Source organism: Vanessa cardui, chromosome Z (assembly GCF_905220365.1).
Source record: "Vanessa cardui chromosome Z, ilVanCard2.1, whole genome shotgun sequence".
Lineage (NCBI taxonomy): Eukaryota > Metazoa > Arthropoda > Insecta > Lepidoptera > Nymphalidae > Vanessa > Vanessa cardui.
Genome location: NC_061154.1, coordinates 9,190,032 through 9,334,210, shown reverse-complemented (window position 1 = coordinate 9,334,210; position 144,179 = coordinate 9,190,032). Strand labels below are relative to the sequence as shown.

The window sequence follows — 144,179 nt, the reverse complement described above, 5'->3', positions numbered from 1 at the left end:
AAAAAAAAAAAAAAAAAAAAAAAAAAAAAAAAAAAAAAAAAAAAAAAAAAAAAAAGATAAGATTTGAGTAGCTAGTACTTATTTGCTTAGTGGGATTAGATGAGCAAAGCGTTGTCACGTAGAAATGATAGAATGTTGAACATATGACGAACAAAACATATTGGGTTTTAGTTTTAATATAAAACCTTATAACGTCATTAAAATTATTGTATTATAAGAATCAGAAGTGGTTATTTATTAAAAACAAAACAAAAACAATCTCATTTTATGTTTTATCAAAATGAAGAATTTAATAATAACTTTTATTATAGTACCTGACAATAATATCAATTAGCGAAATACTAATACCGAAAGTACCGACAGCTTGACGACCGTCTAGCGCGAGATGATGAGATTATATAGCCTGTAGCAGGTAGAATGGTAAGGTAGGGATGATACTCCTTACAATATTGTATATTTTTGGAAAATAAATAGATTACATTTTAATAACAGGACTTTGTACAAGACTGTCTGCTTATGTACTACGCATTCATCAGACATTCGAAAAGCAAACCTTAGTATACTTATACCCTATTCATACCATAACGGGTAAAATGCGAAATAAGCAAAATTTGACAGCAAATTGACGTGATACCATTGGTCACTTGATTAATCTATGATTATAAGACGTATTTGCGACAAAATGGCGTTTCAATCATAGACAAAACTGCTATCGGAAGTTTGTAAGTAAAATTTAAGTAGAAATAAGTGGTTCAGTGCAATAGTGTTGTATTATAAATAAGTATATATTCATAATAAACTCTTTTCGGTGAACAATACAGCTTATTAGCAAATCGCATTAAATACGTAAATATGAAAGGTTTGTTAATGTTTTTTTCCTACTTGTATTAGAGTAGTCTATAATAACTTCCATGTTGTTAAAGTTGGTTTTAGTTAATCTGTGATGACATTTATTTTGGTGCAATTAATTGTTTTCTTCTTTATTTAAACGAGTCTTTAACTTAAAATATTAATGAAAGCCAAAATATGTTATGTTCACTTGGATCAAATTATAGGTAAATGAAAGAAAATGTTAATTTTGAATTAAAAATAGGGACTGAATAGCAAATGGGTGACTTGATGCTAAGGTTTACTTGGTTGTAGGGCTTTGTACAAACTCGTTTAGGTCTATAGACGGACGGGTAAATAGTACAATGATATATTATATGATATATAGTATAATGATATATCATTAAAAAAGATATAACTTGCGAGTGCGCCATTAAAATTGTGTTATTACACTGACTCATTCATATCTTTAATTGAAATACAGCACGGATATTGGTAGAATGAGTGATGAATGGTACCCGAATCAGACTTCACAGACTTACCACCAAGGATCTCATCGTCTGACACAACAATAATGAGCTATATTAACTATATGTACTGGTATTTTAGAAACTAATCTACTATTGTCAAACACAAAAGATATCACATTCATCATGTCGAGAATGTCAGCCAGTCTATTCGCTGGATTTAATTAAACTCCACAGTTTATTATTTGATATTGCAATTGATCTTAACGACAGCGTCAGTCCGCATTGATTACAGTTTTGTTCTAGAAATTGTAATATTGAATTAATTAAATTATAAATTTACTGAATTTTATGTACTTATATTTGATATTTATAATTAATCGCCTGTGAAAACTTTCAAATGAAACTTGTATTGATGTGTTTTTCATCCAATAAGTTGGTATGATAAGTTATCTATATATTTTTTTATTTTGTGCCTTTTTTTGTTTTACTTATGTTTAAATACCAGCTTTCCTCTTAAAGATAAGCTTTAAAACTGATTTCAACAAGGTGCTCCAATGCGTTTAGTTATTTATTTTTATGCACGTGATTAATACGGTACAATAATGCGTTACAAATAGGAATAAAATTGGCCAAGGAATTGTCTTGTATCATAGGGTACTGTTTTTGCAAAACTCATGACAGCCAATACTTTAAAACCGCAACGCAAACGAAACCGCGGGTGACTACTAGTATGTATAAATATTTTTAACTGTTTTTATGCTTTTGATTTTATGTAATAATACTGAGTTCCAGATTCCATATAACTAAAGAAAAACAATTACCAACATTCGATCAGCAAGCAAAGCTCAAGTCAATTTGCTAATTTTAAATTAGCAAATTGACTTTAATTTTTTCTAAATTAAAAACAATATCAATAATTCAATGTAAATTCGATATACAAATGAAATTCAATAAACTATGCCAAAAATATTGATGTTACATTCAAAAATATGTCCGTGTCGTTTTTACCCAACACAAAACTCTGGACTGGACGGCCATCAGACAACTTTTTAGCGTGCCGATTCGATTTTAGATATGTAGTCTATTCAAACAGGCAATTGATAGTACAAAATATTTGTAAAACTTTGTTTTTTATTACCATTTACTAAAATAGTACGATAAACTTGGGTATAACAACAACAGCCTGTAAATTTCCCACAGCTGGGCTAAGGAGGAACATATTCCACCAAGCTGTCCCAATGCGGGTTGTAATACACGTGTGCCAGAATATGAAATTAGACACATGTAGGTTTCCTCACGATGTTTTCCTTCACCGTCGAGCCCGAGATGAATTATAACGTATATTAAGCACATGAATATTCAATGGTGTTGGCTTATGTTTGAACCCACAATCATCTAACCTAACCTAACCACAGGGACATGTCGGCGTGAATATAATAAGCAAACTATAAAATTCCTTATCTGAATATGTAATAAAAGAAGGAGCTGTGTTGTAACAATAGTTCAAGCCATAACGAATCGGCCTTATTACACCAATCACAAACTTGGTAAATGCCGCAAACTAAGGTAATTCAAGTTACTATGGCTGATAAAACGACCCAACTATTCTCCATACAAAGTGTGAATAGCGGGCTGTGGTATATTGTATCTATGTCAACGTATTCCCAGCAATAAGGCCATTGTTTGCATCCAATGTTTTTTTTCTCGTTTTATATATCATGTAATAAACCATACGCATACATTAAAACATTTGACAATAATAATAATTAATGTAATGTAATTGTCTTATAAATTAATAGCGTGAGATGATTTTTAGCTGCACATGATAAAATTAGCTATGGTCACATTTTGAAGAGCTTCCAGCCTCATGTACAGAAAAACAAAGATGTTTCTTGACTGCTATTAATTTAATTGTTACGATTTAATAACTTACTTACTTACTGTCCTTAGTTTACCATAACTGATAAGCATAAAAAATGTAAATCCGAAATTGGCTTCTGTTTGGACAATGTATTTTTCTTTTATTAATTACTTTTGTATAAGCTGTGGATTTTGTTACAAATAAATAAAATAAAATAAAAAAACATAAGTAATTAATTTTAGAGTTCGGAAAAAGGTTTCTGACCGATTAGAGAGCGGTGCTAAGTCTGTATAATAAAAATTAAATTAAAAGAGTTTTCATAATTTTGGGGCCAAATGTGGATGAGTAACTTGCAATATACAATGAAATCAAATAAATAAAACCCTATAGTAGGCAGACCTACTAGTGAATTCTGAGACCTACTTTTGAAAAAAAAAAATTCTTAATATTTTCTTGCCATTTCAAGTTGTATATTAATACTTATAAAATTTGTCCCTGTATTTTATTTCACTAAGTACTAGTCACTAATCGACCATGGTTCATTGTGTTGTTGTATTTTCTTAAGCATTGATCCAAGGTCACGGCAATCCTCGGTCTTCTTATCGACCTTCATTAGAGCCGACTAGTTTATCGCTATTATACGTTTCGTTCGAAGAAGAACAATCCGGAAACCTTTTTGATTTGATTAAAGCATCTTGGAAAATTGCAAAGGAAATGAAAGAAGAAAATTACTTAACAGTTTCTCTTGTGAGCTGAAGTTAATGTAATTTTTCTTCGACGTGATTTATAATATACAATTTCTTAAGATAACACTGTGTGCATTGTTCGAAAATATAATATAATAATATTTTAACTTAGAGAGCGGTATTGATTAAGATCTTAAAATTTTTGTGTCAAGAATTTCGCCGCGAAGTCAGCAACTTCGCTCGTCCATTGAAATGACAATTTTGGACTGAAGCCAATACTCATAGCTATAGCTTTCTTTATGTTTTTTAATTTTCTTTTTCTTTTGATATTGTTTTTAAAATTTGGCATTTGTCTTCATTTTATACATGCCAGACGACTAAAAATCGTTAAAAATGTACTTTATTTAATAAAGTGTTTTCAACATTCAACGCACCGAAAAAAATATTGACAATGTCTTAAATTGATAAGTATATTGGTATGTAACTCCAATTAATAACCAAGTGGAATGGTGGTAGGAATACCAGCAGAATTTATATTTATATTTATTGCAAAATTCATTTCAAGTTTCTATCTTTTTGAATGTGTGTTGACATTTTTATTATAAAACCAAGGCCACTATAGTGCGGAGAGTATGTGTACGCGTGCTTTACAAATTAAAGTACATTTTCATTTTGTCGAATAAATATTACATAGTACAAATATGTTATCCGTCAAAAAATTAAAGAACACAGATTAATGTTGTAAAAGGCGTATTGATGGCGCTTTTGTATTTGGTAGGTGGGCAGATAAAGATCATCATCGCCCAACGCCATCGCATCGACATTGGCGCTGAAATATTAAGTGGGTACTTCTTCATGACACGCAATCGCCACCAATGCTGGTAACGAAAACATTCTATTCCTTGTATTTTAGTTACACGAGCTGCTTTCTAAACCGAAATGCAACAATACTAAATATGCTATATCTGATGATTGGGTAACCTATCCAGATGGGTTGCACAAAGACTTACCACCAAGTAAAAGATCTATCTCCTATCTATGCACTATACAAGGGCTTATCAGGATTATATATAAGTTAGTATTAATACTTTAATCAGTTATAAGATCACTTCAACGGAGCTACAATTAAACGGTATCTATGTAGCGAATGTTTTTTGCGAAACACATCTTTCATTCGATTTTACTTTCGAAAGAACGTACAGTCACAAAAAAACTAATTTATTAGCCGTAGGAAGATAAAAGTATGTGGTTTTTCTCTCTACATGATAAATTGATAAATTTATTTGATAAATATCCGTAACAGTATCGAACTAGTGACAAAAATGCAGATTAATTGAAGTGATTGTGAACTTGACCTCTGACCAAAAAACATTTTTAACATTGATAATCTAAAGGTAATAACTGTCTTATTAGTTATTTCGATAAATTCGAATTTAATAAAGTTATTTTTGTTTAATGTATTTGTTGTTTGCGAGGGTTTAATCCCTTACAAGTAAACAACAATAACGTGTAAATATTCCTCCGATGCAGTTGTTTATTAAGGATGTTTATGGTTAAAGAATAATGTCGCTTGACTGTCAAATGCATAGCTAATATCCGGTGAAGACTGCAGCTGGCAGCTAATGTCCGGCGCAGGAATAAATGTCTGACACTGAACTGTTTTCGAAAACCTTCGATTGACCGGCTTACTTTTTACCTGTGCAGATTAACAAGTGCTTCTCGTATAATAGTATATTATGTTTGAGATTTATTTATGACGTAAATACAAATACTACTTTCTATATTTAATTTCCTCCACGGATTTAAATTTGTAAGCCGAGATGGTTCAGGTATTATGGAATCTTAACCGAAGAGAATGACTTCACAACTAGGTAGGCACCATTAAATTTCCGTATGCTTAATTTGTTTTAAACATATTTTTATAATGTACCTGTAGGTACACTGAGATGTATCTCAGTGTAAATTTTGCAGGTAACTGTTGCGTCGGTTCCTCTCGGTGGAATCTATTTTACGAACTGGTGGTCACTTCATTAAATTCTGTAAAATTCAATTCACAAATATGTCCAACATTTTGATCACATAGTTATCTGAAAACCTGCTCTCGTTTATGACACATTTCGTTTTCCACTGATATCTACTAAAAATAAATATTTATTTATATACTTGTAATAGTATATTTAATATATTATTTCATATAATAGTAATAAGTTATAATAGTAAGTTCATAAAACTCGAATGTAATAATCCAAACTTACTAATTAGTTGAACAAGAACTGTAGTTTCCAGTTTCGAGATAGATAATAGCTTGAAACAGCATTTAATATTTATGTACGTATTAAACTACATTGTCCCAAGAGATCCTTGGGTCGGTAAGCTCATTGTTCCCGTATCAACGGATAATAGACGACCATAGATTTATATATATTCAGATATATTTTTATATTTATTTAATTTAAAATTACAATGGAGTTATGAAATTAATTCCATTAATATCTATACATATAATAAAATTAGAGTGTCTGTTTATAATATTAATATAGCTATTTTTACTCAATGCGTATGTATGTATACACGGTACATACACCAAACTAACATTTTTTACATTTTTTGTCTGTCTCTCTGTTTGTTCTTTTTTTTTTAAATCCAAACGCGTACGAGATCGTTGGTACAGCTAGTATAAAAATAAGAATTATTCATAGTTACTGTATAAATCTTGACCGCGTGAAATATGGGCAAAAAGCGACCAAGTCACCTCTTAGTGGAGGCAAAGGGGCGAAGTGTTATACTTTTAATGAAGATTTTTGCATTGCTTCTATTATTAACAATTGTATAATACCAGGTAGTTATTGTTTCACTGCTGGGGTAAGGGCGGTTTTGACGTATACGTGGTTGATACATGCAGGAATCCTGCCGCTATTTTTCTTTATCTCAAAGCACCAGTTGAATTAATAACAAATAACAAGAAGTACAGAATAACTCGGCGGTGTTATCAATGAGTGGGTCTGGGTAAGCTTTTTACATTTTTCTAGATTTATTTATTTTAACAGATATTCACCACATATTATGTACCTATATACGTGTTTTACACTTCGGTGAATTTTTTCAACCGACTTCAAAGAGGATGGGGTTATTGTAGGGTATTAGGGGATAAACGGGAATCTGATTTGTTGATTTTTCAAAGAATTGAATGTTTACAAAATATAAATTAAATAAATTTCTTACCTTGGTCGTAGGAAGTTATGTATCTTGTGTCTGGAATTTTACAGGCTCACAGAATCTTTAAAAAGCAGAGCAACAATAGTAAAATCTTCGCACGTGACATTGGCGATATAAATAATCTGTGCATTCTTGGAACAAATAAAAGCCAAATTAATAAAAATATATACATAGTAAACTCTTTTGTTTTAGTAGTAGAATACTTAATAAGTGGATGTCATCATTCTAACGATTTTAAAAAGACCTACTGCCAAAATGTCTGCTATCAGTGTATTGTTTGTAAAAACTTTCCTCTCGAATCAATTTATCTGTTAAACAAAAAAATCGCATCGAAATCCGTTGTGGAATTTTAAAGATCTAAGCATACATAGGGGCCGACGGCGGTCAGCGATTTCGTTTTATGCTATGTAATGATGATAATGAATGATGAGTATTATTATTTAAATATTTTTCAGATAATATTTACTTAATATTGTATTCGAACATGGTATTTGAATCAGCGAAATGCACATCGCTATACGAATCACAACAAATTAATGAAGTTCTCGCTGTCCAGCTCACTTCATATTCACGTTGTTATTACGTGAAATGGAATCGTATATGTGTATATTCGAACAGGAAAAGGATTAAGATATTTAAATAAAAATATACAACGGTTATAAATACATTTTAAATTTAGAATTACTCTATTGAAACAATTAGCTGTACAGATTTTTAAAAACATTAAAAATATCGTATATTTTAGAATCATCGTACAACGTGGGAATTTACAGGCTGTTGTTGTTGAATCTCACTTGTGAACTATTGACAACTGACTTACGTCATTTGATATCTTTATATCCACAAATGTGTAAAGCTGTTATTTTTACCGTGAATGTCACATATTATATTCTAACGTTTCACTCACGTGTCTTGCGGTGAGTTTTGAGTATATTCTTAAAGACTGGTTCCATTGGTCAGACACGAGCAAAATAAAGACAAATTATAGCATAGTAATACATTGCAAGATATTACATTATATTCTAAGATAATACATCTTATCATAATGTGATATATATATCTTACATTCCGTCAACATTAGCTTCAACATTAACTATAGCTAAATACTCCGATAGCTATAGTTAATGTTGACGTAAATGGAGTTATAATTGTCAGTCCAAGCGCTTCCGTAGCGAACGCTGTTTAAGCAATTATCGATACACGATAATTTTGAATCAGAGATTTGCGAATTAAAAAATAAACAGCTATAGAAAACTCAAAGTAAAGAATTATATATGTTGGAGATATATTAATAAGAAACATAAAAAAGCTGTCGAATTGATAACCTCCTCCTGATTTGAAGACAAAACGTTTGTCGTTAACAAACGTTGTATTTTAAAGAATAATAATTGTAACAAGTTATTAATCTTGGGCATTCTAAATAACATTACTTTCAAACGTTTCAATGACAAATAATAAAATCACTTGGTGGTAGGGCTTTGTGCAAGCTCATCTGGGTAGGTACCACCCACTCATCAGTTATTCTACCGCCAAATTGTAAGTAAAGTAAGTACTCAGTATTGTTGTGTTCCGTTCTGAAGGGTGAGTGCGCCAGTGTAACTACAGGCACAAGGGACATAACATCTTAGTTCCCAAGGTTGGTGGCACATTGACGATGTAAGGAATAGTTAATATTTCTTACAGCGTCATTGTCTATGGCCGATGGTGACCACTTACAATCAGATGGCCCATATGCTCGTCCGCCAACCTATACCATAAAAATAATAATAATGTGTTTTATATTTTGTATCATTCGAGTCAGTTAAGTGATATTACAAGTTATTAAAACAACCGTATCTAAAACAGCACTGGGTGCAATTTAAATTTAACCGTTCAAAGTTAACAGGTTACAAGGTTATTATAAAAGGCAAGCAGAACGTGAATCATTCGAGAGGCGTAGGATAAACTAATGATACGATTTCGTTGTAGGGATTTGTGTAAGCGAGTGGATGTACGTAAAACCACTGATCACGTGTTCCACTGCCAGCATTATTTAGTAAACCAGAAAACAAGAAAACTAGAAAGGTTAGGTATATTCATTTGTAAAAGAAAAAATCGTTAAAGAGTTTGTTTGCTAAAAGATATTATAATGCTAATGACTTTTTAACTAATTGCAAACTTTGAGCATGATCGTCTCTTAGCTGTTTGAATAACGATTTTATTTTTATTGTACATGACAAAATTAAATCAAGACTTGTTAAAAGAAAATTTAAAAATGATTTTTTTATGATATGTTAATTTTCGAGCTGTTAGTAGATTTTGACTATCAATAAATAAATAAATAAATATGAGACAACATCACATACATTACTCTGATCTCAATGTAAGTAGATAAAGCACTTGTGTTATGAAAAATCAGAAGTAACGATGGTACCACGAACACCCAGACCCAAGACAACATAGACAACTAATGATAATCTACATTGACCCGGCCGGAAATCGAACCTGGGACCTCGGAGTAGCGTAGCCATGAAAACCGCTCCGGTTTTAATAACACACCACTCGACCACAGAGGTCGTCAAATAAACAAGTGTAACACTAATTTGTTTGACTAATGCGTCAGCCGGTGTTACTACCACTATGGATATAACATTTGAGTTCCAAAGGCAGGCCAAGAGCCAAGAAAATTAATAATAATAATTATTTATTTATTCCATACAAAAATAATCTTTATAAACAGTTACATGGTTGAACTACGACAAAAGTTTCAATGCATTATAACACGGTCATCGAAATAAACACAGATCAAGTACTGACTATCCTAGCTAGGCTACTTAAATAACCTGTGTTAAGGATAAACAGTCCACTCCCCGAAAGTTGAAATATTTAAAATGTATTAGAAATATCACCTAGGTAGTTACAATTTAATTCTTATATAAAGTGTTTGTAGGTAAATAGTAAAGAACAAATAATGAAAAAACAAATAGTTTCTGTGTGTGAAAAGACCAGTTACTGTTTCTGACGACGCGAATGTTTGGTGGTAATGGTAAGTGGTTTATTGGAATATCAACCTACAGACACAATCATAAAAAACTACCACCAGTAAATATGTACCCAAGTTTGCACTTAACATTTGTGAGAAGTTTCGCTTTGTAACTAATGAATGCAAAACTGGTTATATTTGAACAATAGGATTAAGACAAATCTTAGTTCACCAGATGTCTCTTCGACGCTAATAACATTGATGCAGATGAATATAATTCTGCTAGTCTGCTTACCAGGAAATATTGAAAATGAAGAAGTTATCTTAAATAATATTATTATTATTACTAAAGGTTTGTTAGTGCTAAAGTATTTTTCTAAGAAAATTGTTCTGTTGTTATCGAAAAATAAAATTTGTCTAGAATCCCTTTATTTTTCTAATAAACTGATTTTCCTCGACGACGGTTTCTTACAAACATTTTTTTTTTATTTTTATCTTAAAGATGTCAACTATGTAAATAAAATTACAGATTATATGGCTAAGTAGTATCATACCTACTTATGTAGTTGTTCATTCATAATCGTATTGTGTGTTAATGAACCATGTTTTACGGTTTGGACCAAACAAGCTTCACTGCGATCGGGTATGCAGAGTGGTTTACATTTGGGTTCTATATTATTCCGTTTGCCGATCCAAGCTTTTACTCTTCGTCATTTTGGTTCTATCATGCCAGTCTTTATGCAATAGTAACATATGTAGATCAGGCACCAGTACTGTTATTAAACAGTTGAAAATATATGTTCAAATCTTGTAAAAATTTATGGTATAAATATCTTTTAATATTTTTCACGATATTCCACAAAGGTTCATCGACGCTTTTTAAAATTTAAGAACCTAATTGTATCTGAGATTTGTATTTCGAATAATCTAAGAGATAATTTCACTATCTAAAAACACATTAATTTGTTGGTATAAGGCCGAAGCTTTATGACATTTATTTAACATAATAATTATTATGTGATTGAAGTATATTTCACGCGACTCTGTCTTTGTTGAATATGATTGGTTCAATACTTTTTCTCCATAAGATATCAGATAGATATATGTAGGTACTTTCTTAATTACATTATCCAAAATCCTCTAAATAAATATTTATAGTAGTAAGAAAATTACTTTGAGAAGTTCACTAGTATAAAGAATGTACAGATGTGTATCACTCGCCGACCAATCAGAACGCTCACTCGCTTAATGTCAACAAAATGGCGCTGTTTTGTTTCTAAACATGAAATTTATCTTCACCGTTCATTTTGCTTTGATAATAAATAGCAGTCCAGATGTCTAATTTGTTCTCTTCTTCTACAGTACTCTATAACTTCGATGATATCTTTTGAATTTAATCATAAAACAAGTTTGATTGATCCTATAATTAATATAAAGCTTAAAATATATTATGTTATCGATTTAGTGGAACTATAACCAGTAAAATTTCTGTGGAACTTTTGAAACATATTACACAAAATGTATTTCAGAATATGGCTGATGAAGAAATATATTCAATTACAAAGGGACATTTCAATATAAAAGATTATGTAACAATTATAGTGATTGCTTGTAGGATAAGGGACTAAACAACTGTACCTATTTTTTGATTGATTGAATTGAGACAGAATGCATGGATTTTTGTTTTATTTTTTTATCTGACCAAATAACAAAACAACATACTTGATATGACTTGATAATAATTCAAAAGTTTGTAGCTTTTGACTTATTTTTTGAAAAGCTTCCATAGATCATGCGAATTTTGAGTGGAGAAATATTGTGAGGAAATTGTCAATGAAGAAATCCTCTGAATTTAGGTGAACTGACGCCACACTTAAAACCTTTATTTCAAAATTAATTTTAATAAAAATCCTGTAGCTAACTTTTAGTTGGGTGATGTAAAAAATGATTCAATATTAAAAAAAATCATAAAGTACAAAATATTTCTAAACAAAATATTCAAATATACGTTAGATAAATAAAACTGAATTGAAAACCATAAAAGTCAATTTATTTATTTTTAGGACGAATAAAATAAATCGTCTGAATAAACGCCTCCACTAAATCGCGCTAGTTGTCTAGGTGGAGTAATATGTTCATGTTCCGAGATATATAAAAGACCATCAAATAGCTTTCTAAAAATTTATTGCAAAACTTAGGTATTGTTATTTCCGAATTGGCAAAGGCTGAGAACGTTCTACAACGCGGCTCAGTGAGATTTACACGCCAGGTAAAATAAATGCGTTACAGCGTATCGGGTACTCTAAAATCTCCTCATTTATTCAAGGAAGATTAGAAAAGAAATCACTAATATAGAATAGATTTTTTACATGATATATTTCCATTTTTCCGTCCTAGACGGAACTACTGTACTGCGTTACCGGATTTCTTATCTAAGATGTTATGTTTACGCTCGTATCTAATTACACCGACTCTTTCGCCTTTTAAACTGAAACACAACAATAACGAGTATTGCTGCTGAGCGGTAGAATACAATATGACGAGTGGATGGTATCTATAAACAGAAACCTATCACCAAGAACAAAACCCTTCCTACAAGATCCGATTACTTTTATGCTACCTGGATGAAATACAGTGAAAAAAAAAAATATTTTGTAGTATTTTTCTACAAATAAAAACATTATCATGAGATATTCTCGATATTCTCGATATTTGGTCCAGCGAGTATTCAATCCGATAAATATACCCATTTGGACATTAACCGAAATAAATATTTACATGACAAATAATTATAGTATGCTGAGGTGAAGTTTACAAATTGATCCAAAAAAATTCCTTGTTTACAAATGTTGACTTCGGATTTATTTAATCCATACATATATTAAAATTGGAGTGTCTGTTTGTAATATTAAAAAAGCCTTTTTTACTCAACGCATATGTATCTAGATATACACGGTACGTATACCAAAATAACATTTTTTACAATTTTTGTCTGTCTGACTGTTTGTTATGGCTAATCTCTGGAACCGATTGGCCGACTGGACCGATTTTGACGGGAGCTTCACTGGCAGATAACTGATATAATAGTATATAATATATAATAGGGAGTAACTTAGGCTACAATAATAATATTTTTTTGTTAAATTCAAACGCGTACAAGGTCGCGGGCATAGCAAGTATTAAATATACATTAATTTGTATATTAAACTTTACAAAATTGCATTGTATTTTCCCATAACACGCAGGTTGGTATATCTCCGCATTTAAATAGCATTATGAATTTTAAATTAGACTGGCAGTTCCACAAGAAATTCTATCCGATGCACGACTTTGTTCGTGAAACTTTGAACAATATTGTTTGCTTTCATACAAAGGGACCTAATTACATTCGAATGTAGCTTATACAGTAAGTTGGGCGATTTTCTATTCTATTTATTGTGACATGAAAGAAATTCGTTTGTACGCGAATCAAAAAAGATGATTTCACGTTGAATAACACAATCCCATAATGTTACTCCCATTCCACTAATATATACATTCTCGTCGAGAGATTCAACTCAAATATTACCCTATTTCGCCTTCACTACTGTTGTCTGATAACGATTTTATTTATTATTACAAAGAGATGTACGCTATATTAAGCGTGTTTGCGCTCAGATACAAGGTGAAAAGGATGACTTATTATTTTTGATACAGAACTTGTAGGCTATGGATATGAATGTATTTTATAATAGTCTAGAAAATTTGTATGCTAAAATCTTTATTATCGTTAATGATTATATAAATACCGCAATTTCTCACTCGGTGATTAGCGTTCGCGCACGAATGTTAAACTTAGCTCGTTAAGGCGATGTGTAAAATTAATTTTTGAACCATCGTTAATGTTCGCATTTGTGCGATAAATTTGTATTTGAAAGTTTAAATCGCCTTGTTAGTAGTATTGGCTGGTTAGCAAGCAAATAGATAATCTTATGGTACTGTCTTTTATTAGAATCGTTAGAAATTTTGACGATTCCAAACGTTGCCAATACGCCACCAACCTTGTGAACTGCCATAAGATGACCATTGTGCCTATAATTATACTGGCACACTCATTCTACAAACTGGAACATAATAAAATGACCTATTTGCTTGGTGGTAGAAATTATAATAAGTAGGTTGTACTTATCCAGACAGGCTTATATAAATGGTAGGCTAAAGGAGATTGGTCAGTTCGTATCCCTGAGGATCTAATAACGATTTAACGAGAAAATGCTGCTAGTATTTTCGGCGTCGGTATTTTTAGTTTTCTATTTAGAAACCATTGTATTGTCTGAATTTTGGAAGAACGAAATTGTGACAAGTCTTTTATGTAGCTAAAGTTCCATTTTGTGTTGTTTAGAGGAATGGACAGTCAGAGTAAGAAAACCTTCGTAAATTTTCAAATTAATTCCTTTATTAAGTCTTAATCTCTTAGTACCTTTTGAATCTAAGCATCAAATCATTACGACGCAACATGTCATTTTCAATCGGTAAAATAGATTATCGCTCATACTGAGCACACGAAATTAGAGCTTAAGGTGACGAACCTTATCTTACTCCCGACTGTACTAGTGCGTATTTTACAACTAATTAATAAGAAAATATTATTTTTTTATAACTGAACCGGCGGTTTTAAGGCATATCATCACTTGTAAATATTTATAAATATAATTCAAATTCTATCATTAACGAATATGTTATTTTTAAATGCAAAAAAGGTCAGTTTTTAATTATTAAATATTGTTAAAAAGATAATTTTTATTTGTCATGACGCATACCAAATACCCTTTTTTCAAAATTGACTGGATTGTAGTGAAAAACTGGTATGTATTAATATATAGCTTTTATATCTAGCTTTTTTTTTTAAAAAGAACGATTTATAGCTTCCTCTAAAATAAATTTCAGCTTTTTGTTCATCGTACTAATATTAAAATTGTGAAAGTTTGGATGGATGCGTATTTGTAACGCTTTTAGTACAGAACGGCAGAACGGATCTGAATGAAATTTGGCCAAGAGAGTCTTTAATATATAGTTTTATTTGCCTGCATCAACCCCTTCCATGTGTGCGCAGCTACGCACGGAAACTAGTACGTTATAAGTTCAACGCAAGAGTCAAATATAAGGAAGTCTTAGTGAATTTTGAAACAGTGTCTCGTAAATTAAATATGAACATGTATTTGACTGTCTCGTCAGTAGTTTCTTCGTTTGTTTGCAATTCGACATCTTGTAACTCAGGATTGCTAAAATAAAATTTTATTGTATTAAGTTTAAATGTATTTACAATTTCCGTGCCTCGGAAAGCGAAACAAGCTTTTGGAAAACGCCTGAACTCTCTTTCATGATTGTTTGGTTAGGCTCGCCTGGAATAGGCACCACCTACACTATCCACAGGATAAGTTACCGCTGAACAGCAATACTTAGTGCTGTTGTGTTCCTGTTTGAAGGAAGTAAGCAGGCAGAGGCGTAAGGGACATAACATCTTGTTCTCAATGTTGGCACGGGTATGATGTGAGTAATGGTTATTATTTCTTACAACGCCAATGTCTATAAGTGTTGGTGACCAATTTTTGGTGTTCTGCTTATCTATTACGTAAAAAAAGCACCTTTACAGCTGCGATTTAGCTGGCTTGCATTTTTTGTGTATCGCTGTGTCCGAAATCGGTTGGAATTAAATAATTGGACCATGTTGTGCAGAGACGCTCCATCAAAAATAAAAGTTGTTAACGTTAAGAAAATCGTGTTATTATTTCAAAGACATGTCAATATATTTTTTGTTTGAAATTGAAATCTTTTAAATCTTTGTTGGTTTTATTATTGTTTCTGCGTTGCAAACACTTCAGAACAACTCTGTCCAATTAAAAGTTATGAATAACCTAGATTATTAATAAAAGTATAATAAAATAATGTTTTTGTAACTGGAATAAAATTACGACTAATTTAATTATCGACGCTAAAATAATGTCTGACTAATTTCATATCTCAGAATTTACAAAAATATATTAATTCAATAAATCAAACGAATCATTTCCGAGTTTCCAGTCAAAGGAATCATTTCCGAACACGTGAATTTCTTAAATACGTAGATAAAATAATATAACCGTAATTTTTTTAAGCGCCGTTAGATTATAATCTATCTCGCGCAATTGCAAACTGTCGAAAGATTGAACGTTTATTCCATATACAATAAAACATATACAATTTCGATGGTTCATAATATTTCTATTAGATTAGAATATTTTATAATTTAATTGAAATTTTCTTCGATAGATTATAATCTAAAGGTTATAATATATACTGATAAATACGAGAACGCGGTGAAAAAAATATTTGGCATAGTAATTTGACGTTTGGCGTGTGTCAATCGTAGCTGTCACACACACGTACGTAATAAAGTTGATTCGTTTGTGTTAGGTGTGTTAGTTTTGTAGTGTGACACTCAATCTAGATACTTAAATTTAACAGGCTAAAAGTATAGTTAACCAATCGCGGCGTCTCAATTTCTAACTCTTTTCTGACATGATATTCGACGAACTTATTCTACGAAATATGTTTTTAATATTTTTAAAGTTAGCTGAATTCTTTATTGACATAAAATATGGAAACGGAATAAAAATGTCCCAACAGTAAGTAATTTGATTTGCACTTTGGCGTTCGATACGGAAACATCTAGTCGTTATTTTGTATCAGGAAGTATCAGGATACGAGAGCCGTTTGTGTATGAAACATTTTGCTGTAAAGGTGCTTTGTTCGTTTTGTTTAATTTAAGTCGTGTTTGCATGTGATACACTCATGTTACTTATAATATCTTTGTTGTATTTTTGTCAGTTATATTTTAATTGGGTATTGTTCGTGTTTTGATTTTGCTTGTGTATAAAGTTATTGAAAATTTTCTTTACTAGTTCTATTAAAAAGCGGCGCTTCAGTGAGTAGACACGATTCTTAACTAATCAGGTTTCTCCTAGGTGTTTGTCAGCCGCGCTTGCTACCGCATTGACATTGTCCTTTTAGTAAATTCAGAATATATACTTTTCAATTATTTATTTTTTTCCGAAATAATGAAAATTATTTTAGACGTTATACAGAATCTTTCTACATCCAATCAATACCATATTTGATATATTTTCGGTTGAATAAAACATGCAAATACAATTAGATCTTTATTTTTTCTAAGCGTTGCTTATTTTAACACAAAACCATGAAATTATAGTAAACTATAACAAATATTTTACTTACGAATCGCTACAAAGCGGCATTATGGTAATGAGTTTTGTCAATTACAGCACGCTACTGTGGCCGTTGGAATAATAAAAATTAATGTTTCCGCGCAGATTTTATCACTTTATTTGCTGAAAATATAATAATAACGATACAATATCATTCGTGGTAATTAAGACCGATGTATTAATTAATATAGAAGAATAAACCTTACTATGAAATCGAAATGGATATACGACGTACGTGGATTTAAACAAATGTTGTGAACAAATGCGATCAAACAATTTTCAGTGTACTATGATTTGTATATATAATAATAGACGTGAGACATGCATTGATTATATAATTAGTTTTTCATCAAAATTTTGTAATTCCACTAATAAAAGTTATGGTTTTAACCTTCTAGTCTTTATATGTTTTTTTTTAAATATACATAAATAAAATATTGTAAAAAATGTCCGGCACATGTTTGCAGTGGCCTTTAATTTTTGTTAGTAAACATTTAGTCCATACTCTCGCAACATGTTTACATTTTTGACGCTTACTAAAAACTATATTATATTTATTCTTTCACGAAGACTCGCACTTTTGCATCAAATACCTTTCAGTCTGCATGAAACTGTGCAGAATATTAGTGTGTGTGACGCCGACTTTACAATTGATGTCTTAGCGTGCGTAAGACATCTAAAAGTGAAGATAACGAAAAAAAAATACAATATAAATAACAAACATTATTAATTTATCGTAGAGAGTGCTCTTGTGAGTGAATAGTAGATCTATACTAAATTTACTGACCAGGTAGAATTACTAGAAGTTGGGCCTACTAATGATCTTGCCATTTGGTCACCAGCGCTTACAAACGTACGATATATTAACTATTCTATAAATCGTTAACACGCCAGCTACCTTGAGTACTAAGTTATTAGCTGAACTTTATACCTATTACACCTAGTTATACTTATTACATTCGCTCACTTATCCAGTAGAATACAACAGTACTAGGTATTCTTTTTGGTATAATAAGTGTTGAATGATTTTGCCCAGCACTACTAGGAACAGAATTAAAAAAAGTTCTACTAAGTTGTACCTCAGAAATATGTAAAAGACTAATATTATTATTGACAGGAAACGAAAGTTATGATTTACTTTGCACTAAAGGTATCTGTATAAAAAAGTGTTTTAACTAATTAATGGTTAACGTATTAAGCATGACTCAGTCAGTTCCATTCCATCGAGCTCAATTATAACAATACACTTTATTTGTGAATGATAAACCGATTGTTACAAAATATACATTATCATAAAGGAAATCATTGGAATTTAATTATTTCGAATAGTTCTTGAATAAGAAATGAAAACCTCATGTTACGTTATATACTAGTTACGATTGCAGACACTAGATAACATTACATGTGTTGCTTTTTTGAGATATTTGTAAAGTTAACGTTGATGTCTTGATATGGGTTGTAGTTGATACACACGAAAGTGAATTTTACTCAGATATTTAATTGACGTTATCGTTACTGACTTCGAGTTGAATCTTAGACAAGAGAAAGCAAATATAAACTCAGTGTTTCGTCCAAAATTTAGCTTTTAGTCAAATCTATTGAAGCCATAAAAATATCTTTTCATAATATAAGCAAATGCTACAAAAACATCAAAAGGAACCCAGTGTATTAGCACCCATTTTGGTATTATGAGAAATTAAAGTAAAATAGTGGAAGTCTTAGTATAATGAAATGATATTATCTGTCTTATAATTTATTTTATAATTTAACATTTGAATTTAATTAGTTAATCTAATTTTACAAGTCAACATCATAATCATGCGGGTTTAGTAGGGACCTTTACCATCAAATCTACCATGCAATTGAGCACGTAAGCGCCCAAACATTAACGGTGAGGGTTGACAAACTCACCAGCCAAAGCTTTCATAAGGTGTTCTGGTCACACGCACGCGTCGTCTAATACAAACGGCAAAGTAATTAATGAAAAATACGATCATTGATACTACTTCTTATGGTGTATATTTTTATACAATATAGATTTATCGATTACGTGATAAAAATGATGATGTATATGCCCATTCGATTTTTATTGAAGCCTCATAAACTCATCCTCGATGAAAAATAATGTATTTTAGTACCGGAAGCGAGACAGACAGCAACGAACCCCTTAAAATTTCACGAGCCACTTTCCCTTGAGCATCTGATACATGTTGATATCCATATTATATATATTATTTGTAGGACAAAAAACCTGATTTAATATTGAACTTTAGGACCGTTAGTTATTAATCTTTAGGTAAATTATTAGCGCAAAAGTTACTTTCTGACTGTCTTAAATTTGATACGAAACAGGCTTGAACTCAACACACAAATACACACACACATACACACGCACACACAGAAAGAGAGAGAGAGAGAGAGAGAGAGCGAGATAGAAACACACTTATGATTATACGCACACACACAGGCTCATATACTAATATATCATCAGTATTAGCCAATTCAATGTTGATACAATTCTCTTTCTATTATCGTTAATGTAATTAGATTGTTGCACTTCTTCTAATCAACTATCAATCACTTTCACGTGATTTATTTCACCCGAGGAAACGATTTTAGAGAACGTATCCTTATTAAGTTTTTTATACATGTTTTTTATACATAGTATTTTTACTAAGATTCATCTTATCACATTTAGAGTTGTTTTTAAGTGAACATCAAATTTATAAAATATCAAGACGGTGTGTCATTTTGTAGAACTATTATTATGCCAGACCGGCCTCAAATGGCCGCTTTTAGTGCACTATAATTTCCTGACTACCAGCTGTATAGCGTGACGTGATATAATTTCAAAGGTATTCCTTGAGCCTGACGTTGAACGTGTCATAAACGTCGACGTCGGAGCTTGTAACTGAAAACACTCTTCGCGAGTTAATATGCCTATATAGCAGAATTTTATATTCATTTTATTCTTCAACTTTACTTCCTTTATGCTAAGAATTTCGGGTTATTATCTGGTTAGAAATTCATGTGAAATATAAAACCCGTAATTTTGTGAAAGTGATGTGAGGGCTATAAATAAGGTTATCGATTTATTAACTGCTTGATTTATGATGATCACTGTTATATAAAATATTTTCTTAGGATGCGTTTTTCATCGATGATTTGAGTGATTCAAGAGGATGGTTGGCATATAATATACCTACATATAATAGGTATATTATATGCATATTATAATAGAGAAAAGACGAGAATTTCAATTTTCTAGCTGGAACCAAACAAGGTTTTTTTATTTATTGTTTCGATCGATCGATTGTTTCGATTGATCGATCTAATTGTTGTATGCATGTGATGTGAAATCTCAATTGTGAAATTTTTTGAAGTGATAACTCAAAAAAATGTTAAATACGTTACGTAATGCGTTACGCCGCCTGTGTGTGTGGCTTTCTTTTCTTTACTTTCCTTTAGGCATACGACAGCGGCAGGCAGGCTACTCCTCTCACCGAGTCTTATCCTCAGCACTAAAGGTATTTCGTTTTATTAACTAGTTTTTAATATTTTGCATAAAAACACATAGTATATTGATACTATTTTTGGCATGCTTTTTTTAATATGATTTGCTTCCAGTGCAATGTAAATTTGTTTAAATGTATAACAAAGGCTTCCTGTAACTTTACATTTTGTATACGCTTACATTAAACGTCCGTCTATATCCGTTTGCGAGGTATTTTCGTTTTGAGAATATTCGTAAAGGATGAGTCACGTAGTGGGCGAAGGTCTTTTTTACGTTTTATCAAATAGTGTCATTTTTTTATTAGCATCCGGTTCGGTTTTCGAGTGACTTGTTCTATTTATGTTGCTAGCTTTTACGTGCTCTCTTGTTCTTTTTCATCACAGATGATAGATACCCTGTCGAAAAACCGAATAATCTTCTAACAAAATGGAGGGAATATGAAATACGTAATACAAAAGAGAGATGTCCACTGCTCTTTTTAATATTATCGATATTTATAGAGTTGGGGTTGTTTTATCGATACTTATTGAGAAAGGATATGAAGTACGTGTACAATAATTACTTTAAATTAAATACACTTATTTGTAGGCGATATTATTATTTTATGTACTTAATAAATACATAATTGTCATTTAAAAATCTATGGATTGTATAAACACTTTGTGTAAAAAATATTCAATTCTTTATTTGTTTTTCATAATATATATATGAAGTATATTTATAAAATATTATGTAAATAATATAAATTTTATTTCCATAATATTAATAGAGACCTGGAAGATAAAGTGCCCTGCTGATGATACCCCTAAGGAAGTTACAACACAAAAATTTTGGGATTCGTCATTGGTCCATGTTTCACTACACATTTGACACAAATTTAAACGCCTAAGACCGTGCCAGGCTTCTAGCGTATGTATAGAAAGAATCAAGTCACTGGTAAAAGAGAAAAAAGTATGACATAAACGAAATCATCCTAATGAGCAAAGCAGAGGATGAACGTTTGAAATCGATGCTTATTAAAATAATTTATAATTAAACTGAAACCAAATGAATAACTAAAGACGGAGTAAAATGATAAAAAAACGTAGGTACAGATTCTTTGATTAAATAAATATATTTTTCAAATATTATAATATTATAAAGCAAGTACATTAAATACCACGCAAAAATAAGAGAGTGGGAAGAGAGCGGAGGTAATGAGGATATTTCAGATCAATAAAACTGCAAAATGTTATGAGACAAATTTCATAGAAATTCTGCCACATGTGTATTCCACCAACCCGCATTGATAAAGCGTGGTGGAATATGTTCCAAACCTTCTCCTCTAAGAGAGAGGAGGCCTTTAGCCCAGCAGTGGGAATTTATAGGCTGTTGTTTTTGTTGTTGTCTGCATATCATGTGAATTTAGTTGCAAGATTGCTAGTTTTACGGATGGTAAATGAGGTCTAAGTACAAAAAGTTTTTTTAAACGGATTACTGTCTTCGTAAAATGATATTCCATTTGAAAAATGCTTTTTAGTTATGTAGCAAGTGATGAACGCTATGCAAGGTATTTCTTATTAACTGGTTTTGTATTGTGTTTGATGCGCTTATATGTCAACTTTCATAAGACACTAAGAATTATTATTATTATCTTTGACAACTTAGTGACTTTATCTTGTGACGTCATTGTGAATCTTGTACGTTGTGATGCAATCATTTTTAATGAAAAATCGTTACATACGTACTATTTGTTCAAATTAGAATTACTTTTCGAACCGATGACAGCTTAACAATATTTGATTACTGTTAACATTCAAAAAGGCTTATAAAATAAATTTGATTTATTATAGTTTTCATTTAAAAAGGTATTTCAAATTATTCCATATAAATATACTGAAATTTCAAACAATAATAATTTTATAATATGAATATGTTTATACAGTTTTGATATTTGTTATTCTGATAGAATCGTAGTGTTACAAAAATGCGCTATCTTTTTTTCTGATAAATTGAAAGAGGAATTGCCTTGTGTGCAGATCATAATCTCTCATGACAACAAAGACCCCGATACATTTCTTGCCGGATCGACACGAAATACGAACTACTTTCGTCGTAACCTTTAAAAGAAGAAATACAAAAGGCCTGTTTTAAAAAAGACTTTTATCTAGCTCTTTTTTGTGTAAAATTTTGTACGATTTTAATACCGTTATAAATCAAGTATACAAATTGATTTATTTTTATAGTTCTACTGAAAATTTCGTTTAAAATAGGAACGTATGATACTAATCGTAGTATTTATCTATACATGTAATAAAATTGGAATGTCTGTTTGTAATATTAAAAAAACCCCTTTTCACCAATGCATATGTATCTAAAATAAGATTTTTGTACAATGTTTTGTCGGTTTGTCTGTCTGTTTGTTTTGGCTAATCTCTGGAACGGTTAGATCGATTTTGACGGGACTTTCATTTGCAGATAATTGATATAATAAGGAGTAACTTAGGCTACAATAATATATTTTTTTGTTAAATTCAAACTGGTACAGGGTTGCGGGCACAGCTAGTATTATATAAAATAAATAAAATATAAAGCAATATAAATAGAACGTAAATAAAAATATAATAATTTTGTTCGTTTAGCCGTTAATTGTGAGCAATTAGGCTCTCGCTTTTATGTTCGTTTCAATCGGTTGATGAGCCATAAATAGCTCAGCAGTAAAGTGATTTTACCTATATTCATCAATTAAGTTATTGTATTTAAAAACAGTTTATATATCTAGTCATTTTTCGATGTGTTTTTCATTCGCAGAAACGTATCTCGCTAATTGTAGGTAAGTATCTAAATTATTATTTATGTAGTTTATTTACGTCGAAATTATATAAAGGACATCAATTTTTCAATAGATACATAATTAATTATATATAAAGGTTTCCTTAAAAGGTTTACTTAGATACGTCGTTGTCTTTGTTCTATCGAGCGTTACCGATACATGCATATGTATTGGTAGTCGGGTGGTGTGCATAATCTTATGCAGAAACCACACGCCACATGTGCCTTATTCAGATGGAGTAGCGTCTTAGGTCCTTTCAGCACTACGTTTTGTCAATCTCACAAGTCTGCATCGCATTTAAAATTGTTGAAGAAATATTTATAAAGATGATGATAAAAATAGGCCGACAGTTATTTTAGTATTGTCTTATAAGAAACCGATGCAAATAAAAAATACTGCTATAGATAGCTTAGATAAAAAGATAAAAAAATACAGACGAATTGATTACCTCCTCCTTTTGGAAGTCGTAGTCCTCCTTAAGTACTCCTCCTTTTAGTAGTACCTTGCATATTAGTTCTGTTAGTACTTATTGTTTTTAAGCAGGCATCATATTTTTTAAAGATTTGATTTAGTTTTATCATATATAGTTGGTATAAAAATACCGTAACTGGTTTCACGAGACCGAAGACGGGTCCCATTGTCGAATATTACATGCGATGACACATTGGCTCCTCATATCAGAAACTATATTTAAGGTCGGAAGGAGCCGTCGCGGAAAACGATGAAGTGAACAAATGGCGCAAATTGTCTATTTTAAATTATATTTTTGTACCGACGCAGTTGTAACACATAAAGAAATATTTATTGATAAATAATAATAAAAACTCGACTCATTGCCTTCACCGGACCAATTTTCTTCTAGAGTATCGGTTCGATTCAGTGAAAAAATGCTGCTAGCATTCCTGCCACCATTCCATGCGGTCAGGATTTGTACGATAGCTATTTTAATATTGATTTTAATATATTGATTTGAGTTAACATTATAAATCATTTTTTTTTAAATATATAAATGTTTAGTAATTAATGGTCTTTAGTTTACGTGAGCGTTTTATAATATTTCTAGAAATTTACTTCTCTAAAATGGGTAACCAAAGTTCACTGACCTTTATATTAACTTGAATGCTTTTTATTACAGGTTACCCAAAGGGGACAATTCTACTAACGTATAACTGTTACAATATCATCTCGATTCTAATCTGATCGATCTTCGACTACTCATCACAAAAATTAAACTCAGTTTAATCGTAACCGATGGTCTATTCTACTTATTTATATCGACTATGATGCAATTCCGATTACATCCCGATCCAAGTTCGGCTTAATCGAAACTAGGTAGTTGTGTTAGTGGAATAGGAAAACGGCTGAACGGCAACGGTAACTCTCGTCTCGATTGCGATACTCAATTTGTTAGTAGAATTGTCACCAATAAATTATATTACCGTAACATTCCTTCAGAATAAGTATTCCTTTAGAATAAGGAAGAGCTTATTTTATCATTCAATCAATCATTCAAATTAAAATTATTCATCCAACATTTCACTTTCTTATGAGAATATTTGTAGAATATTCTTAGAAGAAAACAGCGTGATAAAAGTAACAATGGAATATTTATTTTATCAAATTTTCATTATATATTTGTTGATTTAAAAGTCTCGGATATTGCCTAATTTGTCGTCGGCCCTTTAATAAAATACATTAACATTGATAATATTATATTTTGAATGCTAGTTTTGGTATGATCTTGTAAAAACGTTCAGTATTTATATAAGTACTAGCGACCCGGCCCGGGTTCAATACTGTTACTAAATATACTACAGAATTTGTTTATTTACAACATCACATTAGGAACTTTTGAAATTATATCAGTATTTCTGTACTATATTGTCTATGTATCATATATATAAAAAAATGCCTCTCGAATCAATCTATCTATTAAAAAAAATCGTATCAAAATCCGTTGCGTAATTTTAAAGAATTAAGCATACATAGGGACAGACAGCAGGAAGCGACTTTGTTTTATACTATGTAATGATTTATACATAATACATAATCTATTATATATATACATATTGATTGTAAACTCTTAACGAAAAAATCTAATTTAACTTTACGTAAATAGCGTAGCGAAATTATCATTTCCAGTGTTTACTTTTTTTAATCCATACACGATTTGGGCATTTTAAACTCTGAATTGTTCTCAAGCACATTTGCATTTTTGCACTTCCAACATTATACACAGGAATGGTCGATATTGGTAGCGTATTGCTCGCATTAGTCGTTTTCAAAGATTTTACGTACCGAGAGTTTCATGTCTCGCGTTCTACTAAACTTTTTCTTTTCTGTAGGACAATGCTATAATCGGTCTTCTTAATGATGCTTAAAAAAGATTCTATATATTTATAACACTGTAGCCAAATCTATCGAGGAGAGAATAAAAAAAAACCGCAGTGTGTATAAAAATATAAAATTGCTATATTTTCCGGGGACCGCAAAAACACAATATCAACCTGTCCGACTGTCACAGTTTGATAAATCTACTGGAAAGTTGAAATTTTATGAGTAAATTGCAATACTCAACCACATTTTCAGACAGCGGTTTTACATCTCTTTTTAACGCAAAATGTTCACGGTTCGAGTGTAGTGTCATGAAATATAATTGTTTCTGTCAGATATTCCAACGGGCGTGGTAAAAAGTAAAATATTGTAATATTTTGTCGAAAAAAAATACTTTAATGTCACAGCAAAAGTAACTGTTATTTGTTATCGTCATATGTCATTTTGATGTTTACTATACACATGTACACTCACTCATAGATACAAATATTAGTATTAAATAGTTATTCGTAAAGTGCCTCACTTTAACAGCTGAATTTGGAATTCTTAGTCTGTTCTATTGATTAAACATTTTTAATACAATTAAGTACGATAGATTTCAATTCAAGAAACTTAAAACAAATCGACATAGTATAAACTATAATGTTTTTTATTTATTAAGTGTATTGAGAATTTAAATAATTACATACAATTCGAAATAAAAATATCTCAACCATTCATGGCCGCGTGGAATGTGTGCAAGAATGCATTTCCTCGTCGAATTCAATTTTGTTTGGATTTCGATTGCAATTCCGATTCCCCGGCTGAAAAATTAACCAGACTTCCTTGTCACTAGGAAACGTTAAGACGTGCGTTATATGTTTACGAAAAGTTTTTGCATTATTATTCGAAGGCCCATTTATTTCAATTGGAATTATAAAAAGAAATTTCCGCGATTTGTTCGTTTAAACATTTTCCATTGCTGCTCGGACGGTTTCCTTTATTTGAAATGAAGCCACAAATACTGTAATGTAGCTGTAACATATTAATCACTTAAAATGGCGCGTTTAGGTAGGTTTTGCTACCCTAACTACAATTTCATTACACGTCGTTTCTTAGAACATAGTGACATTGAGTGATCACCGAAAGCAATTTATTCCTTGCTTATTTCTTGGTTTTTACGGAAACAATTAATGTTGTATTGATTTTTACGAACGATGTAGAATAAATTCTTAATGTTATAGAATAATTTTCTTATTCGAATGCTTTAACGTTCAATTCGATTTGTATAATATTTATTCCAAAGAGATCATTGTTTGAGTTTTCGTATTGCAATATACTGTAGTTTCTTAAAAAATGTAGTATAGATTTATTTTAATATTTTTACTTCATCTTTTATTTAAATGTACATTAGTATTTATAAATTAAAAAAAATACTATTACCTACTCAAAATATACTTAAGGCCTGCCCGTTCAATATATTTGCATACATTGTGGACACTATAATATTTTTGTCTATATATTTTATTAATTTATTTGGAGTTTATATGTATATAGCTTTTGTGTATTTATTTGTTAGTTTAGTTGCCTGCATGTTTTCGATTTCATTCGTCTACTGTGATATCAACACTCAATTAATCCTACTTGTAATACTGTAATAAATAACATGAATATTTTTCATTACATTCATAAAAACTGTGCAGTAATTTGACGCAATATTTTAAATTTTAATTGAACACCTAAAATTATTATATTCATTTATTTGTACCTTTATGTAACATCCACTCCAAATTCTCATATTGTCGGATTTTGTAACAAAGTAAATTGCTTATATTTTCAACACTACCCTAAATAAAAGATTAGGAGACTTATGTATCAATTGGAACAGTTGTTGGCGTTTTGAGATCTCAAGAGAAAAAAGTTTTTGTAATTAATACCTAAATATAATACATTATATCGAAAAAAAAATATCACTATCCTTCTTACAATTGACATGTATAGTTACTTGTTCAATCTTGTGGGCGTCATCGGGATTCAATGCTAGCAGTTGTTACAAAATAAAATATTAATTGTTTAATATAATTTATTAAAGTGTTACAGTGTTCGATCGCTTGTCAGTTGCTAATATAAAACATCAATCAATCAATTAAGGGTTCTTGACACCGATCTAACTCCTCACTCAGGCACTACATTACGAGAACATGAAATTCACGCCTGGCACGTCAATGGCCTGCCAAATTGACAAATTTAAAGCGGCAGAAACTTTGAACCACAGATATTTAAAAAATAATATTAAGTACTAAAACCTTTTCAAAACATGCTACATTATGTTATACGTTTTATGTAATTTGTTAATTTGTTAAGAAGTTTTTCAGATAGGTATTCGTATAGGTATCATATATAACTCAGTTCTAAATGATACGTAAATTCTATTATGACATTTTTCAGAGCATAAATAAATAAATGAAAATAAATAGTTGCAATCTTATTTAAGCCAAGTGTACATTATCATTACATACTATAAAACAAAGTTGCTCACCGATGTCTGTTTAGATTTTTAAAATTACACAACGGATTTTGATGCGGTAATTTATAAATGTATGCGGTAATTTGTAAATACATGTACAATGTATGTAGTAGAGAAAAACTTTAAGCCATCATACAGTATATTTAGTATGGGCATTGCAACCGTGCAAAGCAGGGCGGGTCTCTAGTATATGATAATTATCATTCTGAAATCACATGCATTTTAAAACAACTATGTGTATTAAACAATTTCCCGTAGAATATATTGATACTCATGGCTAAGCAAACTTTAACTAGTAATTCAATTACTGTGGACGGAGCTGTATTATTAAATAAGGCGAGCGTTATCTATGTTATCAATACCAACTCTTCTGTAGCACAGCTGAACACAATTATAGCTTCTATTAGATTACTAAAGAAGCGCTACTGCTTGTAGTTTCGTATTGGTTAACTTTCAATTATTGGGTTGACGAAGGATTATATTTTAATACTTTACCCCGTTTAATGTTCATACTATAATACATAATTATATAATACATTGGTGAAAAAGGCATATTATTCGATACAAGATTTTGTAGATGATAAAAAAGCGTGGAATTACTACCTGTTGACTTCCAGGCAGGATACATACGTATATAATTGTATTTAACTAATATTATTGTATTTTTTAAATGTTGAAAAGTACTAAGTAGAATCTACTTTCCGAACCGGTGGTAGCTTCACTTAATTGTTAAATGACGATTCAAAAGTGCTTGAAAAACCCACTTGAATAAAGTTTATTTTGATTTTGACTAATTATACATGTTAACCAAATAATAATAAATAAAATTTTAACAAAAAGAAAAACCGACTTCAAACAAAACACTATTTTAAAACAAATGAATATACACGAAAAAGTAAAAAAAAATAATTGCCTATTCAACATATTTTTTAGAGTCTTCCTAAGTTAAATGAAATGAAAAATATTAGACTACTTAAAAGTCGATTAACGATTATATCATGTAGTTATAATTATTGGTATATTTGGAGCCGGTGTCAGCCACGGTGCCCTTGCCCCAACAATCAAAAGAAAGAAGCGATACGAGCCCCTTGATTGATCCAGTATATTATTGTGTAAAAGGTAATTTGTAAAAAACATATTTGTAAAAGTATTCTCGTATTGTTTTTTGATAGATATACTGTAGGGTTTTATTGGCTGACACCGACTCCAAATATAACAATAATTATAACTACATGATATAATCGTTAATCGACTTTTAAGTAGTCTAATATTTTTCATTTCATTTAACTTAGGAAGACTCTAAAAAATATGTTGAATAGGCAATTATTTTTTTTTACTTTTTCGTGTATATTCATTTGTTTTAAAATAGTGTTTTGTTTGAAGTCGGTTTTTCTTTTTGTTAAAATTTTATTTATTTTTTGATTTTAAGTGAAGCTGATGTTGACTAACTAATTTTTTTTAATATGGATAGATTAAGCGTTCCGTTTATATGAGTCAGAAACTACTTCGAGGACAATTTGAAAGGAAACTTGCGAATAAAGCAAAAATAGACTTTCGAAAATGCGGATTTAATACGTCACGCGGCGTAAACTACAAGGATCCCTCGAAAGAGCTGTAATCGAACTCAGCAAAAAAACTTTGAAAAAGACCAACTATATTTCGTCATCATATGACATCACATCACATACACAAAATTTGATTAAAGATAGTAAGAAATTCTGCCCCATATCGCACCCTAACTGCGAGCCGTATAGGAGTTCCATCACTACATAGTATAAAACAAAGTCGCTTTCTCTGTCCCTATATCTTTAAATCTACGCAACGGATTTTGATGCGGTTTTATTCAAAAGATAGTGTGATTCAAGGGGAAGGTTTGTGTATATAATACATGAACAATATAGTAAAGAAACACTGATAATTTTAGAAGTTTGCGATGTGATGTCGTATATAAACAAATTCTGTAGTATATTTAGTATCAGTATTGCACCCGTGCGAAGCCGGGGTGGGTAGCTAGTTGATTATAATATTCGACTATGATGATTACATAAACATAACCACATTACGGAAGGTGACTCAAATATCCAAATAACCTATAAATAAAAGATTCGACCGAGTATCGCTAACGTGCTCCTCAGAATTGTTCCGTTCCCTTCCGTTCCGTTACTTTGTCATGGATCCTGTACTCAGAACCTTACCAAACTTTCACCAAATTACCCTTGAAGTATATATTTTATAATAAAAAAAGAATTATCAAAATTGGTTAACGTGATTTTCAGTTATTCACCTATTTGTCGCGCATATACATAATGCAAATTTAAGACTTATGTCGTTTTCACATGGATACCATCATCGGAAAAAAAAATAAAAAAAATGGGACCCCACGGGAAGCACTACCTTTCAAACAAAAAAAAAATTATCAAAATCGGTCCACCCAGTAAAAAGTTATGAGGTAACAAACATAAAAAAAAAAAAAAAAAAAAAAAAAAAAAATACAGACGAATTGATAACCTCCTCCTTTTGGAAGTCGGTTGATAAACAGATTCCTCTATCGAATGAACAAACGATGTGCAAATGCATAGAATACTGTAAAACATGCATTATTATAGGTATTATATTTAAATATCATTGTAATTCGTAATAACTTTAAACATAAAAAATAAGTAAAATACAACTGTAACACTAACCGCCCTCTAGCAAAGTACTTTCTTATTATTCTTATTAAAATGTATAACATACTATTTTAACACATTTTTTTTTGTTTATATTGTTTTTTATACTTTGCTAATCATTTTAGTAACGGGTGAAAAATACGAGTTACACGTACGAGCGACGATAAGCGATTTTCTCATTGCTTAAAAATAGCTGAGATAAAATTCTTATTTTGCTCGAGCTTAGAGAAGATTATATGTACAATAATCGTTACCTATCGTCTATCAATCTTAATTTGCATTGCTAGTCGATTAAATCTTCTACTAATTTAATTTGTATATGGTATAGAATATAATATAATATTAAATTATAAATATTTTAATGTAGTTTTTTGTTTCATTCCTTTAAGGGCAGTATCGCTCACCGGGTGTTGTGGGCGGTGGTAATCACTTTCCATCAGGTGAGCCGAGTGCTTGCTTGCCACGTATACATATATCATAATAAAATAAAAATAATTATAATTAAGTATTAGTCTTAGTCTTTCATATATCCTTAGGTCTTATCCCAGCAGTGGAAAATTTACAGGCTGTTACTTTACTTTTTCGTATATTGCATAAGAAGGATTATTTATTATTACAATTAAGATAAATTAGGAATTATTGTTTTTACGTATGTTATACACTTTAATGTAAACGTCTAATCTGATTACGAAAATTTAATATATTAAATAAAAATAAATACTGTATCTGATGTTCTAATAAACAATAAAAAAATCCTGTAAGCCGATTAAGAAAAAATATCTTCGCCCTTAAGCTGCTTCCTGTATACATTTTGCTCGATATTTTCTCTAATTGATTAATTATTTTTTGTTATTGAAATGTACTTGATAGGTACTTCAAGTAAATTATAAGCTTTCATATTATATAATACAGGAATAATGCTAAGGATACATGAATAGAAAAGTAAGCGTAGTCTTTATTTAATGTGCAGTGCTTTTATATTATTTCGACTTAGTGTAAAGAAAATCCATGAAAATGGGACAAACGTATACGAAATTTTGGTTTATGTTACGTATAAATTATATATTTGATTGAAGTTGTAAAACTGCACAACAATAATATATTTTGATACAAAAAACGAGCACAATGGCAGTCACCATTGTAGGGGTAAAAAGATACCCTTTACCAAATTCCATTCGAATCCGTTCAGCCGTTCTGGCGTGATTGAGTAACCAACCTCCGTTTATCCATCCAAACGCATTTATAATATTTAGAAGATTAATGGTTTGTTATTAGATATTCGTGGACACTATGTGTATATTTTACGTAGTGGTCACCAATGGCCTTAGAAATCAGTACCTACTAAAACTATCCCTTTCCAAACATCACACCCATACGCCACCAAACTTGAGGATTTGCGGAAAATTCATCTAAAACGATTCGTCTAAAACAATTCGACTAAAGCAATTCGTCTAAAACGCAATTCGACTATTAGCAATTCGACTAAAAACAATTATACTAACAATAATTCGTCGAAAAAAAATGGTGCTGAAAAAATATAAAAGGCTTTTTTTTATATTTTTTTGTGTTGTTTTTTTATATTAAGTTTAATATTTGATATTTATTTTCTTGAACGAACGATGAAGAGAAGCTGATTTCAAAGATGAAAGAAAGAATAAAATAAAAAAAAAGAAAAATATAAAATGATGAAATAAATTCTTCATATCGACAGACTGTTCACAATTGATTTGACGTATCTATTGACAGATCTGTCTGTATATATCGGATCGTCATCGTTGGGTGGGTGTGGGGCATCTCAGGGGTGCAGGCCAGTCACCTCCTCGTGGTGCACCCTGGGCAACCGTGAGTGGCCTCTTTGGCTAGGAGGGAGTGGGAGGGCTCGCTACTCGAGCCTCCCAGGTATTTTACACCGGCGGTCAGTGGCGGAGCCTACCATCTTTTCCGTCGTAGGGCGTCAGCTTCGTTGACACCCAGCCTCCAGTGGCGGACCCAGGGGAGTTCGTCATATGAGCACGTGGAGGATGAGGAGGAAGGCGCGCACTAGGCGTGCTTTCCACGTTAGTCATTCAGCTGCTTTATGGCGGCTGCCGCTGGTGGGGTCGCGGTTGCATGCCCTGGGCGATCCCGTTGCCTCACCATTCGGCGGCATAGTGGAAACCCGAGGATGGTTTTAGTGGGTATGACAGGTCCTTCAGCCCTGGCACGGGGCCCTTATGGCCCCGGTTGAGTCCCACATACCCGTCCCGGTTCCCCGGCCGGGCGGGAGGCGTAAAATGCCTTTCCTCCTCGTAAAACAAAAAAAAGGTGTGGGGCATCTCGGATGGTGTGTGGGACATAGCCGGGCTGGTGACGGGAAGACAGAAGGTTCACAAGTGGTCGCAAATTTTCAATAAGATCGATGAAGACTGAAGAGTCGCGAGACTGAAGTGCAATGGGGAATGAGCAATGTTTCTAGTCGATTTGTTTTTAGTCGAATTGTTTTAGTCGAATTGTCATTAGTTGAATTCTTTTAGACGATTTGTTTTAGACGAATTGTTATTAGTCGAATTGTTTTTAGTCGAATTGTTTTTAGTCGAATTGTTTTTTAGACGAATTGTTTTAGTCGAATTGGTTTAGACGAATTGTTTTAGTCGAATTTTCCGTAGACGGATGGTAAGTGGTCACCATCACCCATAGACAATGACGCTGAAAGAAATATTAAATAGTTAATCTTTACATCTTCAATGTGCCACCAACCTTGGGAACTAAGATGTTATGTCCCTTGTGCCTGGAGTTACACTGGCTCACTCACCCTTCAAACCGGAACACAACAATGCTGAGTACTGTTATTTGGCGAAAGAATAACTGATGAGTGGGTGGTACCTACCCTGACGGGCTAGCACAAAGCTCTACCACCGAGTAAAATATGTGTATAAAATTATAAATATAAATTCTATATTACAGAATGTATTACGATATTCACAGTTTTTCAGTGTTTCTATACTATATTGCGCATCTATTATCCATATAAACCTTTCTATTGAATCAATATATTAAAAAAAAAACCGCTTAAGTATCCGCTGTGTAATTTTAAAGATAGCATACGTAGGGACAGACAGCGGTAAGCGACTTTGTTTTATACTATGTAATGATTTTGAAGGGCGTTTTATCCAATAAAAACCGTCCATAAATAAGTAATTGAAATCAGTCCAACCACTTAGAATTTCAGTTTAATATACATGTAGAGCAGATATATATGTACATATACAAATTATGATGTAAACGTATATGATATTATGTGTGTTTCAATTAACGATGAATGATGTCCTATTATTTTTGTCATAAGAGCACTATTTTTCTATTTGTCTTATGTCCAATTAATTACATTATATAGATCTGTTGCTAGAAAATAATAATTGAACGAGTAGTTCGGAGCAAGTTTTAAGTGCGTCTCGCCTCTATACGTGATTCTGAACCACAAGTTTACCAAAATTCTATTATTATTAACAGTAACTTGACAATTGTATAGACGGTGTAAACTATGTACGAACGCCTCACACAACTATTTGTTTAAATAATATCCAGTTATTAGACTTTAAAGAATTTATAATATATACATTTATGTTATAAATGTTAAAGTAACTCTGTATGTCTATCTCTCAGTCGCTGTTTCACTACCAAACCACTAAACTTAATTTGATGAAATTTGGTATGAACCAAACTTGTACCCTAAGAAAAGACATGGACTTCTTTTATCTGACACATGACAATCAACACCATAAAATAAGAGCGAAGACGCGGGGATTACTAGTATTGAAATTAATCTAGCTTTTCTATGTAATATTTGTATTTTTAACTGACAAATGAAACTGAAACACGACTAACAGGTACAAAACTGGTAAATAATTCGAAACCTAGTTTACTTTCAAAGTTCCAGCCCACGCCGTTTGTTTGAAGTTTGTTGCCTCAAATGCTGGAATATTTTGGTTTCAAAGATAATTTCAAAAGGAAACTTAACGACATTTTATAAATTTTGTACACGAATATTATATTATTTTCTTACATTCAGCTACATAAATGTTACACGATAGTTATTGTATTTAATATTAATAGGAGGTTGTCGTGTAAGGTTTTATTTTTAGTAGTTCTTCGACTAACTTTATTGCACTCATTATTGGTGTAACATAATAGTTACTCATCAAATCGGGGTCTTTCCATCTAAAGAATCTGTGGCAAAAATCTAGAATCTGCTATAGATCTTTAGAACGTCATTTTTAAGTATAAATATTAATTTACCTTAACGACGATGGATTAATAAAGAAAAATATTTGTTATCTTGAATATTTCTTTAGAAGTCTTGAATGTTAATTTTTAATTATGGCGCATAGCTATATTATTTGTATCATGAAGTATGTATATATGTATATTTATGTATCATATGAATATTAGGGTTTTCTCGAAGTTAAAGTTCTCCTGTCTGGGTGATAATGTCAGTGAACGATTATGATAATCCACAACAGAGCAATTTCTTAGACATTTTATGCCTCGCACGACCACTTTGTGGAACCAGCTATCGCCGGCGGTTTTTCCGAACCGATACGATATGGGAACCTTCAAGAAAAGAGCGTACTCCTTTCTTAAAGGCCGGCAACGCACCTGCAAGCCCATGGTGTTGCAGATTTCCATGGGCGGTGGTAGTCACTTTCCATCAGGTGAGCCACCTGCTCGTTTGACACCTATGTCATAAAAAAAAAATTGATGGCTCTTATTCAGTCTCGTAAAAACTTAAAAGTGGTTGTTTTAAATACAGATATGATAGAGAGAGATACAGGTCAAATAACAAGATATTGATAAATGTTGGATTGTGATATGTTCATCTATTTGTCCAAAGTTTTGAAGTTATCATTAATGTTGAATACTACTCCGACAAGTCGATATATGTAAATATGTAGCAGCGGCGATATGCCCAGCCCTTTTCGCTATAAAAAATGCAAATGACGTAATGTCTCAGATGAGTCGCTATGTCAGTACCAACGAATGAGCATCCTGCTTGTTTGCCACCTATTCCATAAAAAAAAATGAAAACTACACAATGATAACTTTACCATCATTTATCTTTGAAATTGCTCGAAATAAACAACAGTACACTTATTAAAGTTATTGATTTCGGGATACTTACCATATTTTATTATTTTTGTTCGGTGGAGCTCGATATTTCGACATTATCTACGAATGTATTGTTCACGAGAACTTGTCTCGACAACGTGGTAAATATCCCGAAATTAATATCTTTAATAATAAAAATAATCATATTAATTTAAAATCTTAAACAGTACACTTATCTCATTTCATTAACAAATTGCAGGACTTTTTTACTCTCAATGTTTCACCAGCCAGAGGTATTAGTCTCGTACCTTTAAGAGCACTAAAGCCATTCATCGTCTGATCTCTCTACTGTCTTGCAGGTTTGCCGACGGAATCCGTTGTAAACCATAATCCGATCGAGTGTGTATACGTATGCACTGTAATATCGGGTGCATTTGGTAAGTGCTTCAGATCGCAGACGTAATTTACTTCAGAAAGTTGTTTTTTAAAAAATTTAGCTCTTGAATCTTACTATTACTCTACTGCTCTCGTACTTAGTGTATATATATACTACAGTAATTAAATCGTCTACGGAAAATTCGACTAAAACAATTCGTCTAAAAAACTATTCGACTAAAAACAATTCGACTAAAACAATTCGACTAATAACAATTCGTCTAAAACAAATCGTCTAAAAGAATTCAACTAAAGACAATTCGACTAAAACAATTCGACTAAAAATAAATCGATTAGAAACATTGCTCATTCCCCATTACACTTCAGTCTCGCGACTCTGCAGTCTTCATCGATCTTATTGAAAATTTGCGACCACTTGTGAACTTTCTGTCTTCCCGACATCGGCCCGGCTATGTCCCACACACCATCCGAGATGCCCCACACCCTTTTCTTTGTTTATTTTACGCCTCCCGCCTGGCCGGGGGACCGGGACGGGTATGTGGGACTCAACCGGGGCCATAAGGGCCCCGTGCCAGGGCTGAAGGACCTGTCCTACCCACTAAAACCATCCTCGGGTTTCCACCATGCCGCCGAAAGGTGAGGCAACGGGATCGCCCAGGGCATGCAACCGCGACCCCACCAGCGGCAGCCGCCGTAAAGCAGCTGAATGACTAACGTGGAAAGCGCGCCTAGTGCGCGCCTTTCTCCTCATCCTCCACGTGCTCATGTGACGAACTCCCCCGAGTCCGCCACTGGAGGCTGGGCGTCAACGAAGCTGACGCCCTGCGGCGGAAAAGATGCCGCCTGTGTGGAACACCTGGGAGGCTCGAGTAGCGAGCCCTCCCACTCTCTCTTAGCCAACGAGGCCACTCACATGGTCCGCCCCGACGCCGCCCAGGAACGTACCAGAAGCAGCCACGCGGCATCCTTCCCGCCAGTCTTAGCCGTGGCCGACGAGCAAGCTCAAGCCGGCCCCGTTGCCCAGGGTGCACTATGAGGAGGTGACTGACATGCACCCCTGAGATGCCCCGAACCCGCCCAACTATGACGATCCGATATATACAGACAGATCTGTATACATCAAATCAATTGTGAACAGTCTGTCGATATGAAGAATTTATTTCATCATTTTATATTTTTCTTTTTTTTTTATTGTATTCTTTCTTTCATCTTTGAAATCAACTTCTGTCCATCGTTCGTTCAAGAAAATAATATTAAACTTAATATAAAAAACAACAAAATATAAAAAAAAGCCTTTTATATTTTTTCAGCAAAATTTTTATATTGACGAATTATTATTAGTACATTTTTTTTTAGTCGAATTGCTTTAGTCGAATTGCTAATAGTCGAATTGTCTTTTAGACGAATTGCTTTAGTCGAATTGTTTTAGTCGAATTGCTAATAGTCGAATTGTTTTTTAGACGAATTGCTTTAGTCGAATTGTTTTAGACGAATCGTTTTAGATGAATTTTCTGCAAATCTAATTAAATATATATATTTGAAAGTATTATCACACAGAGGGCTAATAATAAATGTTAGGTAAATAAAATAACAATTGTATACATTCAGTGTAAGTACAAGACTTTATTTTATTATTTAAGTCAAATACATGTAACAGCTGGGTGCTTGTGCAAAAAGACATTATAATAAAATACATTTCAAAACCAATTACAAAATAACAGCCAGACGCGACAATAATAATGCTAGATAATATACGTTCGAAAAGTTTTCAGTCATAATTTCTAAGAAATAGTCGTCTTTACCCCGATATCGTTAATTACAAGAGTCACAGCTCAATTGAGATCGAGATTCAATCTCGCTTATTCCTTTTTCATGAATTCATTTTTTATATTCATGTATTTGATATATTATCGAAACCGGCTTTCTTTAATTTTGGAAACAATTTTATACGTTCTACGTTTTGTAAAACTTGAGTGGTTGTGTCTATGATGTGATAATTTTGTTTTTGGTTGGTATATATATGTCACGGTCAGATTGCAATTTCACGTTTTAAATTTCGCTATATTGTAATCTGACGTTAAAAATAATACGTTAAATTGCAATCATATTTTACGGTACACAATATTTCGACAGATTACAATATGTCTGGTCAGATTGTAATCTAACGAATTTTGTAATCTTACGGTGACATATGATCAATAGAGGTCACTTTTCACGTAACAATAAAGGAATAAGCGGATTTTCCGACCAATACGAAATGATTTATTGTCGTATAGACATATACGTTCATATCAAAATATCAATGAAGGTACGAAAATATATACGGAATGTTTCTTTGGAATCATCTGCCTTTAAAAGATTCGGTATGTATTCGAATTTAGTAGATTATATATATTTTTTTATAAAGTTTTAATATATTCTTAAAGCTGTGATATTTTATACCGAATATTTTTGAAATCGACTTGTAACATCGAATAGTCATTGCTGGTGTAAATTCGGATTTTAATCTGACTTCAAGAAAGACCGTAAATTTACTTCTTGATTAATAAAAAAACAAATACATATTATTTTCTATTTTTGTTTATATTTTTAATTGAACATATTTTTTTTTTAATATTATTATTATTTCATATGAAAGTATCAATCCCTAATAATTCTGAAATTATATACTTGTATAGATCCGGCTGAAGTCGGTATTTTGAATAGTTTTGAAACTTAAGAAATGTAATGAAATAAAATAATTTTATATGGTAGTAAACCTTACAGATATGTAATGAAAAACAGAACATGTCGACGCAATTAGACCTTAAAGAAATTCTTAATACGTTTTTTTTTTTAAATTATCTAAACGAGTAAAAACAATAGGCCAATTGATAACACTTACGTCGACATCATTATAAAAAGAACTTACATATTAATATGAATATTTTTAAGTCTCACACATACATAGCGTATAATTTATAAAAAGGGTACTTCATGTATCGAATAAAAAAACATAATTATATTAGTCAAAAAATGTTCGAAGAAGAGAAAGTATTATGAATACGTGTAAACGCAGATATTTGACGCAAGTACTTTTTTTAATTTATCTATTACAGAAAACTACACAGCAATTTAATCTACTTATATAATATATGATTATTTTAAGGAGGCTTTTTAATGTGTCAGCACTGTTTATTAAAACTATACGATGATACAGTATTGTTAAGTACATTAGAAGGGAATTTATGTTGATCTATTTGAAACTTTAGAACGACGAATTTGTTTCTAAATCGTCGAATGTATTAGTTGAGAAATAAGTGACAAGAATAAGAACAAATCCAATGGCGTCCGTATTTGGCACTCAATTCCTTAAAAAAATAAGTTTACTTTCGATACACTTAAGTATAAAAATGTTATTCGTTTATATTTTTAATATCGTTAAAAATTTATTCACTACCTACATTCTTACATCGTACGTTCTTTACTAAATGTGTAAATAAAATTACATTTTAACACGATCTTTTTAATTTACATTCCAATATTCATTCTTTATTTCATTCGAAACGATAAATGAAACATCAAATTGTCCCAATTCAAACTATGTAATCGAATTTAAATATGACTAATTTAAATTCGTATTTTTAATTCAATTTATCATAATATTATGTGGTCACGGAGCCATTATGAGACGATGATAGAGTCAGGAAGGGCGACGTGAGACGTGGATAGTTTATCAATGACAAAGTTTTCGACAGATAGTGAGACAGTGCTTTTACAACATCTATCGTATGTCTACAACACTCAAACATTTATATCAGATTCTAATGGTTACATGCGGTTAAATATTGTAATAAAACCAACTATCTCATTCCCTGAGAAATCTATTAACGTTTAGTCACTTGTCATAGAAAAGAAAAATCTAGGAGAAATCTATTTTTGGACATATTTTATCATCTATTCACGATATGAGTTACAAGTCTGGAATTAAGTATTTCAATTTGTTTAATGTAAATTATGGAATGAGATAGCTGTATATCGTTTTCTAATATATCTTCATCCGAGACGTAGAGTCTCTTGACGCCGAACTGATTCTCCCCACAATTATTTTGAAACACATATTATATGAAATACATTAATTACCAATTATAAACATCGTTGAAATGATTATTTTTTTGTTTTCGTATCGATTCGTTCGTACTTACATACATCTCTCAAAATTATTTTTATACAGTTTGTAAATGAGCCGGCATTATTATTGTACATTTTCAATGATTAAATAAATTTATTGCAAAAATTTTTTAAACATAGTTACAGTAATGTCATGGTTTATTTTGATAGATACATGTAAGTTAAGTGCGTCTATGATGTAATTTTAAACAACATCTTCCATGTAGAAAGCATTGCTGGTACAGTTGCCGTTGTCGTTTGGAGAATCGGGGTGTTCCTCTGGTTCAACTCCATTAGTGCGCAGATCGTCACGTACCTGTTCAGAAAATTACGTAGATGTTATCAATAAAAAGAGTCGAGATGGCCCAGTGGTTAGAACGAGTGCATCTTAACCGATGATTCCGGGTTCAAACCCAGGCAAGCACCGCTGATTCATGTGCTTAATTTGTCTTTATAATTCATCTCGTGCTCAGCAGTGAAGGAAAACATCGTGAGGAAACCTGCATGTGACAAATTTCATAGAAATTCTGCTACATGTGTATTCCACCAACCCGCATTGGAACAGCGTGGTGGAATATGTTCCAAACCTTCTCCTCAAAGGGAGAGGAGGCCTTTAGCCCAGCAGTGGGAATTTACAGGCTGTTGTTGTTGTTGTTGTATCAATAAAATGTTGTTTTATAACTGATTTAAAAAATATAGTGAGCAAAAGATTATGTATTCCTATCCAAAACATTATTCATCAAAATGTATTAAATAAGGTTCAATATAATAATATCGTATTTATATGAATATAGAATACAAATATAAGTAAATACATATGTGTTAAGATCTAATCATTTTATGGAATGTAATAAAGTTGCTCAGTCGTCGATATATTTTATGATTACGAAAGTTGTCTAATGAAGGTAGAACGTAAAATGCAATCAATATGTACAAGAGTACGTTGATGATATAGAGTATTTTATTGTTATTTATTTCTTCCATCTATTAGTTATTGAACGAAACTTGCCTAACAACAATAATTTACGGCTTAGTTCCGGTTTGAAGGGTGAGTAAGACTGTTTGTTAACGAGATCCAATACTTGAAAGCGTGTATACCATACAAGGACTGATTTAAACTTTATACCTCATACAGTTGGTTCATTCAATTAATGAGCAATACTTTACGGAATAAAATGTTATTTCAACGTCCTTATTACATAAACAATATTCTCATCAATAACAATAAAAACATTGGTGTAACTAGTTTAGCTACTGGCACGTGACATATCATATTGGGTCCAATGTTGGTAGCGCATTGGCGGTTATCCATAAGTGCTTTTATATTAAAAAAAAAAAAAAAAACAAAAGTTTGGTTGTGTACGTGTAAATTAATCCAAGTTACCTTTTCAACTTGTCGCATAACTCGCATCATGTTAAGACCGGCGAGATTCTTCAGTTCCTGAACACTCCACTGTCCACTCCGCAATAGCTCGGCAAATAATTCGGGATATCTTGAAACATCTTCCAATCCACGCGGAACCCTGGAAACAATGTCTATGTAACAGCGATATATATTTCGAAGTTCGGTAATTTATATCTGTAAGCATCGAAAGTATATTGATTAATTTGGTCGTCCGTCTTCGCTTGAATGCCATTCCTCTGAACCGCCGAGTAGCTTGTAAATTGTAACTAATGTTTGGGTTTAGAAACATCTTTTAGTTATTTTCTTGTTGTTTTTTTAAAATAAAGTATAAAAAAAGTAACAGCCTGTAAATTTTCCACTGCTGGGTTAATGGCTCCTCTCCCATTAAAGACCCTCTCCTTGGAACATATTCCACCACTCAGTTCCAATGCGGGTTGGTTTAATGCACATGTAGCAGAATTTCAATGAAATTAGACACATGCAGGTGTCCTCACGATGTTTGCCTTCACCACCGAACACGACATGAATTTTAAACACAAATTAAGCACATATATGTTAATAGTGGTGCTTGCATGGATTTGAAGCCGAAATCATCAGTTTAGATGCACGTGGTCTAAATAAAATTGATTGAATGATATAATAATAATACCTGTTGACACCATCGAAATCACCACCTACGCCCACGTAGTCAGCTCCGATCATCCTCTTTATGTAATGGAAATGTTCTAAAAATAAAGATAAACATTGTTTATAATATTTCTACTAGATTCAATGTGATAAATAAATTTAACAAAAACTAATAGACTAAATATATAAATATATATTTTAATAATCCCTCAAATTGTATATATTCTAACGTAATTTGTAATTAAAAGTTTCATATTAGATTTAAAAATTTAAATATAGGTTTCGTTTGAACACTTAAAACAAAACTTAAACGTGGAACTATTATGATTGAACATTAAATTATTTTTATATTGTTCTATGCAAGCGTATACACAGAGGTCACTCGGTTAACACACTAAATTAATTGACGTTGAACTATATTCAAATTAAGCTCATATAACCGACATAATTATCTATGCAATATGTTTCTTAATACGCCGACAGATGATGTAATTGACACCACAACATGAAACTGTGACATTTATGTATTCAATGTAAAATTAATTCGAATAGATGGAAAATTATTAACAATTCCCCGTATTATCGATAATTAAATTTTAATAAATGAACAAACGGCTCGCTTAGATCGGGATAGAGCATTAATGTTGTTTCGCTAATTGCTAGTCTCTGCTTACATTGGTAACAGTGTATAATATTTGATACAAGTTTTTGATAGATAAAATTTGGTTGAAAAGTTCATTAGCTATTATTGAATTTGTAAAAGCGGGATTGAGGTGGCATTTTGTTATAGTCAGCGTTAATTTAATTAAAAATTATTAAAAGTAAATAAAATTGACTTCTAAACTTGATTGAAAATATACTTTGAAATTTACATTTTAGTTTTATGTCAAAAGCTACGTTAGACTACATAACAACAAGTTGGACTACAAGTTGGACTAAGACTACAAAGCTGTGTACGTATGGTTACAAAGGAAGGCTGAGGATTGGATGAGGTTAGCACGATAACATGATTTGATGGCCTATGACAACATCAAATTGTTGTTTAAAAATTTTGCAAATATCACAATTTAAAAAGTTATGCCTTCAAACACTTTATTTAAATATGAATTCTAATATTAATAAACATCAATTGAGTTTTTATAATCAATATAAATTAATAAAGATTAATAAGATTAGTATGAAAAAAATATATATGCTTAACTGTTTCTAATAGATATTCAACAGCTCGTTAACAGGGAGTATTGGGATAAGTGATTCAGGATATATTAGTATACATTGCTATGCAACGTTGAACATTATTATAACTTAAAAATTACCCGCGACATCCGACAAAGTAGCATTCGGGGAGCACTTGACGAAATCAGGGAAGAAGTTCACCATGATAAGACCGCCGTTTTCTTTCTGTATACAAAATAAAAGTTTTTAAAATACTATTTTATTTAACGTAAAACTTTTACAGTAGAATTATAACTTTTGTACTATATAAAAACAAGTAGAGTCAGAATGTAAATGTTGAGGGTTACTAGCTTATTTCAGCACGCTACTCTAATGATAGTTGGAAACTTATATGGCAGAATTTCTGTGACATATTTGTTATTATAGTCATCGATGTCTTCTTTTATCACTCAGTATGAATTATAATCACAAATCAAGAAAAATCTGCGAAAACTCGAGTGTGGTACTCGTATGATCTTCTGTTAAAATTGGGATATGCGATATCTCAATCTATCTCTATACGTTTCTTTAAAAGAAGTTCAACCTTTTACTTTGCTTTACAACTACAACAACAACAGTAGCCTGTAAATTTTCCACAGCTGGGTTAAGGCCTCCTCTCCCTTTGAGGAGAAGGTTTGAAATATATTCAAACCACGCTGTTCTAATGCGGTTGTTGGAATACTCACGTGGCAGAATTTCCATATAATATGACTCATGCAGGTTACCTCATGATGTTTTCACCGCCAAGTACGAAATGAATTATAAACACAAACAACTTTGCTTTTTTTAAGTACTAAGCATTGTTGTTACTACTTATTAACTATGTTGTAAATTATGTAGTAGATATTTACCAGTGCTTGGATTATATCGTCAGGGACGTTCCGTTTATGGGGACATAGATTATAAACGGACGAATGGCTGAAGATAACAGGGGCCTTTGAGAGTCGCATCGCAGCACGGGTCGTGTTTTCCCCCACGTGTGACAGATCAATCAACATGCCGAGACGATTCATTTCGCGTACTACTTTCTGTTGACAATAACATATTCATCAATACATGATACGATTAGAGTGGGTCGCTTCGCATTATTAACGCAAACATGCCATCACATGGTATATATTGATGTACTTAAGTTATTATTTCTTGGTGGATGATAATGAAAACATGTTATGTGAGTCAAAATTTGCAAATGATGCGTTTTAACTTGCTGTATAATATTTTTTGTTAATTTATTTGCGTTTAATAAATTGACCTCGATTACAGTCGTTTGCACACAACATTTGTATTTAGGGCTGAATAAAAATGTACGCCACTATACAAGGGATGTTTATTGATTATTTCATCGGAAATATAATGATCTCTGGTACGTGTTCCATATTTAAAATAAATACTTTCTTGATTATGCTACATTTTTTTAGATTTCGTTTTATGTTAGACTTTATTTTTTATATAGAATAAAGTAGTCTCACGCGTCGCTTGTTTCAGAGAGTCTTCTGTCTTTGTTGTAAAGACTAGATTTATATCGGAGTATCTAAATATTTTTATGTCTTCAATACGGTATAAAATGTATATACCTATTCGATTACGTTAATTAGTATGATTTAAGTTACTGTCTCGTTCGTCTAATATCAATCGCTGCAGTTACATTAAATATATTTTATAAAAATATTTAAATATATTTTGTACGCTCATTATTATTTTCTTTTTAATATTATGTGATTGCAATAACTCCACGACTTCCGTGGTCGATTAGTGTGTGCACCGGTTTTCGTGGGCACGCCACTCCGCGGTCCCGGGTTCGATTCCCAGCCAAGTCGATGTAGAAGATTCATTACTTTTATATAGAATGAAGCAGTCTAACGCGTTGCTTGTTTGAGAGAGTCTTCTGTTTTTGTTGTAAAGACTAGATTTATATCGGAGTATCTAAATATTGTTATGTCTTCAATAAGGTATAAAATGTATATACCAATTCGATTACGTTAATTAGTATGATTTAAGTTACTGTCTCGTTCGTCTGTTACCAATCGCTGAAGTTACATTGAGGCCAATAATATGTTGCTTGTTTTTCAGTCAAGAAATCTTTAGTGGCAGCGTAGGCATCGTTTATTATTTCTGAAATCTCTTCAGTCGTGTAATGAGAGTAGATGTACTCCCACAGATGTACTTCTGTCTCCATTGAGAATGACCGACGCGATTAAAATCGTGCAGCAGGCCGTTCTTGGCGGTGGAGTCAAATGTAGTGAAATATGATTAAAAATCGCCTTTGCACATTCACAAACGCAGCATAATAAATCGCTTAGCAAAGTTTAAATGAATCTAAATTAACTCTTACCTCTCCGAATTCAGTGAGTCCATTCGCAGCGGGAGGTTCGTTCGCGGAATCGGCCCTACGGAATAACAATACAAATAAATGACGCGACAAAAAACACAATGTACACGAAAAACTCCCATTCGCCTTCATTGTTCGCCTTGCTTCATTCTGCGCATGCTATATTAATCTGTACCTACGAGCCTACGTATAGAACACGTCGTAAGGCGCTCTACATTACCTATATACATACATTGTACACAACACAACAATTATATATAAAAATCGCTGGAGCATTAATGAGAATGCCTTTTTTATTAATCAAAAAATGTAATGGAAATCTGAAATTAAAAAGAATAACAAACCAATGAATGAATTTCTGTTTATTTTAAATGTACTACTATTATTTTTTCATAAAACCGGCTTAAAACATCGTACATTGTTTTAAAATTGCGTCGGTGTTTATCAATGATCATGTTTGTGGGTTTTAAATGTGGATCACACTGCTCATTTAATTCATATTTTGTACAATATACTGTATGTAAGTGACGCTCGTGGGCATGAGATGAAAAAATAAATATTTTCTAATTACTTTATATTTTTAACTTAAATTAAACAATATGTGTGTATGTTCACGTCATATTTCAAGACATCAGACATAGTGTAATAAACAACAATTGATAAGCTTGCAAAATAATTTCTTCACATTATTAAATTTGTTTAAAACTAATAAACTAACCATGGCGTGTTGCAGGTGTGCGTCAAAGTCATGTAGCGCACTCCAAGTTGATAGTAAGTCCGGAGTATCCCAAGAGAGTTGGCGATGGAATGACCGCCTTCGATACCAATGAGAGAAGCGATCTTACGGGGCCTGGCACTGTGAGCCTCAAGAATATCTAAACCAGATAAAAAACATATCATAATCATTGGTTAGTAATTAAAACAAATTTATAAAAATCATTGATCATTATTGAAAGACATCATTGAATACCTACTAAGAACCATAAGAGAAAATATTCTGTCGTAGGATCGGAACAAAGTTGTTAGGCTTGAAATATTAGTTCAACGATTTATTGATAGAGGGCGTTTCGATTTTAGACGATTATATTATTGTATTATATATTAAGTGTCTATATTTAGTATCGCGTTATGAAATAACTAAAACAAGGCAACTTTTTTAGCACTAGTCTACTTTTTTAGTACCTATGCATGTACTTAGTGGCCAAGGGTTGACTCATTTTGTTCTTAATTTTGACAATCTATTAATACACATACATATATATCCAAATGTTTGTTAATATTCTAACTATACACCGACATTTTAAAATAAAAAGAAAGATGTCATAGAACACCCGGGTGGATCTAAATCCATTATGATATAAATTATTTATCCAATAATATGAATACATAACGTATATCGACGAATGAAACGTGAAATTTATACAAACAAAGGAACAAAATTTGAAATTAATAAAATAAATAAATGAATGCATAAAAAGTTATGGAAATAAATATTTTATTTTAATTGAATATAAATATAAAATACAGACACAAAAATACGTATGTTTTATATATGATATTAATACAGATAAATATTGACAGTAACGCTTTTATTCTGTTAATAGAATGAGTTTGACAAACAGAATAAACTTTAACGTCGGTCTTTCAACACGTGGAAAGAAACGGCTTGTTTCTAATCGAATATATTTTATAAAAATATTGAAATATATTTTGTACGCTTATTATTATTTTCTTTTTAATATTATGTGATAGCAATAACTCCATGACCTCCGTGGTCGAGTAGTGTGTACACAGGTTTCAGGGGTAAGCCACTCCGAGGTCCCGGGTTCGATTCCCGGCCGAGTCGACGTAGAACATTCATTAGTTTTCTATGTTGTCTTGGGCCTGGGTGTTTGTGGTGTCGTCGTTACTTCTGATTTTCCATAACACAAGTGCTATAGCTATTTACATTGGGATCAGAGTAATGTATGTCATGATATCCAATATTTATTTATTTATAACAACTGTATTTATTATCATATTCCTTTTTTGTTATATACCTTAGATGTTAATTCGGTTACAGGAGTTACTATGGCAAAGCTAAATCGCCATTTTGTGGCCGGCATTGGCTTTAGAATTACGTCAGTTTGGTTATCGCATTTCACTCATCAAACCCTTTCATTTGATACCCATATCATAGAAGTTACTATGGAAATGAGAAATCACCATTTTGCGGCCTCCGATTTCTTGTTTTTAAAGGGGTAAAATTTTAGTAATATTGCTTTGTTACGAGGGACAAATTTTGAAGCGAAATTTCAGCTTTTATAGATTAGGTTACAGACACCGGGGCTGATGAAACTAAATAAACGAATCCGAACGTCTATACAGTACGACACAACTTAGATGTAGCATCAGCAAATTCAATAAAACAGATCACTGCCGATTTATACAACATATAGAAATAGCTTCCAATGGCACCATTCGACGCTATTCGTCGTTATAGAGACCACCCTAGAAAGTGCATGTAAATCGACGGGTCAAATATTAGGTCATATGATATTACAAATTATTGTTTGTATAAAGATCATCTTAACAAAAGAAATAAATATTGATAAGTTGGGATAACACACTTAATTCGGATGTGATCAGTTTTACGAATTTTGCCGATACTAATTGTTGGAATAAACAAGCAACATCAGCGTCACGTCACACAACTTCCCTTTAAAACAAAAAAGCGGGAGATTCGTAGTTGACACATTGAGATTTGCAATTATGATGATTACGGTGTAATGAGATTATTGATGGTTATTTCTGTTGTAGACTAAATATTTTTCTGTTGGGGTAGATTAATTGTTATTTTAAATTGAAGATAATTGTTTTAGCGGTTAACCTACTTCCTACTTCTGGTTCTAAAAGTATATATACAATATACTTTTGCAAAAATGTCGTGACGGTCGAAGTTTTACCCTTATTTCGGCCTCGCGCTCAGTCGCCAGTATCTGAAGTGTAGCGTGCGATAAGGAACTTCCTTCCAAAAAATGTAACTTCATATTGGAACAACGAAAGTTTAAATCGATTATTGTTGCTTAAACTTTATTGAAAGTCTGCCCAGTTGTTTCGAATTGTTTTCGTTCAAACATTTCGACGAAATTCGATAAGGATACACTTTCAATTGTCCTCGATTGAAAATACTTTGATTTTTTTTATTCAATTTAGAAACCGAACCTTATTATGACGGCGATAAGCATCTATATCATCAGAAGGTTCTAAGTAAATATTAGTAAAATAACAATATTAATAATACAAATAATGACGATGAATCATGTTGGAAAATTGTCGTCAAAACCGAAATGAAAAGAAACAAACAAGTTCCTTACCTGTGACAGATGTTGCGAGTTGCAGATGCTGAGGGTACTTTTCAACGAGGCGTTGTATAACATCAATCTGTTCCAAGGTAAGTTGCACCGCGTCTTTGTTCTGAGTTGCGCAAGGTACAAAAGCAGACCAAAACTGTAACAAAAAGGATTCGATAAGTTTTCATAAAATTAAAATATTTAACGATTTATATACTCAACACCACATATTACATTCGAAGATTTAATGTTCGTGATCTTCCATGAGCTTTGAGTTTCTTTTTTAAAGTACTTTCATAAATGTGAATAATTTTTGACTAATGAAAATTAGATTAGACATTTTTATATATTTATGTATGTGTGGGTAACCAAATCTGCTACAAGTATATTGTAAAACATACACCGAAATTGAAATATTATCCTTTTAAACAATTTCAGAGAAAAATGTACATGATAAAATAATTTGAATAAATAAAATTTTAACAAAAAGAAAAACCGACTTCAAACAAAACACTATTTTAAAACAAATGAATATGCACGAAAAAGTAATAAAAATAATTACGTATTCAACATATTTTTTAGAGTCTTCCTAAGTTAAATGAAATGAAAAATATTAGACTACTTAAAAGTCGATTAACGATTATATCATGTAGTTATAGTTATTGGTATATTTGGAGCCGGTGTCAGCCACGGTGCCCTTGCCCCAACAATCAAAAGAAAGAAGCGATACGAGCCCCTTGATTGATCCAGTATATTATTGTGTAAAAGGTAATTTGTAAAAAACATATTTGTCAAAGTATTCTCGTATTGTTTTTTGATAGATATACTGTAGGGTTTCATTGGCTGACACCGACTCCAAATATAACAATAATTATAACTACATGATATAATCGTTAATCGACTTTTAAGTAGTCTAATATTTTTCATTTCATTTAACTTAGGAAGACTCTAAAAAATATGTTGAATACGTAATTATTTTTATTACTTTTTCGTGCATATTCATTTGTTTTAAAATAGTGTTTTGTTTGAAGTCGGTTTTTCTTTTTGTTAAAATTTTATTTATTTTTTGATTTTAAGTGAAGCTGATGTTGACTAACTAATTTTTTTTTAATATGGGTAGATTAAACGTTCCGTTTATATGAGTCAGAAACTACTTCGAGGACAATTTCAAAGGAAACTTGCGAATAAAGCAAAAATAGACTTTCGAAAATGCGGATTTAATACGTCACGCGGCGTAAACTACAAGGATCCCTCGAAAGAGCTGTAATCGAACTCAGCAAAAAAACTTTGAAAAAGACCAACTATATTTCGTACATCATATGACATCACATCACAAACACAAAATTTGATTAAAGATAATAAGAAATTCTGCCCCATATCGCACCCTAACTGCGAGCCGTATAGGAGTTCCATCACTACAACATAGTATAAAACAAAGTCGCTTTCTCTGTCCCTATATCTTTAAATCTACTCAACGGATTTTGATGCGGTTTTTTTTAAAAGATAGTGTGATTCAAGGGGAAGGTTTGTGTATATAATACATGAACAATATAGTAAAGAAACACTGATAATTTTAGAAGTTTGCGATGTGATGTCGTATATAAACAAATTCTGTAGTATATTTAGTATCAGTATTGCACCCGTGCCAAGCCGGGGTGGGTAGCTAGTCGATTATAATATTCGACTATGATAATTACATAAACATAACCACATTACGGAAGGTGACTCAAATATCCAAATAACCTATAAATAAAAGATTCGACCGAGTATCGCTAACGTGCTCCTCAGAATTGTTCCGTTCCCTTCCGTTCCGTTACTTTGTCATGGATCCTGTGCTCAGAACCTTACCAAACTTTCACCAAATTACCGTTGAAGTATATATTTTATAAAAAAAAAAGAATTATCAAAATTGGTTAACGTGATTTTCAGTTATTCACCTATTTGTCGCGCATATACATAATGCAAATTTAAGACTTATGTCGTTTTCACATGGATACCATCATCGGAAAAAAAATAAAAAAAATGGGACCCCACGGGAAGCACTACCTTTCAAACAAAAAAAAATTATCAAAATCGGTCCACCCAGTGAAAAGTTATGAGGTAACAAACAAAAAAAAAAAAAAAAAAAAAAAAAAAAAAATACAGACGAATTGATAACCTCCTCCTTTTGGAAGTCGGTTGAAAATTAACGATATTATATTGAATTATTTAAACAAAGTGTAAGTAATTCTGTTGAACGAAGTGGTTTCATTCTGCTTTCATCGCCAGAATAATGTAAATAAAATTTTAAGGTCTCAGATTAAAAAGAAGAAATGTACAGAAAAGTCTATTACAATGTTTATCTATCTTTTATAGATGGGCATCAGAAACCATTATAAAATTTGTTTAAAAATATAAGTTCACTTTTAGTTATTACACAGTTATTGATAGCATCGCAACGATATTAATATTATAGTAATGTTTTCCTAATCGAGCCAACTACTCCAGAGGTTTCCACGAGAGATATGCGATGATGTTGCGCTCAGTGTGGAAAAGGAAAAATCAACCGATATTATTATCTCATTTTCCTAGCCTCGTTTAGCCCAGCTCGGTTACAAATGGGATTAGCGGAGCGAAGTTTTTGTACATACAAAACCAGTGAGTTTATGTGTGCGAGGGACGCGAGCCGGGAATGTGTGCGTGGTTATATGTTGTGCTTTCTGCTTCTGCAACATCTGTGTTTGGACGGAGGTGCGTGGAAAACGGTCATGGATAAATCAAATTAAGTATTGACACAAAAGAAAAATGAAGAATTTTGAAAACAAAATTGCTGAAAAATCTTTGACCTTAATTTAGAATGCGTAAGCCCAAGTCATTATTAAAACTTAGTTTTTTAAAAAAATATTAAAATATGCTCCATAAAAAAAATTAAATGTATTTTGTTTATGTATGAAATGAGGTCAAGAAGAAAATAACATTGGAGTACATTATGGCAAAAAGTGCTCGCGTACTTTCAAAAAGACAGGTACACTATTTCCTTACTGTCATAATACAATAGGAAGGCAATCCGAAAGGACGAAAGAGTTCAGACGCTGGACCAATGGCTTTACGAGCTTTCCGAGCCGAGGCGTGAACACTGCTCGGTTTCAAACTTTGTGCTGTTACTGGGAATTTCTTATCAGAAAAACCGACTTTTTTATTAGCCCGATCCGTGGTTTGAATACAAGATTTCGAGGTTTGTAGCCTTATAAGATAGTCATTCTATTTTTTTAGATACTTAGCAAGTTTATAAGTTAATAGGCCATAAAGTTTAGTATATTTTTTTGTGATGAATGAAGTCAGGGTCGCATGTTTCTAAATTATATAAATAAATTAATATTCCAAAATATCAGGGTAAAACAAAATTAAAGGTGTTATAATTTTTGTTTTTCCATCTGTACATCCATCCTTAGATTGATGTCTTTAAATTAATTCTTTGAATAGATAGATAGAAGGGTACAAACTATTTATTTAAGTAATATATTGAATAAAGTTTTTTTTAATGCTGGTTTAAGTATAATGATTGTGTGATTGTGAGGATTCCAATATTTAATCAACAATTGGAGATTGATAATCCAGAATAGCTTTCGCGAAACATTTTGTGCAATATTTTCGATGCGTATGAACAGTAATAACAATATGACGAGTTTTGAAAATTAATATCGCGTATGGGATAACGACTTCCCAAGGTTGGTTGGTGGGTTATTGGAAATTGTAGGTTGGGAGTATTTTTCTTACAGAGCCTATTTCTTTGGGTGGTTTATCAGTTACTAGCATTTAGTCTATTTGCTAGCTTATTAACCATAATATATGTAAAACATTATAACAGTAGAACTTCCCGATTTTAATCTCAGAAGCATCGGTTAAGATTCAAATCTTATAACGAGAAACGAAATATATTAAATTAAAAAAATTGCATACGTTTTAAAACAAAAATGTTTAGGTCATGTTGATGTAATTTTAATTGAAGAATGTATTCAAATCTAGTCATAAAACCAGAGGCTCAAAAGTTTTAAAATGTTAAAGTTTTCACAATACATGTCATGCGCGACGATAAAGGAATAGCTCGGTTTAAATTCCGAGAAATTTGTATCCGCCAATCCGCAGCTAACAACTGAGTAGGTATTTATTCAGCAGTGACATTTACGTAATAATACTTATTTTTTAAAAGTAGCTTTAAGACGAAAAAATTTGAAGGTCACAAGGTAGGCACTTTAAAGGAAGATTACCTAACATAACGAAATACAAATGACATGTGGACCAGACAAACGTGACCTTTGCTATGAATATTCTGCTCGAATTGATGATTAATATAAAACAAAATTTATAATAGTTTAAGCTTTTATGATAAAAAGCATTCTAGTTTAATTTTTTGGCACGTTTTGAATGGTTTTGTTGGTATGACAACGTAGCGACGTACACCAGACCATGGGAAAAACATGGATTTTCAAGATTTGTGCCATAATCCTGTGATTTATTTATAGACATTGCAAATGCTATCCGGCTATGAAACGTGCACTAAGAAATCATAAATTAATGATTTTATGACGACGTGACAAGGAAAATAGGCATTCACCTTTGAGTGCTTACGACTTTCCCAGGCTTCGCATGGATGCAACGCTGGTACTAATTATACTACAGAATTTTTTTATTAACTTTCAGCTTTATTATCATAAGACAATACAAACCACCGTCTTTTCATATTAAATCTGTAATTTTTTCGAAAATATTCATTTAAATTACATGCAGTAAAGAATCATATTGATGTATTATAAAATCACAATGTATTTAAGGTACTTAATTGGATAAGGATTAATGCTTTATTGTTTAAAACCGCTTCGTAAATAAGCCAATATTTCTTGTAAAATGTGAAGTATTAAAAATGGTTATTGTGGGTTATCACTAAGAGATAGTAAATACGTGGATTTTTTGTATACCTTTTAACGTTTACAATAGGCTATTTGACAGGTTTTTAAAATCCATTTCATATTATTTAGTAGAGGTTAAGGGACCCAGTAAAAGTTGATTTTTTTATTTCTAGTACATATTTGCCGAAAAATATGATATTAAAAATTCCATATTTAAATAACGCGCGAAAACGATACTTGGACAATATGGCGCTGCAATGGGGTCGGTGTGCCACTTTGCTGTATTTAATCTGTGGTACATATAGTAGAAAAGCAAGGTTTACAAGAAAGTGACTTCATCATAAGCCCGGCCAATCAGGAGCGTGACAGAGCGTGACAGTCATGTGACAAACGTTTGAAAAAATACATTTTTATTTATTGATTTTTGAATAAATTAAGTATTATTTTCAATTTCGTTAGTAAATAACCATTTTTAAACTCATAATATACACTGATTACAATAATTCATGATTCAATTTTCGCATTGTCAAATAGCCTATTTTGTAGTTCATTATTTTTATCTATTTCGTAGAGTTCAACCGACGTTTACAATGTAAACGTAAAAAATGTGTTTATTATGATGTTTATGTGTTGTGGTAGAAGCCTCTAAAATTATCGATATTTCTCTGATATGTCACTCAAGTATAATACATATAAAGATTCCTTTTGAAACACTCTATAGAAAATATATAGAAAATTCGCACCAAAATCCGATTAACCAAACGTAGTGACATACAGACAGCGGATAATAATATATTAGTCTTTATCTCAAAAGAATAATAATATATTTATTTTTCTTTAATGAAGTATAATATTTAAAATATTATCATTATTTTTATAACATATTAAACATTGGAATTTAATAACGTACCGTTCGAATTTGTTTTGTCTCTTCACTCGTATTTCATTTTGATAGTTTCAATATTTATTTTAAACTGATATAATTTTATATGGCAATATTTAACAATACGTGGATATATATTGTATCCACAATGCGTGGTGGAATATGCTCTTAACCTTCTCCTTCAAGGGAGAGGAGTCCGTAGGTCAGCAGTGGAAAATTTCAAGCTATTACAATTATTACATATTATAAATATACTCAGAATTAATTGATTATTTTGAAAGTAGTGTTTCTCTACGACACCATCTACTGTCTTCGTCGTAATATTCCAGATAATTTACTCAATACTTAACCAATAAACACGAGTAAACTTTTCCCATTAATCACTTCAACACTAATCAGTCCATTTGTGAAAATCGTAAGAAAATTCATTCCGTAATGTTTGTAACCTATCGTATTTAGACAGACCGATACACACGGACAAGATTAATAAATAATAATAATTATTAATGAGACAACATCACATACATTACTCTGATCCTAATGTAAGTAGCTAAAGCACTTGTGTTATGGAAAATCAGAAGTAACGACAGTACCACAAACACCCAGACCCAAGACAACATAGAAAAGTAATGATAGTTTACATCGACTCAGCTGGGAATCGAACTCAAGACCTCGGAGTGGCGTAGCCATGAAAACCGGTGTACACACCACTCGACCACGGAGGTCGTCAAAAAAGATTGTTTTATAATGATAAATTATATGTTTAAAAATGAATAGTTTCAATTTTCAAATCAATAATATAACATGAAAGAATCGTTATATAACGTTTTATATTTTTGATTTAATGTAAAATATACTATTAATACAAAATGAGTTCAAGCTGAATGAAACTAAACTAAGGCTTAGCAAGAAACCTTTAATGGGATATATCAACATACTGTTATATAACTTATTTCGATATTTATATATTTGAATTATTGATTTTTTTTAATATTAATTTAATTAGTATACCATTAACAATTAATTTATGTAAACAAAACAGTGTGCTCTGTTTTAGAAATTATTTTATTAAAATATGTCTTCAATATTATATAAGATTTTCAATAAATTTGGAACTGTAATCGAAGTTAAAAAAATCTAATTTATGAAGTAAAACAACGTACTGTTTAAACACGCTTTTCTTATTAAGGAAAGTCATTCAAAGCATTTCTGCTTTTCAAAACGAGCGCTGCTCTCTTTACCGTAAATCACTTTGAAGAATTTTTGCTTTGACACAACTGTGTCACGTTTGAAAATGCGTTTATCTCCCCTTCATTAATTTTTGCAAATAAGGATATCATGCTTTGTAACAACATGGATACATTAGCTTGACTTAACCAATATTAAAGATCATGGTTGTGTGAAACGAAAGATCTGATGGTCATTTGTTTTTTCTATTTATATTTGTTTTCGTGGTTTCGTTAGAAGTTATAAGTTTGTAATTGTGTTTAATATATTATACTTAAAATTGGTTTAATTAATAATGACATAGTCTGTCTACTTATTATTTATAAAAAAGCCTGAAGCATATGGGTCATCTATTGATACTTCCTATGGACGTCGGTACCTCAAGAACTCAATCATTCCTTTATTCGTCATCACCAACCTACTCAAGGTTTTATTTCATTTGCATTAATCTTTAAGATAGCTTTGAACCGGGAGACAAAAAATACTAATTATATTTCTGATTGGCGGTAGAATACATCATCGTATATTCTACCGCCAATCATAAGGACAAAAAGTATGTGCACAAAGACCTAAATAAAGACCTTTCAAGTCTTCAATTCAACTCCGTTTCAGCTTGACATTAAGAGTACATTGTCATTTTTAATAATATAACACTAATAACAAGGGTGTTGGGTTATATTGAGCAAAGTGCTGTAAAATAATTTTGAGCACAAACCGCATCACAGCTGAGTATTAGAGAAAGTTACTATCAACAAATTGTTACTCGGAATAGGATGAACAAGAAACACGAAACGAGCTTCGAACTACGTACAATATATTATGGTCACATGAGGAAGTGTATCTAGATCGATTTTATAAGCGTTTCATATTATAATTACTTGCGTAATTACTGGAATAAGTACCTAGATGCATATAGTAGTACTGGGCCTTCTCTCCTTTTGAGGAGAAGTTTAGAGGCATATTTCAATACGCTACGCTGCATCAGTGCTTGTTGATAGATTCACATGGGCCAGAATTTCATTGAAATTGGACACATGCAGGTTTTCTCACAATGTTTTCCATCACCACCGAGCTCGACATTCATTATAAATACAAGTTAAGCACATGGAAATTCAGTGGAGCTTGCCTGGGCATAAAGCCGCAATCATTAGTGGGCCGGTACAAATGATTGAAGACGATATTTTAAATACACGGAATAAGGATCCGAAACCAGTTTTAACCACCACTATAATCTTCTTTGAGAAGATGTGCTTTTTTTTTTAAAATAAAAGCAGTGCTATTCTGTTTATAAAACGATAAAACTCATCCGGGTATAAAACAGAAACAAATTATCTTTGCAATTATCGGAATATTTAGACTTTCGATAATTTAGTTAGCGCTTTAAAAGTAGTTAATTTTTTAAAGCTTTTGTACATTTCCTTAGTGAATTCAAAGTGAAATCTCCAAGGGTAAACGAATTTTTTATAGAGCCCGACATTAAAGGTTTGAATGAATATAAGTTGGTGCTCAGCCTATCAGCTCGTAAGCATCTTGAAATGGAAATTCAATATCGTATCACTTATTTCGGTTGCTAGGTAAACGATTGCATGTCGGCATTCTATTGCTAGAACATCTATCATCAATTCTTAAATCAATTTTATTTTTGCTATTAGTTTGTTTGATAACTTTAGGTAAGGAAGGAGTATTTATTGACAGTTTTATAATGACGTTTTTATTAAATTAATAAATAATAAGTAAATTGTTAGCGTGATCAGGGTAATGATTATTTTAATATATAAAATCACAATCAACTTTTGTTATCAAAAATATGAATGTAATAGTTCACACCATTATTGTTACATTAACGAAATAGTCATTACACCTACATTCTCAATTTAAAATTATTTAAAATATAACTAAGATTGCTTCTCTATTTACGAGTATATTCTTAAATTAGATCGTGAGTTTATTTTTAAATTAGGTAAAAATAGTATAAATACCTATTAACCCCAATCAAGTAGTTACCTACAGCGTCGGCGTCTGACGTTGTTTTAAATAAAAATATGAGACAATTTCTTTTTTATAGAAATATTGCCTAACGCGTATTTACTACGAAAATATTCAGAAGAATAATAGTGTAATACAATTATGTACCATTAAAAAGTATACATATGACGTTATCAAGAAATTACAACAACACTACTGTTAAAATTTAAAAATTTTTAGAATAGCTAGCTACCTCTCTCATCTTTGCTTGACTAGAATTAGGGGGATACAAAGAACGTTTATTATTGGAGTAAAAATCTAAAAGGGAAAGAGAATGTTTCTATGGTAGATACCTTTTCGGGTGTACGGAGAACAATTCAACAAAGTTTCATCACAATGGGATGAATGGATAAGGAATGTATTGAGGTCAAACGTTTATTTAGGGTTATTAGAATTCCTTTTATTTAGGGAGTTTTAATATATTCAATGAAATAATGTCTTGTTATTGTTATATTATTTGATAAGAGGGTTAAGAAATCTATACAAATTAATTAAAAAAATATAAATTAATCGTCTCTTGGGAGTTCAAATGAACAATCTAAGATAATATATTAGAATCATCTTAAAGTAAGAATATGTAATCTTCGTGGATTAAGATTACATATTATTAAGCTAAACCCTAAGCAGAGGTTCTGTATTTGACTGTTCTGTTTTTTTCAGTCAGAAAAACTGTTTCGTTTTATATGGTATACTACTAATGTTAGTAGTATACTCCTTATGCATTCGTATAAGGAGTATACAACTAACATCAGTAGTATACTAGCGAGAAATGATTTGTCACTACATTTTATAATAACGAAGTGTGTAATATATAATAGAATAAGTATCAGGCAAACATAATTAATGTTTGTTTTATTAACTAGTAAAAGTTTAATATAAATTTCTTCATGACATGAGAAAAATATATAATCTTTACATAGTATAAAACAAATTTGACTATTCTGTCCCTATGTCCCCTTGTACGCTTAAATCTTTAAAAAACTTTAAGCAATATAGCATTAATCCTTATCTAATTAGGTACCTTAAATAAATTGTGCATTCAATATAGATCAATATGGCCCTTTACAGCATGTAATTTGGATGAATATTTTCGAAGATATTACAGTTTTAAAACGCAGAGATATAGCGGTTTGTGCTTCCTAATGAGTGAAACTGACTGTCTTTTCTTAAAAAAATACAAGTGTATTCTCATTAAAAGGTAATAAAATATAAAATTATCTTTGATGAGAGAATTGTAATTATTGGTAAGTCTGCGTAATATTTGCATTATTGCCAGAATAATTATAGTGACGTCAATTACTATGATTGGCTTTAATTAAATAGAAAAAAGTAAGGATTGTTATACTCGAATCCCTCTGAAGACCAACAAAGGCTTAAGCGCCAACAACCTTGGGATGTTATGTTTCTTCTGTGTATAAATACACTGATATACGTACTCTACGCCATGGAACACTATTAACTATTGCTGCAGAATATATAATGGACGGATATACCGGACAAGCAAGTCGAGCTGGAGACTTGGTATATTTTAAAAGGAGAGGTACAAGATTAAATGATTCTTGCTGTAAAATATTGTTTGCTGATTTAAAGCGAAATTGCTTCACTCTCTCGCTTAATCTCCCAGGCGACTCGCCTATTCTATGACAGGAGCATTATAAATTGATTTTGTATAAAAATAATGCGTGTTTTAAAATACTGGTCGATGATCCTTCTAAGAATTACTTCGTGTATAATGTTTAACAAGCGCTCTTGTATTTGCATTCACATTGATTAAAAAGTAACCCCGAATTTTTATGTACTGAATCAATAATTTTATACAGATTCACAAATATGATCTGGTATGCATGTCTGTCTGTTGATAAGGCAGATTTGATAATATTTAACCCGAATACCAGACGTCCACCCTCTAAAACGCTAATATTAAACAAAGGTAAGACAAAAATAACATCTATTCATAAATGTTTTTTTTTCATTTTAGCAGATAAGGAATTTTATCCTAGCAACTGCTTTACAGCCCTAGCTTTGGGAAATATTGATAAACTAAAAATCGGATGTTATCATAATACCAGAATCGGCTATGATTGGATGTCATAATTAGCTACTTGCAAATATCTTATACTAAAGTATAATATTGTATATATGATTTTTTCCAAAAAATCCAAATTCTTGGGATAAATCGTAAGTCAACGGATATATTAAAATCAAAATATTCTACTAACGGTAAAAACGATTATTTAAAATATATGGAAATATTATAAGATGAATTGAATTACTTACCTGAGCTCCTACCATGCCTTCCCTGAGACGGGGCAAATCTGTGTGGGAGTACTTTGAAATGGACCACGGGGCCACTTGCGTGAGATCAGTATCCAGCTCGAATTCGTTGATCTGATTGCGTAGAAACTTGCGAATGTTCCATGGTAAGTCGTTGTGCCTGTTAAAATAAATTAATTTAATTAATGACAAAAACAATATCAACTGATCAAGAAATGATTAAGTAATTTACTAAAAACAGTCCCATCAAGCTATGATACGCCTTTAGGTAAGACGAAGTTGATGGACAGGTTTAAATGATGGAAGCGAGTAAACAAGAAGATTATACGAAGCCAGCAGCTGCATTCGTCCCATACTAACCCATTTAAGAGTTATCTTTTTGCCTTTAATGGACATATTTCAAACCCTAGAAAAATACGAAACATAATTGGCTTCAAAAAGAAGGAAGTTCCCAATTTGTGTATTACTAGTTATCGCGTGCGGTTAAGTTCCGATCTGATGTTAGGCAAAAAAAAAATATGCCCAGTCTTTCTATGCAGTTCAATCTTGTTTCATAAAAAAATCAAACAAATTGTACATAACACTAACATTACTTTTACATATTACAATATTAGTATGGATATAATACATGTATACGACGATTTTACCTATATTCTTATTTTTGTACTGTGTTCGGTATAGCAGGTGATGCCATCTCAATTTAATTATCAACACACCCATAGACATTGCTTAATCAAACTCTTAAACGTTAATTTATTACAGTCTTTGAAATTTTTAACATTGCATTAGATAATTTCACTTCGATTCAAATGTTTAAAACATTCATATAATTTTGAAGATCAATTCGTTATCCAATTACTCGAATCGCCCAAATGCACAGATTTTGTTGAGATGTTACATAAAAATGTCATATGTACGATAAAGATGAACTCACCAGTGACATGTCACGTTTTACGAACTCGTGCCAATAGGGTTATGTTAGCTTTTTGCGACTTTTTAGAATACGCATAGCAGGGAAAAAATAAAATCTATCGGAGCTCTCGGAATGGTTTTTGATTTGACGGGACCGAACGGAATATCGTTTCTAGCCAATACCGCAACCCTGGCGTGTTACAAGTTCGTTTGATTTTTCAGTGGCATACAGTCAGGTCAGTCAGGGTCCTGTCGTAAATAAAGTTACGAAAGACGAATTAATATTTCATGACTCCGTTGGAACTCTGTGGTACTTGCAAGGAATAATATTACGTCGAAATAATTAGTAAGAGTAAAGTCAAACGAATGAAAATGAAAAAGAATAACTAAACAGTAGATTACGTTTTACTTAATTAAAATCTTTATGTATATTTTATAATACTTATTTATGTAATTACATGTATATTTATTAATATTAACTTTAATATGCTTTGAAAGTTTCTACTGCGCTATTTACTTATTCGTACTTCTGTAAGACAGTAACAGCCTGTATATTTCCCACGTCTGGGCTTTATTATTCCTCTAATTTTGAGGATGAATTTTTGGAGCTTATTTCAACACGCTGCTCGAATAGGAGCTGATGGACACACACGTGTCATGTTTTTCTCTCATCACTGACGTTGAGAATTATGAACACAAATTAACAACTGGGTCTGGATTTGAACCCTAAGATACACACGTCACCTCGGCTTTTCAAATTTATTTAATAAATACATATGGGTCATTGTATCGGATTTACTAATAATAAATAGCTTCTTTCAGATCGGTATTTGTAATGATTTGGGATTAGACTTAGAAAAGTATTTTAATGGTTTATAAATTTAATAACCTTCACCGAATTGAAGTATATTTGAGATTGTTGTGAATTTTATATATTCGACCTCAGAAGTTGAAATTTAATAAAATACATATGTAAATAATGAGCTGAGATCCAGGCCCAGTGGTTAGACCGCGTGCATCTTATGCCTGCTCATGTGTCTAATTTGTGTTTATAATACATCTCGTGCTCGGCGGTGAAGGAAAATATCGTGAGGAAACCTGCATGTGTCTAATTTCATCAAATTCTGCCACATGTGCATTCCACCAACCCGCATTGGAACAGCGTGGTGGAATATGTTCCAAACCCTGTTCCTTAATGGAAGAGGATGCCTTATCCCAGCACTGGGAAATTTACATGCTGTTACTTTACATAAATAATAAAAAAACGTATAATGGTTGTGAATTGTTGATTATCATTTTACAGCTTAAATATAAATCTTAATATTATTTGGTGCCTTGCTAAGTGACGCTGCTCTTAGCCGGTTATGTCTAGTTGTAGTGTCGTAAATTATATTCTGTATCGTATTTACCCGTCCGTTAGGGGGACTTCTTCAAGAATTTGCTTGGCTATTTCGAGTCGTTCACGGTCATATGATGCGGCCGCGACGACCGCCGTCACTGCCAACAGGACGCAGGCAACAGCTCTCCTCTCGTTGCGGTTCACCATTCTTGCTGTTAATAATTCAGAGACTAAATATTTAAATGATTCTGTTAAACATACATTTATCAATAGGGGCGTACATATGAGTCGATCACATTTCAAATATAGATAACAATTTGAGTAGTGACGAAAAAAAGTATTTACAGATATGGTAAAGTGCGTAAGTTGGTAATTCAATGTAAAAAGCCGAAATGTGTAAATAATTTACAGTCATATATTACGATACAACTTAGATTATTAGCATCGGCAAAATTCGTAAAACCGATTACATCCTAGTTAAGTACGCTATCCCAAATTATCAATATTAATTCTATTTGTATATATGATCTTTACACAAACGTGATAGCTTTTAATATCATATGACCACATGTACTTGCTTTCTGGGGTTGAACTGACGCGAGAATCTATAGCGACGGATAGTCTCGAATAGCGCGATAGGGAGACCTTTTTCTATTGGTTTTGTAAATCGTCAATAATCGGTTTTATTGAATTTGCTGATGCCACATCTAAGTGGTACCAGATTATACTTAAATTTTAATCTATTTGTCTATTGTGAGATAATCCGCATTAATCACAAATCCGTCATGAAATTTTACTTAATTAAGAATATGTTTTCACGGTTAAGATAATTATAAATATTATATTAACAAGATGAAGTTGCTTATTAACAATCAAAAACCAGCTTAATATGGACCACTAATGAGGCTGGCATGTGGTCACCATTTTAAACTATAGTAAATGTAGCACTGGCATAGCTTCGAAAACTTTGGAATAAGATATCTTTATTCTTGGTCCGTAATTACACTGGATAACTTTTTCAAACTATATCAGAGCATTGCATAGTGTTCATTAGTACCTATATATATAGGTCGTAGATAACTTCTAAACTACTTACGAACTTAAATTAAAATGAGATAGCAAGAATAATAAATAAAATTTTAACAAAAAGAAAAACCGACTTCAAACAAAACACTATTTTAAAACAAATGAATATGCACGAAAAAGTAATAAAAATAATTGCGTATTCAACATATTTTTTCGAGTCTTCCTAAGTTAAATGAATTGAAAAATATTAGACTACTTAAAAGTCGATTAACGATTATATCATGTAGTTATAGTTATTGGTATATTTGGAGCCGGTGTCAGCCACGGTGCCCTTGCCCCAACAATCAAAAGAAAGAAGCGATACGAGCCCCTTGATTGATCCAGTATATTATTGTGTAAAAGGTAATTTGTAAAAAACATATTTGTTAAAGTATTCTCGTATTGTTTTTTTGATAGATATACTGTAGGGTTTTATTGGCTGACACCGACTCCAAATATAACAATAATTATAACTACATGATATAATCGTTAATCGACTTTTAAGTAGTCTAATATTTTTCAATTCATTTAACTTAGGAAGACTCTAAAATAAAAAATATGTTGAATACGCAATTATTTTTATTACTTTTTCGTGCATATTCATTTGTTTTCAACCGACTTCCAAAAGGAGGAGGTTATCAATTCGTCTGTATTTTTTTTTTATGTTTGTTACCTCATAACTTTTCACTGGGTGGACCGATTTTGATAATTTTTTTTTGTTTGAAAGGTAGTGCTTCCCGTGGGGTCCCATTTTTTTTATTTTTTTTTCCGATGATGGTATCCATGTGAAAACGACATAAGTCTTAAATTTGCCTTATGTATATGCGCGACAAATAGGTGAATAACTGAAAATCACGTTAACCAATTTTGATAATTCTTTTTTTATTATAAAATATATACTTCTAGGGTAATTTGGTGAAAGTTTGGTAAGGTTCTGAGCACAGGATCCATGACAAAGTAACGGAACGGAAGGGAACGGAACAATTCTGAGGAGCACGTTAGCGATACTCGGTCGAATCTTTTATTTATAGGTTATTTGGATATTTGAGTCACCTTCCGTAATGTGGTTATGTTTATGTAATTATCATAGTCGAATATTATAATCAACTAGCTACCCACCCCGGCTTCGCACGGGTGCAATACTGATACTAAATATACTACAGAATTTGTTTATATACGACATCACATCACAAACTTCTAAAATTATCAGTGTTTCTTTACTATATTGTTCATGTATTATATACACAAACCTTCCCCTTGAATCACACTATCTTTTAAAAAAAACCGCATCAAAATCCGTTGCGTAGATTTAAAGATATAGGGACAGAGAAAGCGACTTTGTTTTATACTATGTAGTGATGGAACTCCTATACGGCTCGCAGTTAGGGTGCGATATGGGGCAGAATTTCTTACTATCTTTAATCAAATTTTGTGTATGTGATGTGATGTCATATGATGTACGAAATATAGTTGGTCTTTTTCAAAGTTTTTTTGCTGAGTTCGATTACAGCTCTTTCGAGGGATCCTTGTAGTATACGCCGCGTGACGTATTAAATCCGCATTTTCGATTCTATTTTTGCTTTATTCGCAAGTTTCCTTTGAAATTGTCCTCGAAGTAGTTTCTGACTCATATAAACGAAACGCTTAATCTATCCATATTAAAAAAAAAATAGTTAGTCAACATCAGCTTCACTTAAAATCAAAAAATAAATAAAATTTTAACAAAAAGAAAAACCGACTTCTGATGGCTGATGTTGACTAATTAATTTTTTAACGCCTGACGTACGTTGTAATGCTTCTTTATAATAATTGTTTTTCGGATAAAGCAAGAGTAGAGGATAACACTGTGTAAATATCTCACTGCTGTGTTATGGTCTCATCTCCCTGAAAAGACGATAGCCTACTTCATCACACAGCTTTAATGCACGTTGGTGACATTTATCGCAGATTTTTTTCAACACAATGTTTTACTTCACCTCCAAAACGAGAGAAATTATTAAAACGAATTAATTAGGTGATAATTCTATGGTATACTCGGGTTTGAATTCGAAATCATCGAACGAGATTCTTGTGTTTTAAATACGGGGTCAATAACCGAATAAATTAGCTCAAACGGATGAACGATAAATAATCGCAAAGACAGCAAACAAAAAATAAAGCATTATTTTTATTTATTAAATTTCGTGCCACTTCTGACCCACTTGATTCTGTAACACATAAATTTGACATGACATTGTTCAGAAGGATGACGCCCCCCAGTTTAGGCGTAATTCAGCCATGTACCGAATATTATCGCCAGTTTACCGTGTAATGGGGATTGCTATTGGGTTATTATCTATCGATATTGCTGAATTGGTGCCATGTATGACAGCAGCTGCCGTTCTCTGACAAATTTCCTAAATGTTGCGGTTGTGTGTGTATCATTTTATTAAATCAATCATGCTTGTTATGAGGCTGTATTTATTGGAAAATTATAGTGTGTCGTTTAAAGTTATCGCCTTTTCAAAATATATTTTATATTTATATTATAACTAAAATATTATATTGTTCAATTATTATCTCGGTTGGTACTTTGGAGCAAATTGATTTGATAGAAATTGTTTAATACCTAGTGCCTACTATTAGATGCTGCTTCAACTAAATACATTAAATGTTCTATCTATGAGTAAGTTACCTGAGTATTAAAGCTGTCTCTATAAATGCAATGTCATATTATAAAACATGTATTATGTGTCTCACACATAATACATATTTGTATATGTAATGTAATATGTATTTGTAAATGTTTAATAATAATTGGGTCTCAAATAATGATTCATAGATGTCTAGTTGTTTTTTTTTAAAACACATCTCACTTGTTTTTCCAGAACGTGCTTGAACGAGGACTTTGGAGATATAAGTATATATAAAACTCATAATGACATGAATTACAAGTAGCGATATTTATGTACAATGTAATTAATATAATAATAAAACTACATTTCCAGAAAAACAATAGAAGTAATAAAAAAACTTTATACAATTTATAATCTCGTAGAATGGTGGCACGAATGTTAACCGAAATTCCCCATTGAATCGCAATTTAATACAATCAAGAATCGCGCTAAACGATCTCTTCGGTGTCTGCCTAGATAACTTTCTAAAATATCTTATGACATAAATCGTATAATTATTAGAATAAAGTTCTTTTACGTTGGCATAAATCTTCGCGTAAGAAAAAAAAAGCGTCATGCCCTCGCTAGGTGATCTTTCTTTTTTACTTTATACGATTTTATATATGTTTTTTTTTTATTATTGTTTTATATTGATTTAAGGTTGTTTGTTAATTTTATTGTGTCCATTATTGACTACATAATATACAGTCAAAACTATTTTGTTGCAAGTTGTCCCAAGACGACTCTGAAATTTATTTCATAACATCAAAGATTGATTTTATATAATTGATTGGACTTAACACTCTAAACAATAAAGGTTTTTGATTTTTGATTTTATAAATAACAATAAATAACTTGTTAAATGTAGTTTAGATCGATCTGAACGCTTCTGTGCTAATCCAGCTTACGCTCAATGTTTTCAGATTCGTTTAGCAAGTGCCTTATTGACACAATTGCTACAATTTAATTTATTATTTTAGTTCAACGATGATTATATGCCATCTTAACATCAAAATAGTTACTTATAGTATTCACCCTTGCGAAACCAGGCAGGTCCTAGTGACCCGTAGTCGCTTCGCACGTGTGCTATTTTTAATAAAGAAAATGAGAGGTGCGCTCGGCAAGAAGATATAAAGTAGGGATATTAGTTCATATAAGTATTTAATGAATGAGAAATATGAACAATAGTCTTGTTGTGTAACTTAGATAATATGACCACAGCCCATAGATTTTAGTTTGGGTTATTATTACAGACTGCCCTGTTTTCTTTTAAAGTTACCCTTTGCATAAAATTGAATTTTAATCTTTATTAAATGCATACGGTAAAATATATATTATGGGACTAGGATTAATATTGAATTAGAGAAAATTGTTTCGCTTGTAATCTGTTGTGGTTGATTGATATGTTATACTCAAATATAATATTACAAGTGTGCCTTATATTCATGCTATCATAGACTACAGGTCAAAAAGTTTTTACGACTTTGTTTGTGATGGATTTTCTAAGGTTTAGTCAGCGTCGGCTTAAGCGTACGAAAACAATTTTTAGAATTTGCTGGCATAGTTTATTTACAATGTACAAAATATTTACAAATGATATACGTACCAAATCGTGTGATAATCACTCCGTCGAATAAGAAGAAGAAAGCAGAGATAGAGAGAGAGAGGCACAAACAGTTGTTTTATACAAGATATATAAGATGACGCTGGCTCTTTGCACACAATTTTATGATCTATGATTAACTCATATCTATTATTGTGGTGTGTCTTATAATTTATTTTTATCTTGATGGTCATTGGTCGATATTAGCTGATGTGCCAACAGACGACCAATGAGAGTCAAGATTAAAACCATATCAGTAAACAAGACTTGAGTGTTTCAGAAACTAGACTGTGTAATCCATATTAACGCCTCTTCCCGTAATATTGGGATTACAAACGTCGAATTTTACGTTTTTGATAGCTCGTTTTGTGCAAAATTTGCGGAGGTGGTGTTTTTAATTAACTTTCTGATGAGTTAGACGCTCAATATTTTGAAAATAGCTCAGGAATGGATGACAATGAGGCGTAACGCGAAGTGATTAAAACGTGGAACTGTATTCTTGTTTAGTACTGTTAAGTTAAATATTATGGTCTTTGATGTAAATCACTTCAATGCGTAGGAATTTGATAAGCTCTTTATATTTCTCTTGTTACCTTCGATATTTCTCTAAAATGAGAAAGCATTTTGAAATAAAATTTGAAGAAAATACAAGTTATACACTATTAAAGAAACAATTTGTGTTTTATTGTAAGTCAGCAGATGGGCAGATGATGATAATTTGTCACTCTCCTCAGGTACAGACGCTGTAAGAAATAATTACTGGTCCCTAGATCGGCAATGTGCCACCAACTTGGAATTAAGGTAAGTATATCCCTTACACAGGACAGTTAGTCATTTATACTGACTCACTTTCCGTCAAACCAAAACACAGCATGACAGTCTTGCTGAGTTTTGATAGAATATATGATAGTGGTATCTTACTAAACAGACATTGAGCGGCAAGTAAATAATATTTAATAATAATCTTATCTATTGATTAAGCAGACAAAGTTCTACAAGACGTTTTATGTAAGAAATTTCGAAACAATAAACAGAAGATTATTCGCTGACAAAAACTTGGCTGGTAAAGTGCTATGCACATTGCTCTAAGAATCCCAATGGCCTACATAAACAAATACTACAATTGGCAGTATTGTCAATAAGAACCCCCTTTAGGAAGTTCGGCTTCTTAAGCGTATTATTTTATGGCACCCTCGAGGCTGCGCGAGCCAAACTGAGGCTACAGCATCTATGCCATCTAAATGCTAATTTTCAAGGATTGTGGCTTTAAATTTAGTAGAAAACTTTCTTAACATCTTTATTGTAGAAGTAACGTTAGATCTGTTGTTATATTAAGATAGTACACCGCCGGTACTTTCGGTCTGAAAATGTTTCGTAGGATGAATAACCTTCTACTGCAATGATTAAAGTTTGACGCTACTTTTAATTGTTTGTATATTAACTTTATCTGAGTGCATTGCGTTCATCAAATTTATTTCGTTGTTATAATCTGTGGTTAACAATTAAAAAAAACAAGACTCAATTTTCTTTCTCATACTGTAAATGGAATTAACAATTTAAATACAGTTAGAGCCACACATAATAACAAAAATAAAAAAGATAACAATTTAACATTGTAGAATTATGTAACAAACCATAGATTAACATAAAGGATAAAATATTTGTATGCCAGTGATCTTTCCTACAACAAAAATATCTAAGTTGTTAGATAGAACAGTTGTGGGCTTAGTTTTACTATAGATATACTTTCACTAGTATAGCCCGTTTCCCAACGCTTATCCAATACGTTGAGTATAATTAAAAATTCGGCAAATAATACGTTTTTTCAAAAATGTCATAAAAAAGCACTCGATTTGTTATATCAGTAGTATGTGACTGATAATGAAATGGAAACATCAATATAGAGGATGCATGTATCGTTTACAAATATTAAGCCGTGAGGCAGATGTGATAAGGAGGGTAGGTTGGGGTGCAGGGAGGACACGAAGCTGTACGTGTCATTTAAGTTATGTGAAGAATATTTTATTAATAAAAGAACTAATTATTTTTTTGTTAATAGATGGCGTTAGTAGTTCTTTAAATATATAATTATCTTAAGTAATTATTTGAAGAATAGACAGTTTCAGCCGAGAATACAACAACAACAGTAACAGCCTGTAAATTTCTCACTTTTGTGCTAAGGCCTTTTCTCACTTTGGAGAGAAGGTTTAGATCATATTCCACTACACTGTTCCTATGCGAGTTGGAGGAATACATATGTGGCAGAATTTCAATGAAATTAGACACATCCAGGTTTCCTCGTGATGTTTTCCTTCACTGCCGAGCACGAGATGAATTATAAACTCAAATTAAGCACATGAAAATTCAGTGGTGCTTGCGCGGGTGTGAACCTGCAATCATTGGTTAAAATGCACGAATTCTAACCACTGGGCCATCTCAGCCGTGTATGAGTAATGGTAAACAAACTTTAGGTTTATTTAATGTGATCTGCTAATAGCTAGTTATGTCTTGATTAAAATGATATATCGTCATTTATTATACAACACTACTACACTTAGTTGATTGTTATATGATTTTACTTCCAAAGTTCTGATAACAGTTTCGTCGACGTTCAAACGTCATTTTTTTGCGAATCCGTAATGAATATCATGGATTAATCAAGTTCTCATCAATGGTATCGCGTCAATTCGCTGTCAAATGTCTGTTTATTTGGCTTTAATCCTCTTGTGGTTGGCATAGAGTATAAATCATCATCTATTCATAAAATAAAACCGTAACTGATCGAAATCCTGAGTTTGAGCTGGGATGCTCCAGTGTTTAGAACGCGTGCATCTTAATCGATGATTGCGGGTTCAAACCCGGGCAAGCACCACTATATATATGTGCTTAATTTGTGTTTATAATTCATCTAAGGAAAACATCCTGAGCAATCCTGCATGTATCTAATTTCATCGAAATTCTGTCACATGTGCATTCCACCAACCCGCATTGGAACAGCGTGGTGGAATGTGTTCCAAACCCTCTCATTAATGGAAGAGGAGGCCTTATCTCAGCAGTGGGAAATTTACAGGCATTTACTTTACTTGTGATTGAATTCTGTACGTGGTAGATATTTGAGAAAAATATTACTGTTAAATACTGGGTTACCCAGTAAATTATAAATCATAATAAAATCATAATCTGAAATAGATCATATGAGAAAAAAATGCCTTGTGTCTGTTGTACCCAAATAACACCGATATTTCAACCATATAATTTATTAAAAGAAGCTAGTCTATATCTATACATATAATAAAATCCTAACTGATCAAAATCTGTGTATAGGAGATATTAGATGAAAAAATGTATTGGGTGTATTTATTGACGCAATTATTTATAACTGATTTCCACGCGAGCAGAGCCGCGGGCAACAGATAGTTTCAAATAAAAAAATGAGTTTTCTGTTTCGTTTCATACACTAACCAAAATCCATGGAAAGTTTTGAAGAGTATTTATTATGTTGAGTCGAGATGGCCCAGTGAGTCGAGATGGCCCAGTGGTTAGAACGCGTGCATCTTAACCGATGATCGCGGGTTCAAACCCAGGCAAGCATCGCTGATTCATGTGCTTAATTTATCTTTATAATTCATCTCGTGCTCAGCGGTGAAGGAAAACATCGTGAGGAAACCTGCATGTGTCAAATTTCATAGAAATTCTGCCACATGTGTATTCCACCAACCCGCATTGGAACAGCGTGGTGGAATGTTCCAAACCTTCTCCTCAAAGGGAGAGGAGGCCTTTAGCCCAGCAGTGGGAATTTACAGGCTGTTGTGGTTGTTGTATTATGTTGCATCTATTTTATTCCGTAATAAAAATATATTTCTATATAAATACTCAATGACACCCTTACAATTTCTTTCGGCTTTACGTTCTCGCTCGTATGTTGGATGAAATCTTGAAATTGAATCTAATTCTAAGCTGGATTAAGACTCAATTTCAACTGATTGTGCTGATACACAATTGTGTCGACAATATAATCGATATTCCTTTTAGCAGATGGATTAAATTTTGTTTTATATATGATAATCGTATGTTATCATTTATTAACATTGAATTTATCATATTTTAACATTTTGAATGAAGTCGAACTAAGCGCAATCACAAACCAAATCAAATGTAAATGAGTAAAATTTAATTTAATCGTATTATGACCGGATTGGACTGAATCGTCAAAATTTATAAGTCGTTTGTTGCATATTTGAAATTGTAAATGCTATACAAATCGAATAATATAACAAAATACGAGAAATAGAATTTAATATATTTCAGGCGAATGGACAACGATCATTTAGACAACGAGAGATACGAAAACTCAAGTGATCGGAGATTTTGTAATGTATTGAAAATGTATTTGCAAAGGTGAACTATTACTCCTTATCGTTGATACATTACAGCTTTTATACTACAAACTAGCGACCCACCCCGGCTTCCAACACGTTCACAGTTTTTCAGCCAAAAGACATTAAAAAAACTGCATTAAAATCAGTTGCGTAATTTTTAAGATTTACGAATACTATGGATAGACAGCGGTAAGCGACTTTGTTTTATACTATATTATGATAAAGTTTATTGTATACTAACATAATTATGTGTATTTTCAACCGACTTAAAAAAGGAGGAGGTTATCAATTCGTCTGTATATTTTTTTTATATTTTGGAGTCGGTGTCAGCCAAGAAAACCCTACAGTATATCTATCAAAAAAACAATACGAGAATACTTTAAGAAATATGTTTTTTACAAATTACCTTTATACGATAATGTACTGGGTCAATCAAGGGACTCGTATCGCTTTTCTCTTTTGAGGCGCGTATCCGTAACTGACACCGGCTCCAAATGTAGCAATGATTATAACTATATTTAACATTATATAATCATAAATCGACTTTTAAGGAGTCTAATATTTTTCATTTAATTTTAATTAGGAGGACTCTAAAAATATGTTGAATACGCATTTATTTTCATTACCTTTTAGTGCATATTTATTTGTTTTAAAATAGTGTTTTGTTTGAAGTCGGTTTTTGTTTTTGTTACATTTTGTATTTATTTTAGATCAATATGAAGCTCTCGTGACAAATATTACTTTATTTATTACAAGTGACTCGCTTCGCACGAATACAATTTCTTAATAAAGAAAATGTTAAGTGCACTTGCAATATAAATATAAGTGGTCACTTATATATTATTATATTTGTTTTAATATTTTTACAGATAAGCTCATATGTTACCTTCTGCATATTAACTGAAAATATAAACTTATTTTAGCAATATATAGTGTATGTATTTATCTACGGTCTTTGGTGTTCAATATCAATAATTCTACTAATTAACATTAAAAATATAAAATATTTCATGTCGCTTTTCTTAACAAGTGTTACGGCTTAACTATAAGAACTAGGGCGCACTGTTAACTTTTGTCACGGTGACTGTTTCGTCACTCTTGTCGAGTACATGAATATGTATGGAGGTACGGCACACTACGACGTGACATTTGTGTCTGCATCTGTACATATTCACGGACTTGACAAGAGTGACGAAACAGTCACCGTGACAAAAGTTACCAGTGCGCGCTAGTTGTAACCCTACACGTCAGTGAAGATAAATTCCAGGCCTTCTCACAGTCCCTTGCCTATCAAGCTACTGTTAATAAATTTATACTGAAAGCACATACTTGTAATTCCGTAGATGATACGGATTACTATTGTTATGGTGTAATACATATATGTATGAATATATCTACGAAGTTACGAATGTCTACGAATTGGTACATGGTGTTGAGATATCGAGCTCCATTAGGTAGAGATAGAGGAACATGCTAAGTGTCCCGTTTTTAATAACTGTAATATATGTTTGTGTATTATTAAATTGTATGTGCAGTATATAATTTTTCAATTTATCTTAACCCTTCCCAAATTTGTTTCAGAATTCAAAGGTTACCTGGAAAAGATCGCTGCTTTAGCGATAAGGCCGCCTGTTGCATTCATGCAACTTTTTAATATTAATCATTGGGTATGATGTAGCATTAAGTGTTGGTGCAATAAAGCATGAATAAATAAATAAATATTAAATGAAATGTTATTCTTGTCATGCCTGTAGTAACACTAACAATGTAATCGAAAAAAAAACTAAATTATTGTAATAGTGCTGTTCAATTAACCTGCTGATTGCTATATATGCTATTTAATGATATAAAAGTAAAAAAGTACAGTAACAGCCTGTAAATTTCCCACTGCTGGGTTAAGGCCTCCTCTTCCATTAAGGAGAGGGATTGGAACATATTCCACTCTGTCCCAACGCGGGTTGGTGGAATGCACATGTCGCAGAATTTCGATGAAATTAGACACATGTAGGTTTCCTCACGATGTTTTCTTTCACCGCCGAGCACGAGATGAATTGTAAACTCAAATTAAGCACGTATATATATAGTGATGCTTGGCTGGGTTTGAACCAGAAATTATCGGTTAAGATGCACGCGTTCTAACCAATGGGCCATCTCAGCTATATTTAATAATATATTTTTAGAATAACCTGGACATGATTATCATTTATCTAACATAACGAATGAATTAAGATAACAAAACTAATTTACCTACAAATCAATTTCAAAATCACAGCGGATAGAACTTTATCGTGTAGACTTCAACACTAAACGTTACTTTGAATGGTAATAACAAACGGAACATTAAAATATCTAACAATAGAACTAACACAAAGTACGCGAGGTTCGATCGGTTCACCGACTCTTCAAATTTCAATCGTTTACAGAAATCCCTTAGCTATAATAAAATTCAAGAAAATAGAAAAGTGGATATCTTCTTTCAAAGTCAACAGAAAGGTAAAATTGCTGGGAGATTACTACGTCATTACCTCGAGGCTTAACGACATAATAAAGGAGGATGTATTTGAATAAAAACAAACTAAAATAACGCTAAAGTATGTACAGATACACGGTGATGTGACGATACTGAACGATATTGAAATGAATTTAAGTGTTAGAACAATAAACTATGAAATCAAAAATATAATTAATAATCGTAAATCGTGTGTATTAATTCTTTATATCTTGTACCGCGACTTGACTCGCGCTTAAAAAAAAAGACTATGTCCTTTCTTGGAGATCAAGTTTCCTTTATAAAAATTATCATGTCATGAAAGAGCGACATATAGACAGACAATACTACTTTCACGTTCATAATATAAGAACTCAAATATTTTATAGTTAAAATTATTTAATTTTATATTTATATATATTTTATCTAATTTAATTGTATAATGAAATAAATTTAATATTTATTTAATATTTGACATGATGAGAGACTAGAAATACATCCGCAAATCGTCTGAATAACATATACGATATTGAAGTACTGATTTCATACAATTGTGTTAAATTGTTTATTACGTTATGCGAATGATTCGTTTTAATTGTTATGTTTAATATAATTGTTTTATGGCTTTGGTAGATGAACGGGTAAAAGGGGTTTAACTATTCCTATATACTAGCTTTGCCCGCGACTACGTACGCGTTTGAATTAAACTGGAATTTTATAAATAATTCTTAAATAAGAGTAGCCTAAGTTACTTCTTATTACACCAGTTATCCGCCAGTGAAAGATCCGTTAAAATCCGTCGAGCTGTATCAGAGTTTAGCCGGGACAAGCAGGCAGACAAGTATTGTAAAAGACATATGCGGTTAGTATAAAGCGGTTATTTTAGTATTATAAACAGATACTCCAATTTTATTATATGTACAGAACAACCAGTAATATTTGGAATAAGCAGTCACCTTTGGAACCAAGATGTTATGTTCCTTGTGTTTCTAGTTTTACTGGCTCGGTCGTCCTTCAAACAACAATAATAGAATATATGATGTTGGGTCTATACCTGCCTTGATGGACTTGCACAAACTTGCCACCACAACCAGCTAGTGAAACGCGAGTCCATGTTTGAGGTAATATGATTATGATTTTCTCGAGAACTTCACAATGAAAGTGTAATTTAAATATAGGAAATGTAAAAAATGATTTTCAACTTACCTCCAACTAAAAAATTGGGTAACTTAATCATCCTTCTCGGTGGTTGACCTGAAAAGAAGAATACTTTTACTTGTTTTTCCACTTTTAGACAATATTTTACGTCAGAAAGTTGACTCTGATTAAAGCCATCCTTATAATATTCTACTATGGTTAGAATAATCTGTAATATGATAGAAAAGATTTATACAGACTTAATTTATATTATAATTAGGAATATAAAAATATTTTTAATTCTTACTGCATTGTAGCATTTGATATTAAAGTAGTAGTTATAATTATAGGTCAATTCATCACCTAAGATATGTTTACTAAGTAACAACGTAGCAATGTTTTCACGGAGATAATATGTTTATGATATAACAGTGATCAACCAAGAAAGGTAATTAATTTTCAAATGTCATTCAAAACCAAAATATACTTTATTCAAGAAGCCTTTGGAGTCGTTATTTAACAAACTATATATAGTGACGCTACCATGGAATTAATCATACTAATAATGAACAAATTTAATATAATATTTTTTATAAAGTAGCGACATAAGGTTTTACGGTTATAAGGTTAATCTAGACAAAGGTCAACACTTGTTATTGAATAATATTCAAGATGTATTCACGGCCACACTTCACATTCGATCGTCTCTAAGCTACAAAAGTAAATCTACTTGCGAACCCTATTTCCTAAGTGCCGTAGGGCTACAATTCTAGCTCTCTTGTACGCTGAAATGTTTTTATTGTAGGAGAGAAATTGTAAGAACTCTTAACCTTTTTAATATAACTTACATTATTACGAATTCAATAATTATATTAACAATTTATCAATCTATTGAAGTACAATGCTACTTGATAAATTTATGTATTGTTCTAAAATTAACAAGTGGAACATTTTATCTTCTTTTCAGTTTTTATTGATTTTATAGAAGTATTGATTTCATACATCCATTTCATACCAACCCGTATTGGAACAGCGTGTAATATGTTCTAAACCCTCTCCTTAATGGATGAGGAGGCCTTAGCCCAGCAGTGGGTAAAATACAGGCTGTTACTTTACTACTTTTTTTTACTTATAGAAGTATTGGCGGCATATAGCGGTCGGCAATGTTTTATGAAGATTTTGTTTCTACGAAAACGAAATAAGAAGAAGAATCTAGGTTCAGTTCTAGGTGCTGCTAAGGATTCTTTCTTTTTGCATTTACAAAGTTAGATAACGTAATTACAAACTTTTATTCTTATTCTATTATCCAGACTACACAGAGAGTTGGAAACAAAATTAAACATGAATGAAACTGACGCAAAGTTACTTATAAAAGAGTAAATAATATATTTACTTATATTTATATACATTGGTTACATTAGGTTCCCAATACTGGACAAAAGCGTCAGCAAAGAAATGATATCGCTATCCACATGTATTTTTAGTCCACAAAAAAACTACTTTTAGTAGTTTATTAAAACTCCTTTTTATGCAAACTCTTTTTTAATTAAAAAATATTAAGTCTTATTTATTATCAATATAAATAACGAGCTCTGTTATTATGCGAATTCTGTTTTATACGTATCATTTATTTTGTTATGAAACGGGAATTATGTATGAGCATTACTGCAGCTTTAATATTGTTGTGGTTGAAGTTTTTGAACGGTTTCACTACCTGCGAGGTTCTATTGAAAGATGAGAATGCTCGCTTAGAGCGAGAGTCAATGAACTTTGATAAGTATTTAATTTTTCTTTTAATAAATATTACAACAGAATATTGTGTGTGTGTGTGTGAGTACAAGTGAAATAGAAATATGAAACGAAATGGAATTTTAGTGTACTCTTTTAATTAGAGATCGGAGATTATTCCATTAGGGTCTTCAGTGAATTGATTCGACACTTTTTAATAAACCTTAATGTAAGTCTTAGCTACAAGCGCGGTATGTTTGAAAACTTTTTAGATCGAATATTCTGACATGAGGTCTACATTTCTTTTGAAGAGTAAGCCACCCTTCCTATAGTGCGATTTGTTAGTTTGACGTGTGGCAAATTTTCATCATAAGTCGGCATCCACGCGAAAAAATCCTTGACCACCATGTATAAGATAAATTACGTATTATATTATATGCCGGCACAAGATTCAATCCACACTCTTCGGTTAAAAGGAATGAAATTTCGGAATGATATAGCTTTCATGGCGAATATCGACAATATTAATGTTGCATTTTCCTTTTTAAATTCAAACGATTGAATAGTTTATTTAGTTAGCATTAAATAAACATAGTAAAATACTGTTGTGTTATTTGAATTTTATCAAATCACAAAATAACTCACAGCTCGTCCAAAGTTTAACTCTTACAATTGAACGTGTAAATTACACTTCGAACATAACTGGTGTAATTTAGGCTTAAAGGAATAAAAGTTCGAATGAAAAGCGGCAGTTTAAATACTGGGAGAGAGAGATCGAGGTCGCGCAAAAGTGAAGAAAAAAATATGTTAAGTACCGTTACAAATTAAAGCCTTTTGACGTTGCAGTCAATTTAAAAGACTAATTATTCCTTTTTTTGTGCGAAGTAATAAACGAAGCCAACTGCCTTAGATTTGAACTGAATCGAGTTTCTTAAGGGTTGTTGTAGTTATTTCTTTTATGAAATGACAAGCGGACTGGAAAATGGTACACCTGATGGTAAGTGGTCACCACTTTAGTGTGTGTGTGTGTTTGTTACAATTACAGGTTTTAATTACCGAATCATTTAATTTTTTATACAATGGTAACGACAACAGAAAGGGATAACAACATGTGCTTCCCTTATGCGTCAGCGAAGCTGCGTGCGGAAAATATTACTTTATAAAAAAAAGTTATGTTCAGATTTATCTTATATTAAAAGGTTTTTAAAAATACTATAATTGCACAGAATATTCTTTTCTAAGTAAACAAGGCTCATCTAAATTAAGGAAAGACAATGATTTCTGTTACCTTCTATCGATTCTCTCTTTTATTCTTTTATGAAGACCATTATCCAGGTAATAAAGACATAAATTCTTCGCATTCTTCGCAAATTGAGTTTCTTAGATTCTTTCTTCGCCGTTTTCCATTAAGTGAATGTTAAATTAAAGCACTTTTATTTTTTTTATTATTATTCATGATTTAATAAAAAACTCTTATAGAATTGTGTGTAACTTCTGTCTGTGTACCCAAGACAATTATTTTCTTTATCACTAGACATTTGAATCATTACATATAACAACTAGCAGTTTGATTGAGCCGGTAAATAGATAAGATTAACGTTGTATGTACATATGTTTGGTGGTATAAGTGCTTTAATGGCGTAGGAGTTAACCTACAGTTCTTTCTCACGTCTATAATAAGTTTTTATTTTTTTTTGGGAAACACTCTCGAATACCTTTAGATTATGTTTTTTGCGACCAGGTATTTTATTATTAATGTACTATACAAGAAAAACAAACGAAGCGTTCTAGGATCGAGAGTAGAAAAATCAGCTAGTCCAATAAAGCAAATAAAAGTAGAAGGTGGCGAGTTACAGCCAGGGGACGGATTAAGAGTTTTCTATTAACCACAATACAGGTCACGGGTTAATCGGTGGCACAATTTATGATGCTATTGTTAGAGAAAGAATAGCTCGTTAATGGTACATTCGAATTACCATACTAATTCTGGTATTTAGGTGTCTGCGTTCGCTGAATACATTCATACTTCAGTACAATTCACAGTTTCAATATTCCTCTATTTCACAAACAGTGAACAGATTATAGTTTACATTTTATGGCATATCGATATACAAAATATTTCAGTACGACTTTACGAACACATTCTAATATTAATTTTACAGGATTATATTACGTGTAATGCTTCCAGCGGTTGGGAATATGGACTATATGGAGAAGAACTGTCAATAAACTCAGCCACAAAGCAGATACATTAACTAAAATTAAAGAAATAAGGAATCCACGCTTTTTGTCGTCTAAATGATTCATTCATATTTTAATATTTATAAATTACTAGCTGTCATACGGCTTTGCTCTCGTAGAATATGAAAACACTCCTCAGTGGGTGTCATGATATGAAATTTTTAAAGTGTCAGAGATCAACAGCCTAAAATATGTTTTATGCTTCTATTTCTAAGAATGACAATACTTTCATACAACATTTTATCCCCTATCCAATCCTATTTTTCAATTAAAAAGGAGCCTATGTCCTGTCTCGGGCTATAGAGTATTTGAGTAACATTTTTCATTTAAATCGATACAGTTAGTTAGGCGTGAAAGCGAAACAGACAGACATACAGTTACTTTCGCATTTAAAATATAAGAATGGAATTTAAAAAGCATTATTGATCGTTTGCTTTTACTCTTTCATTCTCTTGTCTAAAACCAAGTTTTTCATGTACAAATGTTCTATATAAAATATTGGTTACTTCAAAACCACCGAACAATATCAATAAATGAAAAGAATAAAAAAAATGTTAGTTTTCTAGCCGCAAATGTCGAGTGCATTTCGTACCTACAATCGGTCGCGCGAAACACCACTTGGTCTCTTATATAACTTCCGTACCGTTTGCCGGTCGAGGAATTTCAATGGCTCTTAGGCCAGTACAAGTTCGACTTTAAACCGAATCGCGTTAGCGAAACACTTAGGAAATATAACAAGAAAAATAAAATTATATCTCGAAAATGATATAACATTTGCACTAGTCGCTATATATGAACGTCATTTATGCGTTAAATTATTTCTTAGCTATCTAAAATATATACAACAACAATAGCTAGTAAATTTCCCGCTGCTGGGCTAAGGCCTCCAGGTTTGGAACAAATTCCCCCACGCTGTTCCATATATATATGCGGGTTGGTGGAATACACACGCCGAGCCAAGATAATCCAGTGGTTAGAACGCGTGCATCTTAACCGATGATTGCGGGTTTGACCCATGCACCACTGAATATTCATGTGCCTAATTTGTATTTATAATTCATCTCGTGCTCGGCGGTGAAGGAAAAGAACGTGAGGAAACCTGCATGTGTATAATTTCATAGAAATTCTGCCACATCTAAAATATATGATAAAAATAAATTGAATTCGTTCAAAAATGTTCGCAGTTGTTCTATTATTGAGCATGAAGCAGAGCGAAAAACTGGGCGGATTTTAATAAACTTCGCGTGGTAGCTGATACTTTTATCCCAAACAAAAAATAGACGTTCGTGTTTACGAGATCGCGTAACATTTCAATACATTTCATTTCAAAAGCTACGTGTAAAATAACATTTATAATCCTTAACAAAACCTTCTAATTAATAAATACTTATAACTGTTTTAATCTGCATTCATATAATTGATATAGTAATACGAAATGCATATTATACTAATGGACGGAAAAATATTTGTTTACACGAATTGTAACGTAAGCAATGTCAAGTTATGATTAATGTTTAAAATTTAATCTCGCCCTACAATAGGGAGTGCGCGCTTCGACGGAGTTTTTGTATTTAGGTAAAGTGGTGCCAGGGCCTTTCATTACACGAAAATATAACTTTGTTATGTGTGCCTTGTTTTTATAATATTCAACTTTCAGCTTAAATATTTTTGATTATCGAACACTTTTCTTTATTTTGTTTGTGCTTAAGGCCAATACATATATTTTTAATACTCCGCGATCAACTTAGTTTATGTTTATGTTGACCTTACTACGGTTGTCATAAAAAAATTTGCTATTTTATTTTTATTTATGAGATTTACATTTCTTTATAAAATTTGAAATATAACTATATAGCATATAAGTGTTTGTAATCAGATACAAATATGTATTATTTACAATGTTTAAATTTAAACCAATCCGATGGTGAGAGTATCAGTTTTTTTATATTAAATATTTTGATTCGATTTCTGAAGGCTTTATTTTGGGTTTTCCAATTTGATGTTTCAGGGAAGTGTATGTTTCAGTTCAATGTTTCTCTGAACAAATACCTATTGAATAACGATCGTACATAGTTCTCGAAATATCATTGAAATATCCTTGGAATCCTATTAGGTAATATTTGATATTGGAATTCTATATTAAAGCTATGTTTCTCTTCAAGTAACAATTTCGTATATTTATAATTAGCGATTCGCCCCGATTTCACACGGCTACAATTAATCAATGAAGAAAATTTGAGCGAAGTGAATTATTTAATTTTTTTATGCATATCTATGTATGACAAATGAAAAATATGTATCGTATAAAATGAGTCTAAGTCATAGTGTGAAAGATAGATATAATTTATTCAGGGCTTATAGATTCAAATGTGGAAGATAGTTTTGAAAGAGTATTATATTTTAAAGTTATTACTCAATCCACTTCGACAAGAATAAAGTGCCGTAAAAATCGATTTTAATCTTTATTCAAATCTTTATCCCAATAATGATTAAAATTGAGAAAATGGGTTTGTAAGTAAGCTATATCTTTTAAAAAGTGAGTTAAGTAAAGAAACATACAAACGCAGACTTTTCTATGGACCTTTTTAAAACGACTTTTCACTATATTTTTTTATATATCTTAATAGCTAGCCTAAACCATATCAGCGTACAAAAAAGATTTTTGATTAATAATCAGCCATAGTTACGTCATATTGCTCAAAATTAAAAAAAATATATACGTACATATCATATATATACATCTTCCTTTTCATTGCTTTTTTAATTACTGAAAACATTATGAATAACCTAAAGAAATTAGAGAAAGAAAGCGATGATATACACAGATACACAAAGCTACTTTGTTACACATAATTTAAATAAAACATAAAAATAGTTCACGCGATTCCAAGTGGTTCGAATAAATGTAAAATCGAATGCAATGTTCTGAAAATTGATTCAAAGTCTATCATATTTTCATTCACTGCTAAATTTAAATAATTATTTTTTACAATTCTCCGTAATATTAAAATTTTAATCAAGTTAAATTGAACCTTGTTTCTATTCAGGATAAGATCGGATTTTCCTTAAGCGAAAGAATCAGGTAGAGCTTAATTCGTCACCTTGTTCTACTGCGGTTTTAGATATATTATGTGTATTCATTACATTTTATGTCTTTCAATCCCCGATCAAGATGAAGAATATTGTGTCCCTACATTTATTTTCCTTCACAGACGAAACGGGATGAGTAATTGTTAATACTTAAATGGTTCAGTAGTTTTTTGTGACGATTTATATTCACTGTCTTGGAAGATAGACGTGTTCCATAAAATATTTAGAATTAAAATTAATATTTGGTTATGAAATTATTTTATAATAACGGGCACTTTTTTAGCTTCTTTGTGGGGCTTCTAAGTTCGATCATAGGTGAAAATTATATTATATCGAATTGAAGATGATTTAAATTCCTTTGACATATGATCATACCATCAAGGTGAGTGCTACTGGCGTGTCACTTTGATATCAAGTAAAGGCAATCACGGACAAAGCCACATGTTACTCACCAAGAGGATCCCTACGCGTCTGTTTGACTTCCTGTTTCACTTACGTTTACTCCAAACGATCTCGTATTACAGAAACGGATATGTTGTAGTTAAAACGACTACGACTCACTTGGCATGTGTCCTGTTACTGAATTACGTTTCGTTACTACATAAACAAAAGATATTTATTGTTGAACTTTATATTCAATATCAATGATTATCTAATACACCGTATGTTACGTGTAAACGTGGGTTTGACCGCGTATTATTAGAACTCGGGGAAAAAAAACCCCTGATTTATCCATGCGTTTAATTTCTGCTTGTAATTCATCACATGCTCTGCGGAAAATGAAAATAGTGTAAGGAAAACATGCCGTGTCGAGAAAAGGTTCCTTTATAAATCATCGACCGGATTTGAGTGTGGAGTATTAAAGTTTTTAATTCTTATTTTCAACGAAAGAAAAAGTACATTACTATTATCATTATTTTAATTGAACACAGCTCAGTCAGGATCGCGTAACAATATGAGAATATGAATATTACTTTTTTAACGCGTATTTTATTAGATTACAACGTACCGAGTGCTATCGATAAGAGATAAGTTTTCATATCAAGAATTAATATATGTCTTAGGATCAGTACACACGAGGCAAACGAGCAAATGGTAAATGGTTAATTCCAGCCACTTATATTAAATCTCAGCTATACTTACGGTACTACCTAACTAGCTTAGTATGTTACCAACAATCACTACTAAAATTAAATGTTGTTACCAGTATATCTATATGAATACTATTACTGAAATGGCCAAAAGTAACTATTCCTATAACCTCTTTATTCTAAGACCACTGAATCGGTAGAGATAGTTCGAATTCTGGAAACAGGCTACTTTTCATTTAGCCCTTAAGGGATTGAATATTGCAGCGTGACTAAAAATAAGTGTAATGTCTAAGTAAGATCTGCAAGTGAAAACTGCGTCAAATACGTTACAGCCGATCCAGAGATTGGGTAAATAGACAAAAATTATAAAAAAATATATTCTGGTAATTGTACTTTGTGTACATACAAATGCATTTTATAAAAAGGTAATTATTTTAAATTAACAAACGGATACTCCAATTTTATTATATGTATAAAGATAGGTAGTCCTCAGGCGTGTAACTAGCTAGACATAGTATGCATAGTATGTCTCAGTGCACATGTAGAATGCTACATTAATAACAGGTGATATACTATTGCGGGTACTGAGCATTAGGGCGTTGTGTAATTTTCCAAGCGTAAATAAGGAACATATAAGAAAATATTTAGATTAAATTTTGCATGTAAACCGTGCTGATATTTATACTAATATCATAAATGTAAACCAAGATAAATTGATTGAATTTATTACGAAGCAAGCTCGAAATCCAGGGAAGGCTTTTTATGTAAAAAAATCCGCGTGCGATAACTATTATAACAAAAACAAAACTGGTGGACTTTTACAATCACTTTTGAATCGTCATTTAACAATTAAGTGAAACTACCACCGGTTCGGAGAGTAGATTCTACCGAGAGGAACTGGCAAGAAACTCAGTAGTTACTCTTTATCAAAATTTAAAAAATACAATCTTATTAGTTAAATACATTAATATATGTATTTTATGTATCCTGCCTGGAAGTCAACAGGTATTAATGCCAAGCTTTTTTATCATCTACAAAATCTTGTATCGAATAATATGCCTTTTTTACCAATGTATTTTTTATAAACGATTTAAATTTACGAAATGGCTAAGTCAAAAATATCCGCAATAAGTTGGTTTAAACTGATAAAAGGAAGCGATTAGTTGCAATATATTGTATACTTACTTCTAAATATGCCAAAAATAAATAGAACAGAGTTCCAAGTATTCACTGATACTACAAACATATTATTTTTATTACTATTTTCGTCACAAATCATTTTGTTACAGTAGATATTTGTAAGCAAATTTCATTGTTATTACTTCACTATATATTATTAGAAGACTTAGTTTTTCTCATTAATTATTATTAGAATTTGAAGAGAAGTGGTAACTAGCTAAAACATTTTAATTTTGATATAAACAATGAAAATCGTGATTGCTATTCGTGACTGTAATGTTTTAAGGTATGGGAAAAAAGGGGAATTAAAAATTGACGAAATGTTATTCTTATATTAGCACTACACTAAAACTTAACACTTTCCTAGTTAGGATTTTGTGCAAGTCGGTGTACATACCCAGAAATATTTAGTATGTATTTTATTTCTGTATTGTGACAAGTGCACACAAGGAATATAACATATTAGTTTCCAATATTGATAGCGTAATGTCTGGATTCAAGAACAATTTGAAATTACTTTTGATACTAGTAATTTAAAATCAATTAAACGGAGGCGTACGAAAATTGATTTTGTAAAACTCCTTAAAGAAAATAGAGTGCTATCAATACAGCGTAAGGGTTATTATAAGGCAGGCAGTAATGAATAAGGCTCAATTTTTATCACGTATATATCAAAAACTTAACTTACTTTTAGGAATTAGAAAGTCTCCGTGTAGCTGGGTAATATAAATATAAAAATATGAGACAACATCAAATACATTACTCTGATCCCAATGTAAGTAGCTAAAGCACTTGTGTTATGAAAAATCAGAAGTAACGAGTACCACAAACACCCAGACCCGAGACAACATAGAAAACTAATGATAATCTACATCGACTCGGCCGGGAATCGAACCAGAGACGTCGGAGTGGCCATGAAAACCTCTGTAAACACCACACGACAACGTAGTCAAATTATTGTAAAGGGTAATTATTGTGTTTAAAAATCTACATGCAATAAATTCTAGTTAAGACTTATAGATAAGATTATGTTATAATATTTCATTTCATGTAGTATTTATGGAAGAGGTATTTTAGAATTATTGTGTACTTGCTTTCGTTGATTCCATGTAGTTGCTGGTCTTTGGGTCTTTTTAAATGTGTTTCAGCTTTTCTTGACAAAAAGTATATAGAACTAAAAAAAAGATATCGTTTATATTGAGAGCATTTTTTTAAATGTTAACATATCACATATGAGTTCGATTTCAAATATCGTACATATTATGTCGCAGATATTTTAGAGGTTTTTTTATAGAAATGTGATACAGATGCAAATTAATTGGATGTATTTTTATGATTTAATCAGCGTACGCAAATTTATTTAGAAGCACCTTCGGCTTGATTAGAAAACATAAAAAAATCTACTGCCCGTTTTCATTTTAAGATCTTTTTATGAATGTTTTACTTACCTTCATTTTCGAAAAAAATTTACGTAAGTACCAAACTCGAATAACTAAATAGCAGTTTAAAAATAAGTAACAGGTATGAAATAGCACTTTATTTTTTATATAATCGATCTGTTAGTCAGAAGATTAACAATTAAACTATTCAATACTCTTTAAAATGTCGTGTAATAAACTAAAAACTAGAACCTTCTTTTTCATAACCTTCTTCTTAAACTATTTTGTATCGAGTTGAACTCATTATCTTATAAATTCTGATACGATCCAGAATCAAGTTTTTTATTGTTGAAAACTACCGCACGAAACACAGGCGTTCAGGAATATGTTCGCAACTAAGCTGAAACTGACATAACCTCTACAGTACATAAGGAAGGACATTATTTGATAATACTGCAATATCGGCTTGAATTAAAAAGCACTACAACAACAACAGCCTGTAAATTCCCACTGCTGGGCTAAAGGCCTCCTCTCCCTTTGAGGAGAAGGTTTGGAACATATTCTACCACGCTGTTCCAATGCGGGTTGGTAGAATACACATGTGGCAGAATTTCTATGAAATTTGTCACATGCAGGTTTCCTCACGATGTTTTCCTTCTCTGCTGAGCACGAGATGAATTATAAAGAAAAATTAAGCACATGAATCAGCGGTGCTTGCCTGGGTTGGAACCCGCGATCATCGGTTAAGATGCACGCGTTCTAGCCACTGGGCCATCTTGACTCAAAAAGACTAAAAGCACTACGATGATACTAAATACTTATATTATTATATCATCATCATCATCATCCTCCTGCCCTTATCCCAATTTTATTTGAGGTCGACGCAGCATGTCTTCTCCTTCCATACTTCTCTGTCAGACGTCTTCTCACAAGTAACATTATTTCTAACCATATCGTCTTTCACACAATCCATCCATCGTTTTCTTGGTCGTTCTCTACATCTATATCCATCCACATCCATTCTCAAGGCCTTCCTCACAATATGTTCCTTATATTATATATACATACATAATAAATATAATTAATATATTTATCCTCCTTCAGCTAAGTGAGGACTTGGTATTTTTAATGAGCAAAGCAATAAACGTAAGATGGGTATTGGTAGAGAAATGAGTCAATTTTGAATGTTATAAATATAATTATCTTTTATTTATAGAAGGAAAAAAGCACCTGTTAAATCGTCCCTAATAATTTATCACCCAAGATTGTGAAATTAGGGATGAAAGTATATAGCTGTTATGTATACACGTTTAATCTCTTAAGCAGTGTACTTATTTAGTAATACCACAAAATGTCGGTTACAGATAATAAATTACTAATAGCATAATCAATTACAGAGGATTTCTGTTTGGCATATGAAATGAGTTTATTTTCAAAATGGAAACAAAACACTCCAGCCATTTGGCGACTCGTTTAACGATTTGCGGACAAAATGTTAAGGGTTATTTTTTGTACGGAATGAATTGTTTGCTTAGTGTAAGTATTATTTTGTTGTAGGATTAGAATTTACATTTTCGTTAATATTTATAAAGTAAATTTTTTTGAGAAGATATAAAACTACAGCAAAGGGTTTTGCTTCAAATATTATATGATTTTTGACGAACTTTTATGTAAATATTCCGGTATTCAGGAGACGATTGAATAGAGGCGTTACTTTAAAATTTATAGCAACAAAAATGCCGAGTTAATCTAGATTTTTATATTAGTAATAAAAAATCTACGTCAAAATTAGGATTTTATTCAATGAAAAACATGATATGTCATATATAAAATCAATCAATCAATAGATCTTGTGGGATCTCCAATATAAGTAAATTATATTATAGATTTGTTTTTTAGTATATATTAGATTACTTGGCAGGATATATAAAAATTAAGTTTTACTTTACTGACATAGCAATTAAAATTATGGAAAAGAGTAACTACTGAATTTCTTGCTGGTTCTTCTAGAATCTATAATTACATAAGATTTTGATCTTATATAAAATAATGCACTTATATAAAATTATGTGACGGTGTTTCATCCAATTATTAATAATGATATGAAAGTAAAAGATTGCAGAGCGTAAAATTAACATAGTCGGAAAAAATCCTGTCAGTTCCCATAACAATGGTGTTCATTCAGCAATGTTACCATGAACACGAAACCAGCTTTCATTTGCAACGAGTTAATAAAAAGTTTTTTTTTTAAACTATCTAGACATATAATAAAATTGGTGTGTCTGTTTGTAATATTAAAATAGCTCTTTTTATTAAATACGTATACAGATATCTATACACGGTACATATATCAAAACCACATTTTTTAAAATTTTTGTCGGTCTGTCTGGCTATCTATCTGTCTATCTGTCTGTCTGTTTGTTCCGGCTAATCTCCAACCAGTACAACCAGTTCCGAATGTAGATTATATCGAGAAGAACCGACAAGAAACTTCAGAATTACTCTTTTTCAATATTTAAACATAAATCATGTTAGTTAAATACAATTATATATGTATGTTATATATCCTGCCTGAATGTCGACAAGTAATAATCAATTGTATTAAACAGCGTGTCTTCTTTACCCATCTATTTTTTGCTAAGAATTTATGAAACGGCAAAGTAAAGATTGTCTGTGTAATTTTATTATAATAGACGTAAATAGTAATAATATAAATAATTATAACTTTTAATTTATATTATTTAAGTTTATTATGTATGTTTTTCTGATATTAAATAGTCAGTGAGTTTTAGCTGTTTAACGGTAGAAAGGAAAAGATTAAACCTTTAAACAAATTAACAAAAAAGGCCTTCCTAATATTAAAAAAAGATAAGATTGTTTCTTTTTTTATTGTTTCACGCGAAAACTTTTAATCCGATTGTTTCAACATTATATTATTATTGTTTTTTTTTTATTATTTTTATTCCTTTCTTGAGGTTTATAGTCTTTTTACGTGTTGAATATTTTTTGACACTTAACGAGTATTTTCTCACGCGATATTGTATGAATCATTTATGCCTAATTCAAACTGATCGCAGCTCTATTATAGACAAGTAAGAAAATTATTTTAATTAAATAAACGTATTGTTATTTTCATTATTATTATTATTATTATTATTATTGTTATTTTCATAAATTATTAATCGTCATAATAATAAATGAACTAATACCATACCAGTAACAAAAACCTAAGCCGAGTAACAAGACATTATTACGGGCTACGGTCGATTGATTCCACTAGCGGATTTACCAATAGGCTAAGTAGTATAATAGCCTAGGGCGGCAGATTTAGAGGGGCAGCAAATTTAGCCAAATATTTTTTTATTTACAGAAAAAAGACTTATAATTATATGTATACATATTACGTCGGTCATCCGTATACTCGTCACTTCATAGCGCTTTCAAAAATAATCCATTAACTAACAGCAATATCATCTAGTCACAGTCATACTAATAATGGGAAAAAGCCGATGTAATGAAGACGATGGAACAAAAATCATAAACTTTCAATTTACAGAATAAACGTAGTTAATATGAAATAACTAACGTAAAGATTTTCAAAAATCAGTTGAGGCGGCAAAAATTGTAAATCCGCCACTGATTGACTCAATAATATATGTACAATATTGTTTTAAAATATCATGTAACATTAAATTTTACTTTTTTCCAGGCATAATGCCTACAAAAGTATCCTGAATCGATAAATAATCATACTAAGGATAATTGCAGGACGCATGTAAATTACATAAAACCATGAATCGAGTTACATCTCGTACTAAGTCGTGTAGTTTGAACTGAAGTAGCACGCTTAAATATCCCCTGGAGTGATTGCAGCTTATAAGGATTCCGAGTTTAATCCACCACGAGTGTTGAATTAGAATGTTCTCGAATTTGTTCTTTTTGAAGTAAAACTTCTTTAGACGCGATAAAGGTAATACTTCAGTCACAAATAAGCGTGTAACGTTTTTTTTTGTTATGTGATAGGTTGGCGGACGAGCATATGGGCCACCTGATGGTCACCAGCACCCATAGACAATGCCACCAACCTTGAGGACTAAGATGTTATGTCCCTTGTGCCTGTAGTTATACTGGCTCACTCATCCTTCAGACGGAAACACAACAATACTAAATACTGTTGTTTGGCGGTAGAATATCTGATGAGTGGTTGGTTACGCTATTTGTAGTGAGACTGAAAAAAAAGCTGTCTGTCTGTTAAATGTATCATTTTCCACGTACTATTGTATTTTAAGTTTTTTTATATGTCTTTAAAGGTAGAGAAAAGATTAGCCAATCACGGTAACTTTTAAATACATCCGTTACAAAATAAAATTCTAACAAAAAGAAAAACCGACTTCAAACAAAACACTATTTTAAAACAAATGAATATGCACGAAAAAGTAATAAAAATAATTGCGTATTCAACATATTTTTTAGTCTTCCTAAGTTAAATGAAATGAAAAATATTAGACTACTTAAAAGTCGATTAACGATTATATCATGTAGTTATAGTTATTGGTATATTTGGAGCCGGTGTCAGCCACGGTGCCCTTGCCCCAACAATCAAAAGAAAAAAGCGATACGAGCCCCTTGATTGATCCAGTATATTATTGTGTAAAAGGTAATTTGTAAAAAACATATTTGTTAAAGTATTCTCGTATTGTTTTTTGATAGATATATTGTAGGGTTTTATTGGCTGACACCGACTATACCGACATACGAATTGATAACCTCCTCCTTTTGGAAGTCGGTTGATAATATAAAACAGTAGCGACGCCCTAAATTTCGTTTTGATAATTTCCTCTGGGAGAACGACATTGGTAAATTCTACTTTTAGATTTCCTTGCTCTTCGTATAGCACAATTGCTATTATAACCTCGAATAACAAGACCATTAGTTCCTTGGATACGCTTTTCTAGAACCGTTATTGTTATTAAGATTGTTTTATTACAGTCGTATTATAAAAGACTGACGTTAATTTTTTTAAAAGAATATTTTGTTCCAATTAAGTAATATGAATTTAAAATATTACTTACACTACTTAGCTATAAATTATAATAACATGCATTAACAAGAACTTCATATGATACTCAATTATAAAATATTATTACGTGCGATGAAACCTATACTTAAAAAAATTAAAAGAAAATTAATTTATTCAATAAATTGAATAGTAAACTTGGCAGTGATAATGGATTTTAATTACAAAAGGTTGTAAGACAAGAAAAATTATTTCCCTTGCATGACGTTTTAATACTGGTATTTAAACGCAGAACAATAAAATTTCCCTTACAGTGGCGGATGTTTTAGTCAAATGTCAGGTATAATAAATGCAAGCCGGCGTACTGTTCGCTACGTGTCTCTTTGCCTCAGTTTTTGTCTTTCTCGTAACATTCTAAGATATTATTATTGTTCATTTATTTGATTTGATATTGTATAAGATCCGCACTAAACCGTAAGTAGACAAATATTATTACTATAACATTCTTAAAACTCGGTAAACAGATATCGGTATTTCGATTCAATCGACTCGATTTTAGATTTCTTATTCAAATTTCGCATAAGTGTTCGATAATTAAAATATGTATGATCTCTTTGGTTTGATTTTTTTTTTATAATTTTAATTTTAGAACAGCAACAATAGCCTGGACTAAGGCCTCTTCTCCCTTTGAAGGTTTGGAATATATTGGATCAATGCGGGTTGGTAGAACATATGCGTCAGAATTTCCATGAAATTAGACACATGCAGGAAACCTGCTCACGATGTTTTACTTCACCGTCGATCACGAGATGAATTAAATAAGCACATGAACATTCAGTAGTGCTTACGAGATGAATTATAAACACAAATTAAGCACATATATACAGTGGTGCTTGCCTGGGTTCGAACCCGAAATCATCGGTTCAGATGCACGCGTTCTAACCACTGGGCCATCTGAGCTCACTGGGCCATGTCGACTACTTTTAGAAATAGTGTTCCAATTCTTGTAATATCTATTTTAGTGAATATTATTCTATCAGAAGTAATGCTTCTTATATTAGAAGTTCCAGTGAAAGTGTGACATCTCTCAAACCACTTCCAAAGACCCCGTTGGGAGATAATTGTCGTATGGTCTAGTCTGTTTCAAGCTTGTGTAGTGAACTGTATGTACATTTTAGTTTGTAAATATTTCATACATTTTCAGATAAGGATTCCACTTGACATCAGACGTCTAACCTACCCGCTGTTATAGTTCTATTTATATGCGGGTAACTTTTTAAAATTATATATTATATATTTAATATTTATTAGGAAAAGTTACAGCAAGATAAAAGATTTGCGAATATTTAGATGTATATATGTATATACAAATCAATTGCATTCTTTCTTTTGTAAAAGTATATATAATTTTTCACAGCAAATACTTTCCCCGTAAAACCCTACTTGAATTATTATCAAAGAGTATCCTAATATAAAACTCGAGGCCAGTTACAGGGATAGGGTCGTAACCGTGGCTCGTAAAGTCGATAGTTTTTATATAGGACACAAGAATTGTTATGTATTATTGTTTTAATATTCTACAGTTATTTCTCGTATATAAAGTTTAATTTCACTGTAACGGAAATTATGACATATTGACTTGAATATTTTGGGAAAGTTTGATTAAATTCGTAAAGCAGTACAATGTACCTATACAAGCTTGGATATCATTTGCTACTTTGCTGAACTTCACGTATATTAGGTATGAACATAATAAACTACAATGTTGACTGTATATAAATTGTTTTATAAACTTACAAAATGTAGTTTTATGGTTCGAGTATTTGCAGTAATATTGCAAATATTATTTTTTTATTTTGGAAATGTTAGTTGTGGGTTCTGTGTCTTTATTCAATGATTGATATCTATCGCGAAAAGATTTTTCGGAATCTTTTGCGTGGCTTACAGTAGAGTGAGCTAGTTCAAATAGTCACGAATAAGAAAAGCGTTATTCCTCCTCCAGGCGATCTTACCCTCTCTTTCTTTTCTCTGTCTCTTTCTAATATACACGATTCTGAATTATATTATTTAAATTTATTTTTTATTATTATTTTCAGTTATACCGAATTTTAAATATCAATTTTGTCATTGACATGTATATTATCAAACTTTGTTATTTTATTTCGTTGTGTCTGTCATTAAATACATAATATATAGATAAAGCAACTTTGTTTCAACTGGGTGTAGCGTGACACCTATCGATTTTTATTTAATCCATCCAGGCTATTATGACCGCTTTCAAACAACGTTTCAACGTTATATATTAGTATTGATTAGTACGTTTTTCGAGCTACACGTTTGTCTGATATCAACAACTGTGTTTATTTGTCTTGTTGTACGACTGAGTTTCAACTGGTCGACTGATTAACGTTGAATATATTTTGAGGGGTGTCGTGTAAATGAAATTTCGCTTTATGGCCGAGAAAATATCTATTCTTAGGTATTTTTTCATCAGTCATTTGATGGAACTTTGTGCAAATCCATCTGGGTAGGTTTAACTTATCACATATTTTACAGCCCAATACCAATACCAATGTGTGTGTGTGATTAGTTGCCTATATGCCATCTGTCTAATAATTAAAAAAAACAGCAACGGCATAGTAAATTACCTAGTAAGTAAGATATTATATAAAATTTTAATTATAAGAGATACGAAAACCGCGTCTGCTTTGTATGGGTGCAATTTATTAAGAGAAATACTGAGAAGAAAGCTTAGCAAAAACATATGAAGTAGGTTAATTAATTTTATAAAAGTAAAGTAAAGTAACAGCCTGTAAATTATCCACTGCTGGGCTAAAGAGAGGCTCTTCCATTAAGGAGGCCTTTGAAACATATACCACCAATGTTCCAATTCCACTATTCCAATGCGGGTTGGTGGAATTTAATAATGTTTATTTAAAATTCATTTATATTACAAGAATATCGTAAATCAATAAAAAAAGCTTTATTGTTATAATTTTACAGTGAAATATGTGTTAAAATTTTTTCATGGTTTGTAGATTTAAATTTTGGTAATTCGAACGGACAAAATTTTATCGTTACAACCAGTTTCCGTCCGTCCGTTCCGGAGAGAGCGGATTTTTTTTTTCGGTGAACGTTTTTGGAATCGGTGATATCTTATGAATTATTCATTTAAGTCATATAGTACAAAATACGATTTTAGCCTGTATTCAATAGTCAATGACTAATATCTGCAAATTAATCCTTAGGATATTTGAGATTGATTTTGATATATAAATATGACACACAGATGTTATTGCATTCATGCACTTCCTAAGGTTTGGCCAACTTTAGTCGTTTTAAACAAATATAATATATATTATAAATTGGATAGATATAGACGAAGGGGACGACCAATGGAATGACGGATGGATTATGTGAACAATGATATGGCTGGAAATAATGTTGATGATGTCAAATGGGGAAGTATCGAAGATAAAGACATGCTACGCCGAACTTGAGTAAGTTGGGATAAGGGCAGGAGGATGATGATGATCCTGAGATTCAACAACAATAACAACAACAACAACAGCCTGTAAATTCCCACTGCTGGGATAAAGGCCTCCTCTCCCTTTGAGGAGAAGGTTTGGAACATATTCCACCACGCTGTTCCAATACGGGTTTGTGGAATACACATGTGGCAGAACTTCAATGAAATTTGTCACATGCAGGTTTCCTCACGATGTTTTCCTTCACCGCTGAGGACGAGATGAATTACAAAGACAAATTAAGAACATGAATCAGCGGTGCTTGCCTGGGTTTGAACCCACAATCATCGGTTAAGATGCACGCGTTCTAACCACTGGGCCATCTCGGCTCATATAATATAAATTATATCTGAGATTCATATAATATAAATTATAGTATTTTATGTTTGTCTAAAAATAAATTTTATTATATTATATTATATAAAGTGGTCGTATAACTTAATAAATTAAGCGCTAAATATTAAATTGCTGTTTGAAATGTTTGGTAGTTCTATTTTACTATTAGTCACTGTACTAATAGAGGAGGCAATTTGAAAACTCGTTGTTACCACGTAATTACGGGAAGCGTGGTCGATGTTATTATTTATATAACATTTTATTTACAGATTTTATCAATTATTTCGGTTAGTTTCAGTAATTGAATATTTTATTTACACGGAATGCGAGGTTGTTGTGTGTTTACGTTTTTAGGATCGAATATATTGCACTCGTGCATATATTTATGATGCATTAAATCTTATAATAGTTTAACTAACTTTCGCATAAGATTATGTTCATACTATATTTTAAACCGCTGCATTACAAAGAGAGTACTGGTAATCTTTTAAGTTTACGCAAAGATGAACTACGAATACTATTGTCGTTTTGCATATCCGTTCGATACCGATTTTTATTATATATACATGACAACATATTTTTATATCAAGACTATGAAATTTTTTTGTACAAATCGTTGTATGTAATGCATGACTTGTTAGAAGCAGTTCAGTTTTGAATCATTATTAAGATTATCTCTGATCGAAAAATGTACCAGTTCAATAATGACATGAACGGTACCAATTAATGGTTTCAAGTGAAATGGTTATGTGATTCAGAAACATTATTACACTATGTTCAGCAGTGGACGTCTCACGGCTGAAATGATGATGATGATGATTATACACTATATCTCCATAACAGAAATGGAATTTGAACAAATATTGACGCGCCGTTTGTTAGCGTTATTTTCCGGAGAGTCTCCGGTTTTTAACATTGTTTCCCTGTTATAAGATGTGACTAATGTGTCAATAGCATCCCACAATAGACCAACGTCCGCTTCCAAGAAACGTGTCTCAGCACATTAAAAGAGGTCTATCAATGCATCACTACCCCATAGCATTGGTTATTTTAATTCATTAATCAAATAAAATATTCAACAATATAAGACCATTACTTGAAAATATTAAAGAAACAAAAGAGGTAATCATTACACAAAACAAATGCCCGCTGAATTTCTTTCGCCGGTTCTTCTAAGATCAGGGTATTTTCTTCTCCGAACCGCTGGTACTGGTTCAATTACATCAATAAGAAAGTGTAATACTTCTATATTGAATAAAGCAATTCGAGTTTGAGTTTGAATTTATTTAATTGACTGGAGTTGAAATAAACGTGTAACAATTCTTTACATTAATCTTGGAAGCAAAGATGTTCCGCCTCGTATCTGTAGTTCACTGACTAATACACCCTTCAAACTGGAACACAACAAATAGATTTCAGATGAACCAGTCGGGTTTGCACATAACCCTTACATCAAGTAGCTTATTTGCACTGACTGAAGCAAAAGTATAACAAAATATAAGAAATCCCTTGATCAAGGAACCCTAAAAAGCAAATCCACTCACATGTACGACTGTTAGGATTTTCAGTATGAAATATGGGTGCAAGTATTGCATTGACAAGCCGATTTATCGTTACGAATGTTCCTTATTGATACTTTTGCTCAACCAGAATTATTAAAGTGGCTCGAAACATCTAAATTACATGTCAACGTTATATATTCTATAACCATTTCGAATGAAATATGTATGGTTATTAAAATACTAGCGTTTACTCGTGGTTTCGTCTGTTATTATTTTTTTCATATAAAGGTGACACTGTTTTTTTTGGAATATCAATTTATCTCACCGAGTTGGTTTTAAAATAATAATAACGATTACTTCTCTCAGATATATCTGCATGTTATCTATGTTTATAGTATCTGTAAGTTAATTATAAACAATATTTATACTACTGCCAAGTAAGTGTAAATCAAGAATAAATAAATATTAGTAAAACTTCAAATTAAAAATAGTTATTTATAATGCAAAATGTTTTGTTAATGATCATATCATAAGGGTATTTTTACATACATATTAGTAGTCAGTAATAATCACACACAAGATTTTTGATTACCTTAGTGTTTATCCTAATTTAGCTGACTCAATTTAAACAACAAATAACAATAGCTATAGTAATATAAATAATATCTATAACAACCTAAATTGTCAAATGTTAACAATTTAAAAATCTGTATCATCGCATATGAAAATTTATAAAATGATTTATCAAATTCGCAATACTCCCTTTCTCACATTTTCCATAACCTGCTGATAGAAACATCGATATATTATATGTACTACGAACGAAGATATGGCAAACATAATACTTTGTTTGTCAGAACTGTACTGCATTGTATGTCATTCATTGAGTGCGGTCGAAATCAAAGTACGAACCTAGGCCTAGACCTACACCTACCTACAAAGCAATAGTAAAAAGTAATAATACTTTTTGTTTAAGTGATGAAATACCTAGTTAAAGTATAGTAAAACCACATTAAAAAAATCATCATCAGTTCATCAATAAAAGTATCTCATCAGATTTTAGTACTGAATTTCAAATAGGCTATGTTAGTACTTAATAATAATGTCCTTTAGTAAAACACTATAATATAATATAAGTACTTCAAATGTAATTAAAAATATAACACATATTCACAGCTGTGAATTTCGCACTTGTAAATTTCCGTTCTCATTAAAATATGTTAACGTTCCTAAAACTGGTGCCGGCGTGTCTAAAATGCTTTTAGATCTTTCCGATTTACTTTCATAAATCTACTATTCATTATTTTTTTTTATTCATCCAACTGCTTTTATAATGTGCGATAACTGTGTGATTTTTAACCGTATGCCTGTTCAGACAGGGATCGGTAGAAAATGTCATTATAATTCATTGAAGTACATATGCAGTGTGTTTTGCTTAAAATCTTACAATACAAGATTTATAATAACCTTATATAGTTAACGCTTAAAATGTGCAGAATTAATGTTTTGTAAAATATCGTAAAAAAATTAAAAAAACAATCACCTAGCAAGCAAATATTAAAAGGTTAGTTCATATTTTATCGTTGTAATTACTAAATCGTACAATGAGGATTTATAAAAAGAAGAAACAAAATAATAATCGTCCCATTTTTCTGCTCGAGTAGAGCTCTCTTTTGTTAAAACGTTATGCTTATTTACTCTTATAAGATTTTTCCGATTACATCTGGTCTTATCGGTACACATGTAGGTATGCATGTAAGTGTGTGTGTGCGAATAATCTTATAGTATACTTTGCCTCGCATATCGAATATTAAATACGATAGCGATCCGAAACTAATTTCGTCCGACGCGTTACAGAATAATGAGCACAAGATTTAGTTTACTATGAATTCATTTCATTATTTCCTCGTAAATAAAGACAACAATATGTGACTGCAAATTAGCCACAGCTGGGCTAAAGTCTCTTCCCCTTTTGAGAAGGTGAAGAGCATATTCCACAACGCTTCTCCTATGCGGGTTAGTGGATTCACTTGTAGCACAATTTCGCCGTGCTCAAGATTAATTATAAATATTCAAGTTTTTCTTCAAAGCCGAGTGCGAGATGAATTATAAACACAAATTAAGCACATGAAAATTCAGTAATGCTTGCCTGGGTTAGAATCCCCAGTCATCGGTTATGATGTACGTGTTTTAACCACTTGGCCATCTCGACTATTCTAAATAACAACATAACTTAATAAATAATTGTAAGCTATATAAGGTTTTACATTTAAAATTCAGTGTAGAATATAAAATAGTTAATTTCTTCATAGTGTAAGTAAAAAGTAAAGTAAAATAACAGCCCGTAAATTTTCCACTGCTGGGCTAAGGACTCCTCTGCTATTAAGGAGAGGGTTTGGAACATATTCCACTGGGCTGTTTCAATGCGGGTTAGTGCGGTAGACACGTGCAGGTTTCCTCACGATATTTTCCTTCACCGCCGAGCACGAGATGAATAATTATAAACATAATTAATCTACATAGTAGTGCTTGCCTGGGTTTGAATCCGCAATCATCGGTTAAGATGCACGCGTTCTAACTACTGGGCCATCTCAGCTATTTCATAGTGTGTGTGGAAGGAATCAACACTATCATGAGACCAATTTAAGAACGAATAAAATGCACCTTTTAATGTCTATGTATAAGCGTAAAAAATATTGTAATCATCTTGTGATAACTCTTATTTAAATATAATTACATTAAAGTTAAATGCTTTATACATGTAAGGCTTTACTTTCTATAACTGAAGTCGAATAAAAACCTTTGTAGATAAATTAAGCAGAAACTTTTTACATGAACATTGTACATTGGAAGTCTTCTTATCTAGAGCCTCTCTTTGGATGAACAAACGAATAAAATTGTAAGTTCTGGAAATCTTGTCAAATCTGAATCCTGCTATCTTAAACAGTCAATGAAATCAATTATAAAATACGAATAATATGATGAATCATTATATAAATAATTTTCTATACAGTTTGTGTATTTAATAATAATAATATGAGACAACATCACATACATACATTACTCTGATCCCAGTGTAAGTAGCTAAATCACTTTTGTTATGGAAAATCAGAAGTAACGACGGTACCACAAACACGCAGACCCAAGACAACATAGACAACTAATGATAATCTGCATCGACTCAGCCGGGAATCGAAACCAGGAGCGGCGTACCCATGAAAACCGGTGTAAACACCACTCGACCACGGAGGTCGTCGTATTTGTACGTTATTTTTCATTTGAGAATTTATTTTTTGTTTCAATACTGAAACTATTTCCTAAGATAGGCCGATAATTATATGAACTACTAGTTTTGGGCTTTTAGATAGAACATATATTTTTCGATCAAACTTTTAAAATACTATATTATACCTTTGTCTAATATCGAAATACATAAATTAAGATATGTTTCTAAGCAAGATAGAGTTGCAAAAGAATTATATTTTAAATGGCTTGTACAGACGATTGAGAGATACAACTACTTCGTCTGTTGGGTTTGTTAGCTGAGACTGCGATGGTATTTCTTTGAAAACTACACTTGGAAATGTTCTTCGAAGTAACTTTACTACATACGTGATAATGATATACATGTAATCTTAAGAAGGAATTTATTTTCGTTGCCTTACATGACTAATTTAAATTGTAGGTTGAAGTACTATTAAATATTTTATCAAATACAGTTAATTTATCTTTTTAATGTAGAAATAAAAGGCCCATCTAATATAGGAAACAGTCACACGAGTAATTCACGTATGTCAATAACAAGCAAATTTTCAAAGGAATAGTTTACTAAAGACTAAAAAAGGCACTAAATTAAATGTAATATTGTATTAGAATATAAATTGAAAAGGTAATATCATCAATGAATGTATTAAATTTTGAGAAGCGATCGGTCGAGTGCCTTTTAAAATTTATGAGAAGCTCAGGAGTTAGGTAATTTCATAGTCATAGGTCTATGTATTATGCATCGCGCATTTCAGGAGTGTTTAAAATATTATATCGTATTATTAAAAAAAAGAATTTGAATAATTCTGTGTACGTGCTAAAGGACTGGATTTTTGTCTTTGACAAAAATACTTTATATTGCATTTTAATAAAAACGTCCATGTTTGTTTTCATTCATTACTAGCTGATGCCGTCTGCTACAGTAAGCCTCAAAAGAAGAGGTACTATGTGGTTGACGTTTCTGTGTATAAAGTAAAAAAAGTAAAAGTAACAGCCCGTAAATTTCTCACACCTGAGATAAGACCTCCTCTTCCATTAAGGAGAGGGTTTGGAACATATACACTTGACTGTGTGTGTGTGACTTTATATGTTATAGATTTTTGATGAGATATACATGATGATATACTATGCACAGATTTCGATCAGTTACGATCTTATTTTATGTATACAGATTTAGTTTCTTTGAAATATTTTAACAATTCACTCAAGCTAGTGAAATAACTCGCTCAACAAACTTATTTAAAGTTCGAAATCGGACATATAGTGTGGAATAACGGACTTATGTTTAGAATAATCACAATGTATTCACGAAATAAGATATAAATAAACTCAAGATATATAAGAAAGTTATTTAAGATGAAATAATAATAAACGTGGAGGAAGAAGTTATTTAAAGTGATTTTTTTTTCAATTGAAACTCACCATGACCAACATTAAATTTATATTAATATTATAAATGTGAAAGTAATTCTGGCAGTCTGTCTGTCGCTCTTTAACTACCAAACCGCTAAACCGATTTTGATGAAATTTCGTACAAAGCAAACTTGAACTCCAAGAACATAGGTTACTTTTTTAGTTTAAACATATTACGAAGAGACAAATGTCACATTTAACTGAACTGTGTCCCTTGTGCCTGTAGTTACACTGGCTCACTCACCCTTCAAAACGGAACACAACAATATTGCGTACTGTTGTTTAGCGGTAGAATATCTGATGTGTGGGTGGTATCTACCCAGGTGGGCTTGCACAAAGCCCTATCACCAAGTAAAACATATCTATTCAGAAGTCTTTCTTTCATTTTACTAATAACTTTTAAATGCCTAGGACGTCATTTGTCATCAAATAATATCTTCTTATCCTATCTCAACTATTTAATAAGATTTTTTGAATTAGGCTACGCTTTCTACTTTTCATATAAATATGAAATGTCAAACGCGACTCGAACAAGTTTCCCGCCTCCTACGTTTCTATATTAAGTTACATTTTTAGTTTGATATTAATCCATCGTGTTCAATTCTAAACCATATGATATTGATGAAAAATAGTAGTTTAGTTTTAAGCTAAACGAAATATAAACTAAAGATTTTGCCTTGTTTTCAATTTTGGAACGAATTCTAAATTAAATAAACATACCACTCTCTGATTGGTCAATTATTATATACATTACCGTTTTAAATTTAGAATACGAGACTCAAAATGATGTGCGAAGATATTATTAAATTGAAAATGCCTCACGTGAATATCAATAGTTATGTCAGTAGTCGGCAAGCGCTCGGTAAAGCTTAATTGGCAGAGCACTGAGAGTGCGATATTCGAGGGTTCAAGTATTGTGTCACAACTTTTGACACGATTTTCAAGTGAATAAGCCATCTGCTCCGGCTTCGAACGGGTAAAATCATTAATTAATCCCATATTTTCCTTTACAAAGAGCTATCGACAAAAATTGTTCGACACAATATCGTATGATTAAACAAAAAGTGTTAATAATGTATTAATGAGAGAAATATTAAAGGCATATCGTCTAGAAGTAAAACACATCGAGCCTGATCCCTGATAGTAACCAATAGTCTGAAACGAAAGTTTACGGCAAGTAAGTTTAGTGGCAGTGTAATTCTGAATATCTTTGAGTTTCAACCAATTAGACCGGCAGAACCGTGGATATAATACTCTCTAACAAAAAACTGAAAGCGCTAGTAAATTAAAGAGGCTCAATCACATCTCCCACTAAAACATTTGGTTCTTCAGAATGTGGTGACAATATTTTTCGAAACTCATTTACGATATCACTTAATTAAATAACTGACAGCACTAGTTGACAAAACCGCACGATTGTCTTATCCTAAGAGTACTGTCGAGTTCAGGGTCGCTGTATTCTGTGCAAAGTTTACATTTCTCACAAACTGCGGTGCTACGTGAGATGCCTGTTGAAACTTTACTTATAATAACAATTAATTTGCCTCATTCCGCTTTTCTTTGCCGCTACGACTCGACGCAGGAAACATTACACAACGTACTATAATTAATATTACTTTAACGTAATTATTATACGAGTATTTAGATAATAATCTCTGCAGGTTGAAAGAAGATAATACGTTTTGATATATAAGGTACAGGTACCGAGATTTTGATTTCAAGCCCCAGGTTGGGACCATAAAAAATATTGGATTTTTCGGTCGAAAAATTCTCAGTATCCTGAACTTTGAAATTTAGAAGTCTGTATTACATGTTTTCCACGAAACGGGCATTGGAAAACATATGTATATAACGGTCGTATTAGCATAGCACTGGAATGATGAGTGCGATGGAATAAAGAGACAACTGCTCTTGCGTCTATGTCTGTCCGTCTATGTCCTGCGTAGTTTGATGAGCTCTCTTGATGGTGAAAGCCGCGACGGACGACGTGGCGTTACAGCTACAAGTAACTATCGAAATACTAAATCCTTTACATCTTTTCATGTTCGATATCTTTACATGGAGTTTATAAATTTTATACTTAACATGAGCTTGCCATTCAATTCCCAGACGCTAAGAATGTTAACTACATGTATATATATACACACACACACACACACACACACACACACACACACACACACACAATGCCTTTCAAAGAATCATCAATCGATTTATTTGTTTTTCGTATATCATCACTAACGCACAGCTCGATATTTTCTACATAATCTGAAAGTGCTTCGACGTGTGACGAGAGCAAAGTTTGACATCAAAACAACAAGGAATACGTTCACCATGAAACTCAATTCTTATAAAAGAAATCATAAGAAAATAAATCGCAGACAACGCAGACAGCGCACGCTTTTTGTCGGTACTAATCTCATTTTTATTTTGCTCTTGTTTTTATACCTTGTTATAATATTCCTTTCATTTGCAAGGATAAAGGAAAGAGTTATCTTGTGTAGCAATTATGATTTAAATTTAGTGTTAGGATAATCTTAGGATTACTGCAAAGTGTGAAAACAACAATTACTTTCTACAAATTGTATAAAACAAAAGTAATTGGCTACCTCTGACCGTATCTCCGTCATATTCCTAACTGCTTAAAGAATTTGACTAAATAAAAAAGCGATAAATGTGAAAGGCTTGTATGTGTCAATTGTATTTCGTATAAAATGAAAGAATGAATGACATCCAAACTGTCACAAATCGTTGTCACCTCAGCCATTTATTATAGACTAAATTGTTTCTTACGCTGTATCATTGTGATGAACTCCGTTTTATTTCGATTTCTTCTTTTCAAATCGATAAGTGACGAGTCACGTGCAGGTTTCCTCACGATGTTTTCCTTCACTGCCGAGCACGAGATGAATTATAAACACAAATTAAGCACATATATATAGTGGTGCTTGCCTGGGTTTGAATCCAAAATCATCGATTAAGATGCAAGCGTTCTAACCACCGGGCCTATCTTACTAAGTTGTAAGTTAAAAAATATGCCTATAATGCATATTATTAATTGAAATCAAACAGTTGCGTAATTGAAAAGAACCAAACATGTAGTGCATTATTCCGGGATAAAATAATACAATACACGTTACACAAAATGGAATTGCACTATGAATCGAAGCGTCTTTCAATATTACATAAATTAGTAATTATTACTTATTAGTCAAAAAAAATTTCAGCTATAAAATAAATCTATTTGTAGACCAGAAAGATAATTGCAGCTAAAAATCTTTGATATATAATATTCATGCCCTCTTTAGATATCGTCGTAGGTTGGTCGTAGTTTGACCGTAGAACGGATTTTATACGGGTGTACAATACACAAAAGGCAAAAAGTCCGCCATTGTTGAAACTGTCAAGGTGCAGACCAAAAGGCATAAAGCGAAGCTTTTATGACGTTCCTCTTTGTGGACGAATGTCCTCTGTATTTATTGAAGATACACTGTGACCGTCTACGTGTATGAATAATACCTTAGGAATATATCACATGTCACGTGTTAAAACTCGTTTTGCGTTTCTGTTTGGTTAGTAACAGTTCTACAATAAAAACTAATTTTAGAGTTTACTCGATATGTAAATTAATTTTAACAAAATATGTCACAAAGTCACTGAAACCAAAATGATTAATACAGACGTACCGATCAAGTCCACGCTAATTTTTCCTTGACAAGATGTGCCATGATCTTCAGTAACTATTTCATTGATTAATTTACTAGACAATAGAAATATAAAAAAAACTGCCACAGGTGATATCGCATTTATATAAAGATAAATTTGCAGATTATACGTATAAATGCTATGGCTTTAATCATAATGGCGTTTTTTATTTCTATATAACTTAAGAAAAATGTTAAAGTTTCAAAGTTTTCGTAATACTGACAAACTTAAAATGGCCATGTTTCCAAGACAGGCAGATAAGAAAGGACTTTTTATTTCCTTGAACTAATAAAAAATTTAATTATCTGGCCGGCCAATTTAAAAGAGGTGACAAATTTACATTTCTCTTTATTAAATCTGAGAATTGTAGAAGGTTTTGAGAGAATAGTTTTATTTACAATATTTTAAATTTAGATAATTAACGCATCAGTGCTGTGAATATAAAAAATGAATTTGTTGTGTATTATTTGAAACAAAGTGTAATATCCCGCATGCTCATTGTAAAAAAAACCTGTGGCAAATTGCCGACCCAGGTGTAAATGTGTAAATAATAGTTATAACGACCTAACGTGGGGATAAACATCGCACATGAATGTTTGTTATTTATTATAATAAAAGCCACAGTAAACAGTAATTACAGTGAAAATTTATTACAGCATATTATATATACATTATGCTTAACATTGCCACCCACACATAGGAATCTGACTTTATAAATGGTATTCTACAGATATCTACTTCTGTATGTGTCTTCATTATCTCCTTTTAAACTACAGAACGAATTTTGATACGGTTTTCGCAAAATGTAAGAGCGAGAAAGAAAGTAAATTTTTGTACTTCATATGTAAATAAATTTTACAAAATTGCTTACATATGATTATGTATTTTTCAAAAACTAAACAGTTTTTGAACACATACCGCATACAACTCATATACATATACATTATAATAATATATAAAAATTGTAGGTTTTGGAAAGATCTTTAGAATAGCTTTAGTAGTAGTACTAGTAGTAGGCTAATCCTTATTTAAATAAATAGATTCGTTACCTTGTGTATTGAATACATATTAAAATTTTCTTTTACACAAAATTATTCGAATGGAAAATTCCCATGGACTGCCGGCCTAGAATAGCTCTCCCCATCTTCCCCTGGGTGTATAAAAGCGGGGAATAAGGGACTGGGACTAGCGAGGGGAAGGCAGCATTGTCCCCTCTACAACACTTTATACCTCTCACCCCCTACTGCGCTCATCAACACGCCTACTCGGTGTGGAGAATATTGGGCATTAACTTCTACGGTAATCAACAAGGGTCATCAGGTTTGCAGTCCGGTGTTATTGTGTTGTTGTGTTCCGGTCTATTTCTGCAACGGGGATCCAATCTCTCAGGGTGTTATGTTTCTAGTTATTTAAGATTTCATTACAAGGATTGTAGATATCAGTAGTGTACCGAGCTGGGTTTCTTCTCCGAAAACTATCTCGTAAATACTCTCTGAACGTTTTATAAGTTTGTGCGCCGATCTCGGCATAATTTGAATATATCTAAAGCCATTTATTAATAAATTGTGGCTCTTGGTTTGAGGCACTTGAAATATCGACTTCAAAGCTGAAATATCGTAAATATTACTAACATACATAAATTGAACTTCAAAATCGATTTATAACTTTACAAGCTGCAGGTAGTGTTGAGGGATGAATGGAATATCTGATTGAAATACTGCATAACACTTTCCCCCATAAAAAAGATATAGCTCATCAAGATTAAACTCAGGCTTAAAAGAAAACGACGGGAATTACCGTTATCTTAAACTGAGCTCTTTAAAATTTGGCGCGACATAATTTCCTTTGCTCGAATACCCGCGCCATCGAGACTGAGCAAATCAAGCATCGAAAGTGTTCGCTTTAAAGTTTGAGAAGCGGCACTTACTCTACCGGTACCGTACATATGCATAGCTTCAGTAAATATTTGAATATGTGATGAACTTATTCCTCTTTGCTGCACCGAAGAATAACTTCATCACATATTCAATATGGTAATGATAAATGAAAAATATTGTTCTGCAACTTCTTGTATTCGTATTAATAATAAATATTTGAAGTATATGCAAAGGCAATTCCAATTTTATAATAATATAAAAATATGAAACAACAAGTGTTCAGTGATTAGCCAATAGTATCTTGGTAGTTTTTTTGAGACACAAAAAACCTAAAAACTTAATTGGGATTTGAACCCCGAACCAAAAAATATATAACATTAGACGAACGGCTGCAGAAGCACCAATAATATTTGTTTAATAAAAGCGTGGCTTGTACTGGCTTGTAATAAGATATAAAATGATTAATTAAATCAATAATAATATACATGAAATACAAATACTATGTGAATTGAAAACAGTCCGTATTTGCTCCCCCTGTCGCAATCTTAAACTTGAATCATTAAGAAAAGGTTTCCTTATTCTCATTATTCTTGAATTATAAAATCAGAAACGTCACTTAAACTTTGTACATTAATAACTTTGACGTAGAAATTATTCTCCATATTTCAAAACATTCTTGCGAGGTCAACGTTCTTAAAATGTAGTGATGAATTTATTTTAATTATGATGATATTCATAAACAAAATGAAATAATATCAAATTGACGAAATTAGTGATCCCAATCATACAATTTTCTGTTACTATACTTTATGTTTTGCCTTATTAAATATATTGAAAATATATTTCATCACGTACGTTGGAGCTCCTTTTTTGATATTCAACATTTTTTATAGATATATCATACATATCTTCTTAATCAAAAAGAAATATTATGTATGTTTAAAATTGCTAAGTCATTTTTTTAATTAATTTGATTTTTCATGTACATATGTGTTAATTAAGTAGATGAGATAATGATGTGCTAATTATTGTTACAATATTTACATATTTATTTGTTTTGGACTGATTTAAAATCTAGGAATACCTTATTCGACCTAGTACATCATTATTATATATAAATAACGAAGAAGAAAAGAAACTAACACGAAACGAGTTAAATTAGTTTTTAAAGTCCGATAATTTTATTAAGTGAGAGTTTTTAGTCTTTCTGTTTTATATTTTCATTCTTGATTCGAAATTTATGTCCAAAAAGTTTACAATATAGAAATATGTAATTATATATTATACTATCAGCGTTTCTAATGTGCTTAATATAAATATACTCTATACGTGTATGTTACATGTGAAAATCATAGCCACACCTCTCTTACTTAGAATTTCAAAATAATCTAAACAAATAGATTAGACTAGTTTTAAGCGATACTTTATTGAAACAATTTATGTACCTAGTTATATTTTATTATGTATAATATTCGTAATTTTGTGACCATTATTTTGTTTTGAAAGTGTACAAATTACTTGCCCTAATTACTGGTAGTGAAGAGACTCCCCAGAGGTTAACTGTCTTAAATTCGTCGATGACGATGGAAATGAATATAAAAGATATTTAAAAAAAAAATGTTTTCACTAGCCCAATTTGAATTTGGTTTACCTTAATCCATGTTTCGACTTGCCACTGGACACTGGGACCATTAAATAAAAATCAATTACCGTTGAATTTTAAGAAATAGTTTATATATGTCTACATTGATATTGTAAATCCGAAAGAAAAAACTGTCATGCTTAAACCGCTGAATTTATTTAGATGAAATTCATTACGGAGATATTTAGACTTCCGGGAAATTACTAAAAAACTTCTAATACTATTTTTTTAATTTTATCTCTCAAAAGGGTAGAATGATTTAACGGTTTGCATGATAAAAGTAAATCTATACAAATAACACGCGGGTAAAGTATACATATGTACATATACATTTAGTACACTTACCTAGATGTATAGAACGATCACAAGAGGACTATGTTATTAGTTCGCCCGTATCCAACTGGTTTACTCACGAATGTACCTTATGTGCAACACACGTACTGTTTATGTTTACGTTCTTTCAAACATCTTTGTTCATTATGTCTGAAACTGTCAGCAGTAATTGCAAATATAAGCGGCATTTCTATTTAACAAGAATGAAGAGGTTTTTCATTTATAAATACATAATGGGAATTCTTATTTTTCATCTAGAGATGGACTGGCAACTCGGCTCTTTGATCTGTGAGTGGTCGCGACTGTGATAGAAATCGTACTGTAAGAATAATTAAGCATTCCTTACGTCACCAATGCATCACCAACGCATCACCAACCTTGGGAACTGAGATGTCATGTTCCCTGTTTAGAGTAACACTGGTTTATTCACAACAATGTTCTAATGTGGGTTGGTGAATACGCACGGGGCAGAATTTCATTTAAATCATGATGTTTTCCTTCACCCCCGAGAAAAAATAAGCACATGGAAATCCCAATTATGGTTTATTTGTGGAAAAATCATCATACTGTTCATATCGATTTCAACTCCATCTGTATGGAAATTTATGGGATTCTTTTTATTTATTATTATGTGTTTTAAGCCGGCATAAGAGGCACCAATCAATACAGTCTTATATATAATACTATATTAATTGGTGCCTTTTAAATGATTATACTTATCTGTATTTCTATTCGGCACATACATATTTTGTATTTATTTGATAATAACGTTATATATGATACCTTCACTAACTTTAAACCCATATTGATACATTATTTTTTAACTAAATAAAGAGTTTAAAAATATATTTTATTAAGTAGGTATGTTTTCTACAAAAAATGTAAAAACAATATATATTTTTTAAATAAACTAATTATTTTAGTTCATAATATATTTTGCATAATATACATAATATATTTATTAACAAGAAGCCAAGTAACACCCAAAAAAGCAAAGCATAGCCTTATTTAATTTTTATTGTTATTACAACAAATCATTACGACATTCAGTAATTCACGAATAGATGTTACACATCACAAAAGTAAAACAAAATAACAAAAGAAATAGCAAAACGAAATGACTCACGTATACCGAACAAATGCGAAGAGGTCCGGTCCGCAAGTGAAAAAAGGCCCCTATCATCGCTAGGCACCATCCTTTTCTGTTTATCATCGTATGTTATATAAACCAAAAACTTTAAAATAATATAAAAATATTAAAAATAATTTTGTTTCTGATACTTAAAACTTATTTTCCTGAATATCATAATTCAAATTAAAATGAATGGCTATAATTAAAAAAAAAATTGATCGATGCGTGATTTCCATTTGCTAGTCCTGATCTGCTTTTGAAGCTCTCTCTTTGAGCTAAAGAGATAAAAAGTTCTATCGAATAAGTAAAAGAAATGTCTCATTTATTAAGATTCTTTAATAAAAAAAATTTAACGCTATAAAAAAAAACATTTTGAAAATGAGATACCGTTCGGATCCCAGTAAGAAACCAGTATAGCCCTTATTGTGGTCCAGGAAACTACAGACATTAACTTTAAAATTAGCCGACTCATATTATAATCTTACAAGTACGTTGACAGTATTTAAGGAAAGTGTATTAGTGTTGTATATTGTCTCTTTTCTTGAAGGTTCCCAAGTCGTATCGTTTCGGAAAGCTGCCGGCGAAAGCTGGTTCCACAGAGTGGATGTGCGAGGCAGAAAATGTTTTTAAAATCTGTTGTGGTTTTAGTGTTTGTTAAAGTCAACTTGAATGAAGCATACTTTTATTAAATAAGAATCAAGGTCAACATTTAATTAGCCTTAGTTAATGTAAAGCTGAAGCAAACGGCGCAAGGTGTAAGAATAGAGCCAAATTTATCTTTCTCATTACAGCTGAAGGGCGCAACCGCCAGACGCCTTATTGATTTGACATCATTTATTGTATTGTTTTCCTCAGTAGACTCACTTATTATAATAATGTCTACCAATTTTTTTTTTAAATTATTATTTTATATGTAAACAGTACGCAAATGTTCAGTAATTCTATGACAGATTATTCAGTGTGTAAAAAGGATAAATTTGTAATTTAACTTAAATAGAATTGCAAACAAAATAAATATAAGTACAAAATTCAATGAAAAATTTAAAATTATGTAAAAATAATTTAAAGCTAAGCTATAATATAAAACATTGCTTGCATGTAAAGTGTAACTATAACATTAATATGAAAGAAAGAGTTCGGGTACTAATTCAAAAAACAAAAAACTAAAGTATGTTTTTAAGTATAACCTTAAAAAGTGCTTTCATTATTTTTTAATTCTGCACAATTTTGGCGCAACAAGCCTAGATAATAAATACAGAGTAAATTTACGATAAACATATTATATTATAGTTTATCAATTTAATATCCAACATCTAAGCGTTTTATCATCTATGTTTAGAAAGTTCAGAAAAGAGTTTTCAACATTACCATCCTTGAAAGTAAAGTATTAGAACGAAACTAAGCAAACTGCTCCGAGAAGTCTGAACAAAGAGTATCGCTTCTTGTTTAAAACCCCTATACCAATTAAAGTACCTGTTACTTTTTTATTTTTTCGTGCAATTAGTTCTTTTAAAAGATGCTTAAAGATAAGTCACTGGTCCTAGTTCTTTGTATCTCAGTTTAGGTTCCGTGAAGTTGGCAGTAACGCTATCACTATGTCATAATGCTTGCTTGTATTTGTCTAAGTCGTAAGTGACCTAGTGTATGTTTAGTCATCAGGGGCAGAATATGTTTCAGAAATTACCGGCGTATGACGTCATCAGAAAGTAAATCCTTGTATGTCTTTTAATTAAAATATAGAGAAACTGTCATAAGCTACCAACTACAACATGTGTATGCGATTTAACTCACATAATCATTTAATTAAAACAATAATTTAGAAAGACATCTTTGATCAAAACTTATTAATGTGATAATTTTAGAAAGAAAAATTTTATTATCTATTTTCATTAATTTTTGTAAGTACATGTTACTAATAATCTTTGTAGTAAATTATATATTTATTAACAACCTAAAATTAAATCGCACAGATTTTTTTAAGGATTTTTTTTCTAAGTAGAGTTTCTTGTTTTGAACTTGGCTCGATACACTACCGCGTGTCTTGATATTGTCGATATTAATGTTTGTGAATTTCGATTCGACTTAGATCAGATTTAGGTTAAAATTTCCGATATATCTACCATTTAGATTAATACTAATGGAACGAATATAGAGTAAACGTATGCAGTGCTAGACTTTCCATTAGTCTATTTTAGTGAGGAAGCCTTCTCGGACAGAGAACTCGGATTTTAGTTGAAGATAATATACACAAAGAAGAGAAGCATCGTGGGAAAGTCACGTATCTATGTGATTTACTTGGTGGTAGGGCTTTGTGCTAGCACTTATCAGTTATTCTACCGCCAAATAACAGTACTCAGTATTGTTGTAATCCGGTTGGAAGGGTGACTGAGCCAGTGTAACTACAGGCACAAGGGACATAACATCTTAGTTCCCAAGTGTTGATGGCACATTGACAATGTAAGGAATAGTTAATATTTCTTTCAGCTTTATTGTATATGGGTGATGGTGACCACTTACTATCAGGTGGCCTATATGCTCGTCCGTCAACCTATACCATAAAAAAAAAGATTTATACAAAATTTGTGTCTATTAAACCAAGTATTATGTAATAAGTTCTCAAAGATCTTAAGAGCCAAGTGGTGATAAATTTTTTGACTTACAGTGATACATTATTCTGTTCGTTTTAGTGTTACAACGAACGATTTATAAAAAAAAAACTATTTCCAGATGCAAAGGAATAAAATTATATCATCTCCGATTTCCTTACATAATAAATGTTATTTTAACAGGGGTAGGCCAAGGCTGTCGCATTCTGGCTGAATGAGCGAACCATTCAAGTCCAAAATCAACATACCCGAGGGAAATGGGAAAAATTCTGAATATGTCGGCGCTGCATGTTATTTACTAAAACCTTCGAATACAAATTCACAATACCATTAGTAGTACATGTGATAAAATCATAAATAGATGAAAGTTATAATCTAATAGTTAGTTATAATCTTATACATATATAAATAAAATAACATGTCCTGACTGACTGACTGACTGATTCAAAAAAGTTGAAGTGAAGTAAAATCGTTTTATTGAGTAGGCACTCACTAATAAAATAATTTTGGAAACTGTACCCCCTAAAAAGGTAAAATAGGGGTTGAAAGTTTTTTAACACAATTTTTTAAGTTAATCTCAAGCAAAGCTGCGGATAACTACTAGTTTAATATAAAATTGGTAAGGCAAATGGACCGCAGATGGTAAGTGTTTAATAAAACCCATAATAACAATTACATCCTTAAACATGCTGTTATTACTCTGGCTCACTCTCACCAAAATTAATTGCTGTTTGATGGTAGAATATATGACAAATGGGTGGTACCTACCCAGTCGGCCTTACACAAAGGCCTACCATCAAGTACACTTGTTAGTAATGCTCTTGTAAGTTTGTGCTCGTTCATAGGCATTGCAAATGAAGAGACAGTTATACGTTTATCCTTTGGGAACTGTTATATTATTTAAAATACACCTCTGCTGTTGCACGTTGACCCAGAATAGAAGCAACTGTCATACGAAGCATTAATTCAAAATTATGTTTCAGCATGAGGAATAAATTCGAAAAATTATATATAATTATTCGAATTTTTTATTACGTCGAGTGATTCAAAAGGAAGGTTATTTTTTATGGTATAGATTGGCGGACGAGCATTTGGGCCAGCTGATGGTAAGTGGTCACCATAACCTATGGACAATTAAGCTGTAAAAAATATTAACTATATCATCGTCAATGTACCACCACCCTTGGGGACTAAGATATTATGTCCCTTGTGCCTATAGTTACACTGGCTCACTCAGCTTCAAACCGGAACACAACAATACTGAGTACAGTTATTTGACATTAGAATAACTGATGAGTGGGTGGTACCTACCCAGACGGGTTTGCACAAAGCCCTACTACCAAGAAAATTTGTGTATAATACATGGACAATATAGTAAACAAACACTGATAATTTTAAAAGTTTCTAATGTGACATCGTAAATAAACAAATTCTGTAGTATATTTAGCATCAGAATAGTATAGCAATAATTACGGTTAAAGTTGCTTATTTATGGTTAAGAATTATAAAACTCTTTAGTTGTTTCAGAGTTTATCCGATTACAGAGAAACGAATCTTTTCTCTTTATAGTATTAAGTATATTATCGTAAATCAATTAACTTAAATAGCACCCGAGCTGCTGAGGGTCGGATCGTATATTTTTAGAACCAGTTCCTAATGAGAACGTTTCTAATTAACGCTTAAACACTGAAATCTGTTTGACAAAAACTTATTTAATACGTAAGGAGGTTATATGTATTCCTTTATAGCGTTCGTAACTGGATTTGAGAAAAGTAATTAATCTTCTTTTAAGTAAACTGTTCAGATTTTCTTCTCTTTATGATATGGTAATTATGATTGTGGCAAAGGAGCGGGAGGCTCATTTGATGGAAACTGACTGCCCCCATGGACATGTCTAGCATTGAGAGCTTGCAGGTAGTCGCCTTTTAAGAAGTGTGTACGCTCTTTTCTTGAAGGTTCCTAGATCATGTTAGGAAAACTCATCAGCCAAAGCTGATTCCGAAGGAGGTTGTTTGAAGCATAAAATTCATTAAAGAGTATTTGTGTAATACCATTAATACCAGATTAGAAAATGTCCTTATTTCCCTTGAGTGCATTTGTTCATATTATGCTAGCGACCCATTTCAATTACGAGTATTATTAATAATTACGAATTATGATACATTTAGCTTTGTGCAAGAACGTTAAGGTACAACCATCCCTCCACCCACTCGACATCCAAACAGCAATACTTAGCATTGTTGTGTTCGCTTTGAAGTGTTAGTAAGCAAGTATAACAGGCATAAAAATAGTCCTTCGGACTACGTAATAAGGTCGAAAAAATCAAGTACTTCGTTTCACTTAACATTATAAACAACTCAGCGAGCTAACCTTGCATGTAAATTAAGAAAAAAAAAAAACGCTTAAAATTCCTCAAGGTTTTGGCACCGACTTCGAACACTTTAGTAGTATATTTAAAACTTTTTACACGAGACCTAATTGCATTCTTTTTTAAAATTTTGTGCATTTTCTTTTGTTTTTCAAATTTATTTATTTTCAGAAAGGTACTTGGGTTCCTAGAAACGGGTTAACGAGATTCTTGCCACTAAAACTACGGAGAGGCGGGATGGTGTTGATACAACGCATATTTTAATAAACATCAGGGGCTACTGCCCCGGGGTCCATACCAAAATGGGCCCCCAAATCCTTAAATCCGGCCCTGATTGTTATAAAGCGGAATACCGCTGATGTGAAACCGCCCTAAGGATATACGTACCTATATCCTAAAGGATTAGTACATTCTACAACGATATATGTATGTCACCAACGCAAATGATCTCTCCTCTAATAAGCAAAAATATCTTTTAAACCCTTCTCCATTTTAAGATAAATATAATTTAACTGAACAGCCTTAAAAAGGAACTCCTTCAGGCATTAAGTCTGCCTTTTGTTGCAGAACACAATTTTATTTATTGATCAGTAAAGTTTTAATAAAGATAAAAATAATTTCGTTCCACTCGTTTTAGCATCGATCTATCAATCTATGTTAGTATATCATGGATCAAATCTACCAAATAAATTTTATGCCAGTTCCATTAAACCGATTGAGCTAAAATATTGAAAATACTTTCGACGCTGGTGACAATAACACAAAACAAATAGATAAAAGTCTATCATGTGACGATTAATTTTTTGTAATAAAAGTGTGAATAATTATATAAATGTTTAAGAACTATTAAAACTATGTATAGACTTACATAGGATTACTACTTTAGGTTTATTTATTTATATAGATAATAATAACAATTTCAATATTATTGCATAGCAAGACAAATCAATTATTACAGAGACAGTACAAAATACGGATAGATGATATTGAACGTTAATTTAATAATCATATTCGCAATTGACAAAGTTCTATTATATTTTAGTAATTTATTTCCTAATAGAACTATCAAAAGAGCTTCACACAAATTCTTAAATGTATGTACCAATCTGAAGATAGAATAACCGGAGCTATATGGAATCCAATTAAAAAAAATGGTCAAAATTGTTTAATAAGCTAAAAAATTATCAGTGAACTCTTAAACGTGTTTATACAGATAGTGAACATCTATTTTTTTAGTCAGTTAAAAAACAAACTCGTTCGTGTGTATAAGCAAGAAATTTGGACGGGGGCAAAGTAATTTCATAAATTATCCGCCAGGGGCGGTGCACGGTTCTCCATATAAATTTTTCTTTAACGCAGACGTGATAGTTTGTGTTTAAATTTCGCACTTGGGGCCAAAGCTCATTTCACACTAAACCTTAACTTTTATATGAGATTTATTTTTCTATGTGACTTTAATAATTATTTATAATTGGTAAGTATAGTATAGTAGTATGGTAAATATCTACTATGCTAATTATATAATTTAATGTTATACATAAATGCAATTCTTATACATTTCAACAACGAACACCGATCAAGATCACAAGAGCTTTTTTCAATCTTGCTAAGAAATATTATTGTCTCAAAAAGTAATTTTCAAAATCCTAAACAACCTTGAGGATAATCCTATATATTGAATTAGGGTTGATACGGCACGTCCGAATGATGTGTTAATTCAAAATAGTTACTATACAATAAACAACAACAACAGCTTGTATATTTCCCACTGCTGAGCTTAAGCCTCCTCTACCTTTGAGGCTTTGAAACATATTCCACCACACTGTTCCAATGCGGGTTGGTGGAATGCACATCTGGTAGAATTTCGATGAAATTAGACACATGCAGGTTTCCTTTTTTGTTTCATCGCCGATCACGAGATGATAAAAACAAATTAAGCACATGAATATTCAGTGGTCCTTGCCTGGGTTTGAACATAATCATCGGTTAAGATGCACGCGTTCTAACCACTTGGCCATCTCGCCTCTATCGTAGTTAGACCAATAAATACACAGATATGGAATAAAGCAATTGAAAATATAATAACGTGAGCAAAATAATAATCTTTTAATTTTAGAGAGCGTTGAAAGCGCGTGACGTCACGCCGTCTGCCGTCACGGCGTAATGTCGCCCTTACTCACAAGGCGCTATAATAGCTTCATATCAACGCACGAGTTTTACTTTATTGCTTAACTTGAAAACACATTTTTCATAATTACCTTTACTTTATGTTTTTAGATTCGTTATTTTAACATGTGTATACATTTTCAGTAAAATTAATCTATGCGGGTAGTTGCGTCATAGTCAGGTTTTATAAGATTAGTACACAAGGCAAATATATTCTTCATTCATTCTAATTTTTTCTTTTTTTTTAATTACCGTATGAAAATTAGTAATTCTTCATTACTAATTTTCATACGGTGTACACACACTTTTTAAAGAAAAGGTAAACATTTTTAATAATGTATTTGAATATATGGTCCAGTTATCCGTTGCTATTAAAAACAAATCTAAAGGTTTCGTAAACCATCTTTGACAAACAAAATACAAAAAGATTTTTACTATATAATATTTTATAGTTCCCCTAAGGACAGGTTATTTAGATAAGATTTATGTGTCGTCAACAATTTTTATGGCACTATACGCCATAGGAGCTGACAATTAAGGCTAATCTTTATTAAGGCTTCATTCTAGTTAATTAAAGGTATCGAAATTCAAAGCAGATTTTCTTGTTTCTCAACACAAACACAGTCTATAATGGATATTTGTATTTCATAAGTTTTTTAATTGGACGTTAATTGATGTTGCTTCAGCGTATTAAATTTCTAATAACGTTGTCGTTCCAAAAAACAAGATTAAATGAAATGAAAATAAATGTATATCAATAAATAAATTTTATTTTGTAAAGACTAACTGAAAAAGCTACTAAAACTACACCTGTATGTATAAACTCTATACCAAAAATACGTCAAGAAGGTTTTACTATATTATATTATAAGTTAAATTTGTACTTTCTCCCATTTTTAATTCAGACTATTGACGTAAATAGCTTTTATTTAACGCCCTTGTTTAATTATATTTAAGTTTTATTATGACAAAATAAATTGACAAAAAATTGACCTATTTTTGTGATTTCGTTATAGTATTAAAGTATTAATAAAATATTTTTGTATGAGACAAAAATGTTGAACGTCAATCTGAATTTGTTGTATCACTGCGAATGATAGCTGTAAGCACTTTTTATTCTTATTGGAATTAAAGGTATTGAACTGTAATATATGGTTATGGGATAGTATCTATAGATAGCAATTATTTCGAATCATATTAATATAACGGGTGAGCCGAGGTGGCCCAGTGGTTAGAACGCGTGCATCTTAACCGATTATTGCGGGTTCAAACCCAGACAAGCACCGTTGAATATACATGTGCTTAATTTGTGTTTATAATCTCATGATCGGCGATGAAGGAAAACACCGTAAGGATACCTGCATGTGTCTTCAATTTCATAAAAATTCTGCCACATATGTATTCCACCAACCCGAACTGGATCAGCGTGGTGGAATATGTTCCAAAACCTTATCCTCAAAGGGAGAGGAGGCCACAGCCCAGCAGTGGAAAATTAACTGGCTGTTGTTGTAATATAACGGGCAACCGTTACGATTACACTGGCTGTGGTATCGGAGTAAATACAATTGTATCAAAATAATACACATTTGAATAGATTCAAGGATCGTTATTTCCCCTTGTCTCCAACATCTGCACGTTTAATTGGTTTCGTCCGGCGTTACCAAATAATATAACGCTCCTATTAGTTAATACACTGTATACAATTTAGCTTAGTTTTTATTTTTCATGTCAGTATAAATTCAAAATGCATTATTGTAAATATGATAAATGTAAATGCTAAATATTACTACACAGTCTAACTAGACAGAGCTGAGATGGCCCAGTGGTTAGGACGCGTGCATCTCAAGCGATGATTGCGGGTTCAAATCCAGGCAAGCACCACTATATATATATATATATATATATATATATATATATATATATATATATATATATATGTATATGTGCTTAATTTATGTTTATAATTCATCTCATGCTGAAAACATCGTGACGAAACCTGCATGAGTCTAATTTCATCAAAATTCTGCCACATGTGCATTCCACCAACGCGGCTTGGAACAGCGTGGTGGCGTATGTACAAAACCCTCTCCGTAATGGAAGAGGAGGCCTTATCTCAGCAGTGGGAAATTAACAGGCTGTTATTTTACTTTTATAAATTCAAAATACATTATTGTAAATATGGTATCATTCTAAAGATTATTACACAGCTTAACTAGAAAACTTTGTGAATGAAATTAATGAATTCAACTAGTTTTCTCGTTCGCTTCTCGGTTATATTAGATATCGCGGAAATAACATAAACGATTAATATATTGGAAAGATAATACTTTTCCCGGAAAACATGGAAATATTCCGAGAGCTCAGTTCCAGCAAACGGCGAGCTTCTAGGAAATCCTTGCGTTTACGCTTAACGTTCGAAATTCGAAATGTTTTAGTAGATAGTTGTGATAAAATATAATTATCTAACTATAACTCGCGTTATCATTATTTTAAAATAATTATAAACCGTTTAAACCCTTATTTCTCAGTTCATTATGTGATTTTTTTTAAATGTTTCGTTACTTATGGTTTTATTGTTTTTCAATATAATGGGGTATCGGAAAACTGTTTAAATATCATTGAATTTTATATGAATTTATAACATACAACTACTGGCTCTTTTGCAAACGAGCAATTGTGACCACGTATAAAAACAATACAAATTTCGAATTTTAATCTTATATTATACTAGTGCTATCTATAATACCCCGGCTACGCACGATTGCAAAGCTGATACTAGATGTACTACAGAATTTGTTTATTTACTATATCACATTAGAAACTTTAACTATCATGGTTTCTCTACAGTATTATGCTTTTACTATAAGTATAAACCTTTCTCTTGCATCAATATATCTTTTGAAAAAAAACCGCATCAAAATCCGTTGTGTAATTTTAAAGGTCTAAGCATACATAGGGACAGACAGCGTTGAGCGACTTTGTTTTATACTATATATTGATTTACTTAAATAGACAAAAGTAATCAGTCATTTTCAAATATTATTCTGTACGTTCCAAATTTAATTTGATAAAAATTAAATCACACCATTTCGAATCGTTGGTGTCGTAAGTACTAGCAAAGAGAATTAAGTTAAGCTCCTCAATCGAGCAGCGTCAACTCAGGGATCGAACTCATCAGCAAGAGCATTCCTAAGACGAGTTGGCGTCAGGCTGGCGACCGGAAGTCTGCCAAATCCTTTTTTCATGGAGCTTACACACTGTGCCGACTGCACAAATCAAATAAGACAAGTGCGCGGTTATGACAGTAATATTCTGTGTCATTATGTTAATTTTATTCAAACTTAAAAATAAGAAGAAAACTACCGATATGAAAAATTTAAAGGATTTGAAATTTACGGTCGATTTATGGTAAATTTTTAATACAGTAAATTTATTTATATATTTGTGTGTACGAGAGCTGAGATAGCCCAGTGGTTAGAGCGCGTGCATCTTAACCAATGATTGTGGGTTCAAACCCAGGCAAGCATCGCTGAATTTTTATTTGCTTTATTTGTGATTATAATTCTTCTCGAGCTTGACTGTGAAGGAAATCTTCATTAGGAACCATATTGGAGCAGTGTGTGGAATATGCTCGGAACCTTCTCCTTAAAGGAGACTTTTGATCAACAAAGAAGGAAATTTAAAGGCTTTTACCGTTACTGTGTACTGTGTTATATGTGTATGCAAAGAATTTCTCACACGAAATACATTAAAATAAACAAGCGTAAGTAACGTAGTTAAAAATATTTAATTTATTCAATATATTAATGTTAAGATTTCATAAATGATAACAAATACGAGAGTTCACGATTTTCAAATATATTTATTTGTATATTTTCAGAACTCGGCATCAGACGAATTCTTAAAATTATGTTTTAAATAATATAAACAAAATTATTTAATATGAATATTTAAAAGAAATGTATTTTAAACAGTTATTTATTTACATTTTAATTCTTTGCGATAAATAAAATTCATAGACATCATATCATATAACAACTCTACTTTAATTTATTTTAAATAGTACAGTTTTCGTTATACGTAGTTTTTTTACATCACTTCTGACTTCGAAAAACATATACGCAGTTTGTTTTCTGAATTCGCTCGTGTTTTGTAAGTATAACGTCCGTCATCCTTGCGTGAACAATAGCCTATTGTAACGGATGTACAATAGAAAATTCGAATGTAACACTACAATATTTCACCCCGATGTTTAAATAAGGTACTCAGTACCTTAAAGATTTGTCATATTGGAACCAATCACTGAATATTCATTTAAATGTTGTTCTGTCAAATTGTTGTTTATTTGTTTATATTAGACTTTAAAAACTTACTTTCGTTTTATTTTATATTTTTATTTGAACACTAAAAAACTATAATACATTAAGATGATCACTGATATTTTTTTGGAAAGATTATAAATAAAAAATAATGAATGTAACAAAAAATATCTAACACATTTTACGTAAAAATTAACGCGGTAATTTAAATTTCGTTGTTTTGTATCCGGTTAAATTAAATACATATTTTTTTGTAATTGTATTTTTTTTTAAATATAAGTTCGTACTTACCAGGGTCGTGTTTGCGAGCGTCGGTTGGCGCGAGAGACATGAGTCTGGCGTGTTTCACACACCGGTTGCGCGCGAATACTGGCGGTACCAAACGAATCGTTTGAAACGATGGCTTTCGGCGGGATTCTCACGACGTGAACAGTGATGTCCCGCCAAAGGACCCTGACATTTAACCCAAATATCGATATAATTATCAATAAGATAAAATGCATATCATCGTATACACTTTTATCGTACTATATAATAAAAATGAATACTATAACCTATTTTAGGTTTTGCAATACATATGGAATAAGAAAATATTACGATGTCGTTTTATAAATATTCTGCGTTGTATTTTGATAATTTCAAATATACATAATAATTTATGACAGTATAATAAAGAAATATATGATATAGACTTTAAAAAAACCTCCCTATTTAATATCTCGTCCTTGAATTCGTTTCCAATCTCAGTAGTAAGTTTATTTTCTTGATGGTTGTCAGGGTACAGTCTCATCCCTACCTTTTGACGCATGCGTAAAAGGCACTAAAACGATTGCCGGGTAGACTTAGCACGTTGATTGATTCACGAAGTTGTGCGCAGGTTAACTCACCCGGCACGTGCCTTAAGTAACGCACTTCCAACCTCAAAGGTCTTCTTACCTCGCTATATTCCCGAAACTCGTACTAAAACATCTCGCCTCTTAAGGGTCCACTGAAATTGGACTGCTTTATCTGCGCACTTAGAGGAAATGCACGTTGCTCGATTGCAAACTATAACGTACTTGCGAATTTAAGATAAACTAACGTGTAGTTCTAAACTTTGTTAACTTTCGTAGTGACTTAGGAAACTTGCTTTGTTTAATGTAAATAAACGTAAGCATTGGACAGTAACACCCCTATTAGGATTTTAGAATTTATACTAATAAAGAAAACATTTTCGTTTTAAAAGAAAGTACAAATGTAGGCTCTCGTGACTTTTAAATCATGATTTTATAAAATTAACTGAAATTAAAGTTACCACCTCCTTTACTGACGATTAATATATGTTGTTATATAGAATAAAATTATTACTAATACCTGCATTTAATTAACGAATACTTCAATTTTAAAGATGTTTTTTATAGATAAGAATCTATCTATTTATTAGATACGTTCCCATATACTCCTCACTTGTCCCACATATGTGTAATAGCTTTTTCGGTATGATATACATATTAAAAACCCGATGAAAAATTCACTTTTATTGAGATATTCTTCAACCTAATGGACCAAAGATAGTTTAAATATTTTTACCGTTAAGAAGGTTATAATATCTTAAGGTCGGTTAACTCCAACTTTCTTCGGAGTCAAATTTTCACCGTTTAACTTGGCTCTTAGCCATGAAGGCAATATTGAAGCATTTTCTAAAATTCTCTGAATTTTTCGTTCGATCTTTCTTTTGAAATTAAATAATGAAACATATTGGCAGTCCATAACAATTTTTCTTTTTGGATTCCGAGAAATTCATGTAATTTGGGTTATTTCTTTTGCTGGAGTTAAGCTTTATGCTAAAAAAAAGTATTTGTACAATAAAAGTTATAGAAACATTTTTCATGGATTTTCTCGAATGCTTTGTTCACGATGTTATAAAAATGTTTGTAATACATTCCATTTTTTTTAATATAATAATTATTTTTCAAAAAACAGTGATGTCCTATATTTTCACCTCAATGCTTAGGGAAGCTTAATTAGCCATTTAATTTACATTCTTATATTTTAGAAAGGGTCAATGACATTTAGTCAATACTGGAACACAGCGCAGCGTACACTTAGAACGCCGAGAGGCAGATCCCGGTCCGCGAATGACGACACCTCTGTTTGCGAGAAATTGTGTCAGCACAGAGAATCATCGTAGAGATCCTTAAGGGCCTCCTTCTTTAAAATCGTCACGGTCTACGTGAACTCATTTTATGAACTGAAGATATATTGGCTAATATCAGCCATGTAAGCTAGTCTAATGGCGCCGTTTAGTAAAATTGCTAGGCTGTTAATTAGAAGGAATAAATTAACTCGTTAACAGAGACATATACAGAATATGTGGCTTAAAAAAAATACGTTGAATCGAAACAGCTTTACCCGCGCAAAATTATTAAAAAAAATGACTTACAATACCTGTTTCCCCCATAAGGGTGGAGTGTAAAATATCTTAACGAATGATTACACTCTAAAAGGAACCTACCTGCCTCAAATTTGTAGCTATTACAGTTTCTACGTTTTCCTGATTAATCAGTGAGTGGTATTTTTTATGAATATATGTAGAGTATAAAGTATTGTTAATTGTAATTCAAGGTGTGAATTAACAAAGTATTTATAATTAATATGGTTGAAATCGAAATATGTTAAATGTTTATTCAACTTAAAAAAAATTACTCTTACTAATTGATTAAACTTGCTAATGGAAAAATTCAACTCAATGAAAAACCATCGGACGATATCAGTGTTTTGTTTAATTAATACCGTTGGTGTTAATTCATTCAATAATTAATTAAAACAATTTGATACAGTTTTAAAGCTGGAATGAAGTAAAAATTGTAATACAATTAGTATGCACAGTATTTACTCATAAACTGACAAGCTGTTTCGTATATTTTTTGAAAGATTTTATGAAACATAGTTTTATTTTAAAGTTATTCAATACTAAGCAGAAAAATAACTTTAAAAGCAATTTCATTGTTTTAGCTTCCGATCTCAAATAACCGCTTCCTTTGGCAAAGATACAGAGAAAGCCGTCTTGTACAAACGGTTTTAACAAGATTCGCTGTATTTTATAAAATATATTTATGTATATTCCAAAATTTCACATCAGCTGTATTTTGTATTTTCCGTACTGTCAATTGATATATCGGCCAGAAAACAATATGAAATAAATAATGTTCATTAAATTTATACCCAAATATGCAGTGCGTTTCGAAAAAGGTTTTAGTGTGTGACTATCGAATAATAACGGTGACATATGATTGGTCACAATAAGACCGACCAATTAAGGAAGAGCTTTCGACAAGTGACAATTTGACGCGGGACAGATTGTAATCTAACAGTTTAACTTCGATAGATTACAATATAGCGAAAAATAATACGTAAAATTGCAATCATATTTCACGGTTCACAATTTTTCGACAGTTTACAATCCATCTCGTGAGATTGTAATCTAACGAATTTTGTAATGTTACGATGACGTAGCATTACATAAGTAGACATGGACATTTGGTTTAAAATAAGACCACTGACCTGATGTTTGAATTTATATTTCATTTTCTAGCAAATAATTTCTTGTAAGAAATTTTCTCTCTTTTCCTACACCTGGTCCTAACAAGCCATTTTAGGTTTATCTTAGTTTAGCTTATCATTAAGTGTAGTCGTTTCTCAGACAATACGACGTCCGTAGACTCCATGTCTCGCCGCAATCTGAAATATAAAACCTATTTTCGTAATCTTGCAATTGCTATACTTTAACATTTAAAATCAACATGTTTATATATAAAAGATATGAATATGTTTAAGAAGTTTTTATATTTTGAAGTCAAAATGGAACTACGACATATATTAATATGTACATATACGACGGCTTTTCCTCGTACCCCATATAAAAAATAGGCCACCCTTTCACCTCCCGTGGGTATTGCAGGTGTCTATGGGAATTTATCGGGTGATCCCCCTACTCTATGTGAAGTCTATTTTGTCGTAATAAACGCACACTATCATATTGTTAGAGCGAGGTAAAGTGAAGCACCACAAAGGCGTTAACTTGGATCCATTTAGAGGTTGTTGACGTATTGCAACCGAAGCTCTACTAGTATTTCTTGTTTTAAAAACGCTTAGATGCTGGTGAAATTAACGAATGTGTCAAAATGTTTGCGTTGAGTAGAGACCGTTCGCTGCATAATACTAGAGGGACTAGACTCTTGGTTTGGTTTGAATCTTTGCAGAGATAGGCCCGGTCAATCTAGACATCCAAAGTCGCATATTTATGTAACTTTGAATGTCTAGTTTTATAATGCGCTATGCCTGGTTGAAGCGGAGGGGCGAAAAGACGCATTCCCTAGATTCTTTATACAAACAGGAGACCCAGTGGTAGTAGTGGCCAGATGCACGAGAGTAATGCTAGACGACAGGATACTCGTGATGGCAAAGTCCGTCTCAGAAGGTCCGGGCGTCGACGCACCTCTTGTGGGTTGGGAGCTGCTACAGATATCGTGGATAAACGGGGAACCAGGATGCGGAAAGACAACTCGCATTGTCAGGAATTTTGATGAGGATAATGAAGTGGTAATTACCTTAACAATCGAAGCCGCCAAAGATCTGAAAGAACAACTTACACGCCGATGTGGCGAAAAAGCTAAATCAAGGGTACGAACTATGGCATCCTTGCTAGTAAACGGGTTCAACGAGAGCACAAAGTGCAACTGACTGACGGTCGACGATGCCCTCATGAACCACTTCGGAGCCATAGTAATGGCGGCACAGCTGTCTGGAGCTAGTGAGGTGGTCCTTATCGGAGATATCAACCAGTTGCCTTATATCGACGGAGAAAATCTGTTCGAAATGAGGTACTGCCAGCCAAGCCTGACAACAAACATCACCCGCGAGTTATCCTGTACGCACCGAAACCCCTTGGACGTCGCATACGCCATTAGTGAAATCTACCGTACCATCTACTCTGCAAGCCCTATAATCCACTCCCTCAAAATGAAGAAATTCACTGACGCCAACATACCATCCGACCAAACCGAAACCCTATATCTGGTCCATACGCAGGAGGAAAAGAAACTCCTGATGGACCAGGGATATGGAAAAGGAGATGGGTCAGGCGTCATGACCATCCACGAATCTCAGGGACAGACCTACGGCGACGTTATCATTGTCCAGTCGAAAAATGTGAGGCTCCGTATTTACGAAAGTGTTCCTCACGCAGTTGTGGCAATTACTAGACACACTAACACCTGTGTCTACTACACGGACAATGGTGACGACGCCATCGGCAGATTCATCGGCCGAGCGGCGAGTGCTTCAGAAAGGACCATCCTAGAGCACAGCCTCAAGACATCTATACATAAACGCGACATCAGAGTCGCCGAGGCCGTGCTCTCTCTGATCAAATGCGGACCAGGACCCGCTGGATTGTAGTAATTCGAATTACACATATACTGCTATATATTTTTATTATAGATTATGAATATATTATTTAAAAAAATATATATATCAGTGTGGGCCACGTCTCCCAAGAAGACGACAAAAATGATTTCCAGCGAAGATCTGCTGATGTTTAGTATAAAATATAAAACGTCAAAATGTAATTTAATATAAAATATAAAAAAAGGCACGGGCATCTGCGAGCCTGTGGATGTTGTAAATTAAATAAAAAATAATGCGCTATATCTCTGAAACGGAAAGAAAATATAGAGAAATATACATTTTTATTGATAATTTTATAGTTTTATTTTACGCTAAAACTTACCGTTTTCCGAAAATCACATGAAAAAAAGATCCAGGTAGCCGAATGATTAGGAACTTCTGAATATTATTATTAATGATGTTTTAAACAAGTGAAAACATTTTCAGCGTGTTGTAAAATTATGTAACGTATGTAATCAAAGTCAAAGTCAAAAACCTTTATTCAATATGGAAATATTTACACTTTCTTATTGATAGTCGAAAATCTACCCCCAGTTCGGAGTATAATACCCCAGACCTGAGAAGAACCGGCGAAAGAAACTCAGCGGTATCTATTTTTTTGTAATGTATGTAATGTTATATATGTATGTATATAACTTTACTCCTCTTTTCTGGTATAATTTGACCAGACTATAAAGTTCGTATTGTATTAAATCTACTTGTTATTTTGACTTCTTCAAAAAGTTTATGCTCATGTCGAGTTCGTGCCTTTGCTTGACAAACTTCGTCAAGAATCTATACTTTTTAACAACGAGCCAATGTATGTTCATGCACTAGTAACCTTTCAGAAGTTTATTCTGAAAATATCTCTAACTGACTGACTACGAAAAACTAACATTAGTTTATCTGCTGACCCTGATTGTCATACTGCCAAATTCAAATTCTTGTGTATATATGTATATTGTACCTTTGTGAATATATGTATATTATATACATTATCTGAAAATCATCATTGCCGCGTTTCATTCAATTAATGAGTTAATATTCAAATAGACCAGAATGTTTATAATCATCGTACACCTAATTTATACTAATAAAGATAGAATAAGTACTTGTTAAAATAGAATAATAATAATTCAAACTAGCTATGCCCGCGACTTTATACGCGTTTGAATTTAACAAAAAAAGAAATATTATTATAGCCTAAGTTACTATTATATCAGTTATCTGCCAGTGAAAGTGCCGTCAAAATCGGTCTAGCCGTTCCAGAGATTAGTCGGAACAAACAGACAGATAGACAGACAAAAATGTACCCTGTAAAATGATTTACGTGATTAAAAAAGGGCTATTTTAATATTACAAACAAACGCTCCTATTTTATTATATGTGTAGATTTATAATATACAAGAAATATAAAAGACATTTCTGAAGAATTACTTATACAAAATAGATTTGAGTTACTTGGAATATTTGCGGACTTCGGACAACAGCCCTAAGTCTGAAACTTGGTAGTAAGTGCTCTCCCGTGCCTCGGTCCTGTGCCCTAGCTCTTTGCACTCGTGTTGGGTCTGCCATCCCATCGGATTACGAGAGTGCACCTTTGTCTTTGTGCATCTATGTTTTCGGCACACTGTACTTATCGTGGTCTCCCTTGAGATTGGTCGGCGTTGCCAAAATCGTTCCGGATGACATCACTTGGTGCGAGTAGATATTTATGTAATGTAAACTTTTCTATCAATTTTTTGATGTATCGTGTCTAGGTCTATAATAGGTCTATAATATTAAAACTAATCATAGAAAAAGAAACTTTCACAATATCGGTCTATCAAGCGCAATATATTTCAGCTCTTTGACTAATTATTTAAATTTATTTAAATGTAATTCAAAAAGAGAACACTTCTGGTTAGTGATTAATAGTGATAGCTCATTTGTGTTTCATTGTTTTCATATTTTACAAGCGCAGAAATATGATAATTAACATTCTTCTTTAAATTTCATGATAATATTTTTGGATTATTTTTAATAATTAGATGACGCCTCCGGCTACAAATTCCCAAAACAGAGAGTAGCCATTGCGATTAATTTACTCTGAGCCCCACGGTGATCCGGAAGGAGGGGCCGAATTTAATTTTAACAAAATAATTTTGGTAAATAATGCTCGTAAACAGAGTAAAGTCAGAAGTAATGAAGTTATATTTATAATTTCTTAATAAAAGTCGTCTATCCAGCTTACAGATTATTTATGTGTATATATGATACAAATATTGACAGTTCAATATCAGTGAAAGCAATACCATTTTTTTTGGACTTTCCTGGTTCTCCGGCTTTGTGCAAGCCGGTCTGGGTAGGTACCACCCAGATATTCATTATTTATTATATTGTCAGATATTCTGCCTATATTAACGCTGAGTATTGTCATGTTCCGGTTTGAATGGTAAGTGAGCCACTGGAACTACAGGCACAAGTAATACATCATATTAGTTCCTAAGGTTGGTGAAGCATTAGTGATGTAAGGAATGGTTAATATTTCTTACAGCGCCATTGTCAATGTTTTGCGGTGGTGATCACTCACCAACAGGTGGCTCATTAGCTCGTCCCCTTGAGATATATTAAACAAATGAATACTATAATTTATTTATTTCGGTTAACGGTGAGTATGTCGGAAACCTGAACACGTCGAATAAAATTCGGTCACATTTGTATCTGATCGTTTATCTTCTCAAGATATAAAGGAAGTATGTCTTCATATTATGCTAATTTATTTATTTAGTTTATGACTTTCTAACGAAACATACAAAAAATATATATTTAAAAAAAAAAAAAAAACAAAAAAGCATTACATTTTATGTAATTATAGGAGACACAGCTCACTGTAAATAATATATAGCAAATATATATTAGACAATGAAAATAAGCTTATTAATAAAGAGTCATTACAGATCACACCGGTTTATGTAAGGGCTTTAAAAAGGCCAGATGGCCCGATGGTTATAACGCGTTCATCTTAACCGATGATTGGCAGGTTCAAGCTCAGGCAAGCACCACTAAAGTTTCGAGTCCTAAATTTGTATTTATAATTAATCTCGTAATTGTCGGGGAAGGAAATAATCGTGAACAAATTGGTAATCTCAGCTTACACATACTCTTTTGATGTCATCTCTGATCTATTTGGTTTATTAGGTTTGAATTGAAATTAGCTACATGTACCATTTATGAGATATGCACCGAACTTTTTTCAAAGGGACTGAAGGTCTTGCCAGCATTGGAAATTTACAGGTTGTTAATGCTATTGAATTATTGAACTTTTTTGTGTTAGCTTAAGATTTTAGCGAGACGCTGTGAATGTGTACAAGTTACTTTCTACAGTGCCTTGGAACAGCAGCCTTATGTCCTGATTATATTTTGTCTTTGCACATAGTTTAGTTATTCGTGTGAATTTTTTTTGGGTGTGCGAGTGTGTTGAATATAATAAATATACATTTTATCGGATATCAAAATATAGGTTTTCTAACGGAATTTACAATATATTTAACTATAAATTTCTTGACTGACGGACGAGTATACGTTAAAATAAGATGAAAAGTAAAAATGAGAAGATTGTAAAACGAAACGTGTTCCCTGCGATAGCGTGAAGCGCTAAATCAAAAATAACAATGAGATTGCAAAATACGTGCCCGACGTATTGTATACAACACGGAACAACATCAACTTGTTTCTTTTCCACCAAACGAAAAAAAACTCGCGTTCATCAATAACGTCATAAGTACTAATGAGGGTATTGACAGACAACACAATCAATAATACCAATAAGACGTTTTCGTTTGTATCGTAACATTTGAGCTATCACTGATCTAATTCTATACACTTTTATAAATACCTATTTCACATTTTTGATTGTATATTACAATCGTTGACAATTTTATCTATACATACAATAAAATTGGATGTTGGTGTCTGTTTGTTCCGGCTAATTTCTGGAACGGCAGCACCGATTTTGACAGGAATTTCAATGGCAGATTGTTATAAAGTAAGGAGTAACTTAATTTAGAAGTATATAGAAAAATTAGTTTAATTAAAACGCGCACGTTGTCGCGAGTATAAGGTTATATATTTTTAGTCAAATTAAAATTGCAAGTAAATTAAAACGTAGTAGAACAGTGCAGGATCCCTGTGTGAAAATTAATTTCTCCTGTCATCAGTGGAGGTATTATATATATGTGTTAAATTCTTTAGAAATTGATTACTGGCAACTACTTATGATTGAAGTTGTTTCGTTCATAACTAAGAATTTAGTTGTAGCGACAGTGACAAAGGTTAGATCACATGTCTAAATGACATAAAAAGATAATATTTGTAGCAAAGTATTTTTTTTACACGAAGTTTTCTAACTAGCCATTATTTTTGTAGATGTCAAATTTAATTTAATATAACCGATGATTCATTACTAACGAAATCGGATTATCACATCGTTATGTTATATAAAGATAATATTGAAAATATTTTATGACATAGAGCGGGGCAGTGCGAAAGAAATATCAGCCGGAGGTAGCACTTAAAAGATTATTACTTGATGGCTTTTTCTTTGTGTACTATACTTAAGTGCCTAAGTTGAGAAGTTCACGTCACGGTGTTACATGCCTACAGGCAAAATACTGGTCTGTTACTTGGTCACTCATACGAGGGACCACAGGTCATTGCTTAAAACAATAAAGGGTAAGGCGTTGTAGTCGTGCAAACATTGACGTTAGACGTATTTGAGTTAGAATCTATTATCATAGTAACCTATAATAATATTATACGTGCGAAAGTGACTGTTTGTTACTCTTTCATGGTTAAACTATTGAACCGAGAGTCGAAATAGTCCATGGAACCGATATGTCCCAGTGGTTAGAGTGAACATTTTGACCGATAATTGTGAGTTTAAACCCAGGCAAGTACAACTAAATGTTCATTTGCTTAATTAGTGTTAATACCTGCATGTGTTTAATTTCAACGAAATTCTGCCACATCTGCATCCATCAACCCGCATTGGAACAGAGTGGTGGAGTGTGCTCCAAAAATGTTCACCTTAAAGGGAGAGAAGGCCTTAGCCCAGCAGTGGAGAATTTTACAGGCTGCTGTTTTTGTTGTTATTGAATCAAATCTGATGGAATTTAGTAGGATGTAAACTTAAATAGCTTTTATGAATCTAAAACCAACGACCGGAGAAAACTAGTAGATGGGGTCGACAAAGTCCAGTCCATATTGCTTTTATCTACATGGCCTATATATGACCTACTTCTTCTATGTCTAAAACAAATCTTAATATTATAAATGTGAAAGTTTGTTTGTCAGTCGCTCTTTCACGACCAAACCATTGAACCGAATTTGATGAAATTTTGTATGAAAATACAATGCTTTTTTGCCTAAAATTTAACAAGCAATACCCTAAAAGGCGACCAAAGCTGCGGGCGACAACTAATATTTCATATGTTATACTGATATATGATGCGTCATCGGCGAATGTGATTGTATTAATATTATAAATGCGAAGATTTGTGGGAATGTATCGACGGATCTTTCTCACTCTTTTACACAAAAAACTACTATATAAATTTGGATGAAATTAGACCATTTTGAAAAATCTATCGTACATTTTTTGTAATTACTATACTCAATAACATATATCACGCGAAATGTACTATTTACAATTTTTGGCTACTGTATGTTTAACAGAATCTTTGAAGTAATTGTAAGTCATTTTGTATCAGTTTGATTTTTAAAACTAAACTTCTGCTCGATGTTACATTTACTGTATTTGTATTTATCTACTTTATTTACTACTAGCTATGCCCGCGACCTTGTACGCCTTAGAATATAATAAAAAAAATATATCATTGTAGCCTAAGTTACTTCCTATTATATCAGTTACCTGCCAGTGAAAGTCCCGTCAAAATCAGTCCAGACGGCCCAGACATTAGCCGGAACAAACAGACAGACAGACCGACAAAAATTGTAAAAAATGTTATTTTGGTGTATTTACCGTGTACTAATTTAATATTACAAACACTCTAAATTTATTATATGTATAGATAGATATACATTCCTTATTATATAAAAAAAACATTACTAGTTTGTAAAATATTTTAATTTTTCGTTTGGTTGACACTTACTAACATGTAAAAATTTCATTTCATTGTTCTCTACAATTTTCAGGATCAACTCATTCTTGGAAATGGAACAAGTTCAACAGGTGTAAATAAAACCCGAAAATAAAAACCGATATCGTTTTGCGATCTAAATTTAAAACCAGCGATTTTCACGAGTAATAATCTTATAGCAACAAATATTGAAATAACACACAAAGACTTGTTTTCGATTATTTCTCAACTATCGGACAATTTAAAAATAATCATGTGCTGTTAGTAATACAAATCGGCAATATTACTATAGAAATACTTTCAAATACTGTGAACCTTTACAGAGGAAATCATTTGGACCCAGTATTTTATGCTATTTTAGCTTTAGTTTTGGTTAGTAAAATATTAGCTGAGATATCTGTTGGCCGCTTTCGATAACGGATCACATGAAGCATTCTACGAGCGATGTTTAATTCGAATCGATGATGCGCAAGGACGGGCATTTATTAATTATTATTTCATCATTATAAAACAGTCAATAAGTGTATGACTTAACGTAATTGCTGCAAATTGTAAATTTCATCGTATACTCTTGCCAAATGAGGTCGTTACAGCGACGGCGAATGGGTCATTATACATATTGGGGTAATTCATTAAGATAAGAACTTTTTAAAAATATTTAAAACATTCTTTGATGACAGCTATTAATAACAAAAAGTCAATTTTATTTCGAAACGATAATACTGTTACTACATACTAGTTTCCAGTGACTGAGATTTAAGGGGTGTTTTCATGGTTTCAACTTGTTAATTATTACAAGACAAATACATACTTTATTTTCTGTAATCATTCATGTTAATTTTGAACTGTAGAGGTAAAATCATTTAGGCTATGGGGCTGGTTTTAGATTAGGTGGAATTCAAATACAGCATATTATAGACTTTTTAAAGGTTACGGAACGTAAACGTTCAAATAAAAAAGTCATTGAAGTTAAAATATCTATAATACACGATTCATACTTTTCAATTAGTGGTATTATACGGAGTCAAAATCACGATGAGTTTCGATTATCTTTATAAATCAATAAAAGTGGCTGTTTGCTAAATATTAATATTTTATTAAACAAAACATTATTTAGATTATTGACTGTCTATTTGTATCGTACATACATAATATATGCTCTTATTTTGATGTTGACATTTTATAAATCTTTCATGATTAGTTTTTGTGTATCAATTATAGTTTTAGCAGCATTCGTTCATCGCTTCTTAAGCAGCCGGTGTGAACGACAATTATTTCTTCACTTACGTCGACATATTAAGCTGCATCTTAAAAAAATATAACGCATTGACATACCCGTCCTGAAACTATAAATTAAAACACAATAAATCTTACTTCGCAATCTGGGCAGTAATTTTGGCGTGAACCCGTAATAAAAACAACAAATAAAAAGTATAAAATAAGTTCATGACCTCTCAAATATGGGTAGACAAACGTCGAATCCACATTAACAATTTAACATGGTAGACTAAATTCCTCGAATCAACGTTGTAGTTCTCTCATCAGTGAAATTCATAACCGTCAGGTGGCCTTATACAAGCAAAGCACATCTCTCAATCAACATCACAGACGCGATATGTAATAATTCCTCGCGTAGAGGCATTTATTCGTTCTATGTCAACGCATATTTCGACAAATGTGACTTGAAATTATGAACGTATTTAACCTTCATTTGACGCTTTACTTATTATACTTCATTTTAATTGTTTAATATTTGAGATAAACATTGGGCGAACCACTGTTTGAACACGTGAATCTTAAGCAAGTATTGAGGGGATACCCAGGCAAGAACCTCTGAATTTTAATGTGCTTAATTTGTGTTTATAATACAACTTTTGTTCTTCGATGAATGAAAACTTTGTGGAGATATCTAAATGAGTGATAAATAATCTGTCCAATAGGTCCGCTAATTCACATGAAAGGCACGTCCTCTAAGTAGGCTCCACGCCTTCTTCTCCATAGGAGAGGCCTTAGTCTAGCAATTGGACATTTACATGTATCAACTGTTTTGTTTTTCATGTTGGGTTTTTTATGTTATACGTAGGCAGATGAGCAAATGAACCACCTAATGGTAAGTGGTAACTACCGCTCATAGCTCACTAACCTTGAAATGAACAAGCAAAGCAAGACAGCAATAATGAGTAGCCGTTTGGTGATATAATATCTCATTAGTGTATGGTACCCAGAAGAAAGCTCTACCGCCGAGTAACAGGGTTTTCATGTTCCGTGCTATGTTAATTATATGTTTATTATAATATTATCATATTTGAAGATATAGTTTGTGTGGCATTAAAATTATTATATGATAGAATCTCAATAGTGTCTTGTAAAACTTGAGAGCTCAATTATGAAGCAGCGAGCAATAAAATATTTATTAGTGTATGTCGGCTAATTAATATTTTGAAGATATTATCAAGTAAAACTGTGTCTAGAATATAATATAATTATTATGGTAGCAAGTTAAGGAGACACCTTTTCATTTACGGCTCATATATAAAAAGCATATCGATCTTTTAGACTCTTAAACCGAATTTCATTCCAATACCATTGTTAATACCAATAACCGATTACGACAATGTAAGATACTATAATGTCAACTAGATAGAAGCTGAGTACCGCATCGTGCTTACAATAATCTAGTAACGTGTTATACTCAATCAGCCAGACAGGCTGAGAAATACTGCCGAGATTTCACATCGGTATCGCCCACGTAAATTCAAGACAACGACCTCATAAGAGACACGACCGAGCGACCGAGATCAAGAGTTACATTCTCAGACCCAGGGGCGACAAAAAGGAATGCTTTTTGAACTTCCTATTCAACTCACTTAAAAATATAATTCCTTTAGCTATTTTTCTTGTTAAAAAGAATCCCATTTCACATTGTGTTTTAGAAGCCTATTATATGAGCCCAAACTTTTAATTAAATCTAAATAAACGTGCAAAAAAAGTCACCTATCAATTTGACAAAATTAAGTAAAAATTAATGCAAGGAGTGGTGAATAGGCAGTTTTGAAAAAATATAGGCGCATTTTATTGATTTGAATATCACATGCCTAATCTAAGAAGCATCGCTTCTATAATTTCTTTGACTTAAATATGTCATAATAGACGATAAATGTTTTTTGTCACAAACAAAAAGATCATGACAGTGTAAAACATTTACGTATACTTTAGTTATGTGTATAGATGTCTACGAACATACTATAGAGCTAAGGTATGTCTGTCAACGTACTAAAGTACGCTTAACTAGCCATAGTTTAATATTTGAGCGTGGTTGGTCAGAAATCGCGAAATTGGCCTGTTTATCACGTACATACGAACGCTGTTACCTGAAAACTTAAACAAATAGTCAAAACTTACGGCACGAGAACTACGACTCGTTGCATCAGTACCTGCTTACTAAAACACGAAAAAAGTTTAGTACAATACAGACTGTACACACAATTAAATTAAGAATAGTGATCACTACATAATATAAAATAAAGTCGCTTTTTCTGTCCCTATATCCCTAAGCTTAGATCTTTAAAACTAAGCAGCGGATTTTAATGTGGTTTTTTCAATAGATAAAGTGATTCGAGGGGAAGCTCTTTTATTTAATACATGGACGAAATTTTTTATAGAATACGGAAAGAAACGATGATAATTGTAGTTGTTTGTAATGTGATGTCGTAAATAAATAAATTCTATAGCATATTTAGTAACAGTATTGCACCGGTTTTACTTGGTGGTAGGGCTTTGTGCGAGCCCGTCTGGGTAGGTACCACCCACTCATCAGTTATTCTACCGCCAAATAACAGTAGTCAGTATTGTTGTGTTCCGGTTTGAAGGGTGAGTGAGCCAGTGTAACTACAGGCACAAGGGACATAACATCTTAGTTCCCAAGGTTAGTGGCGCAGTGACGATGTAAGGAATAGTTAATATTTCTCACAGCGTCATTGTATATGGGTGATGGTGACCACTTACCATCAGGTGGCCCATATGCTCGTCCGCCAACCTATACCATAAAAAAAAAAAAACCGGTGCTAAGCCCGGGCGGGTCGCTAGTAATAATTAAAGTGATATTGGGATTATACACATATTCGTTATACAGGATATACGTTCTATGAAATATTTTATATTAATTCCTATTTCACGAACATATTAATTCATACCACAATTTATTAGGCGTCTATCTTAGTAGGGCGGACTGATATCCGTTGTGGCATCTTGACCGGTCGTAGTCCTTAGCTCTTATGTGAGGCAACGAGTAGTTATATATTATATAATATTCACTTTAGTAGAAAATTATGGAAATGAAAACTATTGATTTATTAAATACTTGATGATTGCCTATATACTGGTTAGAACGCGAACATCCAATGGTAAGCACCGCTGAATTTTCATGTGCCTAATTTGTTTTTGTATCTCGTGCTCGGTGTTAAAGGAAAACATCGTGAGGAAACCTGCATGTGTCTTATTTTTAACATTTTGTTTTTTTCTACTATTGGTTGTTGTTCGTGATATAATATTATTTTAAGAATTGGTTAACCTTTGTAATGGTACGGCAAGGCAAAAGCATTTTGTTAATTTGTTCGACTAAATAAAATAAGAAAATAAAAAAACTAGAGACTAGAAACTGGTTTCGTTTGTTCAAAAGTATTAGCTAAATTATAATGTCATTATAATAATATTTAATTTAGCAGTATGGTGTCTTTCATAAAAATTGTATTTTGAATTAGGTTTATTATAACATAGCGATATTAAATGCTTAAATATATACATACAAATACGAACTAAAACTAGTTACTGTATAAATCTTGACCGCGTGAAATGGTGGCAAGAATGCTAGCAGCATTTCCCCGTTGAATCGCAATTCCGATCCTCTGGGCAAAAAATGAACCAGCCCTCCTGTCACCAGTGGAGGCAATGAGGCGAGGTGTTATACTTTTGATGAAGCTTTTTGCACCACTACTCCAAGGGCCAAGCGTTTCGACAGCAAATGGAACAAAAAAGTAATTAGACATAATACACGAATATTTAGTTATTTTTTTGGCTTCAGCTTTTTCCGCAGCGGCACCGGCTCTTAACATTGTTTCTCGGATATGAGATGGGGCCAACGTGTCAACACATGTAGCGTCCCACACAAGGGCCCGACCTCGTTCCCAGGGAACCAATGTTAATCCATCAGGTCTCTTACCATCATCACGACTAATTCCACGAGGCTCAGTAAGAGCAGGAACGTCGATGGTGGCAAGAGCCCTTTTTATTATGTCATTAAGAGAACCGTGGCGGAAAAGCCTACCTGAACTCCTTGGGCAAGAGAGACCATGTAAACCGAAAGAGTCTACCTCCTTTCCACACGGGCATCTGTGTTCAGAACACAGAGGTGTTCCCAGTCGGAGACCAATCGATATGCGATAAATAAAAATTTTAACAAAAAGAAAAACCGACTTCAAACAAAACACTATTTTAAAATAAATGAATATGCACGAAAAAGTAATAAAAATAATTGCGTATTCAACATATTTTTTAGAGTCTTCCTAAGTTAAATGAAATGAAAAATATTAGACTACTTAAAAGCCGATTAACGATTATATCATGTAGTTATAGTTATTGGTATATTTGGAGCCGGTGTCAGCCACGGTGCCCTTGCCCCAACAATCAAAAGAAAGAAGCGATACGAGCCCCTTGATTGATCCAGTATATTATTGTGTAAAAGGTAATTTGTAAAAAACATATTTGTTGAAGTATTTTTGATATATATACTGTAGGGTTTTATTGGCTGACACCGACTCCAAATATAACAATAATTATAACTACATGATATAATCGTTAATCGGCTTTTAAGTAGTCTAATATTTTTCATTTCATTTAACTTAGGAAGACTCTAAAAAATATGTTGAATACGCAATTATTTTTATTACTTTTTCGTGCATATTCATTTATTTTAAAATAGTGTTTTGTTTGAAGTCGGTTTTTCTTTTTGTTAAAATTTTTATTTATTTTTTGATTTTAAGTGAAGCTGATGTTGACTAACTAATTTTTTTTAATATGTATAGATTAAGCGTTCCGTTTATATGAGTCAGAAACTACTCGAGGACAATTTCAAAGGAAACTTGCGAATAAAGCAAAAATAGACTTTCGAAAATGCGGATTTAATACGTCACGCGGCGTAAACTACAAGGATCCCTCGAAAGAGCTGTAATCGAACTCAGCAAAAAAACTTTGAAAAAGAGCAACTATATTTCGTACATCATATGACATCACATCACATACACAAAATTTGATTAAAGATAGTAAGAAATTCTGCCCCATATCGCACCCTAACTGCGAGCCGTATAGGAGTTCCATTACTACATAGTATAAAACAAAGTCGCTTTCTCTGTCCCTATATCTTTAAATCTACGCAACGGATTTTGATGCGGTTTTTTTTAAAAGATAGTGTGATTCAAGGGGAAGGTTTGTGTATATAATACATGAACAATATAGTAAAGAAACACTGATAATTTTATAAGTTTGCGATGTGATGTCGTATATAAACAAATTCTGTAGTATATTTAGTATCAGTATTGCACCCGTGCGAAGCCGGGGTGGGTAGCTAGTTGATTATAATATTCGACTATGATAATTACATAAACATAACCACATTACGGAAGGTGCATCAAATATCCAAATAACTTATAAATAAAAGATTCGACCGAGTATCGCTAACGTGCTCCTCAGAATTGTTCCGTTCCCTTCCGTTCCGTTACTTTGTCATGGATCCTGTGCTCAGAACCTTACCAAACTTTCACCAAATTACCCTTGAAGTATATATTTTATAATAAAAAAAGAATTATCAAAATTGGTTAACGTAATTTTCAGTTATTCACCTATTTGTCGCGCATATACATAATGCAAATTTAAGACTTATGTCGTTTTCACATGGATACCATCATCTGAAAAAAAAATAAAAAAAATGGGACCCCACGGGAAGCACTACCTTTCAAACAAAAAAAAAATTATCAAAATCGGTCCACCCAGTGAAAAGATATGAGGTAACAAACATAAAAAAAAAAAAAAAAAAAAAAAAAAAAAAAAAAAAAATACAGACGAATTGATAACCTCCTCCTTTTGGAAGTCGGTTGAAAACATTCATTATCTAAAAGTGTCCCAAGATTTTTAGAGGGTAATGAATTCAACCAGTGACTAGACTCTTTAGATGATAACGCTAGAAGCCTGGCACGGTCTTGAGTACTTGTTAAATTTTGTGTCAAACTGTGTAGTGTAGCGTGAACCAATGAAGAATCCCAAAGTTTTTGTTTTGTAACTTCCTTAGGGATATCATCATTAGGGCACTTTACTATCCAGGTCTCTATCGCCTCAGTAACATTCAGGATTTTTACAGATTTTGATTTTAAAATTTCTGAACAAAGGTCTGAAATGCTATGTACAGAAGAGAGAAAGGCCGGGAGGGCAACACTTGATATTTTTCTCACGCCGATGCCACCAAAAGGAATGGGAAGTGTAGCTTGAGTCCAAGAATATTCATCAAGAGATAAATTTAGAATTTTTTCTAAAGCTTTTTTAAGGGTGGCATCGATTTGATTGGTAAACATAGCGATAATATTAAATATGAATATACTATATTTATTTTTCCAATTCCAATATTGCTACCGGCTTGACCGTACTCAATCTCATCTGTCAAACATGTAGCTCACACCGGTTAATAAAATTCTGTCAACATTTGACATCGATAAATGAGAATTAAAATCGGATATATATTTACGTACAAGGGAAATATCACTGACTGCATCGTGACAAGATTTTCTATATCGGTGAACTCGGCTAGAAATTGAGCACTCCTTTCGCGACGTAGATTCGCACTAAGAAAGGATTTTTGAAAATTCAAAAATCGGACTGGTAAAAGGCGTACTTGCATGAATTTTACCCGTACCAAATCGGAACGTACAGCCAGTTCGATATAAGGAGAATTTAATATACGTATAATACGACACAATTTTGATTGGCAAATTAAATAAAACCGATTACTGCCGATTTATACAACTAGTAGAGATAGCTCTCTATCGCGTCATTCGACGCTATTCGTCTCCATAGATTCTCGCGTTAGTTCAACCCGAGAAAGTGTATGTAAATCGACTTGTCAAATTGACGAATATTGGGTCATATGATATTACAAGTTATTACGTTTATGTAAAGATAATATTCACATAAGAAATAAATATTGATAATTTGGGATAGCGCACTTAATTCAGATGCGATCGGTTTTACAAATTTTGCCGATGCTACATCTAAGTTGTGCCGTTCTATATATTGTTAGTTTCAGTACTATAAAAATATCATTGGGCATAAGTCCTAAATGATAATTTTCAAAAGCTTTGTTTTATGCAATAAAATGATGTGAATGTCATTGTTGAACAACATTTGTTTTTGATAAAGTTAGCCTTTACAAATGAATTAAAAATAATTGAAAAAGTATTTTTGAAAATACGACAAGGGTATCGCGAGCACTGCACACGAGTATTTTTCGTTTGTAATTTTCAAGTCTGTGTTTTTACATAACTACATTTTTTTTTTATTGAAATGAATTTTGGAAATGGAGTGAATAAAAAATATATTTTATATACAGCAAAAGGGACATTCATTGTTTATAATAAATAACTAGCAGACCCGGCCACGCGTTGCTGTGGCTGAGTGATTAAGGAAGGATTTAAAAGACAAAATTTAACACAAATTAACATAGCATTTTTAATTTCATTTTATTTATAAATACTCTGATAACCTTTAATTAAAATAAATCACAGTTTATCACATTAAAGTTTACTGAAGCGCCAGTCGATGTACAATATTTTTGGTCAACCTGTCTTTTGTTAGCACAAATAAACTTGATGGTCTTCCTACACGTGAACAGGCCACGTATAATTTGCCCATGGGAGAAACATGGATTCTCTAAATCTAAGCCGCAAATAGACATTGTTTGGCCTTGTGACATATTTATAGTCATCGCGAAAGCTAAACGAATAGGACATTGCAGTCTTTTAAATGGTATTGGAGAATCTGACGGTATCATTGGAATGCGTGGTAACAGAACGATTTCTCCTTTAAACTTTCCTGTCAAAATAGTTGCTTCGAGAACATTTCCGGTAATTTTTTTTATTACCAAACGTGTACCGTTGCATAGTTTAGGGGGGTTCAAATTACGCAGAAGAATAATCGGTGATCCAATTTTGATTCGAAGATTGTGTGGAGGCATTCCTGTTGTGTCTAAAGAATTTAAAAATTCAATTGGAAAATTCACTGCTTCATTTTCATCAACAGTAGTGTCGATTGACTTGAACGACATCAAATCACCTGGTAATAGTTGTTGTATCTGGTAGTCAATTAGATCTACATCAACATTTTTCGCTGCCATAATAGCACGATTACTAAGCCAATTATGATTTAGATAGTTATTTATTATATCTGGGAATACACTTTCGATCAGTTCATTTTTAGTTTGAACAACAGTACAGAAATGTTCTGGTAATTTTATGCATTGGGTATCTTGATAAAATTGTACTTCACCGTTTCCAATATCTAATAATTGCTGAGAAAATACTCGTGCTGCCGGATCATTTTGGAGTTGTACTCGCATGTTTTTTGTCAATCTTAGAGTTTTGACGTTTCTCCATAAAAATGATTGTTTTAGACGTGCATTGTCAACTGGATCGCCGACCATAATAATCGCAACTTCATCTACAGTTGGCGCATTGAACCTGCCAGCGTGTCCTCCCGATGGTACTTTGTCAGCTTTAATGACGATTTGATAATTGTCACCTTTTAATTGTGGTGATACTCTTTTAAACAATTGAATCAGATGATTACGGTTCTCCAAAAAATTTCTAACGATACTACAATTGATCTCTCTTCTGCTTGTTCAATAAAATTATACTGGCATCGCGTTGTCACACGTTCTTCACAACTGCCCATAAAATAGATTTGGAGAAATTTTGGATCTTCATTTGGCATTGGCATCAATGACCCTATTTTATGGTTTCAAAATTACGACCATCAGTTGAGAGATCGCAAATTTTTGAAGCTCCAAATGATGTCCTTAAAGTTAATGATAAACGGTCTGACAGATTTCTGTAAAAAATCCTATGTGAGGCGCCATCTGTTCGAAAT

The 144,179-nt window shown here is 32.0% G+C and overlaps 1 protein-coding gene across 2 annotated transcripts; it reads right to left on the bottom strand.

The window, feature by feature from the left end:
- Positions 1–38,182: 38,182 nt before the first annotated feature.
- LOC124543240 (dipeptidase 1-like) lies at positions 38,183–122,799 on the bottom strand. 2 transcript variants are annotated; one of them, XM_047121383.1, is made up of 12 exons: positions 122,719–122,799; positions 76,582–76,629; positions 63,257–63,398; positions 60,939–61,095; positions 49,665–49,797; positions 47,027–47,183; positions 46,312–46,366; positions 44,831–45,007; positions 44,081–44,165; positions 42,787–42,862; positions 42,117–42,255; positions 38,183–41,048 (listed from the first exon to the last, which is right to left on the bottom strand). In XM_047121383.1, exons 1-12 carry the CDS (start codon positions 122,756–122,758, stop codon positions 40,938–40,940), a joined length of 1,320 nt encoding a protein of 439 aa, XP_046977339.1. In that variant the 5' UTR covers positions 122,759–122,799; the 3' UTR covers positions 38,183–40,937. The 2 variants fall into 2 exon arrangements, with proteins under 2 accessions (XP_046977339.1, XP_046977340.1); XM_047121384.1 differs by lacking the exon at positions 76,582–76,629 and having other exon boundaries at positions 122,719–122,778.
- Positions 122,800–144,179: the final 21,380 nt, after the last annotated feature.

What these genes read in the sequence shown, in the direction of transcription:
- LOC124543240 (XM_047121383.1), bottom strand. Translation starts at nt 122,758, where the DNA reads ATGTCTCTCGCGCCAACCGACGCTCGCAAACACGACCCTG. An exon ending in ACTCGCAACATCTGTCACAG is followed by an intron (nt 47,184 to 49,664) that starts GTAAGGAACTTG and finishes TATCTGGTTTAG; the next exon opens with ATATTCTTGAGGCTCACAGT. An exon ending in ACGATATAATCCAAGCACTG is followed by an intron (nt 44,166 to 44,830) that starts GTAAATATCTAC and finishes TTTTGTATACAG; the next exon opens with AAAGAAAACGGCGGTCTTAT.